This window comes from Lygodium microphyllum, chromosome 9 (genome assembly GCF_053477565.2).
Source record: "Lygodium microphyllum isolate KBCC chromosome 9, Lygodium_microphyllum_v1.1.10, whole genome shotgun sequence".
NCBI lineage: Eukaryota > Viridiplantae > Streptophyta > Polypodiopsida > Schizaeales > Lygodiaceae > Lygodium > Lygodium microphyllum.
Window position 1 is genome coordinate 155,410,262 of NC_141143.1, and position 144,143 is coordinate 155,554,404.

A 144,143-nucleotide genomic window follows, 5' to 3' on the forward strand; every position below is an offset into this window, starting at 1 on the left:
AGGCAAGGTGCCAAGCAGAAACAATGGGTGCAAGTTGCCTTTGAACTCAATGCCCTGTGACAAGTCCCCTCCTTCATGCGAAGGTCCATTAACTACTTCAGCCAATACATCTGTGATGTAGGACTCTATTGCGCATAAAGCTCCTAAATCTTCTCCCATAAATCCCATGCACCCTGATTCTAATCTTCAACAACATTATGATGGACCTCTTCTGAGAGTGACAAAATAATGGTAGACTTGCATAGCTCATCAATTTCCATCCAAATATCATCATCCATATCCTCAGGTTTAACACCCTTGAAATTCAAGGGTTTAATCTGCAACTTCTGCACTAAAACCTGCCATATCTGGAACTTCCAATACCCATAGTTGGTACCATCCAACTTGGTAATGTTAAAGAGAGTTGTGTCTTTCAGATGACTAGCCATACTGTCCCAAATCAAAGCAAAAAAGCAAAATTGCAGGTTGCTGTAATTAGCAGAAAATGCACTAAAACCACTGCTAAAACTGGCTGAAAGAGTGGATATCGCCAAGAGAACCACCTATCTACCAAATATGACCGAGATAACATCAAACAATAAGCATTGCCCTCATAGAAGTGCTCGAAATCTGCAGATTTCAGCTTGCTGGAATAAATGACAACAGTATGTAAAACTGTCCCAAAGTGAAGCAATCACTGATACATATGTTACTGCAATTATCAGATAGCAAGATACATCCAACAGTGAGTGTCAAGGGGCAAGAAGGTACCGAGAACTGTCAAACCAATAACTTGTCAGGTAAGAGACATCTCATAGGTCTAGATGTCATGCATGTAATGGGTCTTGGGTTAAGAGAAGAGACCAAGCACAAGCACAACTGATAGAGCAAGAAGCTCAATGCATAACCATCCAATATGCATACAAAACTGACAAACTTGTGACAGAGATAGGTGCTTTCCCCAATAGGCATATCAAATCAGCCCACTATAGACTAACTGCAGACATAAAGCTCTCAAGAGAGCAAATGCATGTAATTGTTCCACAAGCTCAAGCTCAAGTGTAAGTAAGACTATATGTATCTCCAAATATACCAAGAGGCTTCCACTAGAAGTAAAGTCAGATGCAAATAGAGCAAGCAACACTCAAATACATCGAGTACATAGTATCAAACATGCCAAATCCCAGTAGGTTACATCTGGAGAATAAATTCCAAGCTATCTCAGACCCGTAAAGCTTAAGCCTAAAGCATTCAAATAGCATGTAACTAACAACCAAATGTAATGCCCAAGAGGTCCAAAATGCTCAAATACATCTGAAGACGAAGCTCCAAGTGACTGTCAAGCATGGGCAAACCAAATGGCATCCATATTTGACCAGAGCATAAATGCAAAAAGCCCAAATGTCAAGCAGTGACAATAGGCATATACCGGTCCAAAGCATGCCAACTGAAGCAAAATGCCAATGAATGATGACCAAACCATAGCCTAATCCAAGCTCAAAAGCATTCTAGAACCAAAAAGAAGCATTTGAGAATCTCCAAATACATCGATACGATCATTCAAGTCTTCGGTAAAGCACCCTGGATCCAAGAACCAATGCATACACCAAGTAAATAAGCTTCAGCCCACTGTATTACAGCAACATATTTACTGTTAAATGAAGCTCAATCAGTGCCCAAATATGCTCAATCAGCCCAAAGCATAGACATAACATCCCATAACATCCGGGCATCACCGGGCATCAATAGGCATCAAACGGGTAGTGCTAAGAAGCATCAAACAGTAAATGTCAATAGCTGCTCTATTTTGACAGTCTTGGGACTATGTATACATCAATGACTGAAGGTGAAAGCACTCGAATCGATCTCACCAGGAGCCAAGAACTAATGCTGGGGAGTCCAACAATGATCAGGAAGGTTGCCAACAGTGCCGGGAAGTCAGGGAAGAAGCTGGAAATGCTTGGAACAGATCAGTCCAGCCCCCTAAAAATGCACCACATTTTTCACTGGCTATTCCGAGGGGGTTGGGGGTCTTCAGCAGTGCTCTGGAGCACTTGGCAATGTTGAGGGGGCTCCGGTGTAGCCCTAGAAGGTGCAACGGAAGGCTGGAAGTTGGGGGAAGAGGCAGGAGATCAAAACATACTTGCAAATGAAGGTGCCATGGCTGCCATTGAAGCTCGGGTTGAAGCTCTTCAAATCTGGGCTGAAGAGAATGCTGGGCAAGCTCAAATGCCTTTGCTTTGATACCAATTGAAAGGGAAGTGGAACCCATGAGGAAGAAGCTTGGTGGTGAGAGCTATGGCAGATGGAGAGCAAGAGCAAGAGAGAGAGAGTGAAACTCAAAGTGGGAACTCCAACAACCACAATGTGTGGCTGGGCCTTCCTTTATTCAAACTATCACTAAAAGAATAAAGAATAAGTGACTGTGATGGGCATTTGCCACCTGCAGTGTGTAGTTGCGGGTACTGTCAGTGTAGTAATACACGGGTGGCTAGGTGGAGGCACCTTTACCCCCAATAGTGCAAAGAGATTCTTTGATCCTTTTCCATCTCTTCAAGTCTAGCAACTCCCTCCTGTTGAGTTGCTGAAGCACATCCAGTGTGATAGCTCTCTCCTCGTTCAAGTCACTCACCATCAACATGTAGCTCTTTCGGTCGAACGACATGTACTTTGGTGAGATAAAATTTAGTGGATTCGGCCCAAAGCTACCACTTTCTTGTGGTGTTGTATCATTCTCTTCAACATAAGTATCATGTATCTCATCGTGCTCGCTCAATGTTTCCTCATTAGTATCATCATCAACAATCTCAGCATTGCTCTCTAGAATCGATTGCCATTGACTAAACAAGCACACATCACCAATCTATCATCACAATATCACAGTACATATATTAAGAGCATGAGTGGAAGAGAGAATGTGAAATGCACCTTGATGCGGAGGCCATCGTTGGAGAGACGCAGAGATTTCCACTTCTCGGGAAAATGTGTTGTTGTAGTATGGGTCTTGTATCTTAAAATGAGTCATTTCCTCAACACGCCTTGCCCACAGGGTATTTTTATTGGTTATATCGAGAGAAAAAAAGGCGCCCACAGTCCTCGGATGAATTTGCACATTTCGCAAACAAGGTTTATGTTTTTTTCTAGGTTTACTACTGACATTGGGTTTACTTTTGGTCAGGGTTAGAATCATGCGTTTTCAAAAGGGACGCCACCAACACCATTCAATGGCAATGTGGGCTCAGAAAATTTTAGATGCAACCTGCCAATGTGATAGGGTTTGATGGATTCCGTGCACTTACTTCATGTGGAATAATGGTCGTTCCACCAAGCCCGAGGTCACCGGCTAGTCGGGTTTACTAGCGTGGCTGGGTTTACTATCACCAAAATCACCGCGTAACTCCCGAAAAATCCGCTCTTCCCGACGTGTTGGGTTTACTTATGGGGTTGGGATTACGGTGCTTTATGGGTTTACTCCTTCGTGGATCGACGGCGTAGATCAAGGAGGGGTCTCGAGGTGGCTCGTGCACCGTTGATCCCATCTCTCGAGGGTCATAAAGACCCCGTGGGAGATAAGTCCTGAGGGTCGATGCTCTTCATCGGCAAGTTCCATTTGTGTTTCTATCCCTCCTAAACGTGCACTGAATGCAACTCTCTTTTGCAAGTACAGCTTTGTTGATTGTTGGAAAGATGGTATCTATCATACCTTGCTGATTTTCTTCCTTGTTTGGATTTCCTTTTGTGCCCATTGATCTCACTCCTTCCCAATTTCAATTCCCTTTTGCACTTTCTCTTGCACTTAAGCTGTTAGTTCCTTCACTTTATATGTAATCTTTTGTTGGTTGTGGCCACCTTTATCACTAGCTTTACTAAGCACGTAAGCACTTTGTTAAGTGAGTCTTTCAAAACTGAACTCTAGTTTTACTGAATGCAAAGCGTTGTTTTAAGCGAGTCTCCCAAAACTGAACTTTGTGCTTCCAAATTGTGAACTCAATGATGTAGATATTTCTCCCATGGGATTAGCTCTCCATTTGGCTTGGGTGGGATGTCAAAAAAAAGTCTTTGGGCTCATTCATTGTTAGGGCAAAAGCTTAGGGGTAAATTGCACCTTTAGGTGCTACCCTTGTATCCTAGGGGGAGGTGATGAGGAAGACTAAATGCTACTTAAACTTTTAGCATGAATAAAATTTTAGGGTAGGGAACTGTGAATGGGAAAAAAGGGATGGAGGGAGGGGTGCTAAAAATGCAAAATATGCTAGGAGTGATTGGTGAACCTATTCAGATACACAAGGAAAACACAACTATTTTCTATGAGAGAGAGAGAGAGAGAGAGAGAGAGAGAGAGAGAGAGAGAGAGAGAGAGAGAGAGAGAGAGAGAGAGAGAGAGAGAGAGAGAGAGAGAGAGAGAGAGAGAGAGAGAGAGAGAGAGAGAGAGAGAGAGAGAGAGAGAGAGAGGACAAATGATAACTACATAGAGAGAGGACAAATGATAACTACATGTTGATAGTAGCCAAGTGGTGGCATGTAGTTGTTTGGGAGTAGTTACTTTCTCTAGGTGTTATCATGATCAACTAGATGGTAGTATTTCTAGAACACTTTTTTCTTCCAAGATAAAAATGTTGGTTTTTAAAATGTTTTTTTTGACAAATGCAAGGAACTTTGACCAACTACAATCTCAAAATTAGCATATGCGGTGGGAACTTATGCTTGCTAGACATGCAATCTATATGTATGCATACAACTTAAGAAACTATTCTTATGGATAATAAAATTCAAAATGTAATTTTCTTCTTAAAACCATTGTGTCTCGTTGATGTTGATGTATTGTCTAACATACCTAATGGTTGTTGATCCATTCAACAATAGTGCTAAACTACAGATTGGCTTTCGAAACCATACATCACGTTGATGTCACTTGCATTGTCAAGTATTGCTTAATGCTCACTAATCTCATTTGTATCACCTAAATTCATTACGATTAAGACTTTCACACACACATGCACACGCATGTACGTGTGCACACACATATACATATATGTATGAAACTCAATGAGAGGAGATTTGTCTTTGTTTGTTACCTAAAGGGAAAAAATTGAATGAATTTGGCTATGGGAAGTGTGAATTATGTTGTCGTTTGAACCCCTTCCTCTCTAACCTGTGTTTAGGATTTGTGATAGGCTTGGATGATGATGGACATTACCACATCATCAACTCGTATTTGTTTTTACTTAGTCTCTATATTTTGTTGAGGCTCATGATGATGCATTCTTAAGTTAAGATATAAGTGCTCATTTTCCTTTCTTTTCTTAATCCTTGCCTTTTTAGTTAGTAGAAGCAGCAATTCATAAGGCATGACCTAATTATTTAAATGCGAGTGTACATGAGTTCATTGTAAATGCAAGTTAATTCACTCCAATGGTCTACATGATGCAATTGACCTATATGGAATATTTATGTATACTGGCAATCTATGATGCATTTGTGAAAGTTTGAACCTAATACTTGACTTAGTTACTGCCACAACCGACAACTAGTTTTCAAGTTATGCAAGTTACGCGATGCGAGGTATGACTTCTTCCTAATGATGTCCATGCTTAAATATTCGATTTCAATTACTAGACATGCTAGTGGTACCTGGTTTTGGAGTGTTGAGTTAGCATTCATGCTTGATAACCCGTTCATGTTGATGGTGGCATCTTTGCCCGATCCTTCTTCCGTAGCTGCAGCTTTTCCTGTTACTTGGGAGAGTTTATGATTTGGGGCCATTTTGGAGGTGGAATGCGTCCTTCACTCCTCTTGGAGGACTCTTTGGTGCCGAAGTTCCCTACGCCTTGTCTTGACTTCTGTGATCTCCTTGTCAACTAGAAGCAATCGATGGAGAGATCTCGAGAAGTGTCGATGGGGAGAGAGGGTGCTCAAGGCTTTGTCCAGGTAAGGAATTGTCCTTCGGCCTCTTCTGTCTCTCTCTCTCTTCCTCCCTTACTCTAGGTTCCCCCTTCCCTCTCCCTCTCCCTCTCCCTCTCCCTCTCCCTCTCCCTCTCCCTCTCCCCCTCTCTCTCTCTCTCTCTCTCTCTCTCTCTCTCTCTCTCTCTCTCTCTCTCTCTCTCTCTCTCTCTCTCTTAAGCTTAGCAATAGGGGGGTAAGGAAGAATGGCATGTTAGTGCTCAAGGAAGGGGGGGGATTTATATGGGTTCAGGTGGCCTATGCTTATCGCCATGCGGCCTCACCAAAAAAGGGGTAGTTGGGGGGGGTTTGGAGGTGGCACATGTGTGCCCCTTCCCCCCATTGGATTCATCGTCATCCACTTGCCCTCTCTCAATGTCAATGTCCACTACAACTATGCTGTCTTTTTCATCCTCTTCTCCTATCTCAACTACATGTTTAGCTCCCTCCCTTCCCTTCTTTACCTCTGTCGTCTCCTCCCTCACTCCTGTTGACTTGGAGTTCCACTCCCTCTCCCTCCGCCAACCGACGGCATTTACAAGGGGGGGCGATGTTAACAATTTTGTTTTAATATTAATTCTTTTAAGGGGGTCTTGCGACAAGACAAAACATTATAATATAACCAATACTGATAAAAGAAAGCATCTCATCAACACAAACATTAATGCAACTAGATAGATGGCATGATCTTAGTAGAAAATCATGTTGAACTAGGAAAGGAGAGGAATAGGAAAATGGCACCAGTAGATCATCCCTTTTTAGTGGTAGATCTTGAAGTAGATTTGTTACATAAAAGAACAATAGTAGAGAAGATTTATCTAGTGGGAGAAAAATAACCCATAGTAGTAGTAGATATCCTCAAATTTGCAAAGATCTTGGTTATGGTATCTCACCGATGATCAAATCTAATCTATTAGAGAAATAGATCAGAAGAGTCACATCATCTCCAAGTTAAATATTAGCACCCATAGGAAAACCAAGCACAAAAAAGTAGCATGTTATTGACTAGTAAATAATCATGTGCAAAATCAATGCGATAAAGGCACCTTGTTCTTTGGAGTAATGTTGTGTCAAAGGCCACCATTATTCTTGTCACAGTGACCATAATATCTAGTAGCAATAGTTGATGGCATAGTTTTGGATAGTAGATCTGACCATTATCAATTCATTGGAGATGAAGACCAATCATAAATTTGATAGAGGAAGCCTTGATGCATCTATTCCTTTAGCATCAATGGCAGTGAGCTTGAAGAGTTGGGCAGCGGTAGCTCAAGGATCCATACGTATCATTGCTCTAAGATACCATGTTGAAATGTTTGAAAGAGAATGAGAGGGAGACAAAGTAAAGTACAAATGAAATAGAATGAAGGTACAATGAAAATGACTTGTTTATTCATGAAGATGTGGTGCCATGAGAAGAAAAATGGGAATAAAATATATTATAGATATTATAACACAAAAGATCATGTCTGTAATGTTCCTTCTCTATGTGAATTAGTGCTTGGGAGGGGGGACTTTAAAGGGCTTAAAATACTTTGAATTTTTTTCAAAGAAAAAAGAAAGGAAAAAAACTGTCACCTACTATATGATGTCATCACCACCACCCTCCACCTCATGAATCAAGCACACCTCATGATCATCGCATTAGGATCACCACCTTGATGACATCAAAGCCACCGTGAATCACACAAATAAATGTAATCAAAACAACCCTGACAACATCATTGCTAATGGGAGGAAGAGTTTAGTGCAATGATAGCTTGATTAGTAGCCTTTACAAGGCTATGTAAGCCTTGGTTAAAGGCTAAATTTGTATATCTTCTCATTTATTTGCAATGCTGGAGAGAGAGAGAGAGGTGGAGAAGAAAAGGATATAAAGATAAAGATGGAAATAGAGAGGAGAATATTGTGGGAAGAAGGAGAGGGAAGCAAGAGAGGAGGACAAGAAGGTAAGAGAGAATAGAGAAGTAGAAGAGGAGAAGAAGATATGAGAAGGGAAAGAAGATAAAAATAAGAGGGAGAGAGAGTAAACAAGGTAGGGAAAGAGAAGAAGGGAGGAAGAGAAGAAGAATAGGAGGAAGAAGATAAGTGAAAAAGGAAGAAGAGGGAATAGAGAATAAGAAAAAGAGATAGTAAGAAGGAGAAGAGAGAGTGCAAGAGATAGAGATAGAGGAGAAGAGTAGAGCAAGAGAGAGAGAGGGTGGAAGATAGAAGCATATGAAAGAGGAAGTAGAAGTGGAGAGATACTTGGATGAAGAAATCAAGTTCAAGGATGGCTCTATGATGACATTTCAAGTCTGTTATGCCATCAAGGGAACTCCCATTAAATCCATACATTGCAAAGAATCCCTAATACTAGTTACAAGGGAGGAATCTTGGTGGATAGAATACCCTCATGGAATTCTATATATCTTCTGCTTCACAAATTCCCTTCTACTCTTGGTCATTACTTCTTTTGATCAAGTCATAAATGGATTTTGTTCTTTAAGATGAGGTATGAACCTTAGTTCTTTAGACCGCTAAATATGTGAATACGCTTACATAATAGTGATGAGGGAGGATCGATCATTGTTGATATAGGATGTTTTTTAGGTTTAGGAATATGAAGGAAAAAAGAGGTTACTTTTGTAGTTAGGTTTAACTTACTCAAGGCCCAAATTAATCTAAAAAAACCACTTGTAAGTACCCCAAATGCAAGAGGTCTCTCTGTAGGGAGGATGTTAGGCTTAGCATCAACAAGGGTGCCTAGGGCGCTTTGGCTGTAAATCCCTTGGGCCTGTAAACCTAACTCTATGAGCCCAAGGTGGACTTGTTAGAAGGCCTTGATGCTAGATAAGAATGAATTGGTGGATTGTGTGCCATGAGATTTGGACACAATGCTTGGATTAATGGATAGATTTCTAGGGTGGCATAGCATCTTGGAGCAAGTGCAGGATAAATATATTGTTTTGTAATTGGATTTTAAAGGATTGTTTGACATTGTCTTTGTGTCTATGATAAAAAATCACATGAAGGAACCAATGCGTAAATGGTTAATTAATGAACCTTCCTTTACATGTTAAACATAAATATATTAGAGAATTAAATAAAACACACCCTCAAGGAAAGTGTGAGGGCGAGATCCCTGATGGATCCATCCTATGGATGGGGATAGTCTTGGTAAGCTAAGACTTTTTCTTCAAGGACCTAAAATTAGAAAGTAGTTGAATGTTTGGCTGCCTTTTATGTCACCTTAGATCCTAATCAATGCCATTTTAGGGAGATCCGAGTCAAGACTATATCCTATGGGTAGAGGGATTGGTGTGTATCACTCCCCCTTATTTCTCATTGCACCATTGATTTGCTTCAGTCTTAGTTGACTTGTGAATGTAGAGGCTCAATAATCAATGCTACTTAAAGTTGATTGTTGAATTTAACATCGAATTAGAAACCAAGATTAAGATCGATTCTTATGGGTTATGATCGGAACCTTCCATTACGGAGTGGACTCAAGAGAGCCTATGTAGCAAACCCTATGTTATTCTAAGGAGTATTGGGTAGTGTTGCTTAGGAAAAGTCTCTCGAGATGGACCATTAAATTGTGTTGCTAAGGAATTCTTAGTTGAGATCGTTATACATGGTATTAAACAAAAATGAATAAGTTATCAATAAGCTATGCATGTGTTGCCTTAATATTTTGACTTTTAAATTCAAGAGCAAAAAAGCTAAAGCTATCCTAAAAGCAATAGCCTCAATGATGTGGTCTAAACCTACTTAAAGGACAATGTGTCTTTATGGGAGTATAAGAGGAAAGTTAAGATACTATCGAATTCCCATCAACACTCTATAGTGTCAAAGCGTTCAGAAGGTAAGCTCTTCATGAGAAGATCTACAGGGTTATCATTTGTATAGATCTTGACAAGCTCAATGGTCTTGTCCTCAAGAACCTCTCTAATGAAGTGATAATTTACCTCATTGTGCTTTGTCTTTGCATGAAAGACATGGTTTGGTGCCATTTAGCTTCAAGTATCTCATGATCCTCTTTACTTACTTCCAATACTATTTCCAAGGTCTACCACATACTTAGTAACTACTCCCACTACATAGGCAATGTTTGGGATATGTAGCAACCATGGTATATATAAAATTGTCAACTATGGATACATAAGGAATCTTGGCCATTTTTTCCGTCTACTCATTTGACTTGGGGCTATTGTCTTGGCTAAGTTTCAACTATGGAGGCAATGGGACATTGATAGCCTTCTCTTCATATTGGAATGCTCTAATATCTTTCCAGTGTATCCCTTTTGAGATAAATAGAGTATCTTTTTGTCTCAATCTTGCATAATGCACATACCAAGAATGTGACAAGTCATGGTTAAAGGTCTCATGCAACCTTTTCTTTAAAGCATCCACGTTTGTAGCTAACTTTCCAACAATTAGCATGCCATCCACATAAAGAATCAAGATTATAAGGCTACCTTCCCTAGCCTATGTATAGGCAATAATTGATCTCATTGCTAGTATACCCCTTGTGATAGGATAAAGGCCTTAAAATTGTGATATCATTCCTTGGGAGCTTGTTTCAAACGATAAAAGCTCTATGCAGCAACTTACATACCAATTTCTCCTTGCCCTCCACAACAAACCCCTCGAGTTGCTGCATGTAAATATCCTCATGCAAATTCCCATGCAAGAAAGTGTTATTTACATCCATCTAAACCAATTCCATATCCTCTCTAGCAAACAAAGAAAGAACCATACAAAGAGTGGTCATCTTGATGTGACTGGTGATAATATCTCATCAAAGTCAATTCCCTTCTCCTACTTGAATCCTTTGGCCACCAATCTCACCTTATGCTTAGTCAATGCATTAGATGGAGACATCTTTAAGTTGTAGACCCACTTGCATGGTGATGCATGCTTACCCTTATGCAAATAAACTAACTCCCAAAGTAGCATTCTTTGCCAAAGAATCCATCTCTAATTGCATAGCTATCACATATGTCTATCATCCCTAGTCATAACAACTGCATAACAAGAAGGCTCACCACAATCTATGACCATGACATAGTCTACAAATGAAATATATCTATATGGCAGTCTAGAAATTCTCATATACCTATGTAAAACTAGCTCAACTAGAGCCTTGGGCTATCCCATCTATCTACCCTGTAAAACATGAGATTCTCCACCATCTTGTGGCATTCCCATCTCAACATTATTGGATGTCCAAACCCTACATCATGTGGAACAAGTTGTACAATTTGCTCATGTATTGGCTAACCATCCTCCTAAAATACCACTCTACAGATATCACAACCATTTTGATAGGATATTTGTGTATCTTATTCTCATTAAAGATGGTATCATGGCTGTATACACCTCATATTAGACTATCCATCATCTTATGGCATTTCCATTTCAACATTACTTGGTGTCCAAGCCCTACATTATGCAAAACAAATCGTATAATCTACTCATGTGTTGGATACCCATTCTCCTAAAATACCACTCTATAGATCACAATCATTTTGATAGGATATTTCTGCATCTTATCCTCATTAAAGATGACACCATGGCTATGTACACTTGCTTTGATTCAGGATCCCATAAGTGATAGCCCATTTACCTAACTCTACATAGCCAAGAAAAACACATTTCTTAGACTTAGGATCAAGCTTGCTTCACTCATCCCTATGTATATGCATGAATGTCTCATAGTCAAAAACACGTAAGTGATCATAACTAGGTCTCTTTACATACCATAACTCCTCTAGTAGCTTGCCATCCAATGGATTGCTATAAGAGGCGGCCTACTTGATCAAATGCAATGTTGTCTTTATAGCTTTAGCACAAAATCCATTATAGTGAGACTAGCATTACAAATCATACTATGGACCCTTTCTTGAATGGTCATGTTCATCTTCTTAGTCATACCATTTAAGTAGGATTCTCATGAGTTATCAAATCTCTCTTGATACCATGGCGTGCAGAAAAGCTTGTAAAGTCATGCACGGTAAACTCTCCACCATTATTAGTCCTCAAACACTTAAGCATCTTGCTTGACAAATTATTTGAAAATGCTAAGAACTTTTGAAATGCATTCAATACATCACTTGTCTTGTGGAGTGATAAGCCAAAATCTTCCTTGTGGCATCATATGTAAAGATGGCAAAGTATAAAGCTTTGCCCAATGAAACTATGGGCGTTGGCCCACACAACCAATAACCATGAGAAGTTGCACCTTCTTTTTCATACAAGTCACCAAGCTTTTTCCTTACATGATATGTACATGATGTGTCTTTCATATTGAAATACACGGACTTTGAGAGTGTCAACTCAATGGTAGAGCATGCCAGCTCATCCACTTCTTCCCATACATTTGCATTCATATCTTCAAGCTTAATCCCATTGCATTTGATCGACTTTACCTGCTTCTTTTAGCCCAATAACACAATATATTTATTCTTTTCAAATATAAAAATATTGTGCCATCAAGCTTTTCAATATTGAACAAACAATTCTCTAAACTTGATGAAGAAGCCACAATGACAAAAGTATGTCTACACACGAAAAACAAGAAGTATCCAGACCAATGGACTACAAAGAGAGTATCCACCAAAGCCAAGTAACAACTATTCAAATATCATAGTATAAAACTAATGCAAAGTGGTAATTTATCAGTCCCAAAGACATATGAATTTTCAATAAGCTTTCCTAAGTATTCTTGCTATCTTTTGATCATAAAACAAGCACTTGAGACTAAATACATGCACATTAACTTCACAAATTGATTTCAGCCCATATAATCTCTACAAAATAAGCATAAACTAGCATGACAAATTCTTCAAGTTAACACATACAAGGAAATCTATGTGCAATCCCAAGCCACAAGTAGTCCATGACTTTGAGTGCTAGCTATTATCCAAAGCAAAATTGTTTTGTTCTATGTAAAGTAGAGAACTAAAAACTACGTAGAATCAACTCTATGATTACTCAAATTTGTATTTCTTGTTGTTGAACTATAAAACATCTCAATCCAAATATTATATGCAAAACTTATGGCCAAAATATGAAACTGTTGTCAAGGTATCATAGTTTTCCATGACTTTTATAGCATGCTCTCTATCCACTTAAAGTGGATAGAGTGGCTCCAAATGGGATTCTTGAGAGGTATTTTTACTTTTTCCTTTGTTTTACATACATTTGAGAGGGAAAAAATGGAAAAAAATGTTGATCTCTCTTCTCTTCAATTCTTCAATTTTGTTCAATCTCTTTGAGCATCCAAAACATCTTTCCAAGCATCTAAAGCCAAGCTGTTTTGTGTTATTTCCAGCCACGCATGGTTGCCCAAATCAATGTTAAAATGGGCTATTGCAATGCAATGCCTCAAGCATCTGCTTAACTCAGATGTAGATCCTTGCTATGAGAATAATACCTTTATCAATGTGTAGATAGCAAGCATCAATGTCAAAGAAGAAGCTTAAATCCTCAACCTTCATGACAAAATTTCACTCCTTGTGCTCCTCGGTCCAAGAATAAGCTTCCACAAATACCAAGATATTGCTCTGATGCTAGAGAGGGAAACAATGGTCAAATGTGAGGTAGAAGCTATGGAGTGCAAGAGGGTTGAGAGAGAGAAGAACACAAGAGGGTTATGTGCATACAAAATGAATGGCACCATTTTTCTTTGTTATCCTCACTTATACATGATTGTATAGTATGTACATATAGAAGGGGTGTCCTCTTGGCTATTGGCAATTGACATTTACTCCAATAGGAGCATAATTCATTGAGAGTTGTAGCAATAGCTAGTCTTCATAAGGAATATAAAGGATATAGTTCAAGTCAAAATGGGGACTTGGAGAACCTCTCCATCTAGCTCGATGTAATTTCTAGCATATTGTGTGGAGATACTAATTATCTTGGTGCCTAGAGACCTCTCACCGTGTAGATTCCATGCCTTGAGGATGAATAAGATTAGACACATATACTCGTTACTCTTGAATTGTCATTCATGAAGGAATTGAAATATCATGAAGCATACGAATGCTTGAGCCACAAGGGAGCATGAGACCCTTGTTCAAACAATCAATCCTCAATTAGATCGTGCCTCAATATCTCTCTTCATGATGGCCCTTGACTATGTCCCAAGAAATCATGCCAAGGGCTATCCTATCTCTATGAACAAGCTTGAGCTATGCATAATATTGAGCCAATGGTAGCCATGTTTCCATGATAAAACTAAGACTAACGTCACCTTCTTTGATGACTTGCTTAACGGTCCCAATTGGCAATGTACAAACCTCCATCAAGTCTTGTTTGATTACTATAATGGCCTCTTTGTCTCCCCAATGCAAGAGTAATGTATAGACATCAAGGAGGAAAGCAAACTAGAGGAGAAAGAGCTTACAAATAATGAAAATGAACCAATGGGGTAAATGATAGAGCAAATATCCATGGATCCAAAGCTCTCTCATACAGATGGTTTGCTCATAAATGTGGGTGTAGTTAAAATCAAATCGGAGTTGTAATGGTTAAGGCACTTTAAAGTACTCGATTATGAAAGTGAATAGGATATCAACCTACTAATTTGATTCCCACCTCCAAAGTACTAATGGCAGATAGCAAAGGTCGTGTATCCTTCAATGCTTCACCCACGGACAATATTGACTCAAATATAGATGTAAATGAGAACTCCAACCCTAAAATCCCACCACTCATAGAGTCCCATTAGGACAAAACTGTCAATCCATCTCAGGTGCATACATCTCAAAAATATGACATAGGATAAGGATTCAGAAGCCAAGATTCAAAAGAAACCATAAGATCTCCGCAAACACTTTTCAAAGGATAAAAAAGGAGATCAAGTCATTGTCTTGCTTGGTTCCAAGAGAGAAGTATAGTCCAAAAAACCTACCACAAGTGGCCAGCAAAGGTGAAGGAGGTAAACCTTGCTAAACTAGGGGACCCTATAAACCAATCCACATCACCAAGAATCTTAACGTAGAAGACAAGAAACACGTTATTGATCTACTAAAGGATTATTGTGATGTGTTCACTCAGAACTATTTGGCAAACCTCAAGGACATACCGTCCCAAGTTCTAGCACATACAATCCGACTAAAACCTAATGCCAATCCTATAAGACAAAGACCCTACCCCATGAATCCTTGCTATATGCACCGCATTTGAGAATACCTAAAATTTTTTAAAAATCATGATTCATTTACGAAATTGACCAATGATAAGACTCGACCATGCAGTAACTATAAAAAGCTCAATGCAACAAAGAAACGAAACCACTCTTCACTATTATACATTGTTCACATGATTGGACAAGTGATAAGCAAGGAAGTTTATAGATTCTTGGATGGGTTTTCTGGCTTTAACCAAGTACAAGTCAATCTAGATGATTGGTCATTTAAGACTAGCTTTACGATTAAATGTGGAGTATTTGCCTACATTTTCATGCCATTTGGCTTGACAAATACACCAACCACTTTTCAATATCTCATGTGCACCATTTTTAAGGATATGTTGAGATAATAGCTTGAGGTGTTTGTTGAGGATATTTGTGTCCACTCTAGTAGGAATGAGCACCTTGAGAAACTTCAATTGATCTTTGAAAGATGTCAATAGTACCAATCATTCTTAAATCCCTTGAAATACCAATTCTAGGTTAAGCAAAGCATCATTTTGGACCATGTAGTATCTAAGACTAGAATTGCAATAGACACTGCAAAGGTAAGGGTGATAAAGGATCTCTCAACACCCAACAATGACAAGGATATTCAATGTTTTCTAGGACATACAAGATATTATTGACACTGTATGCTAAACTATGCTTCAATAGCACAACCACTTTATAAGTTTTTGATTATCTAAGAATGGGTTTATGAATGTCAAAATTCATATGAAGCATTGAAGAAGGATCTAATGACCACACCAATTTTACAAGCCCTAAATTGGAAAATGGAATTGAGTTGTGCAATGCCAACCTCATGAAAATAATATGGACTTCTTTATAAGTTTTGCTAGTAAACAACTCATTGAGGGTGAAAATGAACTATTTGACAATAAAAAGGGAAGGGTTAGCAATGGTATATAATGTCAAGAAGCTTCAACATTACTTGTTGGCTACTCCATTCACATTCTTTGTAGACCATCAAGCACTTCTATATTTGGTGAACAACCATGTGCTACAAGCCACATTGCTTGATGGATGCTAGTTTTGTTGGAATTTAACTTTTTATGGTTGTGGGAAAAGGAAAGGAAATTTTATTGCTGATCACATAGCTCACATCACCAATGGCAAGTAGGTATTTATGTATAGAGAGTTACATTTGGAATCCCAAACCTCAAACCTTCCAATGTGTAGACATAATTGTAAATATTTGATCCTTAATATACTTTCATTTCTCAAACTTGGTATTAGATTATATTATGACAAAGTCCATTTGATATCTACCAATCTAATCTTAAAGAATGGCAACTAGTTGAGTCTATTGTTGATATTATTGATGTTATAAATGGTTTTACTGGATAAAAAATGTACAAAGATAGGAAAAAACAAAGCTTGCAAAGAATGGGGTATTCTTTTATGACCATTCTTATGTTGTCCCAACACAACATTTCCAATGGGGAGCAATATCTTCGTTTGCTTCATTTTTCAAGCTTTGAATGGCCTTTACCAAGCCACTAGTGAAAATTACATATGTAAAATGTTTTCTGAGATATAAAGGGAACTGGAACCCAATATCTCAAGTAGGCTAGACAATATACCTTTTCTTATACCTATTAATGCATTTGGTGGCTTCTTTTCCAATGCTTAGATAAGAAGATTAAAGGCTATGCTCTCAATAAAAAGACTAATATATGGTCATAACTTGCAATTTGTTGATGAATGATGGGATATGTGAATAGAAGGCAAGATAGCTTGTAAGGATAGATTATGATTGTGTTTCTAGTACATTGATGATGGCTACTCAAAATTTCATACTTACTTTTACTATGATGGGGGATAGCATTACGTTGGTGGTAATCTAATTGCTTTAGATCAAGACCTTAATGATTTTAATCAAGATCCTATATTGAATTTTCTACATCACATATTGCAAACTTAAGTGTATATTTGATTCCATTTCTTGAATGATAAACATTTGTGTTGAAATGTTTTCATATATAATTAAGGAGAGAATAATATATGGTGCAAGCATATTTTAATAGGAATGTAAGAATTGATATAGAAGCAAAACTCTCTTTGTTTTCATCATGATTATATACAAGAGTATTTACAAGGCAATATAGAAAAGCTATTTCTTATTGTGGGGACTTTTCTTAGGAGAGACATTCTTTCCAGGGGTCCTTTGGCCTTTCTTTGGCCATTTAGTTGCCTTAGATTATGAGGGTATGTATTCACTTGCTATACTTGTTAACACCTTTCCTTCATTGTCCACTTCTACATTCTCCATGTCCCCCTTGCCTTCTTCATATTGTTGGTGATTTTATACTTCAAAAGCTTTTCTCTTACCATAGCAAATATGCTCAATATTGTAACAATCCCTAGAAAATTGTATACATTGGAATAAAAAGAGTACTACTCATTCATTATTTTTCAATGGACTATCTTTTGAGTAAAACTCTCTCTTAAAGTTAATTGTTTTTATGTTACCTTTATAAGTTTGTAAGTTACCTAAGATCAAACTTATGCTTCCTCGCACTTGCTTTTGTTCTTGTAGATTGATGATAATGATAAAACTTTGCAATTATAAAATTTTACAAATGTCTTAGGAAACCTGAAATCAAGAAGAGACATAACCTCTAAAGCCTACAAAATTACTAATCTCAATCTAGGAAGAAGCACAGAATACACCAAAATAGTAGTCATATGACACCTAAGGGAGATGATTCTGCATTCCATAAGACATAGGGTTTTTAAAAAGGAAATGTTTATGATCAAGAATTAAGACCATCTAGGACCTTGCAACACTACTCAGCACTAGGAAAGTGAGGCAAAACTTTGATTTTTGACAACAATTTATCAATTGGAAAAGTTTGAGAATGGAAACTTAGCAATATACATTTCTCTGAGTGATAGCAAAGATATTGGAGAAGATTTGAATCTTGGTTAGTAGCACTCAAAGATTTTGTGCATGAATTGTCCTAGAACCAAAGATTGGAACTATCCTTGTTAAATTAGTACTTGGAAGAGAATATGCTAAGGCCTGAAAATGATATTTGAAGTGATATTTTACAAAAGGAAATAAGTTTCAAAAATCCATTTGTACTTCTCAAAGTGATAAAGTTTAAAAAAACTAATACGGATTTTCGAGTACCTATTATGTGATAAGGCACTTACTTTATTGGATGAGACATATGCTAATTATGTGCACTAACGTTGTGGGTGTTTATTGCAATGCACAACCTCAAAGAATGTTATTTTCAAAGTGTAAGAAGCCCTTTTTTTGGCAATGATTAGCTTTTGTTATGAAAAAGGACACAAGTGCTGAGGACAATAGCCAATGTACCCTTTTTAGGGTTTCTTTTTTAAATCTCTATTTTTTCTTTTAAAGTCATTTCTTCTAACCATCAACACTATATTGGTGTAACCTCGAGAATTCAATCTTTATCAGTATTTTTTTCAATAATGAGGCCTTCAAATGCAAGTAACAAATCCTTTGAAACTCTTCTTAAACTACCATTTTTCTCCTTAATCTAGCTTGTAAAATTAATTATAAAGAAAATCTTGTGTAAAAAACAGGACAAAAGATTGCTTAACTTATTCTTCCAAATCATGACACATAAGTTGTTTTGTGAATATTGTCTAAATCTTTTATTGTAAAAATAATTTGTTGTGTTTTTAAGAAACGTGAAATATGATGGTCTATTTCCTAGTTACCTCTTTAACAAGACAAAACATGTGTTGCTCAATGATATTTAACATATTTGTAATCTTAGGAAAAAATAATACTTGGCTATCCTTGCAAGCTGGGCCAACATGACAAGGACTTCATAAGTTATTAACCATGCTCACTAGTAGTTCTTGATGTTGAGGGGGAAAATTTTCAAGGTAGCTTCATAGCTTCAATTCATGTGTTGAATCTGGACTATGAAAAGAAGGGGTTTTCCATAGAAAAGTTCTCATATGTCCAAAACATAAAATAATTAGCATTGAACACATGGGATATGGAGATATAAACTAAAGCCTCCTTCATAAGAGAAGCCAAAGAACTCAATAAACTTTTATGATGAGAGCCTTATTAAGGGAGATGAAAATCCTAAGGTATATAGGATATTTTTAAGATTTTTGTTAGAAACATACTAATGCTTTATTAGGCTAAATAAATAAATTGATTTTGGTTACTATGTAGATGAAAATTGAAAACCCTAATAATTTTCTTGGAAGAGCCAAGGGCTCTAGGTCACTAAAGATTGAAAAAAGTCAAGGCCTTGGCCATTATATTGGAAGTTTAAATAATTAAACTATTGTAATTTAAATAAAATGTCAAGCTATCTAGCTTTATCAAATAATGTCCTTAAAAGCTATTTTCAAAGTGATTAGATCTCAAACTTTCATTAGACGAGTCAAAAAGGGAATTTTGGTGGAAAAGTAAGAAGCCATAAGACTTTTTTGGGCTACATTTCAAGTTATAGTGGATCTAGAGCATGATATTTTGGAGTTCTAGACTCTAGTCAGTCTCCTATGTGAGCAATGCAAAAGATTTGAAGCTCCTCCAAGGCTATAGAAAACAAAAGTTCTTAAAGTGTCGAAATCATATTGAGTGGGATGAAACCAAAGACTCCTCTACAATAGAATTTGATTGAGAGACATCAAAGAGTTAGTGGTTCCTTGAAACCCATCTTTTGCCTTCTCTTTGTGTAATTTATAACCATTCTGACAATCTCTGCTTTGCATAAGAGTTCAGATTGTGGATCTAGAGCATGATATTTTGGAGTTCTAGAATCCAGCTACTCTCCTACGTGAGAGATGCAAAAGATTTTAAGCTCTTCCAAGGCTATAGGAAACAAAAGTTCTTAAAATGTAGAGACCTCATTGAGTTGGATGAAACCAAAGACTCCTTTACAATAGGATCTGACAAAGAGACATCAAAGAGTCAGTGGTTCCTTGAAACCCATCTTTTGTCTTCTCTTTGTGTAGTTTGTATCCATTTTGACTTTTTTTGGTAAGCATTCGTATAGTTTTTGCCAAACATAGTATATTACATGAAGTGGTTGTATCTCTAAGCTTAAGTTGGTGTCAAATTTGTTTATAGAACCATTGAAAAACCTCAAATAAGCTATTTTCTTTTACTCTTCCACTTCCATATATTGTGTGCTTGAAGTATTTTGTTCTTGCTTGATAATGTGACCTTTACATGTCTTAATTGACTACATAGATACACTTTCATATTTCTTGATGAAATATGGGGCATAGTTGTATAAAGTGTGCTACATAGTTAACCAACAAAGAAAGTTATTGAAAAACGTATTCCAGTTAGATACTAAAGATACATAAGAATGTAAGGTTCTTACCATATAGTGAGTAAAGTATTGATTACCTTATGCTTTTGTCATTGTCTTTTTGAAAAGGCTTAATTGATATTTGAAGTCTTTGAGATCACCATCTTTTGTTCAATTTTTTTTTAAATCTCTAGTATTTTATAAACTTTTACTTTTCTATTCTGAGCATCTCCATTATCAACATGATCTTTAACTACATTATGCAAGAATTTCCATTGATTGCATTTTATGGTTAAGCCACCTTGTCTAGAGTTTATCTTACCAAGTTTTCAATGAAAGCTCAAGAACCTTCTAGACTTTACCCCACCAATAGATGGGTTTTTAGGGACATAATTTCCATCCTTGGACTTCTGAGGATCCGGTTCAATGATAACGTTACCTCCTCACAAACCAATTGATGATAAAACTTGTTCAATTTTGGTTATAGCATCTTTTCTAGCTAACAAGTGCTTGAGTGTCTAAGCAAACCCTATATAAAGATGAACAAGCTTTTAATTATTTTGCAAAGTGCATGAAGTGTAAAAATGTGAGCATTGGCCAAAGGAAGGAGCTTTGTTCCAATTGCTTGGGCTCAACTCTATAGCTAGAGACATGTAGTAAAGGTAGATATATCTAGAGTTGGATCCCTTTGACACATTATGCATGCATTTGAGTGTCTTCAAATCCCTAGCTATGTACCACTCCACCTTATAATTCCCAAAAACCCTTGAAAAATAGCTCTTCTCTTGCTTGCCAGCTCTTAATTACATTGTGTATTGTAGTTTGATGAAAAACCCAATACAGTATATCAAAATCCTATGTATCTGCTTCAAAAGCTCCTAACCACTAGATATTGTGTTCAAATTAAATACTAAATGATATTGAATCACTGCATGGATTTGATGAAAGTGGCCCATTGATCAAGATAATAGAGACCCTTTCTAGTTTTGTACACTTTAAATTTTCACTTTCATCAGGCTTAATCACAATCCTAGCTACTCCTTATGCCTTTTCTAGAGATAAATACTAAGATTTAATAATCAAATGTTGTAAGGTAGGCAAGTCAAGGAAAACATTATTAAATTCATTGAGAAAAACCTCTTTTTTCTTACCCTTGAAGCTAGCTTGATATGGAAAGGCCCACTTAAAACTTGCATCACTTTACCGTTAACTCTTTGATAGCCTTTCATCCAACCACAAATTGAGATTTCTCTTCCCTTAAAAATGAGTACATGTTTCATGGACTCTGAAATAGTGTTGAGTTGTGTTCTTTTCCTGATTGGTTCATACTCACTCTCTAGCTAGAATAAGGAAGAAATTGGCAAGGAGGATGAGAAAGAAAGAAGACGATGAGAATGGAGGGAGGTAATCAAAAGTCGAAAGGAGTATTTACTTTCACTTTTAAAAAGAGAAGATAGAATCTTTATTGAGCAATCATTGTCACCTTTACGGATGCCTATATTTTTAGTTTGATGTAAGCCAAGAGAATGTTATGATAATGACTTTTGATACGTTTCTTTATCAACAAGTAAACTTTTTGAAAAACCACAAAATGAGAGAATCAAAAATATCTTATTCACTCTAAATCATGAAGCAACAAAACATAATTGGCATCCATAAGTGAGTGTTAAGCCCATTGGACTTTCATATAAAAACTTTTCCTTCTTTATCTTGGACTCAATTATCCCAAACAAAAGGGGAGCTAAGGGACATCATTGCTTGAAAAATTAAGATAAGGAAAAAGACTTTGAAGTGACGTCATTCATCGATGTAATATTTAGATCTAATATATCCATTCAAATTACACTTTGATAGTGTTCAACAGCTATCTCCCAATTATGAAGCTTGAATAAATAAGGAGGATGATTAGTCTCCATTTGGCATTTTCTCAATCCCTTTTGTGGACCATCAAATCAAAGTTCTTCTATAGATGGAGGATAATGATCTATCTCTAGATCCTTATAGATAGTTATTACAAGGGTCATTGGTCTCCAATTAGACAATTGGACAATTGTTCTCTTCTCCCTTTTGTGGATCAATGAATTATGAATCTTGTATTGCCAATCAAGGATAATACATCTATATGGATATTGAATTGTCATCTATATATATCTCTAGATCCTTACAGCTAGTTATTAGGAAAGTGATTGGTTTGAAATTAGAAATTGTAATATTCTCCCTTTTGTTCATCAATGAAGTATGAATCTTGTATTGATAGTGAAGGATAGTGCATATGTTGATATTGAACTTGCACATATGCAAACTAGCTAGTCATATGGCTTTCTAGAATATTGAAGAAAATGGAAGATTCTTCAATCCTAGACTGTTACCATTTCTCATGTGCACTTTTCATCGATTTAAATTCTTTCCGCATAATCAATCTACTAAGGTACTAGGTGAAGCTTGAGGCTAGTTGGATTCTCTCCCTTAGCTCTATTGTCCTCTTTATGAAAATGTTGAGGGTAATATTTCTCCCATAGATCTATTCTCTATTGTGTTCTAGAGAGGTGAAAATTTTACAACTACTATTGTTCCATAATGGACATGTGGTATGCATATGTTTACACACAAACATATGTAAACCACTAGTCACACATGCATATAAATATTTGCACACAAACATATGTACACCACTAATCACACATACATATGCATATCTAACTCGTTGAGTAAAGCAATATTATTAGCATTATCAAACTAAGTACTACCTATATGACTAAATGGGGGAAGTTTTGAAGGGCTTTAAATAACATACTAGCATGGCCTAGGAATTCTTCACATTTATTTTTTTGAGATTAATGTTAAGAACTCTAGCCCAAATTTGAATTAATTGGGAAGGAGCTCATACTAGATGAGAAGGCTTTCTCTGTGTGGTGGTAACTTTAATTTCCAATCTAGCTCAACTCAATACTATGCCTTGATTGAGGAAGGGAAGTAAATTCAAGGCCTCCGTTTCCATTGTGACTATGGAATCACTTTGTGATAGGTATTTTTATTATGCTATGTGCAAGTTATTTATGTATTTCAAAAGTAGAATCCCATCAAAGGATGAATTTCCCAAATGGTTTGTTAGTATTTCAAGCAAGGTGTTATCTGGTCCAGTATTGTTTTGTGGGAATGGGGTTCTATTAGGTTTTGGTGGGCTCCTCAAAGAAAGTGAATGGATGTTATCTTATGTAGGGTTATACATGGGTGTCTTGGTCCATTGCCTATTTTAGAGCACCATGGGTGGCCTTCCTTCACCTTCACACAATTTTTAAAAATGAGTTATAACCATTGCATCCTCTCTTGGTAAGGATTTGTATGTGCCTCATGTCTCTATTAATCCTAAGGGTGAACAGAAGGCATGCATTCTATGGGATTGTAGAGTGGGACCACTTGAAGCTTTGGATCTTATTGATGCCAACAATATTGAAGTGGCCTAAGAAGTTAAATTCTTGCTATTTTGATTTCCTACTTTTTACAAGGAGAATTATCCTTTTGCTAGGAATTTGTGAAAGAGGGATGGGGACAAAACTGAAGGTGCTACAAAATTGTAGGGTGAGATGCTAGCTAAGGATTGAGGGGATGCAAGCAACAAATTCCCTAATGGAACTTTGGAAGCAAGATAAAGTCCAAAAAAAAAAAAAAGGGCCAACACACCTGACATAGAAGGTGCATGCAGATGGTATGGAAAATTACAAGAATGACAAGGTATATAAATCCCCTAATGGTGCTAATACTTTGCTCAAGAAGCTAGCAAGAAGAGCTCAAAGTTTTATTCATCTATATTCTCATTTGGAAGGTTTGGATTCTAACATTTGAATTGTTATTTATGAGAAAGTTGAGTATCTTATATTGGAATATTAGGGGATCTTGTGGAAATCCCAAGGAACCTACTATTTGTGATTTTGTTAGAAGGATGAAGGTTGATCTTTTTCACTGCAAGAGGGAAGGGGGCACGAGGTGTGCTTTTTTTGTGCACAAAACAATGAATAAAAAGCAAAGTCCTCTAAAAGAGCAGAATGTTCTCTCTCTCTCTCTCTCTCTCTCTCTCTCTCTCTCTCTCTCTCTCTCTCTCTCTCTCTCTCTCTCTCTCTCTCTCTCTCTCTCTCTCTCTCTCTCTCTCTCTGTGTGTGTGTGTGTGTGTCTCTGTGTGTGTGTGTGTGTGTGTGTGTGTGTGTGTGTGTGTGTGTGTGTGTGTGTGTGTGTGTGTGTGTGTGTGTGTGTGTGTGTGTGTGTGTGTGTGTGTGTGTGTGTGTGTGTGCGCGCGTGTGTGTGTGTGTGTGTGTGTGTGTGTGTGTGTGCACGCGCGCGCGCGTGTGCGCGAGCGCGCGTGTATGCATGTGTGTGCATGCACGCGCGCGTGTGTGTGTGCATGTGTGTGTGCGTGTGCGCACACATGTGCATGTGCATGCACAAGGTTCTCCTAGAAAATCATAGCTTACATAGCTGATTGATTGTAATCTGACACCTCTCTCACCTTGTGTATATGCATTCTCTTAATATTGTCTTTTGCATTCTAGCATATTGTGAAATTTGCTAAAAGGGATAGAAAATGAATGCATAGAATCATGCTAGTGATATGAACAAGAGAGAAAGCAAGTAAAGTGATTAGGCATCCAATCATCTAATATAAGAGGCTTGAGGACTGGCCAATGCTAAAAAATGGATTTGACTCCCTGGTATATTAATCAGCGCTCAACCTTAGATGATTATTATTATTATTTTCTCCACTCCCCTAGGTAGCAAAGCAAAAACCATTGAGAGATGCACAAAGAGGAAGATAGAATTACTAACATGAAAGTTATATATATTGCCTTAATATTAGCTAGTTCATATTATGATTGATAATATTTAGGCACTCTAATCAACTCCTCCTCCTCTATCAATAATTATAGACTTGATCCATGGGGTTCCCCCAAAGTCAAATGGAGGCCAGCATGGCCATGTTATTCATAATCAAGCCCTCTAACGAGTCACTATAACTTCCCCACACATACACCCATAAAATGTCAAAATCATTATTCTTTGTACACAACTTTAACAAGTTGGTGCTACAGGATGTGTTGAGTACCTAGGGAAGCAAAGACCTTAAGGGTTCTACATGTCTCCTTGAAGGGGATGCAATGGCAGTGAAGAAGGGGAAGAGGAAGATGCGGGAGAGAAGAGCACACACAATATAGGTGTTGTCCAACTGAACTGACAACCTTATTGCACTATCATATTATATATTAATAAAGAATGGGAGGTCATAGTGTACACGGGCAGGCCCGGAGGCCTTTTACCCCAACGACCTCCCACTAAACGGCCAATGTGGCTAGTGAGTGAAAACAAAGAAAAGAAAAAAAAATGACAAGGTGAGGAATCATGACATCTCACCCAACGCCCAATCGAAAAGCGAGCTATGCAAAAAGCATCGGGAACCTTTGCAAAAGAAGAGTCAAGCATCCTCGAGTCCATGGCATCCAGGAGATAAGCAATCCCGCAGGTCCATACAATGGAGCAATCCAAGAATGTTTCTCGTGAAGCAAGCACAACTCATCTGTGCACTGCTGTAAAGCATCAGAGTCGTACATAGCATTACCGTAATGCATACAAGACATCAGAGAGTAGTCAAACTCTCCAAATTCAATCACTGAAAGAGAGCCAACATCCCGGACACTCGTCCAACAACGGGGTCTCAAGACTACATGTGGCCTCAGCGAAGTGGAAGACTGACATATGGCTGTAGCATCAACCATAAAGTGCACTGAACGTGCATCAAGAGGCTTAAGAGATGTCTATGTCTCATAAAAGACAGCATGACGGCTGCGTATAACCTGCTAGGCATCCAAATCCCATAATCTGTAGGCCTTAAAGCCACCATCTCCATAACCAAGGAGGATACATCTATGTGACATAGGCTCATGTGGGATACGTACAGATGCGTGGCAGCCAAACATCCTCAAGTAATCATAGGAGAGCTACATGCCACTCCATGCCTCATGGGGTATAATATCATCCAAGGTCAAGCATGGCGTCCTATTAACCAAATAGACTACCGTCATAAGGGTCTCAACCCAAAAGCCATAAGATAACCTAGTTGTGGTAAGCATAGAAGCAACCTTTACTTGTAAGGTCAGACGCATGCCATGAGCGATCCCATAATACCATGGGCACAAGAAATCAATGCCATACTGCTAACAAGAGGTCCGAAAGCTGGGAGAGAGAGTATGACTCTCATAATCCATCTGCAAGCACCTGAGCCTGCTACTAGCAAAATCCATAAACCTGTCAAGCATAACTGCAGCATCCTCAATCTGCATCAAGGGAAAAGCCCAAACATTGTGGGTAGCATGATCAACAAAGGTCACAAAGTACAACGCTCCACCAAGTGACTGGGAAGGCATAAGTCCATATATTGCACAATGGACAAGATCTAGAGGAGCATGCCTCGTACAATTGCCATAAGGCAAGGGGGCTCTGCAAGGACCAAGAGTACAATCAAGGCAAGCATCAAGATCTATAAGTGACATAGGAGGCAGTAATGAGTCTGAATGAGACAAGATCTCCATCTCTCTATGGTGCATATGGCCTAGGCAATAATGCCATAACAATGCATGTGGTATCCGGATAACTGCAACCATAGAATCTCCCACATGAGAGACATGCACTGGGTAATGAGAACCAACTCTAGAACCTCTAGCCAAAACCAAGCAACCACGATAGATCTTCCATGACCTATCCTGAAGAGAAATAGTATATCTTGCATTATGCAACTGACTGACAGAAATCAAGCTCTTACTAAGCATGGGAACATGTAAAACATCCCTGAGTATAAGAGAAGTCCCATTAGGCAAAGCTAGGTGTATATCCCATGTACCAAGGATAGCATAAGACTGCTCAAGGCCCAAATCAATACATCCGTCAACCTCCGTGTAAGAAGAGAACCATGATCTATGAGGGGTAAGATGACAAGATGCTATAGAGTCCAAAAGCTAATCAAACGTATAGGCCTGATCACTGAGAAAGTAAGTTGTAAGGAAATAAGATGACATGAGTGCATGCTCAACTACATCATCATGGGTAATTTCGTGTACCTCACCACTAGTAAGAGTGGTAACACCTGCTGCATTTGTTGTATCTCTAACTCTCTGCTCATGTCAAGCCCGTCTCTGTCTCTACTACTCTCTAATTTGTCTAAAGCATTTTCTTTGAACATGCCCAAGCTTCCCACAATGGAAGCAAACAACATCTGAAGAAGTAGAAGAATCTATAGAAGACGACAAGGAATCCAAGTCATCATGAATAGGGCTATCCATAGCATCCATGGAGCTCAAGAAGTCGAGGGCTATCCCAATGGATGGAACCTGCTCATAAAGACAATCATCTGCAAGTACATCAATGGTAGAAGCATGCTGCAAAGGTTCATGAAACCTCAACAGACGGGAGGACATAAAAGCATCAACCAAGGATGCAAAAGCTCCCACATAAAGAAGAGTCATAGCCAACTACATGACATAACCAACCATAGTACGATAAATCATAAGACATCTGTCATAAGAGCATATGGTATTCAGCCATGAAATCAGCCCATAACCATAATGGCAAATATGACTCTGCACAGTACATCAGACCACATAGTAGCATTCAAGTCAATGCAAGACCGGTAAGTGGCATAAGATCCTGCAATGGTCAAGCTCCAGGAGAAGCCCAAGTATCTATACAACAACATCCAAATAAGCGGCTCTGTAAAGTACATGACAGTAGACAAAGTGCACAACCGGGTAAGCATCAAGAGCAACTGCTCTCTGACCTGTATGGGCAAAAGCAACCCAACTAGCATAAAAGCTAGGCAACACAAAAGCAACAAAGCCATAACTACTAAACCCAAGCACTGTCAAGAAGTCTAATGATCAAGCAGTAACTCGCAAATAACCAAGCATCAATGAGCAATGAAATCTCGATAACCAACTGCCAAGACAATGGAGCAAGCACTGCTCAAAACATGTATCTGCATCCAAGTAAATCCAAGATCCATAATCGGGGTATTAAGGGCCAAATAACGTCCAAGCTACATAAGTGATAAGCCAACCGAAAGCAAACTGCTCCACAAAATTCTCAAATGCAAGTCAATTTAAGCCCAAACATCTGCCATACTGCAGCAGAGTCGAACCCAAAAGCATCCACATTAGACATCGGTCCCATAATGGGTAGCACGGGGCATAAACCTTGTCAAGTGAAATGCCAGCTACAAAGAAAATGACAGTGAACCAAGAATTGGGCTCTACTATTTGCTCAAGAAGCATCCGGGAGCATAAACACCAAAATGGCATCATCCAAATACATCGGCATATCATCCCGAGAAGTCGGGAGCACCCATAGACCGACCATAGGCATAACCAAACTGGAGATAAAATAACCTGTTAACCAAGGTAGCATAAATCCCAACCAACAATGAAGTGGCTATATCCAAATCAAGGTTCAATTGCTCTCAAATAGCATGTCAGGGCATAAACCACGATGACCAAGCATCAATACATCCAATAGGACACCCGAATGTCAACAAAGAGAATTATGCATAAGCCATCCCTGATAAAACCTTGCTGCCTAAACAATGTACAGCAGGAAATCCTCGCATAAATCGAGTATGGAAGCTCAAACCAAGTCCCAAAGCATCTCAAAACATTGGGCAAACATCCCCAAAGCATTTGGGCATCAAATACCAAGCCTCGAGAGCATCACATAAGTTAAGAGCATGACATTTTCTTGCTGTAAATCAACTCAAATTTGTTATAAAAATTCTGTAATCAGAATTTGGCAGATTTGACATCACCATTGCATTCGGAGCGTGCCAAAACCCCAATTTAGAATCTTACCTTGCCTAAATCGGGTTCTGGATGCTCAAAATATGAGAAAAATGGGAATTTTTAGCCACATTTTGAAACAGGCACAAAAAAACGTGAGACGCTACTATGGGGTATGCTAGTTATGCTGAGGATAAGGGGGAAAATGGGGGCATACAAGGTGCCCAATGAAGCCAATGAACACTTGCAAAGAGTCTATGAGGGCCGGGAAGAGGCGGGAGATGAAATCTTACCTCGGGGGGAAGAAGCAATGGCTGGCATTGAAGCTCCATGCTCTAGGTCTTCAATCCGAGCTGAAGTAATGCCACGCCAAGCTCCACGATCAAGCTCTGATCCAGAGCTCTGATACCAGTTGAAGGGGATACAATGGCCGTGGAGAAGGAGAAGAGGAAGAAGAAGATGCGGGAGAGAAGACTACACATAATATAGGTGTTGTCCAACTAAACTGACAGCCTTATTGTACTATCATATTATATGTGAATAAAGAATGGGCGGTCACTGTGTACACGAGCAGGCCCAGAGGCCTTTTACCCCAACAATCCTTACCTATTGTTAATAGTGATAGATAGCCTTGACCATCTACCCTTCAAGAGTTAACCAAAATATTGTATGTTATTATCATCATCATTGTTGTGTATTAAATATGAACTCAAATTGTTCATAGTGATTAATATCCTAAGGAAAAATGAAAAGCTTATCTCTTATTACCATGAGCATCATTAAGTGTAACACAACTATACTTAAATGTTTCAAGGTGAGGGATTGGATTTCCATTGCCATGTGACTTTGCTATTATGGGTTTCTTTGGTTCACAAATGACTCAAAGGAATTGCACTTTAACAATTGACTAAATGTTGCAAGTAGCCCTGACACCATAACTTAAACATGCCTTTAACTTATTGAAGCATAAAGTCTAATGCCAATTCAGGCATCATTGTGTGGACTTCTAGTGGTACATATGTTGCCGATCATGGCAAGTTCATCCTTACATTAGCAGTTGGGGTGTCATAGGGCCTAGCTCATTTGATATGTGTTCACCAATGCAATGTTCTAGGATTTTTCTTATGGACTAGTACCAAAAATGGGTAGAACATTGCTCCTTAGAGTTAGACTATGGACATACTCATTACATAACTAAGGTAATATGCTATAGGCATGTCCAATGTATTACCTTTGCCATGGATATGGATACCCCCTTCGCTTTTTCCAAATCTTTTCAAAACACTTGATCTATACATATATGTTCAATTTCATATGTTTTTGAAATACTTGGTTTATACATGTATGTTCCCATAGATAAGATGTCTCTTGGGGACCTTATGGTATAGAAACTTCTCTCATTAATGCAAAGTTGTATTAATATCTATATTCCTGGAGAACTCAAGGTATAGCAATTCTTGTTAGCGCATAAGATACCTTCCAATGTATCCTCTTTGTATAACTAAAGTCTCCCCTAGTTGCAATAGCTTCTGTGCTCACACTTCCTCTCAATCTTGATTTCTACACCCATCACACATGCCATGCAAGAAAACATGGCACTAAGAAGGCGATCATTGCATGGAAACAATCACATTCTCCTTATATATTTATTAGGCATTGACATTCCGCACAATGCAACTATAACTAAACTAAATTAATTAGTTGTTACCAAAAAAAAAACTAAGGAAAATATCATTAGTTTTTTTACTTAGTTAATATAAAATAAAGCTAAATTAGTTTAATATATATAGTTATATAGTACTTTAGGTACATAGTTTCATTCAGTTACATAGTTAGTTTATGTACGTAGTAGGTTTTAACATATGTATTTTAAATTTTCCTAGTTAATTTAAACTAAAAAAATTGTTTAATCATTTATCATTTTTTAAAAACATTATTTTCAAGTGTGAAACTAATAATTATCGTACTTAGAATTAATGTAGTTTGCCCATTTGGTTCAATCATATGTATAAAGACAACTGCAATCTTCATATGTATAAACTTCCACAAGGTTAGTCTTCCTTTTCACACTGATCAATAAAGAAAAGTAAAGACAATTACATATCCTCTTGAAAGACGGGGAAATTGTCCCTTCCTCCACTATAAAACAATGAAGAGACATGTGCCAACTCTTTGTCGTGCTACCTATATAGCATGTTTATCTATTTTTTCATGTTATTGTTATGCTTGGTCAAAATTATAAGTTAAGCCTTAAAATTTATGAAATGTGAAACCCACCATATCTCAAACTTTGACCAAGCAACTTTTTAAAAAAATGTTCTCCAAGGTACTCTTCATCAACAGAACCTCTCGAGCTATATGATAAGTTTCTAGCCAAATTTGATTAGCTTCAAAAACTTGTGAGTAACTAAACTCAATCAAAACATTCTAAATAATTATGTAATTTTTTAAACTCAGCTACGCATGTCAACCTAGTTCTTTGAAACACCTTTCATGGTAGTAGATCTTCATGTTTTGCACCAAGGCTAGGTGTGTTCTATTTTCTCTAGTGGTGCTTAGTAGATCCATCCCTCATCATATGTGGTATGTATTCAAACATGTACTCATCATTTTCCCTTATGGGACAATGCTTGAAATTCTAACTTGCACCCTTGCGCCCCCTCCTTTTGAGCTACTTATCACAAATAAAGAAGTGGAATGGATAGTCTTAATTACAACTAAGGTAAAGGGTAGTTGGTCCTCTTCCCCTACACTCAAAATTGAGTTTGACTGGCAACACTTTCCCATTAATGGGATTACTTTGTCTAGGCTTGAATCTACCTCTTTTTTGGCTAATAAAGAATGGATGACTAGAGCAAAGCCCTTCTAGATCAAGCACTATGTTGCCCTCTATCTTAACAAGTTTAAGAGTTGGGTGCTTGCTATGAGAGTGCACAATAGAAAGAGGAAAATAAACACATAGAGAATGAGACAAAGAGAATGCATGCTAGAGAAGGAACAATGGGACTGCAGTGGTTGAAATTACAAGGCTGCAATGGTTAGCCCCAACATGTAGCTCTATGCATCACTATGGGCCCCTAATGATAGCAAGGGGATGAGAGAATGAGAAGGGCTAGCTGATCACAAAGGATCAATGATGGATAATGGATAATGAAAGTGGGAGGACTCACTGCTTATATATAGGCAAAAAAGAGAGAAAACCCTAAATGTGGTCAAGCCAATAAAAAATAGCCAAAAAAAGTGCAAAAAAAGAAATACAGTAATGTGCCCTTCATTTAAAGTGGCTAAAACACATAAAAGGACAAAAAAGACAAACTGCTTATATATAGTCAAAAAAGAGAAAAACCCCTAAATGTGGTCAAACCACTAAAAAATAACTAAAAAAGTGCACAAAAAGAAATGCACTAATGTGCCCTCCATTTAAAGTGTCTAAAACACATAAAGTGACAAATAAAGACAATGTCAAAGCTCTTAATATCCTCATCTGACTCAAATTGAGGCTCACTGGCAAGAGATGACCATACAAGACACACATGACTACTAACATCCCCTCTCAAATCCTAGATGTGGCAGAAGGCCAAAGGAGATGTGGATCCAAGGGTGGCAAGAAGAGTGCCAATGCCGATGTAGTCCATCAATGAGGGAAGCCAATCAAGGAGCAAGACCCCCTCTTCATAGAAAAATCCAATCAAATGAAAGCCCACCAAACAGCAAAGCAAATGGAGAGGCCTTGAACAAATCATGCTAGAAAACTCTAGTCCACCAGCTAACCAAGCCTCGAACCCAACTATGAGATGATCATGGGGAAATAGCGAATACGCCATAAGCTACATAGTAACACTAGGGACCAGGGGTCAAGCGGCAATGAATGGTGGCTCGATGACGAAGAGAAGGGGTAGCCGCATTTTAAAAAGGCCCAAAAACTAGAGTAGAAACCCTGAAGAAACCCCTAATGATCATGGGAAACCCTCTTTGAAACACAAAGGGCCAAGAAAACCACAATGCCTCACTAATTTCATCCCCCTCCAAGAAAGGGATGAGAGGTACGAGGGAACTACCAGAGGAGATGGTGGGGAATGGGATGGAACATGTGGGATAAATGGTGCACAATCGAGAATGGGTGTGTGCAAACATATCATAAAAGTGGCTCCTGTAGAAGAATCCCAAACAAAGACGATCAGCTTGGTAAAGACAATGTGGGTACTAAGACAAGGAAGCCCACAAACTGAGAGGAGAGGAAGGCCTAAGTTTGGAACGTGTAGGGCCTCAAAAACACAGCTTGATGGACAAAGTTAGACAATAGAGGCAAGGTGTCAACACCACTAATAGGCACTCAAGAAATATCACCAACAGTGACGATACCCTCGAACGGACGGAGAACCTATAGCAAATCGCCCTCAAGAAGTCATAATGATATCCAAATGTCTAGATTCGGGATGCTGATCCTCCAAATCTCTATAGTTGTGCATAGATATCTAAGATGCACGAGCATAGAATCTGTACAACTCAAAAGGAGAGAAAAGCTGCCTCTGGCATTCAACCGATCCCATAAAGCTATCAAATCCATGATCACACCATCACAAGGATCCACAATAGGTCATTCTATAGGGATTGTAATAAAATCCCAAAGGTCACAATCATCAAGGAGACACTCTATGTTGCACGACCTTAGAGGGCAGTTCATCCCATCCAACTTGTGGAATGCGGTAGGACTCAAGAGATGCCACTAATGCCAATTAGGGACTAGAAGCCCCAGAAGAATATAATGGAAAAAAGTAATAAGATGTTGGTTGGTCTAAAATATCATAAACCACATGATCCCCCATAGCATACATGTTGCCCATAGATGTCCTTCAATAAACTACCTGCAAGAAAACAAAGAAGATCCTGCAACTACAATAAAGGTGACCAATGCCAAGGAAACACACAATGTAGATGGAAGTATTAATGCCGAAGGAAAAACACAATGCAAGGCAAAGAAAGGGAGCAGTAAATGTAGAGGAAAACATCTTCAATCCGTAATCCCAGCCAATCCAGGGGTTGCTAATGTACCAAGAGTACTAAAAATGTTGTACCTACAATAAACACAAATCTATCCTGCTCTACTGGCTTGAAAAAGAGGCCACCCATATGAAATATGATATCACCCATGTCAAAAGAACCTGTCTAGTGTAAAACACAACGAGACTATCCGCTTATCCAACCATGAAGATGCTGCCTAGGCCTGAAATAGGTCGTCCAAGTCTCTAATAATGGCTGTCCAATACAAGAAATACGCCACCCAACCAACTAATATGCAGCCTCTCTTGGCCAAAACATAGCAAAACAAGGATTTTTTTTCAACGCTAAATCAAAATACATGTAGAAGAAAACCAGGTCATGCAATAAATGTGCTGCCCATGTATGAGATGGATTGCCAACTGTTAAATGCAATTATGGATATGGTGTAGATGCTTGAAAGTAGGCTACCCAAGCTATTAGAATGCCACTCAAGACAAAGGAAATACCCAACTATAAAACACAAGTGTTGACACATGTTTGTCTACCTAAGAATGAGTTATCTGCAACTAGAATGGGCTAGCTACACCTAAAATGAACCGGCCAATTGGTAGGAGCTATTGCTTGCGTGAAAAGGGTATTGGACACTCGAATTGCTTGCAAAACGCAGATCTGCAAACTAAGAATAGTCCACCTAGCACAAGGTATGAGCGAAATGCAAATGTGTTCCCCCCAAAACTAGCAATGAAGATGATTTGAACCGCAAATAAGATGTTCCTCTTCAAGATCTTTGACTCCCACACACAGCTTTGTTACCATGTGAGAGTATGCAATAAAAAGAAGAAAGTGAACACTGAGAGGAGACAAAGAACGCAAGAGAGAATAAACAATGTGATTGCAATGGCTGAAGGTACAAGGCTGTAATAGTTAGCCCTAACACGTAGCTCTACACATTAGTATGAGTGCCGAATGGTAAGAGGTGGATGAGAGAATGAGGGTTAGTTGATCATGAAAGATCAATGATAGATAATCGATAGTGAAAGTGGGAGGTTAGGTTGCCTATTCATGAGTGAAAAAGAGAGAGAAAACCCTAAATGTGGTCAAACCACAAAAAATAGTAAAAAAAAGTGCACAAAAACAAATGCACTAACGTACTCCCCACCTAAGGTGTCTAAACCACATAAAATGACAAACAAAGGCAATGTCAAAGCTTCTAATATCCTCATCTAACTCAAATTGAGGCTCATAGGCAAGAGAGGACCATACAAGACACAACTACTAACACTTGCAACTTGGACTAGTACTACTTTTACAAGTTTGAATATCATGTTGTAAAGAGCTAGCATATCAAAGCTTGTACTAGAGATGAGCTTTCCAAGTGGAAAGATTTGGGTGGGCACTATGGTCTTTGCAAAAGTTATAAAAATGCTTTACATCTCTTCTAAGCTTGCAAATTCATTTGGAGCCTTTAGAAAACTTCAAGAATAGTTAGTGACATCTCAACTACACAATACGATTATCTAGAAGCATATTATCCTTGGGCAAATTGAGATTTCACACATCATCAAAGCATCTGATCCACACGTAATTTGTGAAAGCAAAGATTTTATTATACTCAAGGGGAAGGCCTTGTTACTCATTGATTCATTTGATCATTTAGACAACTTTTGTTAATGGATTTAAAGATTGTCGAACGACAAAGCCAAGGAAACTTCTTGTAAGCTCATTATCTCTAAACTCCAAAGCTCTATTAGAGCTTCACTACTTGTAAGGCCATACATATTTTGTTAATATAAAATGTATGCCACACTTAAACAAAATCACTTCCAAAACATGAACTATTATTTGCTCCTAAAAACTTCAATGATTTTCAAAATGTGCCAAGCATTTACAATAGGAATCTAATGGAATCAAAACGGTTTTTAGAATCCTCCCAAGTGCAACATAACATGAGAATCTATAAACACACATCATAACCTGTGTTAATTGAAGTTTGAGGACAATCAACCACAAACCACTCGTGTGAAATGGATTGATCGATAGCTCGGCATTATATAGGATGTTTATGCTTGTTAAGCAATAGAATACCTTGATAAATACAAAGGCAATTCTTGAAGCAAATGTTTGAAAGCCAACCTAGTATTATTACTAGTTTAACTTAATATCATTTTCCAAACACTGAATAAGCGGTCCATTGTAAGGTATTCAATACTTTTTCTAGATCGAATCCCTCTATAACCAAAAGTCAAAAAAGTTTGAGCATAAAACTACACTTTGTGTTTGGAAGGTACAGAAATAAGAAATGGGATACGTGCCCCCCATTGTTCTACATATGTGAACTTATTGAGCAACCAACAAGACGAATTTGCCAGGACAAGTGAAGATGTCACTCTACCCAAATCTATCTGGCATTTTATTGAGCGTTGTATCCATCTCTACAAAAAGGAAGATCAACTTTGGCGTTTAGTTGAAGCAAGTTAAAATCAAGGGTTTTCTCTAAGAAGCCTTCTTCACCTCAAAGCCTCACATCAAAAGACGCACCGACATCTTCTTTTCTTCCTGGGACCGAAAAGGTTGTGGGGGCAGGTGCTCAAGGATGCGTGCACCCTTGTTAGACATTTGGCGGAGGCCAGACTTTTGCAAAGTACTCCTCCAGCCGCTTTCTGTTACTCGCGTATCCTTCCAGCCCTCGAGCCAGTAACTCCTCCGCAGCAGGACTCAACGCCTCAGCAAAGCTCTTCTGGTCCCAACTGATCAGCTGTAAACGTCCCATTCAGAACAACACAACCAGTTAGTTCATTAACCCATCCCAGACGCAGATACACAGATAATTCCGCCAACCAAACAGGCATATGCCCAGCTCTCCATCCATTCTCGCACCTCCTCGGGAGAGAACTTCGAATCGTCCGCTCCAGCTGGACTAAGGCACCTCACAAACGAGTACTTGTCATCTGCCAGCGCCTTCGATTCTTGGAGTGATTGCAAAACTTTCACAGGCACGATAACGTAATCCACGCTGCATCACACACAACGACAGACCCGTCGTGTCACATCAGATGCCGATAATCCATTACCTGGATGAGAATACTGTCAATGCCACATAAAACAGTCCAATATGTATTTGTATTAGGTTTTAGAGCTGCAAATGGTCTTCCCTTCGATTTTCGAAAACTGCCACTCTATTAGGATAGAGACAACCAACTGCCTTGGCAAAATACCAGACTACTCTCAAAAATTCAATACCTCGATGCAGTTAAAATGGAAAGCAGAGAACTAAGAAGTCGTTGTTTTCTGCGCATTGGGTACGCAAGAGAGGATGTCAAAAACCAACAATAAATCACTATAATTTAAGGATATATCCAACATCCTCCCTAGTAAGCGCTCCATCACAAGGATCCACTAGCAAGCACTCCATCGAAGGATCACTACAACAACTGAAATAAGCCACAAATCCTGAAAGTTCACTAAATCTTCGAATTACTCTTGAGAAAATCCTTACGAAACATTTGGAATTTCAAATACCACTGTACAACCCTTACTCTCTCACACTAAATCTTGACCATGTAAAAGCTTTTATCATGTGCCACCACAGTCAGTACTGGAATAACAAAAACTCTATACAACACAGTCTTGGCCCCTTGCCTCCTCATGACTACAACAACTGGAATAAAATACACATTCAAGGAACAGTGCAACATTCAGATTTCACACACTCTGCTCAGAGGTACATCCAATTGACTAAGTGCTTTATTATGCAAAGAAGAGTAAAGACTCAAAGATGTACGATTTGTCAATATGCATAAAGCTTACACTGATCTGCAATGCTCGTTATTTTATAACTTGGTTTAGGACAGCAATTACCCCAGAATGCTGAAAAGATCTTGTTTGTTGCGAACTGCAGCACCCATCACCTTTGTCTTGAATCCATGTTTATGAATGTAATTGTAAGCCTTCTTCACCTGAGAAAGACATTATATAAACTCAACAATGCAAATGCGGCACCAGGCAAACCATAAGTTTTCTTCCAGGGGTAGACTATTTCTGTGCATTTAGGATCTTTTTTATTACTTGCTAGCCCGAGATCAAGTTCATACTATCTGGTAAAAAGTCCAGTGAATAATCATGACCAGAGCATTTTGAGTTTCTATTCTGTCCAATTGAGATTTGTGTCTGTTAATTCACACCCAAGCTCAATGCCTTGAAATTGAAGCAGGCATGACTTACAGCCTGATGTGAATCCTATGCATGCGAAGGATTTAGTCAGAGATGAGGGGCCGTTCCATGACTGGCTACATTGCAGGTGCCAGGTTCAAACGGATTCAGTTTCTATTAGTCCACTTGACCTCTTAAAATGGAGGAGAGACAACTGTGTCTGTGCTCCATATATGTAAACAGAGAAGAATGTCCATGGATGGAGAGTCAATCAGCAATGAAACAGGCACTTTTGGTTACAAACGGCAATTAATTGCACATGCACATACCTGCTATGTGAATTGTGATTATGAATGTCATTTAGGAGAAAGTCAATTGCAGCAAACTTTGAGAGCTTAACCATTGAGCTGCATGTGCAACAAAAGAGAAGCTCAGCTACAAGATTGCAGATATAACGCTCAAGTATCACAAGCACATCACCGAGAAGGAAGGAGGATTTCAGGTGGAAATAAGACCTAGGTAGTAGGGACACGTGTGCATCAATAAGAGAAGAGATGGGAATGTGTAGGTGGAAATGAGACTCTTTTTGGGAGGACCAGGGTTGTCCTATATATTTTTGGGAACACCATGTCACTCTGATATGCTGACGAGCTTTGCACCCTAACATGATAGAACGCCCGAAACATGCAACTCTTTCAATGCAGCATTGCAGGACACTCACATGATGAAGAAGTGATTTAATTCTCAGGTTTCACTGATATACACCCTAAGATAGCTTCATCATACAATTTCAAACATCCCCCTAGGATCCAACCTGCACACCAGACACAACGTAGCCATCCCTGCAACGTAGAGCGCAAGCAGAATAGACATCAGACTCACCTCCCAGCCATAGAGCCAAACAGGCTCACCACCAAGCCTAGGGCCTAACGATATTAGGCCATGTCCATGTCCCAAGAGCTGGTGTCCCATACCACCAACACACATTATTCCAATGTACAGTCAAGTCCATCAACAAGCCTAAAGTCCAAGAGTGGTGATTATAAAATGAAGTGAACAAATGGGCCTTGAGTACTATAAGTAGGACTCAGCTTTTGTCATGAGGACATGTATTTTTGAAACCTCACTTTACATGTGGATTAATTTTTTATCACATGGTTAAGTAGATGTTCCACATGTGAGGTGTAACTGGGGTTAGAGTAAGTTTATGAGCCTGGAACCCAAGGAAATCACGGGATGTCAAAGGCAAAATTTGCTATAAGTTATGCCACACAAGTAGTTCGTGCATTAGTAACATAGAATGGGGAACGGGAACGGGGACGGGGATAGGGATAGGGTCAAGGACGGGGGACGGCTAAAAGCAAGGAACAGGGACGGGGGGTGGGACACGGGAGGGAACGGCATACATAAATAGCATTTGAAAATGTATGCATATGATGTGGTGGATGGATGTATGGGCATAGTAATAGGGGATGCCCATTTTGTAGCTTCCCATCCCAATCCCATCCTCGTGTTAGAGCCCCCTCTCATGGTAACTGTCACGAGGACGTGAAAATTTGATGCTTTGCTTATGTTTAATTGGCATTTGATTAAAGGATTAATCAAATGTGCAATTAAAAGATGCACATATGTTGCACATGTGGGGTGCAAGCTACTTTTTCACAGTTGAAGGCCGAAGGACCCTGTGAAAAAGATGGGTGTCAAAAACAAAAGTTGTAACAAGTTACACTTGTTAGATTCTAGGTGAATTTTGGTGTCAGTTTGCCCCTAGGACCATTAATTAGCCATTAAGTGTTAGTGGTGATACTAGGGACTAGGCATTAATTAATGGATTAATGCTTGTCCAAGGGTCAATTAGTGCATGGGACCACTTTGGGTTGCAAATGGCCTAGCCAATTAATTTTTGGATAGGCAAGGTCAATTTTCTGGGCATGGATTAAGGGCTGAATTAATTTTTAGAGTTAATTAATTTTGAAATTTAATTAAATGGCTGGAAATTGTTGAAAATGGATTAAGAAAATTTACAGCAAAAATTAGGGTTTAGCAACCACCTTGGGATTCGTGCTAGAGATTGAAGGCTCAAGGGACTGAAATCGGCAGTTGATAATTGAAAATTACCAAAGGATTTCAGGAGCCAACTCATCCCAAATTGATTTGGGGTAGCATTTGGCCAGCCAAGGGTCAAATTGGAAAAGAAGTCCTGGGTGAATCAAGGGGCAAATGACCCAAAAGGCTTGCTGGTCATTTATGACAGCAAGAGAAATTGGTTAGCAAGAGAAATTGGTTAGCTAAAGAAATACTGCAAGGGGCACCAGTTTTGGGGCCAACAGGGAGTCTACTGTCCAAGAATGTTATTGTAAAGTGTGTATTTCGTTTTATGTACATTTATTTATTGCTATGATTAACTCTTAAATCAGGTTATCACCATCCGTTCCAAGAAGAAAGGCTGGTTTCCGTAACAGGGGATGGCAATTTATTATTCTTGTCCCCGTGGGCCCGCCCCTATTCCCATCCCTAATCCCAAAACCAGTCCCATGTTACAGTGTGTGTGGGTGAATGTATACTACCAAAGAACAAGGGCGGGGTAGGGGACGACTATTGGGGACGTCCCCATCCCATTTTGGCATCCCCATTCGGCCCATCCGTTCGGGATGGCGTTCCCACGTTCCAAGGCCTCAAGACAGCTATTCCCTGTTACTATGACTTGGTGGTATCTGGTACCAATTGTTGGCCTAGGTCATTCATTTGGCCGTAAGTATTAGTTGGTGAAACTACAGAAGTAGCATTTAATGGTACCTAATGTCAACCTAAAGATCCAAGATGGCACACAAACACTCAGCAATGGAGGTTGCCTAGCCAATTCAATTGTTGGTAACTCGGATTTTTTTTTGGGCACCGAAATAATTAGATTAATTAATTTTCAATATTTAAAGACTGAAAATTAATATTTAATTATGGATAATGCTAGAAAAACCATCCAGGAATACTACCACTTGTTAAAAATGCCCATGTAAGGCTGAAAAACATCATTAGAGACTGAAGAGAGGCATTTTTAGTGCGTTCAACCTACAAGAGAGGGAGGAGATGTTGTGTTCTAATCTGCAACCATTGGACGATCTTCTGAGACAACCAAGGGCAAGATAAAACCAATCAATATTAAATGAGAACATCTATAGGCTGTTGAGACAAGGCAATATCAATAAATACGTCACCAGGTGGTGATACTTTTTACAAGTTCTTTTCTTATTTACTTATATAAATATTTTTCTTTTCTTTTCTTTTGTTACTATTGCTTTTTACCCCCAGATTTCTCTTGGAATAAGCCAAGATCTTTGCATGGCCAGAAGAGGCAGCCATTGGAACAAATTGGACTAATGGTTTGTCTGAGCCTTAGGACCGATTCCATATTGAATGGGCATTGAAGAATAGAATGCCAGTGGTTTGGGACTGTGTGCTTAGCCACTGGAGATGGTGCAGGACAATGAGCCTGGCCCAAACAAAAGATGCACATGTGAGAATACTCACGGAATAAAAGTCACTGTAACTGAGCTACATTACACTTTTTGATGTGGTTGCAATGATAAAAGTTGCTTAGAACAACTCGAGGAATGCAAGGGTCATCATCCCTAAAATTTAAAGAGTTACTATTTTTAGACCCCAAAATCTATTCGTATCATTATCTTCGTTTTTGCACAAGGATTAATTCTCTGGTCTATGCCGAGGTCAAATTTTGCACCGATTATGGAGAATTTTAGACCGGAAGGTTCAAACGTGAAAATTGTTACATGTATGCCATGTGGCACAAATTCCCAAAAGAGAGAGAAAGAGAGAGAGAGAGAGAGAGAGAGAGCATTTTTTTAAAAACGTAATAGGCATAAGAGACAAATCTGAGAATGAAGTTTTGAGGAGCTGAGAGCAGATTGCTGCAGTTTCATCAACCATGGAGAGTACTTCGTCGTCTCTAACTCATGTACGAAGGTAGAGCTTGCTCTCTCTGATCAACTCTCTCTCAATTCTCAGAGAAAATGCTTTGCATGACGGGCTGATTCCATCGAAGGTACAATTTTGTGTCTTCTTTGCACTTCTGCTGAGGCAGAAGCCTCACTGTCCAAGTTCAAGAGCAGCTGTTGGCTTCTCCAATGCAGGAACTAAAGGAAGCAATGGCCATGCCACACAGGAACAGGGTTTTTCAGTTCTGATTTAGTGTTGTTTGTGGGATTGTTTTAATGTTGGACAATAAGAACAGTGAATTCAGAGCTCTGCAAACTGCAATTCTGTACTTGAATGATTGAGTATTGGACATAGAAAATGCTAGGCATGTTGGACAATAAGAATAGTGAATTCAGAGATCTGCAGACTGCAATTCTGCACATGAATCATTGAGTTTTGTTCACAGAAAATGCTTTCTTAAAAGAGATGTTGATCTAGACATGCTATAATGTTCTTATGCAGCTAGGATTTACTCAGAAGAGATGAAAACCAACTGTTCACAGGCTGTGTATTTTGGAATATTATCATTTTTGTAATTTTCCATCTTTTAATTGATAAAGAAATGCCGAGAGGGGCGCCAATCTTCAGGGCCAATCTGGTGTTGAGTGAGGGAGTGAGGTCTCTGTGTTTGTGTGTGAGAGAAAAGACCAGGTATTAATTGAAGGAACTGCCGCTTTATGTGAGTCATAGATCGGTTTCAAAATGATTGATTTTCTTTAGTTCTTTGCGAAAAAAGTTTGAATTCTCTCACTTCTCAGCATTCTCTCTCATCTCTCAACCTTTCTACAACCGTACTCCGAAGATTACAACATTGAGATCACCAGAGGCTGAGAAATTTCAAATTTCTCTGTTGTGAACCCTTATCTGCAAGTAGAAATTAGGGTTTAGCAACAACTTCGGGAAGCATGCTACAAATTGGAAGCTCCAACACTTGGATTCATCAAGGCTGAAGCTGTTCTCAGTCAAATTCAAGTGGGGGGACCAGCAAATCAATGAATTTGGACCATTTTCCATCTCCATCAAAGCCGGTAAAGGCCAATTGACTTTGAAGACTTGATGGTCATTTTGGATAGCAAGGGGAGTTGGAATACCGAAAGAGATTGGGATAATCCCATTGTACATCAACTTCTTCCATTAAATTAAACAAATACCAAAAAGGGCACCAGTTTTGAGGCCAACAGGGTGTCCATTGTCCAAGATTATAAGTTGATTTGCATTTCTAAGTTCTGTAATTAAATGTTATTGTTGTAACTAGGTTCTAATCAAGGAATTACCACCCATCCATGAAAGGAAGGCTAGTTTCATGGTTCCGTTGCCAGAGAAGCCGGATAAAAAGTTGCTTAAGGCTAAGAAAAGTAGCACAACTGAAAATCAGCATCAAAAGAGACCAAAACAACAAAGAAAGGGCTTAAAAACATTGGCACAACATTGGAAATTGATGCTTGCAAATAAATGTTTTATTTATGAACAAGAGGGTCACATTACAAGGGACAATCCCAATAGGCAACAAGCTGAAAAATCAAAAAATTGAGGAGATTCTAAAGAAAAGAGGCCCAAATCATCAGTGGGATTGGTGCTTGACATTGGTAGTGATAAGCCCAATGATGATGTTACTTAATTGTGCAAAGCATGGGAAAAAATTAGGAATCAACACGCATTGATTTTCGTTGATAATGGTGCACGAACCAACTTCATCTCTGTTGAAATGGCAACCCATCTAACCATTAGAGAGGATGAGATGGGACCCATGGGGAAAGTCGAAATGGCATGTAAAGGCCATGCAAAGCCCATCACACCCCTCATTGCAAAGCTTCGGTTGCATATACAAGGATATGTGGACAGCAAAGAGTTCTTAATTGCTCCACCTGAGTGTTTACTTGGTATGCCATGGTGTCACCGTATGCATACATTTATTGATTCTCGTACAAAAAAGATCACTATTCCATATAAGGAAAAGGTACTCACACTTGGTGTAAAGTTGAAAGGTGAATATGTCCCTATTGTATCTATAAGTGTCATTTCTAAAGTAATGAAAAATCATCTTTCAGCGTAACTAGTTTTAACTAAGGATAAAGATGATAGTGAGAATGTTGGGAAGATGTCTAAGTTAGAGAAGAATCGCATGTCATTTCTGAAAATGTATACTGATTGCTTCTCTCAATCACTTCCAGGGCAGCTACCGCCTGAAAGGCTAGAAGATCGTGGCATAGATCTTATCCCTGGAAGTAGCATACCTAATAAGCCACCGTACAGAGCCAGTGCAGCCCAACAAGAGGAGGTTATGACTCAGGTGAATGAGTTGTTAGAAAAAGAACTGGAGTTGTTAGAAAAAGAACTGATTCAGCCCAACTCATCTCCTTTTTGTTTTCCAATGCTTTTGGTGCAAAAAGAGGATGCTTCATAGCTTGTGCATTGATTATCATGCTCTAAACAAGATCACGATAAAGAATCACTTTCCGATTCCTTGCATCGATGATGTTATGGATAGATTGCAAGGGGTAGCCATATTCATCCGTATAGATTTCAAAAGTGGGTATCATCAGATACGAATAAGATTGGAAGATATACCTAAGAAAACTTTTAGGACAACTTTTGAATTGTATGAGTTTCTTATTATGCTTTTTGGACTTACGAATGCTCCTGCCACTTTTGATTGGATGATGGATTGTAACTTCAAGCCACATAGAGAATTTGTGGATACTTTCTTTAATGATATGATTGTCTATTCAAAGAACGAGGCAAAGCATAGAAAACACTTGGACATTCTATTCAATGAACTGTGTGACCATAGGTTGGTTATCAATGACAAGAAAAGTGAATTTCTCTTGCATGAAGTCCACTTTTTGGGGCATATGGTATCGGCTAATGGTATTCCCATGGACCCTATAAAGATTGAGCCAATATAATCATGGCCATCTTAACGGAATGTGCATAAGATCTGCAACTTCTTAGGTATATTTTCTTACTACAACAAGTATCTACACGGGTTTGCTAAAATTGCATCTCCATTAGATGCCTTGCAAAAGAAGGATGTGCCATTGAGATGGACAGCATTTGAAAAGTTGAAGAAAAAGATGACTTGAGATCTTGTGCTTTTGTTGCACGATCTAAGAAAGTCATTCATAGTTCAATGTGATTCATGTGGTAACAGCATTGGGGTTGTTCTCATGCAGGATGGCCGAGTTGTGGCTTATGAGAGCTGAATTCCCCACGGTGCCAAAAAAAAAAAAAATTTGCCAAGTCTATGAGAAAGAGCTCTTGGTTGTAATTCATGCACTGTCTATGTGGAAACATTATTTGTTGGGGGCTGATTTTACAATGCAAACAGACCATCAAACTTTGAGGTACTATCTGACACAAACAGAGTTGTTACAGAAGCATATGAGATGGGCAAATCTTCTCTCTATGTTTCATTTTCATATTGTACATATTGATGGTAAAAAGAATGTTATGGCTGATGCACTGTCATGTAAGACACAAATTTAAGCCAACGGCATGGTTTATCACACTGAGTTGGATGCCATGAAAGAGCAATATATTGTTGATTCAAACTTTGCTAATGTTTATGATCCGCTTTACAATGGCCAAAGGCATGAACACTTTGTGGTAAGGGATAGATTTCTAATGATGCAAGGACAACTGAGTGTCACAACACAATTAAGGCCCAAAGTTATCTCTGAAAGTCATGCGCCTCCGTATGGACGACAAAAAGGTATTGATACCAAGGTCAAGGCAGTGCAGCATTTCTTTTATTAGCCACATTTGAGGCGTAATATAGAATAGTTTGTTAAGACATGAATCGTATGCCAGAAGGTAAAGCATGATAGGCAAAAGATGTCAGGTTTGTTGCAGCCCTTGCCTATTCCAGATAGGCCTTGACGAGCATTGCAATGGACTATCATTTGCAAATTTAGCAAACAAGCCCATTTCATTCCGGTGACAAAGAAAATAAAGCCTAATCATATGGTACAATTGTTTTTGCAACACATCTTTAAGTATCATGGACCATGGTATGCCAGAGTCAATCATTAGTTATCGACATCCCCGAGTAGCCAGTTTATTTTGGAAGGGGTTGTTTAAGAATATGAATACCACGCTGAAATTCTCATCATCCTTTCATCGGCAGACAAATGGTCAGTCTGAGAAAGCAAATTCCACAGTGTTAGATCTTTTGAGGTGCTATGTTTCAAACCACAAGACACAGTGGGAGCAGTATTTGCCCTTGGTTAAGTTTGCTTACAACAATACAATGCATAGTTCTACGAGCAAAGCTCCATTTGAGGTGTTTGAGGATAGCACAAAGGAACCACCTATTCTGCAAACTAACGATAAGATCTTTGAGGTTCATTGTTATTTAGAAAACTTGGATGCAATCTATACAAACATAAAGTATGCACTTCAAAGATTGCAAAAAAAGCAAAAGAGGGCAACTAATTCCTGCAAACATGCTTTGCAATTAATAGAGGGCCATTATGTATTACTACATGTTGAAAAGGCAAGACTAAAAAAGATTAAAAAAAAAAGAAAGATTGTATCCGAAATCGAGTATGACATACTATGGGCCCTTTGTCATTAGAACATGTATTTTTGAAACCTCACTTAACATATGGATTAATTTTTAATCACATGATTAAGTAAATGTTGCACTTGTGAGGTGCAACCGAGATTAAAGTAAATTTACAAGCACAGGCCCGAAGAAATCACGGGATGTCAAAGGCAAAAGTTGCTATAAGTTATGCCGCACATGTACTTCATGGTATCTGGTGCCAATTGTTGGCCTAGGTCATCCATTTGGCCATAAGTGTCAGTTGGTGACACTAGAGAAGTGACGTTTAATGGTACCTAACGCCAATCTGATGGTCAAAGATGACACAGAGACACTCCGGAATGCAAGTTGCCTAGCCAAATTTAATTATTGGCCAATCAGATTATTTATTAGGATATTAAAATAATTATTAGATTAATTTTCAGTATTTAAAGGCTGAAAATTAATATTTAATGATGGAAAACGCTAGAAAAAACCATTTGGGAAGGCTGCTACTTGTCAAAAATGCCCATGCAATACTGAAAAACGTCTTTAGAGATTGGAGAGAGGCATTTTTCTAAATTCAGCCTACAAGAGAGAGGGAAAGGAGGCTGTTGGTCTGATTTGCAACCATTGGAGGACCTTCTCAAGCTCCCAAGGGCAGAATAAGACCAATCAACAGCAGGAGACAACATCTACAGGCTGTTGAGACAAGGTAGCAACTGTAAATGACTCATTTTTTTCAATTCTTTGCATCTACAAGCTGTTGTGGCAGGACAAAAGTTGCTATAAGTTATGCCACACAGATACTTGGCAGTATTTGGTGCCAATTGTTGGCCTAGGTCATCCATTTGGCCATAAGTGTCACTTGGTGACACTAGAGAAGTGACGTTTAATGGTACCTAATGCCAATCTCATGGTCAAAGATGACGCGGAGACACTCAGGAATAGAAGTTGCCTAGCTAATTTAATTATTGGCTAGTGAGATTATTTTTCAGGGCACCAAAATAATTATTAGATTAATTTTAATTATTTAAAGGCTGAAAATTAATATTTAATTATGAAAAATGCTGAAAAAACCATTTGGGAAGATTGCCACATATCAAAAATGCCCATGCAAAACTGAAAAACGTCATTAGAAGCTGGAAAGATGCATTTTTATCAATTCAGCCTACAACAGAGAGGGAAAAGAGGCTATTATTCTGATTTGCAGCCATTGGAGAACCTTCTGAGGCTACTAAGGGCAGGAGAAGACCAATCAACAGCAGGAGATAACATCTACAGGCTGTTGAGACAAGGCAACAACTGTAAATGACTGATTTTCTTCAATTCTTTGCATCTACAAGCTGTTATGGCAGGGCAACAACTGCATTTGACTGATTTTCAGTCATTCTTCGCGACAAAACTCTAAATTTTCTCTCTCTACAGTTTTCTCTCTCATCTCCCAACCACTTCACAACCTTGCTTTGAAGATCTCAGCATTTGGACCCTTGAAGGTTGAGAAGTTTCAAATTTTCTCTGTTGTAAACCCTAATATGCAACAAAAATTAGGGTTTAGCAACAGCCTCAAGAATCGTGCCAAAAATTGGAAGCTCCAAGACTTGGATTGAACAGGGCTGAAGCTATTTTTAGCCTATTTAAGTGGAGGGACCAGCAAATAATTAATTTGGGGCATTTTTCATTTCCATCAAAGCAGGTGAAGGCCAATTGATTGCCCGAATCAAGGGGCAAATCGGATTAAAGACTTGCTGCTGATTCATCACAGCAAGGGGAGTTGGAATACCGAAAGGTATTGGGAGAATCCCATTGTAAATCAACTTATTCTTCAATAAATCTAAAGAAATACCGAAATGAACACCAATTTTGGGGCCAATTAGGTGTGCATTGTCCAAGATCAGTAGGTAAATTTGTATTTTCAGATTTGCATTAATTGTTTGCTGCTGTAATTTAGTTGTAATCAGGGATTTACCACCTATCCACGGAAGAAAGGCTGGTTACACCCTTCTAGGTATTGGAGAAGATCAGCCATGTGGCATATCAACTGAAATTAGCTCCACATTGACAGATACTATGTTTGCTGAAATTCAGCTTGAGGTTAAGGAGCTAGATGAGATTTTGGTATCCAAACAAACTTTGGTACATAAGAAAAGAAAGCTCAAAGATAAAGTTTCCAAGAGATACTTGGTGAAATTTCAAAATTATTCACCAATGGATGCCAAATAGATGGAAGAGAATGACTTGGCATACCATCCTCAGTTGTTGTAGCTTTACCTAGATGCCCTTCAGTTAGAGCGGACTTTAGTTCGGGCTCCATCAAGTTTAACAAAGCAAGGGTCCGAAGTATTGCCTAACACTCAAGGGGAAGGTAGCACTTTCACCCCTCTAATTATGGACAGCTCTCGTATGTAGTGGATCTCAGGTGTATTCAACATCCATCCAAGGTACTACGCTGACAGTATGTTTGCGATGAGATCACTACTTAGCGTACTAGTCATTGGGAGATACATGCAGATGAGTATGAGTTTCACTTGGGCACCGGAACTATACTTTTGCATCAGCTTATGATCAATTTGACATGAATTTTGCCTCAATTTTAAGACAAATTCTGATCAGTTTCAGCTCAATTTTTTATCAGCTTAAGAGCCGTTTATGGTCACTTTTGGGATTAGCCTTACATCCGTTTTTGCAATGAGTTTGTGATCAATTCTCAGATCAGTAAGTAATCAGTTTATTATCAGATTATGCTCAGTTTTCAATGGTTTGCATTTGGTTCCATGGACAACAACATATGTCATGATGCCATTGATGTTTTAGCCATGGTTTATGCTTGCTTATGCTATGTTATGGTTTGGTTTTGCGAAATGAGTTGAGCTCCTGAGAAATAAACATGAGATTCTTTATGAGTCTTATGTTATATTATTGTTGGCTAGTAATTTTCAGCATTTGTTGGGCATATGGAATGATTGAGCAACAGCGCACAATCTTGTATCAACTATGATGCCTTGTGGAAATTCTAGTCCACTTTCGCTTTTGATACATCTAGTAGTGCAATCAAGGACAATTGCAAGGATTTTAAAGGGAAGGGCTGTCATTAGGACATATATTTTTGAAACCTCACTTAACATGTGGATTAATTTTTAATCACATGGTTAAGTAAATGTTGCACATAAGAGGCATGATTAGAGCTAAGTAAATTTATCAACCCGGGACCCAAGGAAATCACGAAATGTCAAAGACAAAAGTTGCTATAAGTTATGCCACACAAGTACTTAGTGGTATCTCGTCTCAGTTATTGGCCTAGATCATTCATTTGGCCATAAGTATTAGTTGGTGACACTAGAGAAGTGGCATTTAATGGTACCTAACACCAATCTAATGGTCAAAGATGGCACAAACACACTCGAAAATGGAGGGTGCCTAGCCAATTTAATTATTGGCGACTCGGATTTTTTTTGGACACCACAAGATATTTATTAGATTAATTTTCAGTATTTAAAGACTAAAAATTAATGTTTGATTATGAATAATGCTAGAAATCCATTTGGCAAAGCTGCCACTTTGTCAAAAATGCCCATGCAGGACTGAAAAACGTATTTAGAGGCTAGAGAGGCATTTTTAGTACATTCAGCTTACAAGAGGGAAGGAGAAGATACTCTTGGTCTGAGTTGTAGCCATTGGAGGATCTTCTGAGACAGCCAGGGGCAGCAGAAAACCAATCAAAAGTAGCTGACAGCATCTACAAGCTATTGAGACACGCTAGAAGCAGTAAATAACTGATTTTCTTCATTTCTTCGCGAAGAAAGTTTGAATTTTCTCTCTCCTTAGCATTCTCTCTCATCTCCTAGCCTTTCTACAGCCTTGCTCCAAAGATTATAGCATTGAGATCACTAGAGACTGAGAAATTTCTAATTTCTCTACTATAAATCCTAATCTACAAAACAAAAATTAGGGCTAAGTAGCAACTTTGAGAAGCATGCTAGAAATTGAAAGCTCCAAGACTCGGATTCAATAGGGCTAAAGCTGTTTTTAATCAAATTTAAGTGGAGGGACCAACAAATCAATGAATTTGGGGCATTTCCCTCTACATCAAAGGGGGTGAAGGCCAATTGACTACCAAATCAAGGGGCAAATGAAATTGAAAACTTGCTGGTCATTTTGGACAACAAGGGTAGTTGGAATACCGAAAGAGATTGGGAAAATCCCATTGTCAATCAACTTCTTCTTCAATTAAGTTAAAGAAATACCGAAAGGGGTGTTAGTTTTGGGGCCAACAAGGTGTCCATTATCCAAGATTGTAAGTTAATTTGTATTTCTCATTTTCGTAATAAATGTTATTGTTGTAACTAGGAAATTACCACCCATCCACGGAAGGAGGCTGGTTTCACCTTCCCCAAACCTAAAGTGCCCCTATAGGTGACTTTATGACCATGGTGACACCAACCCACACTGCCCCAACGAACAAATGCGCCGTCCAATAAGCCTAAAGTCCAAGAGTGGTGATCACATAATGATGTGCACAAATGGCCCTTCAATCCTATAGGCTATAAATAGTACTGGGTTGTCATAATTTGCATAATATCGCTTTATGACCACCATGACCAGTGCTACTAGCACCCATCCATATACCCAAGGATGTAACAATTTTTCCCTAATGAACAATTGCTATCCTCAACAATATCCTCACGAACATAGTGCAGAAAATGACTCTTATGGTCGCCATCTTTTTGAATGACAAAAGGGACCACAAAGATACTGACATAGCTATAGCAACCTCCTACACCAAGAAACAATTGCTCGAGTGCCGATATTGCAAGCGTATTGGTCATGCTATTGACTAGTACTACCAAAAAGAAAAGATAAGTAACAAGACAAGCAACATGTCCATTATACTGCTACTCATACCCTATCTGATAGTCACCTTGACAAGCCACCTACTACTTCTAATAAGGCCCTCAATGTATCTATTCAATCATTGTCTTTACGTAATGATGAATCCTTTCAATATGTATTTTAAATTAAATAATAAATAAATAGTGTTTGGAATTACACACTCACCATGCTACTATATATGTTAAGATATTTCCAACACATCTATTTCTTGTGTGGGATACACACTCAAATACACTACTCAAATTTTTATCTGAAAAGATTTCTATATTTCTTTTTATAATTCTATTAGGAGTTATCTTTTAGGAGGGGATTGTATCCACATTATGTGTGATCTCTCAGTTGATCCCATCCAAAAGTTATATCTACATATTTGGCTTTTGATCATGTCCCCAATCTCTCTAAGCCGCATTGGCTTTTTATCATCCACATTACGCATGACCTCTGAGTTGATCCCACCCAAAAGCTATATTTGCATAGTTGGCTTTTGATCACGTGCCCAATGCCTTTGAGCTATGCATACACACCTTTGTACCATGCCTTACCTTGGGTCCTTGGGCTTCTCAGTAGACCATGTTACTACCATCATCGTGTTGCATCCCTCTCATTTATATATGTCCTTTCCAAAATCATTGTATGTTTTTTCTACCTCACAACTGCAGATACTTCTTGCCACCGTTTTCTTCTATGCCCTTTCGCACAAAAAGTCTAGTCCCTATTATCTACTATTTGGCAAGAGGCTATTGGCACATCATTGCGCCCCTTTGATTGGATCTTTACTCGATCGAAATACCCTTCTTTAGCACAACCACATATGAAGATTCTATTTCCATTCCTCCGTCTCTAGAGTTGCAAGCACAATTGGACAACTCCAAATGCTTTTGTTTTTGATTCTGCGTCCAGGGTGCAAACAAACCTCGCCAAGTTAAAATGTCTTCTACATTGGCAGCTTGACCTTATTCAATACAGTGTACACTGGTCTCCTTTCCAAGGAGGATTTGACCCCTTCGCATATGGCAATCTCTACTACTTCTTTGCCGTGACTTTTGAACTCTTTTGGTTATCTGATCTTCCGTAAAGCAAGTTTATACACGATGGCCTAGGTCCATCCTGCATCTTGTAATCATGTAATCTTGTACTTTTTTCGTAATTAATACAATTACCTATTACAAGAAAAAAAAACTCTTAGCCAATGCACAGGTTTTAAAGAAGATCTCTACAGCCAGGAAGGCATATGCGATCAAGGAGCTGCTGGTAAACTTCTTGAGCATGTGGAAAAACTCGTATCTAAAGATGAAAACTCCCTGCTGATGAAAGAATTCTTAGAAGATGATTTGTACCAAGCCTTGAAAGGCCTAGGTACCAAGGAAGCTCCTGGGTTCAATGGGATGATTACTGAATTCTTTACCCATATTTGGCCCAAGCTCAAAGATCAAGTGACCAATCTGGTAAATCAGTACTGGAGAGCTAGCAAATTATCAACATCTGAGAAAAGGAGCATGATTGTCCTCCTTCCAAAGCACAATCAATTACTGAGCTTACACACAGGAGGTCAATCTCTCTCATGGGCACAACCTACAAGATTTTCACAAAAGCTCCAGCATTAAGATTCTCTCCTGTTCTTCAGAGATGTATCAACAAGGATCGATATGGTTTTATCAAAGGTAGATCTATGCTTGGGCAAGGAGCAGAAGCCTTCATTTCCGCTAATGCCACTCTGTTGGATCCCTTCTATGTGAAAAGGTAAGTACATCAGGGCTTCCCTTTGAGTCCGATACTTTTTTATGTGGCCTCCCACACCTTATTCTGTACGTTTGACAGCTCAAAAAGGACAGCAAAATGGTGCAGGTCCATATACAAACGATCAGCTTGCAAGCCAAGGATTCGCAGACGATCTACTGCTAATGTTGATGCTGACAGGCAGAGTCTGCAAGAAACCCTCAAGGCACTGGAATGATATGAAAGAGTCTCAGGGTTCAGAATTAACCTGGAGAAGTCATCTCTCATCGGTGTGACAGAAGAGGACTTAATGACCTTGGGTTGGAAGGGAAAATGCACCATGAGGGGTAATGTCTTCAAATACTTAGGCTTTCTGATTGGAGTAGGGATAACAGAATCTTCTAGAGCCAAATTGGTGTTTGAGAAGATCTGAAAGAAGTTCAGTAACTGGAGATCTAATTCTTGGCCATTGCACGTAGAACTGAAAATTTTGGATTCATCCATATTTCCTGCACTAAGATTTTATCTACCTCTCTTAGTCTGGAATAAGGAATCGCAGAGAATGTGGGATTCTATACTTGGCAAGTTCCTCGGGGGTAAGCAGGGATCAAGCAGGCACCTAGCTCCTATTTGCCAGATATTGCTCAAGAAGGAGAAGGAATTGGGAGGTCTAAAGCTGTTGAATCTTGGATACAAAACATTGAACGGGAGAGCAAAGCTCTTGAAAAGGTGCTAGGAATTTGAATTCTTTTGGGCTAAAATGATTGCTGAAGTTGCATATGCAAAAAACTTCAAATTTTGCCTTGCTTGGGATCTAGACAGTCTCAGTCTTGACTCTCACCACCATGCAAGCTGTTAGAAGGTTTAAGATGAGTGGTCTCAATGCCTCCCTCTTTGAAGACTGGAGAAGAATCCTTGACAGTAAAAATTAGGACCATGAGTCGGCAAAACTGGATTGGGCAGACAATGTCCTTTGGTCCTGGGCTTTCAGACCACCACCAGCCATAACATTGGGAAGGAGAGGTAGATTCCAGGCTAAAAAAGGTGTTTCAAAAGTCAAGCATTGGCTAAATACCAATGGACAGGTACTGTCCTTTAATGAAGCTTGTAATGTATCAGGGATAGCTAAATCGTCAAAAATTGGCTGGGAAATTAGTTGGATGCAGATTTCAAGACCTATTGGCATACTTCATGGCTTGCAAAACAGGGGTTTCTGGCAATGGAAGACTATTGAAAACTAGACTTCTCTTAAGACACATCTACTTCCAAATGCCGTGAACACACAATGAAATGATTGCTTACCTCATGATGTGAGCTGGTGCAGCATATAACCTTCCTCTTGACACTTCTCCATATATTGATAATAACAGGCAGAAAACGAAAGTAGGACAAAAAACATTGCTATGTAACAAACTTACTAGGGCAAGTCCTGGATCTTCTCCACGTTGTAAAGCCGAATTGACATGCATATCACTAGAGTTACTTCTAGCCCAGTCCTGGATCATCAATATAAACTTGAAAAACTGGAGAAACCCACAGAACTCAAACTTGGTAGTGGTAAGTCATAAACTAACAATACCCGTAGTCGACCCACAAAAATCTGAATGACGGAGGCACCCGCCTGGGCAGCAGCTGCTGCCTGAGAGAAGCTGGAAAAGAAAGCCTTAAGACGTTGGATAGTCTGAGCTTTGATCATTATATTTATGGTTGCAATAAATTCTTGACTGCAGACAAACTCATATATCAAACAAACTACCTGTACACAAACGTCAGATGTGTCTGGATAGCTTCCGCTTCCAATTGTTTTGCAGCAGCGATACCCTGCCCAAACTCAAGAAGTCACATAAATTCTGATGCTATCCCACAAATTAAGCAAAGGCCTAATGAGATTTGTAAGCCTTACTTGCCATGTGGCAGGAATTTTGAAAAGCAAGCGCTCTTTGGGAACATCAACCTCGTTGTACAATCTGATTAATTCATGGACCTTGCATTGATGGGAAAAATGTAACAAGATGAAGTTCAAACTCCACAAATGAATTTTCACAAACACAGCACACTGAGACTCTGTAGTGCTCTTTCAAGAATTCGTTGACAACACCTTTGTCACCATGCCAGTTGTATCATATGCTAAGCGTGCATCCAACTCTGTGGAAATGCGACCTGGGACAAGCTTAGCCAGCTCACTTCCTACATTCACAAGTGCCTGTCATCCAACAAATCAGAAAGTAACTATCACTACAAGGAGCAGAAAAATGGAACCTGTAGAATGTCAATATAAGAAGAAGAGACAGAAATTTTTCAACTCTAAAATGCAACACATGTGCACAGCCTCTACAAACATAGAGCCCCAAAAAATGTGTGTGCCCACACATATGTGAAAAAGTGTTGGGGCCAGCTACTGGGTGGCCAAAATTTGAATAGCAGCCCAACCTTGCTGAGAGCCTCAAACAACATGCACACTGTGATACTGAGACTGAGGTTGGAAGAGGGCCACGCCCAATCTGCTGACACCAAACTGAATGACTCAAACATACCTGATACATGCATGAATAGACAATTTTTTTGGGTGACCAAATTTTGAATAGCAGCCCAACCTTGCTGAGAGCCTCAAACAACATGCACACTGTCATACTGAGACTGAGGTTGGAAGAGGGCCACGCCCAATCTGCTGACACCAAACTGAATGACTCAAACATACCTGATACATGCATGAATAGACAATTTTTTTGGGTGACCAAATTTTGAATAGCAGCCCAACCTTGCTGAGAGCCTCAAACAACATGCACACTGTCATACTGAGACTGAGGTTGGAAGAGGGCCACGCCCAATCTGCTGACACCAAACTGAATGACTCAAACATACCTGATACATGCATGAATATCCTGGACTGACCTATCCTCTGACTACAAACACAAATTGGGTGACTAATCAGCTGGGCCCAGTCCAATACACACTAAATCAGGACAGACCTTATAAATAATCAGGTCAGACAGATGAAAGTTGTAAAAACTCTGGAAAATTCTAAATGCTCAAAAACCCTTGCCACATTGCCACATGGCATCAGTAACTGCCACAATTGCCCCACAAGGACTGTGGGGATCTTTGATTGCAATACTCCTAAAACTGTGTCGCTAGGACTGCTGCAGACTCTTGACAGATTCTGTTGATTAGTCAAGTCACAAAAGCCTATACCAAAACTATTAGTACCAAGAATCCAAGGTGGACCATAAATTAGCATGAAAAGGCATCAAGTATATTTGTTAAGAAATGGATCCAGATAACCGCAATAGATCAATTACAATCAGTATGTGTTTTAAAGGACAAGAGAATTATATGACAGAAAAAAAAGATTAAGCTCCATCAAGAAAACATGAATATTCTTCCTATGTACTCATATTGCTATTTAGACTTGGGAAATTGTAAGTGAAACTCTAACGTGTAAGGAAAACTCCCTGCCTGTCGTGTCACGCAAGCTACCCCTGCCCCCGATTGATCATCACGCCACCCCTGCCAGATTCATCACATCTGCCCCGCCGTTCCCTCCCTGTCACCATCACCAGAGCCCCTCACCCCCTGCCCCGTTGCCATCACCAGAGCCCATCGCCTCCTGCCTGCGGCCTGTCGTCCATCACCTTTCGAATCCCCCCCTGCCTGCGCCCCTGCCTGCCTGGCACCTGCCTGTCCATCGCCCCCGCCAACCTTTTGGCACCCACTTGTCCGTCCCCCCCTGCCCATGGCCTGCCACACCCGCCCTATCCGTCGCCCCCACTTGCGGCTCAATGTCGCGCTTGCCCTGCCAACCCCCCGCCCCCTCCGCCCTACAGCCCACGGCTCCATCTGGCAGACCCACCACCCATGCTCCCCCCACCCCCAAGTTGCTCCCTTCCTCTGCAGCAACTTTCCCCCCACCGATAGCAAAGCAGTGTGATAGGTAGGTCCTTAGTAGGGACGTGCAATGGAAACCTGTGGTCAGACGCTAGCGCATTCTGTAAGTGACCCCTAGTCAAACACCTTGCGCATCATCCCTGAGGAACAGCTCTTAGCAGTCCGTGCTACAGAGTTGGAGTTGAAAGAAACAACGATCTTTGGTCAAGTCATTGGACACTCCCCATCAAGGGCCTAGCTACAGGATTGGCTCCACTCCACGCTGAGCATTGGCACAACGTAGATCGCAGAGGCCGTCCTCATGGGCCAAGGGATCTTCATGGTTTGACTCACCTCTACAGACACAACTCGTGAGTTAGTGGAGAGCTCACCCTATGCCTCCACGAAGGGGATCATTTACATGGTTCCCTGATATAGCAGCTTCACAGTGGAGACATTTGCGCTCCAGAACAAATTTCTCAAACATCCAGTCACCTTACTTTTCCCCAAACTAGCAGTAGAGTACCGCCAATTAGTGGAGGACTTTGAACTGCTATTCGGCACAATTCTTCCTGCCTCCGCGGATGCACTGACAACTGTAGGAGTCCCAAAGGTACGAGTGGCTGTGAAAGACACAAAGAGTATACCAAAGTTCCTGGAGACTGAGGCAGGAGGTCACTCCTTTAGGCAGTAGGTCATTGAGACTAGGCAACCAGAGCAGTGCGTGCACTGCCACGACTTTGGGTATCATGCAACAGATTGCACACGTTTCGGAGCCAAGGCGACTCCGCCGACAAGCCCGCAGGTGGACGCTGATGACTTCACATGGGTCCAAAGACGACAAAGAGCGAGATGCCAGGGGGGGCCGCAACTAGCTCCTCAGACACAGCCTCGACAGCAAGGAGCAGGAGGGCGAGCGACGCCCCCTCAGCACAGCACTGCGCCGCCCCCCATGCCCGCCCCACCCAGCAAGACCGTAGTCCCCCGCATCCACCACCCATGCCACAGACTACCTCACCTGAGATCCCACAACCCCCACACCCACCCCCCCCCCCACTGACCCTAGCCTACAGCCCTAGCCATAGAAACATAAAACGGGGAACGGGAACGGGGAATGGGGAATGGGGACGGGGACGAGGATGGGAACGCGGACGTGGGAACGGGAACCGCATTTAAAAAATCAAAATTCATGAAGTAAGTAGAAACGGGAACGCCAAACCTAGAGAAGAAAGAGAAGAAAGAGAAAGAAGAGAAAGAAGAAGAAGGAAGAGAAGAAAGAGGTTGAAGGTGGGAGGAGAAAGAAGAGAAAGAAGAAGAAGGAAGAGAGGGAAGAGAAGGAAGAGAAGAAAGAAGAAGAAGGAAGAGAATGAAGGTGGCTGGGAGCAGGATGCAGGCGGGAGCAGGACGCGACCAGGCGCAGGTAAGTTTCGCCACGTGGCGTTCCCTTTCCCGTTGGACAAGGAACGTTCCATCATTTGGAAATGCGGTCCATGACGGATACATTCCGGGGACGGCGATTCCACGTGCCGGGGGGGCGTTTTGGCCGTTTCCTGTCACTATGGCCCCAGCCCACAACCCCCCCTCCCCTCCCAAGGCCACTAGCCCCCCCCCTACACCCACCATGTACCTCCAACCACCCCACCATTCCTTGATCTTCTTCCCCCCCCACCACCTCCCCTGCCAAGCACCCACCCTGATCCGCACCCGGTACAGGTGATCCCCCCAGACCCACCCCCCTCTTCCCACAGGAGGTGATGAGCCACAAACGCCTACATCCTCCTCGCACCAACAATCTTGCCCTCCCCACACAGCCACCAATTCATCCGCCCCTACAGCCCGTCACACTTTCCCGAGACAGGCGCAATTGTTATCATAGGAGTTCTTCCCTAGTGGCCCATGGTCCTACCTAAGAGTTGCAGAGCGCAGAGAGTTCCCATTGTTGGGAATAAAGGCATCGTGCCTTTTAAATGTGCTCGGATGTGAACACACCCTTAGCACTTGTACTTACACATATATATCTATCTAAAAACCTAAAGGTACACTCGTCGTTGTACACACAAACCTGCTCACTCTCTACTCTACTCTGTTTCACTCTCTATCTCTCACTGCGCGCAGCGACAGTCTGTCTCAATCTCCGTGCCTAACCGGTCCCTACAAACTGGTATTGGAGCTGCGGTTAAGGCGTTCGTGCCTCTCGAAGTTCGAGCAGGACAGACAAGCAAGTCGTGAGATGCAAGCATCATGGATAGTCGCAGGCAAGCAAGATGTGACGTGCAGGCAGTGGACAGCTGTCAGAAGTGGAGCAGCGGTGGAAGCATAAACATGTGCTGAAATAAACTGCTGAAACACAAGACAAAAAGAGAAAAGAAAGAACACAATATAGATGAGAACTCAGATGTATCCACGGGAAATGGAATCCATATATCTGAACACGAGACAGTCGCATACAACAGTGAGTCACTGGCTGCGTGGGCACTGGCACTGGCTCCTCTCTCCACAGAGTCTGCAGATGGTGAAATGAAGTGACTGACTGAGGAGGAGTCACTGAGTATAAATAGGCTGAAAAAGTGGGGAGCAATAATGCTGGTCGGACAGCATTAATGCTGGCCGACTAGTGCATAAAAATGCTCCACTGGCATAAAATGCCACACCAGAAAAATACCTAAAATACCTAATAAAAATGCCCAGCCCAGATCAAGCTCAGACTCACACATGAGCTTACAAATACTCTGCTAACACCCTCTCAGATCATGAGGGATCTGATACAAGACAATAGTACAATGAAAAGGGATCAGAAACTATACAACATAGAACCACCAAGTAGAACCATGGATACCCAAGCAGTGGGTGATCAAGCCACCACCAAGGTGCCTCGGAGAGAACCTGATGTCGATGTCGATCATACCAAACACCTGAAAATAGAGAAGATCATAGCATGTCTCTGTGTCCATCATCAATGTCTCGCAGTAGCATATAAGACCATCCTGTCAAAAATGCCTCTGAACATAGGTGACCATGGATTCCTCGCCTTTGGCCAGACCGCCAAAGTGTCCCCTCATGTGAGCTCTAGACGAAAGCCTCTCGCTCTCTGTCAGATAACCAGCTCAGCATGAACCTGGATGTCAATCCCAACTCCAGGATTTGATTCCGCCAGACGAAAGTCGATGCGTCAGGAACGTCCCTCTCTGGAATCTGTGCACCTGTATAAAAGTATAGATGAGGCGTGACCGCCCCATCTGAACACCCGCTCACACTCCCTCTCTGGCACAAGAGAGTCGTGAGGGATGACCTCATCACCACCACTAGAAAGCAGCCAAGGAAGGGGCCACCAAGCCCTTCCCGCGATCCAAAGAAGAGGATCCCTTCCGCGCCTTGGACTTCACCTTGGTCGAAGGATCGGAGTCGGAGTCTGATGAAGGAGAGGACTCATCGGTAGAGTCAGCATCCCGCGTCGTCTTCTGCTCCTTCTTCCTGGAAGCCGCTAACTTCTTGCAGTCCTTCCGCAAATGTCCCTTCTTGCCACAGTGGTAACACTGGGCCTTCGACTTCTTCTTCCCATTACCCCTCTCTGAAGCTACATAAGCCTCGCCTCCATAATGTGCCAGAAGCCGCCCTTGTAAACTCAAGGATGTCTCATGCTCAAAAAGCATCGAGGTCATATGTGTAACACTGACAGGAGTCGATGATGTCTGCGCCCGCAAAGCATTGGCCACTCCATCAAAGTCTTCAGGAAGAAGAAAAGGACGGAGAGGTCGAGGAATAGCTCCACAGACAATGTACCATAACCGCTTCTGCACAAACCAAGCTTTCATGACAGCACTCCATGTGAGATAATCAGGTCCATGTAACTTATCATCAGTGGAAGTGCACGGAGGAGCCATATGGAGAGGATAAGAAGAGAAGTAGAGAAGAGATGGAATTTAGAGAGGAAACACAGCCAAAACACAAGCACAGACTACAGAAAATGAGAGTTCACATGCAATAGAACCCAAAATCTGATCAATAGAAGACAAAATCTGCTGCAGAAAGTCAAAAAAACAGTCAAAAACTGCCAAAAACAGAGAAAACGGCCTGAAGTAACAGTCACCCAGCCACGAGAGATGCTGAATCAGCAAAACGCAGGCTGTAAACTGGAGAAAAACAGGTAGAAAACTGTCGCCAGCAGCTGCAGATGAAAAACGCAGGCAGCAGAGGGTGCGGAGGCAGCAGGCGAGGGCAAAACTGCAAAAAACGCAGGCTGAAAACAGCCCTAAAACAGGTCGCCTGGCTGCGACAGCAGTCGTCGGATCAGCAGGGGTAAAAACAGTCCTGAAATAAGCAATAAAACACAACAGAAACACACATCCTGAAAACTGATACCATGTCAGAAGTGGAGCAGCGGTGGAAGCATAAACATGTGCTGAAATAAACTGCTGAAACACAAGACAAAAAGAGAAAAGAAAGAACACGATACAGATGAGAACTCAGATGTATGCACGGGAAATGGAATCCATATATCTGAACACGAAACAGTCGCATACAACAGTGAGTCACTAGCTGCGTGGGCACTGGCACTGGCTCCTCTCTCCACAGAGTCTGCAGATGGTGAAATGAAGTGACTGACTGAGGAGGAGCCACTGAGTATAAATAGGCTGAAAAAGTGGGGAGCAATAATGCTGGTCGGACAGCATTAATGCTGGCCGACTGGTGCATAAAAATCCTCCACTGGCATAAAATGCCACACCAGAAAAATACCTAAAATACCTAATAAAAATGCCCAGCCCAGATCAAGCTCAGACTCACACATGAGCTGACAAATACTCTGCTAACAACAACGACAAACGGCAGTCAGTCGTCGCAGCAAGACCAGACAATTGCTACAGACAAGGCAACAGGGCAGTTGTTGACAACACGACAACTGCAGCACTCCACGGTGACAACACGACGGGACTGGAGGCGCGTTGCACGGCGAGACAAGTCCAGTGCGTGGCAACGACCTGCACGGCGGATCCGTTGACCCGCTGTTCAACATTTTTTCTCTTCTTCAAATTTTTTTTAAAATCCTCTTCCTCTAACCAAGGTTCCCGCACGCAAGGACAAAATCTCGGATCTGTGCAAAATTGAGCCAGAAACTTGGGGCTTTTCCCAAATTTAGGGATCTCAACACAGAATTGGACAATCTAACTTAGAAATTGCAAAGTCGGTGCACATTTGCCTGGGAGTTTTGGGGCTTTTCACATTTTAGTGAAATTATTTTAATTTAACTAAAACTAGTGCACGTAGGACTTGGAAAATTTGGGGATTTGTCCAAATTTGATGCGAGCAAGATACAACAATGATATCTGTCTCGGAAATTGCAAGAATTTGTGACATTTTGTCCCCGAGATTTGAGACTTTTAATGTACATGCTCAAATTGGGCTGAGATTTACCCAATTTCTCGACATTGATGCACATTGGACCCCGTGCAATTTGGGGCTTTTGCAGTTTGAACAAAATTTGTGCAGCATTTGGTCATTTTATGTAATGCAAGTTGAATTACACGCAATTTGGACATCAACACTTGGTAAAATTGGGGGTTTTGCTAAAATTGCTCTATTACGTATGGTTTAAAAATAACTTTAAAGTTTCATTTTTATTAAAGTTTCACTTTAATGTTACCATGATGAGAGAGATCTTAGCAATACCCCAAGTTTCAGCTCTTTAACAAATTAAAAATGAAGAACTATATAGTGGGGGCAACATTTGATAGTGATTATTTGACATGTAAGAAAGGTATGGTTTAAAAACAACTTTAAATTTTCATTTTTAAAGTTACCATGATGAGAGAGAGCTTAGCAATACCCCAAGTTCCAAGTCTCTAACAAATTAGAAATGAAGAACTATGACTCTTTAATAATGACTAATAGAGAACAAGTTTACACAATTAGAACTTGGCATAATTAATAACAAGTTAACATGCAATGAGAGGTACATTACACCCTCTTACTTAAATTGGGATTACTTCATAAACTAGCAAAATTGGACTGTTCTATGCATGACAAAGAAAATGCAGATGTGTAGTTGATGCTTTGAGCACAAAATTTTGGGGCTTTTGACTGTTCGTGTCAAATTTTATGGCCGTGGGTACATGTACAACAGAAATTTGAGCTGAAATTTTGGGATTCCTCATGTAATGTGATGCGTATGCCCTTGGAACAGCTGTAATCAGTTGGATAATGCTGTAGCACATGGTTTGGTGCTTCTGAAAATTTAATTACAGATCTGAAATCTATGCTTCTGCGTAATCATCTATTGCTGATTGGTACTTGTTTGTGCCTTGGTCACGTGGGTGACAGTCTGGGCTTGCATTTGCTGATTTTTTTGTCACATTTGGGCTGAAAATCATGGCTGGCAGCAATGACAGCAATAATCTGATGCACATAAAGAAGCTTGAAAGCGCACATAACTTTGCAATTTGGCAAAAGCAATGCTACAATATTATGTTACAAAACAAGCAGGCAAAGCCAATCAAACCAAAGGGGCAAAGCCTACGGACATGGATCAGGACGATTGGGATGAGTTAAATGAGCTTGCACGCTCAACCATAGAGCTATCGATTTCTAATGCCTTGCTCCTTAACATTGAAGGTTTGGATTCTGCATATGCTATATGGACTAGACTAGAAGAACTATATGCACAAAAGAGCACTGCAAGCAAAGTATATTGGCTAAAAAAGCTTGTGGATTTGCGTATGAAAGAGGGTACAGCAATGTCTACTCATTTAACTCCATTTTCAGCCAGCTGGTTGCCTTGAAGTCCATGATTGATGAGGAATTTAAGGCTACTTTCTTGCTTTGCACTCTACTAGAGAGTTGGGATACATTCAAGACTGCTATGAGCAATTCTAATGTGATCCTTTTGTATGCTGATGTAGAGAGTGCTCTCCTTATGGAAGAGATGAATTGGCAGAACAATGCATCCAGTAAGTCTTCCAGTGCTTTGCATACTAGGGGCAGATCACAGCAAAAGGGCAAATATGATAGCAAGGGACGCAGTAAAACACGTGGCAAAGATGTTGAATGCCATCATTGTGGCAAGAAGGGTCACTTTAAACGTGACTGCTACAAATGGAAGAAAGAGAAAGGAAAAGGCAAGAAAACGGATGATAGCAAGGAAGAGAGGAAGGACAGTCAGCCTAAGAAGAGCAGTGTAAAAATTGAAGAGGTGAATGTAGTCACTCATGACAGTGACAGTGGAAGTGATGTACTCTTTGTCTCTTCACACTTTGGTGCACATGCTTTACTTGCAAATACAGATGATGACATGCATACATGGATTCTCAATTCAGGTGCTTCCTTTCATGTCACCCCTCATCGTGAGTGGTTCTCCGCCTATACAGGGGGTCGACATGGTGTTGTGCATCTTGGGAACAACTATGTATGTGAGATTGCAGGTATTGGCAATGTGCAGTTACAGTTTCAGCATAGCTCCGTCTTTACACTTCAACATGTAAGGCATGTACCTCAACTCAAGAAGAGCTTGATTAGCACAGGGCAACTAGATGATGATGGTATTCATACCACCTTTGGTGATGGAAAATTGAAGATTCGCAAGGGATCTAGGGTTATTGCCAGAGGTTGCAAAAGTGATACTTTGTATCCACTTCATGTATCTAGTGTGCGTGACCATGTTGTTGCCGTGACCGAGCAACCAAGTGTTTCTTTGTGGTATGGCCGGTTGGGACACATGAGTCAAACAGGAATGAAAGTGCTTTCTCGTTTGGGTTACTTGCCTTGTCTTTATTATGCTAATTTTGAGCATTGTGTTCATTGTATTTATGGCAAACATGTACCGACGTCACATAAAAAGTTTCTTTCTTTGAAATCTTCTCCTCTAGAGTTAGTACATTCGGATCTATGTCAAATGCCAAGATTATCTTTAGGGGAAAATAAATATTTTGTCACCTTTGTCGATAATGCTACACGGAAAGTATGGGTTTACCCTATTCGTACCAAAGATGAAGTGCTTGACAAGTTTAAAAAATTCTTAGCATTGGCTGAAAATCAGACAGATAAGATACTTAAGTGTCTTTGCTCTGACAATGATGGGGAATATGTGTCCAAGGCCTTTCAGGCATTTTGTGACAGCAAAGGGATAACGAGGGAGCTCACTGCCCCTCATAGTCCGCCCCAAAATGGAGTCGCAAAGCCTATGAATCGGACCATACAGGATAAGGTCCGTACGATGTTGTCTCATGCTGCATTACCCCATGGTTTTTGGGCAAAGGCTGTTATGACAGCCATTCCTTAATTAATCGGTCACCAAACAGGTGTTTGGGGGGGGGAGTTCCCCAAGAAACGTGGTCGGGCAAGCCACCTTTATATACTCATCTGAAAGTGTTTGGCTGCGAGGCTTTTATGCACATAGAAAAACGCAGCAAAGTTGAGCCAAAGTCCTGTAAATGCATTTTCCTAGGATATGGTGACAAGGGTGAAATGGAATATAGATTGTTGGATCCTGAGAAAAGGAAAGTAGTACGCAGCAATGACGTTATCTTCCGAGAAGATCGCATGCACAAACAACCCAAAAAGACTAAGGAGGTCCGTAGGGTTGTATTCCGGGAAGAAATACCTTTTGGACAGCAAAATGTGCCCATTGTACAGCAGCAAATACCTACTGTAAATGAACCTATAAATGCAGAAAATGATGCTGGAAATGATCTGCCAGCTATTGCCCATGAAATGAGCCATTACATGTGCACGAACAACCAGGATAGCAAGCTGTTAATGCTGATTTGTAGGCTGAAATGCTGGGACAACATGCTGAAAATGGAAATTTGCAAGAACAGCCAACAAACAATGACCATTGGGTTAGGAGATCGTCTAGGGCTACTAGACAACCTGACAGGTTTGTTCCTGGTGCAATTAATGTGGCTGATTATATCATGTTGACAGATTGTGGCGAACCAAGGAAGCAATGGACAGACAGGACAGCAAGAAATGGTATAAAGCCATAATGTCAGAGATGAAATCTCTTGAAAAAAATGGCACTTGGGACTTGGTGCAATTCCCTAAAGGGCAGAAAACCCTTCCATGCAAATGGGTTTACAAGATGAAGGTCACTTCTCGTTCCTCACCAAAGTAGAAAGCAAGATTGGTTGCATGGGGTACAAGCAGGAGCATGGAATTGACTTTAATGAGATTTTCTCTCCTGTAGTCAAGATGACTACATTGAGAACCATTTTGGGCCTGGTTGCAGTTGAGGATATTGACCTCATACAGATGGATGTAAAGACTGCGTTTTTACATGGTGATATGCATGAAGACATATATATGCAGCAGCCTGAAGGGTTTGTTGAACAAGGGAAAGAAAAAATGGTATGTAAACTCAAAAGAAGTTTGTATGGGCTGAAACAAGCACCAAGAGAATGGTATCATAAGTTTGATACATTCATGCAGTCCCAAGGCTTTCATAGAAGTCAAGTGGATCACTGCTTGTACACCAAGAAGGCAACAAATGGCAGCCTGATTATCTTGGTTTTGTACATTGATGATATGTTGATTGTTGGCAGGGATACTCATGCATTGGATTCATTGAAGCAAAGTCTTCACGGCAGCTTTGACATGAAGGATCTTGGTGATGCAAATCACATTCTTGGCATGTGAATACTCAGAGATAGATCGAAAGGCTTCCTCTATCTATCTCAGTAAGAGTATATCTCCAAAGTTTTGCAGCGTTTCAATATGGAGGGGGGGAAAACAATTGGGGTTCCATTGCCTCCATATGTGAAACTTAGTGCAGAGGACAGCCCTACATCTGATGATGAGAAGGCTGAAATGGCCAAGATACCATATGCTTTAGCTGTTGGCAGTTTGATGTATGCTATGGTTGCCACATGTCCTGACATTGCCTTTGCAGTGGGAGTGGTTAGCAAATACATGGCAACCCCTGGCAAGAAGCATTGGGATACAGTGAAAGATATTATGAGATACCTCAAAGGCACAAAGGAGTTGTGCATCTACTTTGGAAAGCAGAAGGCATCTGTTGTTGGCTTTACCGATGCAGACTATGCTGGTCATGCGGACTGCAGGAAGTCCACTTCTGGATATGTGTTTATTTTCACAGGAGGAGCAGTCTCTTGGATCTCCAGGCTACAAAAGTGTGTTGCATTGTCTACTACAGAGGCAGAGTATGTGGCTGCCACACTGAGGCATGCAAGGAGACTTTATGGCTTTCACATCTGGTAGGAGAGCTTGGCATCACAGAGTTACCTATTCTCCATTGTGATAGTCAGAGTGCTATCATGCTAGCACGGAATCCTATCTTTCATATAAAGACAAAGCACATACAGGTGAAGTACCACTTCATTAGAGATGTACTTGACAACAAGAGCATTGAGCTTGTCAAAGTGCATACAGATGATAACCCTGCAGACCTTCTCACGAAGGGTCTTCCATCGGAGCGGTTTGCTCATTGCCGACAAATGATGGGAGTTGGATAGATATATGTATTTCAGCTTTGTGCATACCTAGACTTAGCTATTTCTTTTCTCTTCTTAAGGCACATTGCCTTTAGGTGGAAGGTTGTTGAAAATAAAGGCCTTGTGCCTTTTAAATGTGCTCGGATGTAAACACACCCTTAGCACTTGTACTTACACATATATATCTACCTAAGAACCTAAAGGCACACTCTCGTCATTGTACCTACAAACGTGCTCACTCTCTACTCTGCTCTCTCTTACTCTCTCTGTCTCATTGCGTGCAACAACAATCTGTCTCGATGTCCATGCCTAACCGGTCCCTACACCCACTACCTCTGGAGGTGGGGATCTTCATGGTACGTAAGTCAAGGAGGGGCAAGGTCCATCTACTAGCACCACTGGATGGACCAAACTATGCCTTGTTCGTTCATTCCTCTCACTCAGGGAATTGGACAACGACATAGATAGAGGAGGAGGTGAAGAGTCAGGTGGCGGACCACATCTCCCAGTGGATGGGAGAAGGACTAGCACTGTTTGCACAGCAATGGCTAGGTTGCATGATGGACATTAACTAGTGGGCTAGTGCCGAGGTCCCACACTCGAGCATTATCTTTCTAGCCCCTCCACACTGGAGAGCTCCGATGGATGTGATCGAGTGGCCCCTGGCAAAGACGGCCCGTTTCTACGAGTGTACAGAGTCACGACTCTCTGCATGGCTGATAGATGCATTGGTAGTACCACCTGGAGCATCTATCACCCCTATGGTCCACCGCCCAAGCGCCACCATGCTCAGACAAGGTCATGAATATTGCCCACGACTACTACGGACGCCTTTTCCAACAAGGGACAGCCTCGGTCAGAGGACAGCGTTGCAGAAAATAGGTCTGGGATCACATCCTGTCTCTCGTCACAGAGATGAAACGCTCCCTCCTAGCCCCCTTCACAAAGAAGGAATTAGAGAAGGCTTTCCACACACAAGACGGGCAGAAATGCTCGGGAGAGGATGGCCTCTCTAAGGCCCTCTTCACCACCTTCTGAGAGGTAGTGAAGGACCCCTTATACTGCTGGCTTTCCAAGAGATTTTCAGTTCAAGTCGGATGCCAAGGAGTTTATCGACAAGTCTTATCCATCTCCTCCCCAAAGGGGGAGACTCGTTGGAGCTATCCCAGTGAAGACCGATCACCCTATTGCCATTTGTCTATAAGGCACTAGCAAAGATGATTGGTAGGCGACTCCGACCCGTGCTTCCAGATATCATTCATGACACATACAGGCTTTATCCAGGATAGAAGCATCCTAGACAATGTCTTTACCTTCTTTGAGGTGACAGAGTAGGCCCAGCAGAGTGGTAAGGGATTGGTTGTACTACTCTTGGATTTTGAGAAAGCCTATGACATGGTGGACTAGGACTTCTTGGAGGCACCATGGAGAGGTTGGGCTTCCCCCAGGCATGGATCCATGGGGTCTCTGCACTCTATGGATCGGCTACCAACAGGGTTCTCATAGGTGGCAGGAGAGGGGAGGAGTTTCGGCTGGAGAGATCGGTATAGCAAGGCTGCCCACTAGCCTCGTATCTGTTCCTACTCTTTGCAAAAGAGTCGATGTCTCACTTCCTCAGATCACGTGTGAGAGGTTACGCGGCCTCAGACTTCCAGTGAGAAAGGAGACGGGGAGTTGTTAGACTTAGAGTATGTAGATGATACATCACTTTACATAGAGGACGATGAGTTGATGCTGGAGAGAGTGAGACTAGCTCTTGAGGTGTTCTATATTGCAGCACGAGCGAAAATCAATTGGCAGAAATCAGTTGGTTTCCTTACAGATGGGTGTGTAGAGGGCAGACCATCCACTACCTAGGGTTCCAGGTGGGATTAGACATCACCCCCGCCCAACAATTTCTCCCAGTCCTCGACTCTATTCGGAGGAAACTAACCTATTGGAGTACTGCTCGCCTCTCCCTAGCAAACTGAGCCCTGGCGGTCAACCAAGTCGTCCTGGCGACGGCTTGGTACATCACCTCATGTTGGTGCTTCTCCTCGTCCTGCGATGCTCAACTTCACCGCCTAGTGCGGAATTTCCTCTGGGCCGGGTCGGACGGTTCCAGGGACTCTCAGGCCAAGGTGGCGTGGGTGACCATCATCCGACATCGGTCAGAGGGAGAGATTGGAATCATTGACCCAAAGTATCAGAGTATGGCCCTTTTGGGCAAGCTTGTAGTCCGCAGTCTCACACCAAGAGGACAGACCTGGAAGGTCCTACTGCAAGAGGGTCTCCAAGAGCGCAAACTAAGACTTGGTGGGGATTAGAGACCGTCCTTGAGATGGATCTTCACAACGGCCCAAATCACGCCCCCCAGATCCCCCTTCCTATATCGCTAACTTCGTGTGTGGCAAGGCCTCCGTAAGGCCCTAATTCAGAGCCCCAAGGTTGCCAGGAGTAGATAGACCGTCAGCTGGTGATCTGGAACTCCCAAGTCAGAGATCAACATGGGGTACAAATTGGCAAGTGCCCTCATATCCAGTGGGCTGGTAGTGGGCTAGTTGGGAGGCCAGCCCAACTCGCACCATCAGGACTTGGTGAGAGGTGTACAGGTTGGTAAACGAGGAGGTGTTGCAACGGGCATCAGGTTGCCAGAGAGAAGTCGAGTTGATGAGGAGAAGGGAGATTGACGCAACAATACCTCAGGACTCGCTTGGCCCCCTGGTACGAGAGCCGGTAGAGCCCGGGGATGTATGGGCCGCTAAGTTTTCGCCAATAGGTATCCCCCTACAGGTGGCAGGTAGAGAGTGCGGCGCCCCGCATGAGACTTTCTTCACCATTCAAGAGGGGGGGCGTCTGGCCCTTGACAGAGGGCAACAAGATGAGGGGATAGCTGCCCTTTCGTGGAGGAGAATTCGGATGGTAGGCCTTCAAGGAAAGACATGGCAAGTCGAACCCTATGTTTTCAGGGAGGAGCTCAGGGAGTAGCGCCTCTAGATTTGGGAGGGCAAACCACTTGATGAGCTGGAGTGGGATCCAGGAGAGTGACTATGGCTGGCCACTGTGGTCGCCAAGAAGCCACCGAGATTCCTGGAGTACATAGCTAGGATTGGTAGACACATGCTGATGCAGGAGGACATGGACTGGGCGCCGCCGCGTAGCAAATACTAGGCGGAGCACAGAATCACGGATACTTTCCGACGGACTTTCTAGCGCCGCCTATGGGACAATTGGAGGCCGAGGAGGGTATCGTATTTCGTATGGCTGGTGGCACATGGAGGCCTAGTGATAGGGAGTTGGTTAGCCCAGATGCAAAAGAATGGAGAATGTAAACATTGCACACAACAACTTCTAGAAACTCCAAAGCACTACCTCTTGTCATGTGAGGCGGCACAACTAGTGTGGAGAGAAGCATGCCACATCCTCTGCCGCATAGCACCCAGCCTTGGATGTATCTTGTGGGAAGCTTTCTGTTGGCAAGCAGTCAGTCAGGGTCGTCACCTTCTGTATGAGGCTAGGATGCAGAACATGATCTTTCTTATTGAGGCTCTATCATGCACAGCACCAGCTTGGAAGCTCTACCCATCCACCAAGTACATGAGCCCACAGCAGACCGCTCTAAGGTATGGGAGATTGTAGGGAGTCTCACTGGATGGCATATCTGGAAGGCACGGTGTCAGGAGGGTTTTGGAGGAGAGAGACTTTCTGTACGGGCAACTTTGGCAAAGCTCTGGACCTCCATCATCCACTCCCTTCATAGCCGATGGGACCAGGTGCAAGGCGAGTCTCGAGCTCGTTAGGAGCTCCGTCTTCACTTCATGCGCACTTGGGGATGTCAAGACTTGTTTTTCATGATGCAGGCAAGTAGCCCCAAATGGTGATACACCCCTCCTCCATGGCTTCTTGCCCTCATCCCCCTCTAGACTGCCCTAAGAGGGCTGTATATTTGATATTTCTGTGACTCTGTATCAGCTCCAGCTAGTTTGTTGAGCAGGAGCACTTTTTTGTATTCAAGGTTTTTCTGAAGTAATATAATTAACCACACTTTACTTGCAAAAAATGAATATTCTTGTACATCTAGATCAGAAAAGAAGTTGCTGAATTCTATTGTTAAAATCAAAGGTACGCTGGTCATTGCAACAGTTGGACAGCTTCAACCACATAATATCAACCATCAATCTTAAAGCAAATTACACTACATTTATAGTCTGTGTAACAAGGATGAGCTATCCAGCAGTCACTAATGATGTCGATGTGATTGAGAGCCATGAGAAGAAGTCCATGACTTCATGACCATCCTTAATCATAACATCCAGCTATGTTCCAATCAATCCCATTAGTCCACACTCAAGCTCTAGAACAAGCAGTCCATTGGCCATACAGCTTTGAGCCTCAAGGCTCACAAGAAGAAATCAAATATGAGTAGAGCTATTGCCAAATAAAACCATATTGGAATATTATTTATACATTGATATGTCAATGACATGTAAGAGGTCATGCGGGCCAGACATATTTTTACTAAAGTGACAACCTAGCCATTTGAGTGTATAAAACAATCCTATGCTGAAAATAAAGGAGAAGTACCCAGCATGTCTAGTATTAACCGAGGGTTTGGAATTTGAATTCCTTCTCTTCTTATTGTATGGGCACTCCTTATCTCCAAAGAAGTGACCAGTCTAGTGACAGGCAAAGCAGCGGTTCTTGGTCCAATCATCCATATGAAAAAACTTTTGCTTATTACCCTTTTGCTTCTCTCATAGTAAAAGGGGACGGCCATCCCAGCCCTAGGGATGCAAGGACGCTGTCATGGATAAGTCTACTAGAGGATGCCAAAATGGGATGAGGGAGGTCTCCTTTCCCATCCCCAACAGTCAACCCCCCCATCGGGACAATCCCCTGCCTTATCCCCTTGTTAAGAACAGCCCACAAGGAACAGTTCTTCTTCTTCTTTTTGAGTTAATAAATTCTTAGTCTTTCTGACCATAAAGTTTGATAGGATGGGCTTTGTTACCTCTCTCTCTCTCTCTCAAAATCCCCCCTTGTGTGTGTGTGTGTGTGCACGCGCCCTACCTCACACTTGCCTGGACCCTGCCCCTGCCCTACCCAAACCTGCCCCAGCTTCCACCCCAAATCTGCCCTGCCCTTGCTGTGAGGATAGGGTTTGCACTAAGGACAAGTAAAACTCAAACCCTAAACACAAGTCGCAAAACACAAACACAAAACTCAAAACTTAAACATAGAGACAAACACAAAGAGAAGAGACTCTAAAGTGAATGAATGTTGTAAATGAATGTAAGAGCGTGCAAAATGCCCAAGGGCAGAGCAATGAAGTGTCGGAGAATGACATCCGCTAGAGATGGATCCTAAGTCCTGTGACGACCAGTCGAATTGACAAAAGACAAGGAAAACACCAAGTGTTGATCACCAAAGGCCTAGAATACTAAGGCAATAGCAAGGATGATGTCTAATACAGTGGGTGGCAAGAAAAAAGCTATGTTGGAAATAAAGGGCCATCATGCCTTTTATATGTGCACGGGTGTGAACACACACTTGGCACATTTGTACTTTCCTATATAAATCTATCTAAAAACCTAAAGAGGTACACTCGTCATTGTACCCAAGAACGTCGGGCTCACTTTCCTCTCTACTCTGCACTCTCTCTCTTTGTCTCTCTGCTGTGAGAAAGCATTGCATGTTTCGATCCTCGCGCTCTCTGTCATAACAAACTGATATCAAAGTACGCAAGGAGTGCACGCTCGAGACGTCATGCGTGAGCTGGGTGAGCAGGTGACTGTCAAGGCGACAATTGCTGTTGGAGAGCAGGCGGGCAAGTACAATGTTGCATGCGAGGAGCGACCAGGACCAGGCAGCGGACGGCTAGGCGAGCAGGCTGCTGGTTTTGCAAAAGGCAACGGCATGAGTCAAGCGCAGGTGTGGACAGTTGACAAGTGACAGTGTCGACTGCATGACGACACACAACTGCATGCAAGTCAAAACATCACACGCAGGTCACGCAAGTAGGTGCAGGTCACATGAGCATGCGCGGGGCTGCATTTTTTTTTTTTTGCAAATTTTGTTACTTTTTCAAACGTTCCCTGCAAGCAAGCCCTTTGCTCACTAACAAGTGTTCATCCGTGTAAGCACAGTTCACGATTTTGGGCAGATTTGTGCCAGAAATTTGGGGATTTGTCCAGATTTGATGCGAGCAAGACACAACAGTGATATCTGTCTCAAAAATTCCAAGGATTTGTGACATTTTGCCTCTGACATTTGGGGCTTTTCATGTACACGCAAGAATTGGGCTGAAATTTACCCAATTTCTCGACATTGATGCACATTGGACCCCGTGCAATTTGGGGCTTTTGCTGTTTGGGCGAAATTTGTGTGCCCTTTGGTCATTTCATGTACATGCAAGTTTAATTCCATGCAATTTGGACACCTAGCACTTGGAAAAATTTGTGGCAAAATTGGCCTATTCTATGCATGTCAAAGACAGTGCAGATGTATGGTTGATGCTTTAAGCACAAAAAATTTGGGGCTGTGCGTGTCAAATTTTGTGCCAGTGGACGCATGTACAACAAAAATTGCAGCTAAATTTTGGGACTTCTCATGTAATGTGATGTATTTGTCCTTGGAACAGCTGTAATCACTTGTGGAGTGCTATAGCACAAGCTTTAGTGCTTCTGAAAATTTATTTGCAGGTCTGAAATTTCTACTTTTACATGGTCATTTATTGTCGATTAGTACTTGTTTGTACCTTGGTCACTTGTGTGACAATTTGGGCGTACATTTGTTGAATTTTTTTGTCACATTTGGGCTCAAAATCATGGCTGGCAGCAATGACAGCAGTCATCTCATGCATATTAAAAAGCTTGAAGGAGCACATAACTTTGCAGTCTGGCAAAAACAATGCTATAATATCCTGTTGTCAAAGAAGCAGGCAAGGCCGATTAAGACCAAAGGGGCAAAGCCTGCAGATATGGAACAAGAAGATTGGGATGAGTTAAATGCGCTTGCACGCTCAACCATCGAGCTATCCATTTCTGATGCCTTGCTATTTAACATTGAAGGTTTGGATCCTGCCTATGCTATTTGGACTCGACTCGAAGAACTGTATGCAAAGAGAGAGTGCCGCAAACAAAGTGCATTGGCTGAAAAAGCTTATGGATTTGCGCATGAAAGAGGGTACACCAATGTCTACTCACTTGAGTGAGTTTAACTCCATTTTCAGCCAGCTGGTTGCCTTGAAGTTCATGATTGATGAAGAATTTAAGGCTACGTTCTTTCTTTGCACTCTTACAAAGAGTTGGGACACATTCAGGACTGCTATGAGCAATTCTAATGTGATCCTTTTGTATGCTGATGTAGAAAGTGCTCTATCATGGAAGAAATGCATTGGCAGAACAATGCATCCAATCAGTCTTCCAGTGCTTTGCATACTAGGGGCGGATCACAGTAGAAAGGAAAATTTGATAGCAAGGGACGCAGTAAATCACGTGGTAAAGATGTTGAATGCCATCATTGTAGCAAGAAGGGTCACTTAAAACGTGACTGCTACAAATGGAAAAAAGAGAAAGGAAAGGGCAAGAAGAGAGATGATAGCAAGGAAGAAAACAAAGAGAGTCAGCCTAAGAAGAGCAGTGTCAAAATTAAAGAAGTGAATGTAGTCACTCATAATAGTAACAATGGGAATGACGTACTCTTTGTCTCTTCACACTTTAGTACACATGCTTTACTTGCAGATATGGATGATGACGTGTATACTTGGATTCTAGATTTAGGTGCTTCCTTTCATGTCACCCCTCATCGTGAGTGGTTCTCTGACTGTACAAGGGGTTGACATGGTGTTGTCCATCTTGGGGACAACTATGCATGTGACATTGTGGGTATTGGCAGTGTGCAGTTGCAGTTTCAGCATGGTTTTGTCTTCACACTCCAGCATGTACGGCATGTACCTCAACTCAAGAAGAGCTTGATTAGCACAGGGCAGCTAGATGACGATGGATTTCATACCACCTTTGGTGATGGAAAATGGAAGATCTGTAAGGGATCTAGAGTGATTTCCAAAGGTACTTTTTTATTTGGGTTACATGAGTCAAACTGGAATGAAAGTACTTTTTCGTTTGTGTTACTTGCCTTGTCTTCATTATGCTGATTTTGAGCATTGTGATCATTGTGTTTATGGTAAACATGCACAGACGTCTCATAAGAAGTCTCTTTTGTTGAAATCTTCTCCTCTAGAGTTAGTTCATTCCGATATATGTCAGATGTCAAGGTTATCTTTAAGAGGAAAAAAATACTTTGTCACCTTTGTTGATGATGCTACATGGAAGGTATGGGTTTACCCTATTCGTAGCAAGGATAAAGTGCTTGACAAGTTTAAAAATTATTGGCATTGGTTGAGAATCAGACTGATAAGACACTTAAGTGTCTTCGCTCTAACAATGGTGGCGAATATGTGTCCAAGGCCTTTTCAGGCATTTTGTGACATCAAAGGAATAAAGAGGAAGCTCACTGCCCCTCATAATCCACCCCAAAATGGAGTTGCAGAGCGTATGAATCGGACCATACAGGATAAGGTCCATACGATGTTGTCTCAGGCTGCTTTACCTCATGGTTTTTGGGCAAAGACTGTTATGACAGCCGTACACTTGATTAATCGGTCACCAAACAGGTCTTTGGGGGGGGAGGGGGGGGTGTTCCTCAAGAAATATGGTCGGGCAAGCCACCTTCGCATGCACACTTGAAAGTGTTTGGCTGGAAGCATTTGTGCACATATGTAAGGAAGAACGCACCAAACTTGAGCCAAAGTCCTGTAAATGTACTTTCCTAGGATTTTGTGATGAAGGTGAAATGGGGTATAGATTATGGGATCCTGAGAAAAGAAAAGTGATACGCAGCAATGATGTTATCTTCTGAGAAGATCGCATGCACAAACAGCCCGAAAGAATAGAGGAAGTCCGTAGAGTTGTATTCTGAGAAGAAATACCTTTTGGACAGCAAAATGTGCCTCTTGTACAGCAGCAAATACCTACTGTAAATGAACCTGCAAATGCAGAAAATAATGCTGAAAATGATCAGCCAGCCATTACCAATAATGATGAGCCACTGAATGTGCAGGAACAGCCAGGACAGCAAGCTGTTAATGCTGATTTGCAGGCTGAAATGCCATGACAGCAACCTGAAAATGGAAATTTGCAAGAACAGCCAGCAAATAATGATCATTGGGTTAGGAGATCGATTGTTCCTGGTGCAAACAATGTGGCTGATTATGTCATGTTGACAGACTATGGTGAACCGTCTTGCTTCAAGGAAGCAATAGACAAACAAGACAACAAGAAATGGTATAAAGCCATGTTATCAAAGATGGAATCTCTTGAGAAAAATGGCACTTAGGACTTCGTGCAATTGCCTAAAGGGCAGAAAACCCTTCCATGCAAATGGGTTTACAAGATGAAGGTCACTTCTGGTTCCTCGCCAAAGTACAAAGCAAGATTGGTTGCGAAGGGGTACAAGCAAGAACATGGAATTGACTTTGATGAGATCTTCTCTCCTATAGTCAAGATGACTACATTGAGAACCATTTTGAGCTTGGTTGCAGCTGAAGATATGGAGCTCATACAGATGGATGTAAAGATTGCATTCTTACATGGTGATCTGTATGAAAACATATATATGCAAGAGCCTAAAGGGTTTGTGGCAAACGGGAAAGAGAAGAAGATGGTATGTAAACTCAAAAGGAGTTTGTATGGGCTGAAACAAGCACCAAGAGAATGGTATCATAAGTTTGATACATTTATGCAGTCTCAAGGTTTTCACCATTATTTGCAAGTTCAGTAAGCAAGCCCATTTCATCCCAATGAGGAAGAAAATAAAGACTGATCATATAGCACACTTATTTTTGCAACATGTGTTTAAGTATCCTAGCATACTAGAGTTGATCATCAGTGTTCGAGACCCTTAGATGACCATTTTGTTTTGGAGGAGACTATTTAAAAACATAGGTATCATGCTGAAATTTTCTTTGTCCTTCCATCCGCAAACTAACAGTTAGTCAAAAGAGGCAAATTCTACAATACTTGATCTCTTGAGATGCTATGTTTCTGAGCATAAATCACAACGAGAGCAGTATTTGTCTTTCCTAGAGTTTGAATACAATAACACAGTGCATAGTTACACTAGCAAAACTCCATTTGAAGTTATAAAGGGTGGCGAGAAAGTACCCCCTATTTTGCACACAAAGGACAAGATCTTTGAGGCTGATCGGCGTGTGAAAAACATGGATATAACCTATACACGTTAAGTATGCTCTTCAAAGGTCTCAAGAGAAGCAAAAGAAGCCAACAGATCACCATAGACGTGCTTTGTGATTTGCACAAGGCAATGAAAAGGCTCATGAGAGTCCAGTTATATGATAGATTTAAGTCATGCACCTTAGTCCATTGCCACTCCATGCTTTCCATAAGATCCATGAGGGGCTTTAAATTGGTAGCTGGATTAGCAACTAGCTCATCGACAGGTACTCAAGGATTTGTGGAGTTTCAATTTGTTTGTTGGAATGTAATAGGTGATTGGTGTTGGTTGGTTTATGGGGCTCTTGACTGGCATGCACAAGGGCATTGTGGTTAGGTTAGAAGTGATGGCATTGTTAGGTTTACTAGTTGAGTCTACAGCTTGCCTATATTCATCCTCATTCTCTGAGCATGGGAGATCAATGGGTTTACCAAAACGTGCATCCAATCATGCTCATCCTCAGGGCAAGGAATATACCTTGTTAGAGGTCTAGAATCACTTCCAAACCTTGAGTCACCCTTTAATAGGATAGAGATAGCATCTAAGTCCACTGGTGAGGTTTTCTAAGTGTACATCTCTACTCAGATTGCTTTTGATCTATTGTCCAAGAATATCAAACCATTACCCCAGTCCTCTATCACTCTAACATTCCTCATGCAAGGCCTATCTTGCAGGATATCATAATCCACTCCCTTGAGGACTATGAAGTTCATGGAGAATTGAATTCCTATTATCCTTAGAGGCCAATCCTTCAAGACTTTGAAAGGTCTAACCTTCATCCCATTCGCTAGAGTGACATTGAACCGTGGAGTCTCCACCATTGGGTTTCCCCAAACTTGTAGGAGTACATGACTAAGTACACTAACCCTTGCTCCTATGTCTACTATCCCCTTTCGAGTAGTATCTCCTAAGGCAATGATAAGTAAGACTGCACGTATCTCAATGCTCTCCCAAAAGGAATTCACTTGTGGGGACTTAGACATTGGAATCTAGATTCTATGTTAGGCTTCCTATGTGTGTCATGGGGTCCTAAACTAGGAGGCCTTGTGGTTTATATTCATTACTATGTTCTACCCATCACTTTATTTATTGCCAAAGTGCGTTGTTTTTCATAAGCGATTCTCCCAATGACAATGTCACAAGAGTTGTTGTTAGTGTGGTTAACAATTTTCCATCTATCTTTCCCTCCTCAACTTTATGGGCTCCTTGCCAATGCCCTTGAGCCATTTGCCTAGTCATGGCATCCTCATGCCTATGCAGTTGTTCATGTGGTGGTGTTGCCTCTCCTACTCTCAGATATGTGGGAGAGACTAATGGGCTTGTAGTTGAGAGTTTATTGCTTCTATCCTCAATGATAGGTTTAGCTTCTTGCAAGTGAGCTTTTGCTTCCTTTATTATCCATTCCTTAACTTTATCCATAGTTGTTAGCTGGCTCGTTAGGGCTAGGGCACTCTAAAACCCTAGCGCTTTCCTTTTATCTTATCCTAGGAGCACATATTTCTGCTTTAGCATCAATGACCTATTTTCCTTTTGTTAACATGATCCCACTCTCTGTCTTTTATACTTTGCTATAGTTATTTGGCCAAAACAATTGAGATATGCTAATCAAATATACATTCTATTGGTTTCTCACAACAATTTTGGATTCTTTATGAGTCTTATGTTATGGTTTGGTGGCTAGAAATTTATCAACATGTGTTTGGCATCAACATGGTTGAGCAATAGTGGTTGATGTTGTTCTAACTATGATGCCTTTTGGAAAATTCCAGTACAATATGTTTTGCTTTGGCAAGTTGCAATGCAATCAAGAATGATTGCAAAGATTTCAAGGAAAAGGTCTATCATGAGGACATGAAATTTTGACGCTTTGCTCAAAATTTAATTAAAGAGTTAATCAAATGTGCAAATGTCACTTAAACATGTGAGTTGCAAGTTAATTATTTCACAACGTGGAACCTAGGACCGCGAGATATCAATTGGTACAAAAGGAAAAAGTTGTAACAAGTTATGCTTGACATGTACTAGGTGGTACTTGGTGTTAAATTTTAGCCTAGAATATTTAAATAGCCATAAGTATCAATGAAGGCCTTGGGGGATCGGCATTAATTAATTAATTAATGTCAGTTCCGAGGCTAATGAGTACTCAAGATTGCTTGAGAGATAAACCGGCCTAGCCAATTCAATTTTTGGCAAGTCAAATTATTTTTCAAAGCCATAAATAATTTTTAAATTAACTTTTTAAAATTACATAATTCAAAAAGTAATTTAATAAAGCTGGATAATGTGGGTATTGAATTTGAAAATTTGTCACCTGCAAGTGTTAAAAGGTTGATGGAAGGCTCAGAGAGACAAAGAGTCATTATAAAGATTGTTCAGTTGTGGAGGATGCTATATGGACAAGTTGCCAGTAGTTCTAGCCCCTTGGCAACCACTAGGAGCAATTCTAGCCCTTTTGCGGCCACCACAAGCACCACCAACAACAAAAGGCAATAGCAACCCAAGGCCTCTAGACATCAAGTGATAGTTGAGCAAGCGAGTTTGTAGCCACGCAGCAACACCTTGGCTGTCCAAAGGCTAATACAAGATAAAGAAATACCGCAAAAACGAAAAGCCATTATGTGAGTTTCCACATCAAAAATGACTCCACCACCCATTATTTTGGGAGTACAAATATGGCCCCAAAAACCCACGAAATGCCAATACAAAGAGTCCATGTCCCAAAGCATAAAGCGGATGGCCTGAGTTATGTCTCTGAAGCTAATTTTGGACCAAGGCAACAAGGGCAAATAGAAAGCAAGCATAGGCAACATAATTGTCTACACCACTTCAAGGCGCACATGGAAAGGCCATGCTTGAGATTACCAATAAGTAAATTTAGCTTCCACCCTTGCAAAAATACATCCCAACAACTACCTTGGCAAAATATTCACCCCCAAAGGATAACCCAACTGCCTTGCAATATCCCCTTTGGGAACCACCCTTAGCTTGCCACCCCTGCTTGCAAATCATGTTTGATGCATGTGTGTGTGTGTGTGTGTGTGTGTGTGTGAAGGGTGATCGTATTAGTCACCAAAGCACAAAATTCAAAGGTAAAATATAATCGCAATAACAAACTAACTAAATGACCGACAAGGAAATCGAAGAAATTGCAATATGCTAACTTAATGATGTCAAGTTGCCAATGCAAAATGCCTCTCAAATGGGTAACATAACTCCACACTCTGAAAGCAAAATCAAAAAATGTATTGAAGATGAAGAGGCTGCTATCAGCTCAACACACAATGTAGAGAGTAGAGAGAGTGAGAGTGTAAACATAGCTCGATACACAACTTGATTCCAAGTGTGTAAGTGAAAGTACAAAGTACAACCCTACACCTAAGGGCCAAAAGTGTGTAGTAAAGTGCAGTATGTGACCGAACTATGTAACATAAACACACAAATAAAGAATAATGTGACTGGGGGAAAAAACCTCTCTTGCGAAGAGTAAAAAGAGCCCTAGTGTCCTTCAAATCACCAACACTCCTCTATGAGCACAGGTGTGAGTCAAACCCAACAAACCCCCCTGAAGTGAAAAGTGATCAGCATACAAGGATCATCCACCAAAGGAGATCAAATTCAAACCATTGCAAAATGCTTCAAATTTGTCATGAGTATGAGCTTTGGTGAAGATGTCTGTCACATTGTTGTTTGTGGGACAGTAGACAAGGCTAATATCCCCTGCATGTAGCCTCTCTGTGACAAAGTGATAGTGAAACTCTATGTGTTTCATATATGCATAAAACACTAGGTTCCGTGCCACTGCAATGGCACTCTAACTGTAGGCTTCATGACAGATACATCAAGATCAGGCAACAAATGTCTCAACCATACACATTCAATTGTAGTAGTGAAAGTTGCCTTGTATTTAGCTTCACAAGACGATGTGGCAACAGTGGATTGTTTCTTGCTAAGCCAAGAAATGCAAGATGAGCGAAAGAAATAGTTTCCACTTGTAGAGTGACGTGAATCAAAATCACCGACCCAATCTGAATCACTGTAAGCATGTAATTGCAGCAGTCCCCCCTTGGCATAAAGCAATCCAAGAGTCCTAGTACCTTACAATTAATGAAAAACACGTGTCACAACTTGCCAATGTATCATGTGTAAAATGTGCATATATTTGCTCAAGATTGAAACTGCAAACTAAATATCTAGCCTTGTGTTGTATAAATGAATGAGACATCCAACTGCTGGAGCATATGTATGAATGTCAAACAGATCACTGTCACCATGCAAAGACAGCGTGAGTTTAGTCTCCATCAGTGTGCTAACTGGCTTGTAATACTAGAAGCCAAATCTCTAAAGGAGTTTACCAATATATCTGAATTGTGACAATCCAATGCCTCTAGTATCATGAATAAACTGAATGCCAAAATAGTAATGCAAAGGCCTCAAATTTGACATTTCAAAAGTTTGCTACAAATTTTTCTTGAGTGCTGAAATCTGATCAGCATATCTCCATATGAGCAAAAGATCATCTGCACAAAGACAAATGACCAACAAGGATCCCCCCTCTTTGCATACGTAAAGAGTAGACTCTTATAGGCTGTTAATGAATCCTTGGCGAGTAAAAAGGCATCAATTTTTGCATACCAAGTTCAGAGAGCTTGCTTCAAACCATACAAAGCCTTTTTCAGCTTGCATATCAAGTGTTTGTATCCCTCAACTGCAAAACCCATGGGCTGCTGAACATACACTTCTTCTTGAAGTTCCCCATGTAAAAATGCAGTTTTAATATCAAGCTGGTGCACAATCTAACCATAGTGGACAACCAAACCAACTATACACCTAATGGTGGTCATGTGGGATGTAGGAGCAAATGTCTCCTCATAATCAATGCTTTTCTTTTGCTTTCTTTTGAGTTTATAGACCCATTTAGTATCAATGGCTTTCTTTCCAACAAGCAATGTAACTAAATCCCCTATTTGATTCTTTAAGATAGGATCAAATTCATCAGCTTGCATTGCTACCATCCAATGCACACTTTGTTATGCATCCTCAAAAGAATCAGGCTCCTCATCATCAAGTGTGTTTGCTACCGTAACAAACTCCATTGTATTAGCACGATCATGCAAACGTGTTTGTCTTCTAGTACAACCAACAAGAGGAGAATCCAAATGACTCTCTTTGAAAATCTACAAGTACCATCTAGGCATTTGTCTAGCCTCTTGATTATGTGCATGCTCTTGATGAACCTCAAATTCAACATCTTGCTAAATATTCAGATCAGCCATAGGCTGAATTTCTGCATTCTTCAATGGAGCAGCTGGCTAAACATTTTGTTCATTTAATGAAGCTCCAACTATATCACCAAAAGAAATAAGCAGCAGCCCTTCAAACACATCATTTGCAACCTAATATGTGTCAAACCAGCAAGAGATAATTCTGATTTTTCATTAAAAATCACATCCCTACTCACAAAAACTTTCTTGGAAACAAGACCTACAATCTGTACCCTTTACCCTCACCGTTGTACCCCACAAATATGCACTTGACAGCCTTATTATCCAACTTCTTTCTCAATACTTTGGAAATATGAGTATATGCAAGACACTAGAAAGTACAAAAGTAATAAACTAAAGGCTTAGGGTTGTTCCAAGCCTCAAAAGCCGTAACATTTTTCAATGCCTTAGGAGGGTACCTGTCCAAAATGTGACAAGCACACATAATTGGGTCTATCCAAAAACCATGTGGCAAATTTTTAGCTTTCAGTATACATCTAGCCATCTCCATGAGTGATCGATTCCTCCTTTCTGCAACCCCATTCTACTATGAAGTATATGTAGTAGTATACTAATGTGCAATGCCTTCTTGCTTCAAAAATTTATTCAGCAAAGAAGAAGTGTATTCCCCCCCCCAAGTCCGAATGGAGAGTCTTAATCTGACAGCTAGATTGATTTTCCACAAGTGCAACAAAAGTCAAAAATGCATCATACACTTCTAACTTTTTCACCAATGAATAGACCCAACAAAAGTGAGTAATGTCATCAATGAAGGTGACAAAATAATAGCGTCCACCCAATGACTTTGTCTGCATAGATCCACATACATCTAAATGCACAATCTACAACCTTGCCGTTGCCTTAAAAGCAACATCACGAGAAAAAAAAAACCGATGCATTTTCTCCAAAATGCATCTCTCACAAATATGCTCAAGAGGTCTCTCCAAGCGACAGAGACTATCTAACACATCTGAGTACGCTGCATAAGCATCAAACTACCATAGTTAACATGCCCCATGCAAACATGCCATAACTCTACCTATGACATAGTAGGATAATAGTATATGCCAAATAAACTGACTGATCAATCGAATGAGCATCTAACTCATAGAGTCCATGACATAATGTGCCAGTAAGTACCAAAGTCAAGCATTCTTTATCTCTAACCATGCATTGTTATCATCAAATGTGACTTGCATTCCACAATTTGCTAAAGAAGAAATGGACAATAAATTCTTATTTATTCATGGCACATATAATGCATCCTACAAATGGAAAGTAGAGCCATCAATGGCTTTCAAGACAATCTCTCCAACACCTCTAACAAGATAAGATGCATTGTTGGCACATTGCACAAATTTGCCAATAGGAGCTACAATAACACAAGTAGACAAATCCCTACACGATGTAATATACTTAGAAGCACCACTGTTAAAGAATCAAGTGCTAACATCTTCTATAGAGCTGAATGCTCTAAACGCCCAAGAAGAATCATAACTGCAAGTGTAAAAACAATAGTCATGGTCAACAACAAATGACACAGATTCTATAGCAGTAGCACTAGAAGATGCACCAAAAACAAACATCCCAGACTCCTCCTTGGCCATGCATTTCCTACATTCTATGATGTAGTGACCTGGCTTTTTACAATAATGGCACTTGCCCTTCTTGGCTTGCATGCCCCCCTACTTCTTGTTATTTTGTAAAGTGCCTGAACGTTTAGAACTCTACGGAGCATTCCTAGACCAACTACCCTAGCTCTTCTATCTTGCCATAAAAGACTATTCAAAGGCTACAACATCCACCCCACTATTCTTCCTTATTTGCTCTTTTTCCATTACCAAACTAACCAACTAAAGCAAGGTAAGTGGTTGCAAAGAAATTCTCATTGTGAGATTCAATGCCATATGAAAGGCCAAATAAGAGGATGGCAAGAAATTCAAAGCAGTAGAGATCATCTATGCATTAGAATAGTGCTCATCTACATTCATCAACTACTCATGCAAGTCCTGAATTTTGTTAAGATAATCTTACATAGCATCACCTTCATCCATCTTCACATTTTCAACCTCCTTTTTCAAGAAAGAAATGCGTCTCTTTTTCTTCCAACAAACATTTGCTCAAGTATCAGTCATGCTACTCGTGAAGAAGTAGTAAACCATATATGCGAAATCATGGACCGTTGAATTGCCAATGCAATAAGTGACAAAGCTTGGGCATCCGGAGTGTCCCAAGCCTTCTACGCAGTTGTTCTTTGGGGAGGTGGCTAAGCTAGAGCTGGTCATTGACCACGTCCTCCTTGGGGAGGAGTTACAAGAGCCACAACTCCAAGATAAATTTCTTCACCACTAACATACTCCCAAAGATTTTTAGCAACAAGCACATTCTTCATCATGAAGGACCACAGAGAATAGTTATTGCCATCCAATCTATCCTATTTAGATACATAAGTGAATACATCACTCTGTCCTTGATTAGCCATGATAAACGTCACTCTTCGAAAAAGCACAAGAGCAATAACCAAAGCTGGAATAACATGAAAATCTGCAAATTTTCAAAATTTACAGCAAACGCCAAGCTGTAATTAACAAAATTGTGTCATACTTGATCACTACTATCCAATGTGCTGAAATTTCCATAGATTTCAGCAAATAGCATACTATCCAATGCTCGAACAATGTATGCTCAGTAGCACGAAAAATGCAAAAGCCTCAAAATTTAGCTATCCAAAGTGCAAAATTTCAGTCAATTTCAAACTGAATCTTCAATACATGTGCCAATGTCTACCAATCATGCAAACACCCCAAATTTTCTGACCCGATTTCCAAGAAATTTCTGCAAGTTGTGCCCAAAAGTACTTTCTGGAGCAAAAATGCACATTTTCTACAAAAGGATCCTTGATGTAGCTTTGATTTCTCAAATAAAATGATAAAATATACATGTCACCTCCAAGACAAGCTGAACTTGAGCTATGATTGCCAAGAGTACGAATGGGACTACCCATCCTAGCAGGCAACGGCCTAGTTGAGCTAGAGGACCTAGACATCAATGGGATTGGTACCCGATGTTGTTAGTGATCAGCCCAATGATGATGCTACTAAGTTGTACAGAGCATGGGGCAAAATTAGGAATCAGTATACATTGATTTTCTTTGATAATGGTGCACGAGCCAACTTCATCTCTATTGACATGGCCGCCTGTCTAGACGTCAGAGAGGATGAGATGGGACCCATGGGGAAAGTCGGAATGGCATATAAAGGAAATGTAGAGCCTGTCACACCACTCATTGGAAAGCTTCACTTCCACATACAAGGATATGTGGACAGCGAAGAGTTCTTTATTGCTCCACTTGAGGATTGTGCTGTATTGCTTGGTATGCCATGGTATCACCATATGCATGCAGTGATAGATTCTCGTGCAAAAAAGATCACTATTCAGCATAAGCGAAAGGTACTCACACTTGATGTAAAGTTGAAAGGTGAATCTGTCCCTGTTGTATTTGCAACTGCCATTTCTAAAGTAATGAAAAATCATCATTCAGCGTACTTGGTTTTTACTAAGGATAAAGATGATAATGTTGGAAACATGTCTAAGTTAGAGAAGAATCGCATGTCATTTCTAAAAATATATGCTGATTGCTTCTCTCGGTCACTTCCATGGCAGCTGCAACCTGAAAGGCCAGAAAATCATGGGATAGATCTTATCCCTAGAAGTAGCTGACCTAATAAGATACCCTACAAAGTCAGTGCAGCCCAATAGGAGGAGATTATGACTCAGGTAAATGAGCTGTTAGAAAAAGGGTTGATTCAGCCCAACTCATCTCCTTTTTGTTCTCCAGTGCTTTTGGTGCAAAAAAAGGATGGTTCATGGCATATGTGCATTGATTATCGTCTTCTGAACAAGATCACAATAAATAATCGCTTTCCAATTCCTCGGACCAATGATGTTATGGATAGATTGCAAGGGGCAATCGTATTTAGCCGTATAGATTTGAAAAGTGGGTATCATCAGATGCGCATTAGTCCAAAAGATGTGCCTAAGACAGCTTTTAGAACATCTTTTGGATTGTATGAGTTTCTTGTTATGCCTTTTGGACTTACGAATGCTCTTGCCACTTTTAATTGGATGATGGATCGTATCTTCAAGCCACATAGAGGATTTGTGGACACTTTCTTTGATGACATGATTGTCTATTCAAAGAACGAGGCGGAGCACAGAAAACACTTGGATATTATGTTCAATGAACTGCGTGACCATAGGCTGATTATCAATGATGAGAAAAGTGAATTCTTCTTGCATGAAATCCACTTTTTGGAGCATATTGTATCGGCTAATGGTATTCGCATGGACCCTGCAAAGGTTGAAGCAATACGATCATGGCCACCTTTTTGAAATGTGCATGAGATCCGCAGCTTCTTGGGTTTATGTTGTTACTACATGAAGTATGTACGCGGGTTTGCTGAAATTGCATCTCCATTGCATGCCTTGCAGAACAAGGATATGCCATTTAGATGGACATCAGTTAAAATTTCAGCATTTGAAAAGTTAAAGGAAAAGATGACTTCAAATTCTGTGCTTGTATTGCCCGATCTAAGGGAGTCATTCATAGTTCAATGTGACGCATGTGGTAACAGCATTGGGGTTGTTCTAATGCAGGACGGCCGAGTTGTGGCTTATGAGAGTCGAATTCTCCATGGTGCAGAAAAGAATTTGCAGGTCTATGAGAAAGAGCTCTTGGTTGTAATTCATGCACTGTCTACATGGAAACATTATTTGTTGGGGGCTGATTTTACAATGCAGATAGACCATCAAACTTTGAGGTACTTTTTAACACAGACAAAGTTGTCAAAGAAGCATGAGATGGGCAAATTTTCTCTCTATGTTTCATTTTCAGATTGTACATATTGATAGTAAAAAGAATGTTGTGGCTGTTGCACTGTCACGTAAGCCACAAATTTCAGTCACCGGCATGGTTTATCACACTGAGTTGGATGCCACAAAAGAGCAATATGTTGCTAATTCGGACTTTGCTAATGTTTATGATCAGTTTTTGCAATGACCAAAGACATGAGCACTTTGTGCTAAGAGATGGATTTCTGATGACGCATGGACGATTGTGTGTCATAAAGCAGTTAAGGCCTAGAGTTATCAATGAAAGTCATGCTCTTCTATATACTCAGGACATAGAGGTATTGATACCACGGTCAAGGCAGTGGAGCATTTCTTTTATTGGCTAGCTTTGAGATATGATACAGAACAATTTGTTAAGATATGCATCGTATGCCAAAAGGTAAAGCATGATAGGCAAAAGATGTCGGGTTTGTTGCAACCCTTACCTATTCTAGATAGGCCTTGGCAGAGCATTGCAAATAACTTTATTTTTTAGCTTCCTAAGACACCTACAAGGAATGATGGGATATGGACTATCATTTGCAGGTTTAGCAAAGAAGCCCATTTCATTCCGGTCAGGAAGAAAATAAAGGTTGATCATATGGCACGATTGTTTTTGCAGCACATCTTTAAGTATCATGGTATGCCAGAGTCGATCATTAGTGATCGAGACCCCCAGATGACCAATTTATTTTGGAAGGGCTAATTTGAGAATATGGGTACCACACTGAAATTCTCATCATCCTTTCATTTGCAAACAAATGGTCAGTCTGAGGAAGCAAATTCCACAGTGTTAGATCTTTTGAGGTGCTATGTTTCAGACCACAAGACACAGTGGGAGGAGTATTTTCCCTTGGTTGAGTTTGCTTACAAATAGCACAGTCATAGTTCTACGGACAAAGCTCCATTTGAGGTGGTTGAGGTTGACAAGAAGGAACCACCTATTCTGCAAACTAAAGATAAGATCTTTGAGGTCGATTGTTATGTGGAAAACTTGGATGTAGCCTATGCAAAGATAAAATATGCACTTCAAAGATCACAAGAAAAGCAAAAGAGAGCAGCTGATCAATACAGACGTGCGTTGCAGTTTGTAGAGGGTGACTATGTATTGCTGCATTTTGAAAAGGCAAGGCTGAAAAAAATGAAAGGAAGAGGAAGATTGTATCCGAAGTTGAGTATGAGATACTTGTCAGAGTGCTGCGGTGCGGAAGCGTAGGACTGAGAGAGAGAGAACGCACAGAGAGAAGAGAGAAAAAGAGACAGTGGAAGATGAAGATCTGCTGTATAAAGTGTGCTATATACAAAGATATGCAGATATATACACGGGCGCAATGCGCTGGACTGCGTGTCTCCACCTCGACGATGCAACCTGCTGCTCACCTCGAAGTCCGCTGCAGTCTGCACTGTCTTCTGTTTGAAATCTGCGAACAGAGACGGAATCTGCACGAGCCACCAATCTGTAATTTGCGAGCAGAAAAGTGTGAGAGACTGCTGAAAAACTCGGCTATAAATAGCCAGGATCTGGGCGCCAGAAAAAGACCTGTCAGCTGCATTAAATGCAACCGACTGACAAGAACAAGTCAGACTGCCACGTGGCAGTCCGACTGCACCTGGACAAGATCTGACTGCTGGCAACCCCTCTCAGAGCTTGGGCGGGGCAGAAGCCTGAGGGATCTGGAATGTCTCCGAAGTAGAGCCTGGGGAAGTGCCTTCGTAAACAAATCTGCAAGATTATCCTCCGTCTTGCAGTACTCCACAGTGATGGTCTCATCCAGAAGCTTCTCTCGGATGAAGTGGTACTAGATCTCTATGTGCTTCGTCCGGGCATGAAAAACAGGATTCTGTGCCAAGGCAATGCAACTCTCATTGTCGCATTGCAGCAAAGTAGGACGAGTCTGGGGGCAGCCAAGCTCCTCCAGCAATCGCTGAACAAGAACAAGATCTGAACCACCTTCGCCTGCGGGGTAATGAAGCCCTAAATCAAACGTCCCCCTCAAATACCGAAGTATCCTCTGATCAGCCTGCCAATGCACCGTCTGAGATTCACTCATAAACCCTGCCAAAAGCCCAACAGCAAAACAAAGATCAACACGAGTGTTGAGGAGCCAAATCAATGATCCAATCAACTGACGATAGCGGGAAGCATCCGCCATGGGAGAAGTTGAATGGGAAGTGGCCTTCCAGTTCGGATCCATAGGAGTAGAAAGGGTCCGACAATCCTCCATCGCAAAAGAAAGCAAGAGCTCCTGTACATATCTCTGCTGAGAGATGAAGATCCCCCTCTGAGACTGATAAATCTCATGGCCCAAAAAGAAATGGAGTAGACCCAAGTCCATCATCTCGAACATCCGATGTAAAGCTGCCTTCGTCTCTTGGACCTTCTGTGCATGATCACCTGTGACAATCAAATCATCAACATACAACACAAAAAGCACACAACTAGCCTCGGAAGTGTGTACATAAAGCTACGGATCGGCCTTAGAACGCCGATATCCCAACTGTGACTGAAGGAACGAATCAATCTTCTCGTTCCATGCACGCGGGGCCTGTTTGAGGCCATACAAGGCCTTCTTCAACCTGTAGACTTTCCCATCTGAAGATCCAAAGCCAGAAGGCTGCTCGACATAGATCTCCTCCTTCAAATCACCATTGAGGAAGGCCGAGTTCACATCCAACTGGTAGACAGGCCATCTCCTATGGCGAGCCAAGGCAAGAACAGCTCGAATAGTCGCCATACGAGTAGTGGGTGCAAAAGTATCATGACAATCAATCCTTGGGCGCTGTGCAAAACCTTTAGCAACAAGGCGAGCCTTGTGCTTGTCCAAAGAACCATCGCTAAGGTACTTGGTCTTGAAAACCCATTTGACGCCAATCACCTTCTTATTCGGGGGGCGTGGCACGAGTGACCAAGTGTCATTCCTCTCAATAGCCTCCAACTCGGCTTCCATAGCTTTCTTCCATGGTGCGGACTGTAAAGTCTCCTTCACGGAGGTGGGCTCTCGATCCTGCATAACACGGGTCATCAAACAATAGTTAGAGCAAACAAGCTCCGTAGAATGTGCCTGGTGCCGCCGTGACCGCCGCGGACCATCCTGCGGTCCCCACTCCTTAGAAACCCCCTCAATCCCTGAATCACGGAGTGTGTCACGGGCCCAACGAGAAGGAGGCCGGACCTCCCCTCGTCTCTCTCCATCAGCTGAAGACTCTGGAATATCTACCAATGGTAACTCCTCAGGGGTGGCCGGTGGAACAGTAGACTTTGTGTCAGAAACAGAATCAGAATCAAAAGGCACGGGCTCCAAAGGAACTATAGCAGGAGCCCAACTCTCCCCTGGATCTCCAAGAACGGGATGCTCCTCACCCGCTGGTATGGCCGGAACCTCCACAAACCGCACATCTCGACTGGTGTACACATCCCGCTTGACGGGATCATACAAACGATAGCCTTGGGACTGGGAGCTGTAGCCAACAAATACCTATCTTCGGGAAGCTGCTTCAAATTTATCACGATGAGCCTTGGGAATGTGAACATAGGCATCACACCCAAAGACCCTAAAATAAGAAACATCAGGCTTAGTCCCAAAGTAAGCCTCAAAAGGTGTCATCCCATCAACAGCCGAAGTGGGGGATCGATTAAGGATGTGGACTGCAGTAGCCACAACCTCGGCCCACAAAAACTGAGGTGTCTGTCGGTGCTCCATCATGGTGCGCGCCATCTCGATCACACTGCGGTTTTTCCGTTCAAGAATGCCATTTTCTTGAGGAGTGTTAGTATTAGCAAACTCCTGGTGAATACCTTTATCTGCACAAAAACGAGTAAACTCATTAGAAACAAATTCACCACCCTTGTCGGATCGCAAGGTCTTCAATCTCCGGCCAGATCGGTTCTCCTCAAAGAGAAGCCAATCCTTGAAGTGGGAGAAAGCTTCTAACTTCAATGCCAAAAAATAGGCCCATGTCATCCTGCTGTAGTCATGTACGAACAACATGAAGTACGAGCTCCCTCGCAAGGACTCGTTCCTCATAGGGCCACAAAGATCCGTAGATACAAGCTCCATCGGTGAAGTAGACTGCCGCGAAGCTTTGTGGGGAATGGCATCCCTATGCGGCTTCCCACAAATGCAAGAGACGCATGGCTGCTGGCTCACCACTATATCCGGCAACCCTCGAACAAGCTGTCCACGTGACGCCCTCCGAAGATAATCATAGTTTAGGTGACCAAACCGAGTATGCCATAACTCTAACTGTGTCTGAGAGGTAAGAAGAAGAGTAGAGAGGGCTGTGGAAGACTTCAATTTATAGATACCGTTCTCGTCATATCCGGATGATAGAACCTTCCTTGACCCACGATCAAGGACTCGCACCGAATCACTGTCAAACTCCACCAAAAGTCCAAGGGAGCAAATCTTATGAACTGACAGTAGATAATACCCTAAACCTGGTACATGCAAGACCTCTGAGGTATGGATACCACCACGTCCATCTGGAATAAGCTGCATCTCACCCCCTCCTGCAATAGACACTGAAGAGCTATCTCCAATGAGAATCTGCCCACGCGAGGGTCGCAACTGGGCAACACCATCTGATAGAGTCATGTGCCGGGAGGCACCACTGTCAACAATCCACTCTCGAGCCTGGGAAGCCATCATCGCAGCATCAGAAGCATTCGGTGAAGAGTCCTCAATGACAGCTAGATGAAGAAATGCAGCTGATGAGGGTGCAGCCACCGCTCCAGAATCCTTCATGTCCTTCTTGTTGGTGTCCTTCTTGTCTTTGTCAAGGCAATCCTTCTTCCAATGGCCAGTCTTTCCACAAATATGGCATGTGGATTCTTTGTCCTTGTCCTTGTCCTTCTTGGACTTGTTATCCCCCTTTTTCTTCTTTTAGTCCTTCCCCTTCTTCTGAGAGGCTTGACCTGTCAGTGCCTCCGACTTGGAAGCATTCTATCCCTTTAGTTGTTCCTCTTGGTCCAAGACCATAGGAACCAACTCTTCCCACCGAAGAGTGGACTCTCGCCCCGAAACAATAAGAGCGGAGTAGAAAGTACCGAATCGTGGCGGCAACTGGGATAAGAGTGTGATAGCCATGTCTTCGAAGGAGATCGGCTTCCCTGCATTTTGAACCTGCATTTGAAGCTGTCTAAGCTTGTTGATGTGCTCCCGCAACGAAGAAGACTTGTTCACGGACAAGATCCGCATCTAAACCTCCAAAGAAACCCACTTCATAAGGGTCATCCGGTTATACATCTGATCAAGCTCCAACCATATCTCCCGAGCCACCATCAAGTGCTCGATGTGAGCTATCACGGCTGTAGTACAAGACATAAAAAGAAAGGAACGAATCCTAGCATTCAGGTTGTCCCAGTGAGACTGTGCCCTGGCCAATTCCGCACGAGCATCGGAAGAGAGTTTGGATTCATCTCTCACCGAGGGCCGGTCGATTTCCTTCTGTACAAGCTCCGCCAAATCATAGGACTCAAGGATGGCCAACATCATGACACGCTAGATGCGGTAGTTGTCGCCATCAAGCTTCTGATCTGCGGGAAGAGCCGGTAAGACAGGCACCTTCCGGTCCATAATCATCTGGAACTCCAAGTCAATCTCGGTAGACATCTTCACCTGTAATGCCTTCACAAACGCAAAAGCAGTCCCCTCTGACTGTGAAAACTCAGCCTGCTAGGGCTCTTCCGCATCCTAAAACTTCACCCGCCGGAGGCGATGAAAAAGCAAAACCTGCACTTGAAAGCTGAAAACTCAAACTTCCTCCTCGTCAAACAGCAGTAAACAGCAGCAAATCCACTACCTAGACTCCTTTTCTGCGCGCCCACGCTCGCTTCAGCCTTGTTCCGAGGCGCAGCCCTCCTGCCTGCCCTCAAACGCTGAAAACGCAGCCTTATGTCGCAATAGAAACTCCTCTTCAGGTTAGTTCTACACTCAGTCAGCCCTTCTACACTGCTCTGATACCATGTCAGAGTGTTGCGGTGCGGAAGCGTAGGACTGAGAGAGAGAGAACGCAGAGAGAGAAGAGAGAGAAAGAGACAGTGGAAGATGAAGATCTGCTGTATAAAGTGTGCTGTATACAAAGATATGCAGATATATACACAGGCGCAGTGCGCTGGACTGCGTGTCTCCACCTCGACGAAGCAACCTGCTGTTCACCTCAAAGTCCGCTGCAGTCTGCACTGTCTCCTGTCTGAAATTTGCGAACAGAGACGGAATTTGCGCGAGCCACCAGTCTGTAATCTGCGAGCAGAAAAGTGTGAGAGACTGCTGAAAAACTCGGCTATAAATAGCCAGGATCTGGGCGCCAGAAAAAGTCCTGTCGGCTGACAGGAACAAGTCGGACTGCCACGTGGCAGTCCGACTGTGCAGTCCGACTGTACCTGGACAGAATCTGTCCGACTGTACCTGGACAGGATCTGACTGCTAACAATACTATGAGCCCTTCTTCCAGGTGTTGGAGAAGATCGGTGATGTGGCATATCGGCTGAAATTACCTCCACATTGGCGTATACATAATACCTTTCATGTCAGTTTGTTGAGGTCTTTTCATAGTGATGTACCAGAGAATATGTCTGCTGAAATTCAGCCTAAGGTTGAGGAGCTAGATGAGATTTTGGTACCTAAGCAAATTTTGGCACATAAGGGTACCTAAGCAAATTTTGGCACATACTATGGGCCCTTCTTCCAGGTGTTGGAGAAGATCAGTGATGTGGCATATCGCCTGAAATTACCTCCACATTGGGGTATACATAATACCTTTCATGTCAGTATGTTGAGGCCTTTTCATGGTGATGTGCCAGAGAATGTCTGCTGAAATTCAGCCTGAGGTTGAGGAGCTAGATGAGATTTTGGTACCTAAGCAGATTTTGGCACATAAGGAAAGAAAGGTCAAAGGTAAAGTTTCTAGGAGATACTTGGTGAAATTTCAGAATTATTCACCAATGGATGCCAAATGGATAAAAGAGGATGGCTTGGCAAACCATCCTAAGTTGTTGCAGCTTTACCTAGATGCCTTTTAGTTAGAGCCAACTTTAGTTCGGGCTCCATCAGGTTCAGCAGAGCAAGGGTCCGAAGTATTGCTTGATACTCAAGGGGGAGGTAGCACTTCTCCTCCTCCAGTTATGGACAACTCTCGCATGTAGTGGATCTGGGATATATTCAACATGCATCCAAGGTACTACGCTAACAATATGTTTGCCATGAGATCACTACTTAGTGTACTAGTTACTGTGAGATGTATGTAAATAAGTATGAGTTTCACCCGGGCACTCGAACTATACTTTTGCATCAGCTTATGATCAATTTAGCATGAATTTTGCCTCAATTTTGAGACAAAATTTCTAATCAGTTTCAACTCGGTTTTTTATCAACTTGAGAAAAGTTTATGGTCACTTTTTGGATCAATTGTGCATCAATTTTTGCATTGATTACTGGTCAGTCTTTGCAATGAGTTTGTGATCAATTTGCGGTCACATTTGCAACAGTTTGTGATCAATTCTCAAATCAGCCGGTGTTCAGTTTATGATCAAATTATGCCCAATTTTCAATGGTTGACATCTAGTTCCATGGACAACAGCATGTTGAGCTCATGAGAAATAGACATGTCACATGATAATCTGGCAATGTTTTTAAGATTCTTTGTGAGTCTTATATTATGCTATGTTGGCTGGTAATTTTCAGCATATGTTGGGCAAATGGAATGGTTGAATAGCACTGTGCAATGTTGTGTTGACTATGATGCCCTATAGAAATTCCAATGTAGTACGTTGCTTTTGATGCATTTGGCAGTGCAATCGAGGATGATTGCAAGGATTTCAAGGAAGAGGGCTATCATGAGGACATGTATTTTTGAAACCTCACTTAACATGTGGATTAATTTTTAATCACATGATTAAGTAAATGATGCACATGTGAGGTGCAACTGGATTAAAGTAAATTTACAAGCCCGGGACCCGAAGAAATCACGGGATGTCAAAGACAAAAGTTGCTATAAGTTATGCCGCACAGATACTTGGTGGTATCTCGTGTCAATTGTTGGCCTAGGTCATCCATTTGGCCATAAGTGTCACCAAAATTAATATTTAATGATAGAAAATGCTGACAAAACCATTTGGGAAGGCTGCCACTTGTCAAAAATGCCCATGCAAGACTGAAAAACGTCTTTAGAGGCTGGGAAGAGGCATTTTTAAAAACTCAGTCTGCAACAAAGAGGGAGGGGAGGCTGTTGGTCTAATTGGCAGCCATTGGAGGACCTTCTAAGGCTGCCAAGGGCAGAAAAAGACCAATCAACAACAGGAGATAGCATCTACAGGCTGTTGAGACAAGGTAGCAGCAGTAAATGACTGATTTTCTTCAGTTCTTTATATCTACAAGCTGTTGTGGCAGAGCAACAACTGCATTTGACTGATTTTCAATCATTCTTTGCGACAAAACTCTGAATTTTCTCTCTCTACAGCTTTCCATCTCAACTCCCAGCCATTTCACAGCCTTACTCTAAAGATCTCAACATTTCGACCCTTGGGGGCTGAGAAATTTCAGATTTCTCTGCTGTAAACCCTAATCTATAGTAGAAATTAGGGTTTAGCGGCAGCCTTGGGAAGCCTGCCAAAAATTGGAAGCTCCAAGACTTGGATTCAACAAGGCTGAAGGTAAATTTCACCTGAATTCAAGTGGAGGACTAGCCAGCCATTGAATTTGGGGCATTTTCATCGTCTATGAATTGAGTGAAGGTCAATTGAGTGTCTGAATCAAGGGGCAAAATAGGTTGAAGACTTGCTGGTCACTTTAGATAGCAAGGGGAGTTGAAATACCGAAAGGAATTGGGAGAATCCCATTGTAAATCAACTTTCTCTTCAATAAAGCTAAAGAAATACCAAAAGGGGCGTCAATTTTGGGGCCAATCGGGTATGCATTGTCCAAGATTAGTAGGTAAATTTGTATTTTCAGATTTGCATTTATTGTTTGCTGTTGTAATTAAGTTGTAATCAGGGATTTACCACCCTATTCGAGGAGGAAGGCTAGTTTCACAAACCCTTCAAAATGAAAGCATTCCCCATAGTCCCTATGTGCCAACAGCCCTAGAAGCACAAAAAGTGAAAGAGAACTTTCATATGTGGCTGCACAAGATCTAAAAATTTGGGATGACTAAAAAGCTTCCTTTGGGGACATCCACCGCCCTATCATTCGAGACTAAATAACAAACAACAAAGACCAAACTTTCCTCATCATCGGACAGAAAGAAATCAACGATGAGAAGTTTCTTTGCATGTTGTACAGAAAAAACAACCATTCAAGATATGACATCTCGAGAGTGCAAAGGCAAGCACCAACCAACATTTTCCGAATAAAGACTTTGTATTTAAAAGGAGTTTTATTGAGCCAGCCCACCATAAGCCCGGATTTCCACAAAGTGTCACTTTTATGAAGACCCCAAGCACAGTTGCCCTTTTCAAGCCAGCCAATCCTTGTCTCACATAAGCAAGTGGTATATCTAATTCATTGATGCACTACTCAAACACAACTAACCATTAAGCATCTAATCTTACCAAGGGATGTCCTATTTCAAAGGGGGAAAAGGCTGCAAAGCATGTAAGGAGGTTGAGATGATGTCCCATAAATTGTGATAGCCTATGGGAGCATGAAATACTCAGCGAGCTGATCTGAAAGACATGACAATAGCACTTGTAGGCATAGGTGCATCAGCAACAATGATCAGCCCTAGTTGAGCCATTCTATTCAACTTTGATCTCTCTTGTTTTCTACCTTCCCAAAAAGAAGCTTCAAAACAGCCAGCAATTCTGCTCTTATGGAGTTTGCTTGTTCATGATCAAGAGGGAGATGCCAAGTAGACTTGGCAAGAAGGCATGCATAGTCTATCCCCATTTGAATTCCGGATATTATGCAGAATATTCCTTCTTTTGATAAATCCGTATTGTGAGGATGCACAATGTCAAGAAGGTACTCGTGCAGTCTATTAGCCAAGACTTTCATAAAGATCTTGTACCCACTACCCATCAAGGAAATTGGTCTCCAATGTTTCAAAGTAGAAGGGGACAATACTTTGAGTATTAGTTTAATGACACCCTCCTTGCAAGATGTTGGCATCTTTCCTGTCATCTAAACTAACTAACACAGAGCATTCAAAGGCACCACCAATTGAGTTGCATGTCTCAAAGAACTAGTTAGTGAGACCACCAATTGAGTTGCATGTCTCAAAGAACTTGTTAGTGAGACCATCCCACCCACAACACTTGTCCTTAGGCAACAAGTGCAACAAAACTTCCATCACCTCATCTTGCGATATGTCTACATCTAATTGCTTAGCTATATTTGGAAAAGCTTGGCCTTTAACCAGCTCACAAAACAAAGAACGGGCTGCCAAAGTTGTGTCTAAAACAGATGCTTACAACTCAAGAAAATTCATTAAATAGTCTCTGCATATATGCACAATACATTGAGGATCTATAACTACTTCCATTGTAGAATTGCTCAACCTAACCACAATCTTCCTTGCAAAGGAAGCATGCAAACCACAATCTCCCTTGCAAAGGAAGCATGCAAACCACGATAGAATTTATGGAAGTGGCAATTATTATCTTGCAATCCCTTTGATAACGCAGCAAATTTAGCCTATTGGTAAGACCACAATTGAAAAGCATCAATGAGCTATGACAATCTCACATAGCCTGGTATAGGTTGGCCAAGAGCTGGTTGGCCAGTTTGGCTGATTTCCAGCTATTTATAGCTGGCCAGTGGCTGGGGCACATCATTCACTTTCTGTCTCATAGGCGGTCCATCAGATGGCTGCAGTCCTCTCCTTCTCCATTGTGGACAGCAGGCTGCATACTCACCGTCTCCATCTCTGTCACTGTCAGTGGTGCTGTCATCATTATTCAGCCCAATCTGCTGCCCTCACTGATGCCTTGGGCTGCGTGCAGGGACTGATCAGTCTTTCTTGTATTCAGCATTCTTCCATTGCTCAGTGCAGATTTTCCTCTTCCATTCTCTTATTTCTTTGTAGTCTCCTTCCTCCCTTCTCTCTCTGTGTTCAGGTTTCCTCTTTCATTGCGCACTCACACATTATACCTTTCATTTGTCGCAACATTTGGAAACTTAGAGCCGTTTGGATTGCATGTATGTCATGCATGATGATTCTCTTTTGCCAGACATTTTGGAAATTTAGATTTTGGAAAGCTGTGTGTTTTATGATCACTTCCCTCTAGTGTTTGAGGTGCTTAAGCATCCTGTTCAACCCTTTTGATGCCTTTTGAATAAGCTGCCATAGTGCTTTAATTCCTCTTTCCTTTGGCATGAAATATTTGATGCTATATGAGAGTTTTTGCAAGAGTTTAGACTAGGTCTCCCGTCTTAAGGGGCTGTCTCTTGATCTGTTGGTATCTAATGTGCAAGAGGTGGCTAGGCAATATGGAAAACATCATGCTACACTCTACAGACAAAGATTGTAGGCTGTAGAACAACTTCTAGCCTTGGTGCATTCTCTTGTGATGGACTCGCTGCAAGAGCATTTGTTTCTTTTTAGAGGACGTAGTTTGAAGATGTGTGTAGATGCTATCATACATGTGTTGTTTTCGTGAAAGCTTTGTAGCACCATAGAAGCCATTGAAATAGGCCATGAAATGCATTATGAGGTCATGGAACATAGTCTGGAAAAGATATTCAGTGGCTAGTATGCTGATAGATATGTATGGATGGCATGACTCCACATGTATCCAAAATCCATTGATAAAATTGTATTCACATAAAAAAATGAGAAAAAATGCTGACATGGCAGCCGATGCAGGCACAAACAGCTGCGAAGGCTGGATACTATCTAACAGGGAAACATGGGCTAGAAACTTACAAACACTCCTAAACCGACTGAAAGAAGAAATGTAGACTCTAGAATGAGCTACCTCCTCCGTCAAAGCATGTGATAGACATGTCAACGCTCCTAATATCCCCATTTGACTCAAATTGAGGCTCACAGGCAAGAGATGACAATGAATGACAAACATGTCTGCTAACACACACTCTCAGATCTTGGATGTGGCTAAAGGCCCAAGAAGATACCACTTGGAGGGTGACAAGAAGAGTGCCAATGCCACTATAGTCCATTGATATAGACCGCCGATGAAAAAGCTAATCATGATTCTGAGAACCCCCCTCTAAAACACTAGGGACCAACGAATCCACAACCACATCACCGAGATCATTCCCTTGGAAAGGGGGGCACAAGGGAACTACCAAAGAAGAGGGTGGGGGATGGGAAAGAACGTGTGGAATAGATAGTGCATAAGTAGGAAAGGCTATAGCAATAGACAATTGCCTTAGAGGATCTTGCATAGGAGAAGGAGAATGGAGCCTGTAGAGCTTGCTCTCTTGCCAACCTGTCACTAAAATAGCTCCTAAAATAGAGTCCTCAATAAAGATGGCCTTCTCAACAAAGACAACCCGAGTACCAAGTCTCGTAAGAAGTGGAAAGCCCAAGTCGGCCTTCATGTAGAAGATCCCAATCTTGCCCAGATCTTTTAGCATCAATGCAAGAGAACCCCTCCGACTAGATTTGTCAAGACAAAATCTCTTCCCAATGCCATGAAACACTAATGGTAGGAATACATGTCCTAGCAATAGCAGACACATGCCCTAGCAATAGTGAACAAACCAAAATAAAAGCTTTGAAAAGATTGAGGTAGCTACAATCACAAACTTTGAATATAGTGGATTCAAACCAACTATTTTTCATTGAAACCAATGCAAGTAAATTTGCAATAGGTGTGGTATTGTTGCAAGAGAGTCAACCAATAACCTTCGAACATAAAAAGCTTGACCATACACGACAAAATTATTCTCTTTATGATAGGGAGCTATACGCAACATTACATGCTTAGGAAATATCAAGAGTATTTATGTGGTATCAAAGTTATAATAGAGTTTGAAGAGCATCATGAAGCTGCCCCCACTCCTGACGGTTGCTACTACACCGCTGCTTCCACCACCTTCTCCCTAACAAGCTCCCACGCCCCCCCCCTCTCCCCGAGCCTCACACCTACACCTACATTGCGCCAATTGCCCTACCCCCTCATGTGCTGCCCGAATAGTGACACAACAATAGAAGAGAATTTCAAATTGGTTTGGCATCGCCGTCATAGGTCCTCATTGGCTACTGGGCAGCCGACGAGCATGCTTTGTTTGATACCTTGGCCTCTCTAGGGTGGCCCATTGGACTCCTAAGACAAGGTAACCATCATCTCTTTAGTCTTGGTAGATTCTTGGGAAGCTAATGTGTGTCCATTGACCAATGCCCTACTTGCTTTGGGATGGGACCTATTGGAGTAAACAAGGGGTGAGCTACACTTGGCAATTCCTCTTGGTTTCAATTTTGGGCTTGAGAGGGGGTGTAGCTTAGGTGCATCACATACTGAACCTTAATTAGCTCATTTTAACAGCCCCAAAACTCAAACTCTAATGCTAAAAAGAGTTTCTGTTCCATAAGCAAATCTCCACAATTTTGGTGGTTCTTCATCTATAAATAGATGGTGTGTTCAATTACTTGCATGCCCTATTCATTCAGCTCTATCTACCTCATCCAATCTACACCACCTTGTAGTTGCCACCTCCATCACCTGCTCTTGCCACTCTTCCTCAACTCCTAGTACCACCATTCGCAGCTGTTGCCTACCCCTCTAGAGGTTGCTGCTGCTGTACTTTGCAGCCCAGCTATCTGGTAACTGCTCCTATAATGTTCCTTCACCCTCTAGCAGCTGCAGTTAGCTGATTTCAGCCTCCACCAGCCTGCTGGTTTTATCATCTATTACCTGTTGAACAGCCATCTTGACTGCTGCAGCACCTGACAGTCTGTTCCCAACAGTCACCCTGATTTCCAGTGACAGACAGCTGCATTTTCAGGCCTGATCAATCACTTGCTATTGGACAGCTCCCAGAGGACACACACTGTTCTCACACTCAGTTGCAGGCTTTTTGTTGCCTGCTCATTTCTTTCAGCTCCAACAAGTGATTGCAACACTCCGGATCTATCTCTCATGGACATCAAACTTTGGCACCTCCCTCAGCCCACTCGTGTGAGAGCCATCAGCTCTTGGACAGCTCTACCTTCAAGCGTTCTCTACACACATTCAGTGTTCATTCAGTTTCATCAAAGTTTCTTCTCCTCTATTTTGTGTTTTTGCATTTTTGTCTCAATTAGTGTGTTTTGGCCATCTTCCTACATTCTGTGTATGGCAAACACTACGATACAAAAGTTGGAAACACAGAAGATGAATGAAATAATGAATCATGTAATGCTAATACAATGGAGTGAGCCTCCAGGCTCTGTCTCTCAGACTGGTACTAACATAAGTAGAGTCAAGTCAATGATGCTGATCAAAGCTCAAAGATGACTGCACTATTCTCGCCGAGTAGGCAGCAGCACCTGCAGGTGAGAATGCTAAACAGGAGAAGCAGGAGAATGTCGAAGAAGACACCAGGTGATGATGGACAGTGATAGAGGACTGCAGACTAGTTGAGTACACTGTGAATGATGTATCATGTCACCAACTGTTAGGGAGTCTCCAAGATGCAAATGCAGGTGTAAACAAGCCTGGGCAACTGGCTTGAATGAGTACAGCAGTCAGAACACAGGTGTCAATGGAAGATCACACCTGCAGGCAGAAAAAGCAGATGCTGCCAGATGTGGAAACCACTGAAAGAGCATCACGGGAAGCTCAGCAGCCACACTGGACTGCAAACGTAGGGCTGAGAGTCAGGTAACAGGTCGACCACAGCAGTGTGTAAGTCATCAGCACTCTGAAGGTGGTCACCCAAGCTGAGATAAGTGGGTGCCAGGCTCTGGCAGCAATGTCCTCCATATAGGGGTGTGGAAAGCTGTCGAGAGTGCCAAGGAGTGAATGGTCTAATGAGGAATGAATGGGAGGTGATTGAATGCCCACAACATGCCCTATATATATGGGATTTTGGAGAATTTGTCCTACCATGTAAAATAAATGCCTAAAATACAGATAAAGCCTCTTTGACACACTGCATGGATTTCTCAAGCCACATCTTGCATGTGACCAAGGAGTACAAGCCGTAGCTCCTTGCAAGAACCTTAGTACAAGACATAGGATGCCCAAACACTTGCAGATATTTCTTTTGGCCACAATTATGGAAAGCTTGTTCAAGAATGTAATGTTTATCAAAAACACAAGTCCCCTTGATTATAGTAGCCATTGCTAAATCCTAAAGACCCTTTGAAAAACATCCCTCCTAATTTTGCAATGGACCTTCCAAGCACTTAGAAACAAATCCTAAAGACCCTTTGAAAAACATCCCTCAAATTTTGCAATGGAGCTTCCAAGCACTGAGAAAGGCGATAATTCTATACACACAATTGCGGAAAAATCCACAAAGATGGTCCATTTCATTCCAATAAAGAAGCGTATCAAGGCAGTACAGATGGTTCTAAACATCATCGATAATACAAGGAAGCACCTCGTTTAGTCTGCATATAGCAATCGTGCACAAAATATAAACAAGCACAAAGCATCCTCTCTCTATTAAGAAAGTGGAGATAGATGTTGCACGTGATATGACACACCTTATCTACAAAGCAAGAGAGCCTGCTCTCTATTGTTTCCTTCACATAACACTCACTGTATGCCAACGCTGTATCGATTGCATTCTGATAAGGAAAAATAACATGATGAGAAAATGGGGAAAGATACAGAGCATGCTTTTAAGCTACCAATTTCGGCTCAAAACACTGACATTAAACTTGGTTTTTGGAACACTGCTGATGCCAAGTAGAAGTGATGAACTGACAGTAGCAGCAGTAGGAGCAAGCCTGCAGATTAACAAGTCAGTCAGAAGGCAAAATTTCAATTAGGGAAATTGTATTGCCACGCATTCATGAAATGAAATGGCCCGACCTTTCAAAATCATCGAAGATAACTGTATCGGGGACTATTTCACTGAACTTGGAGACGGCATCCAGTTCCGTGTAATCAGCTGAAATGAGAAAATATCTAACATGGAATCGTCAAAGTTGAATGTATATTCAGAAGAAGAAGGAGCATCAGGACTTACTAGTTTGCACTGCGAAGCACAAAGGTGACCCTGATGAATGTGATGATGAATATTTGATTTTGATCTGATGATATTTTACATCTCTTGAGAACAGTTTATGCGGACGGAGGACCTGCCAGTTCAAATCAGATCTTGCCGGGTAAATTGATATTTCTAAGCCCTGAAATGAATGGTTTAGCCATGATCACCTTGAAACTGGATTGCAGATCCAGGCGTCGCCGAGAACATGAAGAAGCTGAAACAGCAGAAGCGGACGAGAGGAGAGAGGCAGCCATTGTTATCCAGTAGTGTGCAGGTACGAAGAAATCCTGAGCACTGAACTGTCAACAGGATCGCTGCCATATTTATTTGTGGCCCGTTTTTCGATTTTTTTTAATTTCAAATATAGCACGGTGGCGTTGTGATCGGGGAGACGCATTCGTACTTTTGTTGATAGTGGCCGGCTAGCCTCTAGGCCTACTAATTGTCCCCTATCATCCACCCACATGGTTTTTGTGATTACGAAGTTCACGCCTCACAAAAATAAGACAAATAGCATGTTTTGTATTCGATGTATGTTTTTCGTTACTTGAAATTATCGCACCAATTCTTTGGCATAAATAGATAATGGTATGGTTCAATCTCAGTAGTTATAACATCAATGTCAGTTTTATGTGAGTCACACAACTTATACTTTTTACATCTTCCTTTTCATAAAACTTCAAACAATGCATCCTTTAATGTCACTTTATTGGCCCCTCATTTTTAGTTAAGCCTTTTGCATGAATGCCTTTCTTCCCTTTTTGTTGGCAAAAGCATGAAGGAGGGTGCACATCGCATCGTGTTTCGTATACATACTTAGTTTAGATGTATAAAGATTTAGCAACTTAAGTTTCAATTTCATTATCCATAGACTATGTGTGTACATGTGAATTAGTTTCTGTCTATGTGATTGCAAGTGTATGTGGTTACATACACATTAATCAATGGTGTGAGTATACATGTGCATGTGATTGAGTGCATGTCTTATGTAAACATGCATATAACTGATTGAATTGTGTGTATGTGTGTATATCCAAATCAAGCATTTAGAAACCATATGAAACTTAGAATTCCCTCGCTTAACTCTGCACTCTTTCACTCAACTCAAGAATGAGGAGAAAACTTATTTGTGTGTGTGTGTGTGTGTGTGTGTGTGCACGTGCGCATGCGTATGCTGCATCATCACAATAGTTGCCTTTGGATACTTTAAACCAAATTCTTCTTCCATGCATTCATTCTCTTCTTAAATACGTGACCTAAAGGGAGTGAGCCTAAAGTGGAAGCACGTAAGCGGAAGCAAGAGCTATGGTGGAAGAATTAAAAGAGAGAGCAAGAGAGAGAGAGAGAGAGAGAGAGAGAGAGAGAGAGAGAGAGAGAGAGAGAGAAAGACACACACACAAGGGGTAGGAACTCCAACAATCAGAATGTGTGACCGGCCTTCCCTTATTCAAATATCATTGAAAGAATAAAGAACAAAGTGATAGTGATGGGCATCCACCGCCTACAATGTACAAGTATACGGATACTATCAGTGTAACGAATACATAGGTGGCTGGGCACATGTACCTTTACCCCTAATGACCTCCCACTTAAAGGCGAATGTGCCCTTAATAAGGAGAGAATGAGAAGTGTTAGAGTACAAATGTACATAAGTACAAAAGGATGAGGAAAGACGTCGTCTCATCCAATGCCCATCAACTTCTTAAGTAAGGTAAAATACTCTACTAAGAGACTTTTGGTAAGCAAATTTGTAGGATTTTGGTCAATTGAGATCTTGACAAGGTCAACAGACCTATCCCCTCAATAACCTCTCAAATGAAGTGATGATGCACTTCAATGTGTTTGTCTTCTCATGAAAGACCAAAATTGAATAGCACTCATAGAGTCTAAATCCAGTGTAGGGACCACATCAATAATACCAAGGTCTACCACATCAGTAATGCCAAGGTCTACCACTAGACGGCCTAACCAAAGAGCCTCTTTATAAGCCTCAGTGGGGGCTGTAACATACTTGGCCTCAATAGTGGAGAGGGTCATGCTTTTCTATACCCTGGACATCTAAAAAACAATACCTCCAACAAAGGTGAAGAGATAGCCAAAGGTGGACTTCCTACTATCTACATGTCCTACATAATTAGAGTTAGTGTACCTCATGACTCCTATATCATCTTGGCCACCATAACATATGCACATAGCTATTATGCCCTTCAGGGATCTCATGATACCCTTCATGGCATCCTAATGTCGTCTGCCAGGTATAGCCATATAGCATACCGCAACTCCCACTACAAATGCTATGTCAAGATGAGTGGATATCACGGCATACATCAAACTACCCAATGCATATGCATAAGAGACCTTGGCCATCTCAGCCTTCTTCTCATCAAGCTGTGGACAATTAGCTTGACTAACCTTCACATAAGAAGCTAGAGGACACCTAGTAGGCTTACTATCCTATATATGAAACCACTCAAGGAATTTCTAGATATACTGCAGGTGGCAGGTGGCAGGTGTCTATCATTGTCGCTTCATTCTTTATTCTTCCAGTAACATTTGAATAAAGGGAAGGCCGGATACACATTGTGACTGTTGGCGTTTCCACATCTTCTCTCTCTCTCTCTCTCTCTCTCTCTCTCTCTCTCTCTCTCTCTCTCTCTCTCTCTCTCTCTCTCTCTCTCTCTCTCTCTCTCTCTCTCTCTCTCTCTCTCTCTCTCTCTCTCTCTCTCTCTCTCTCTCTCTCTCTCTCTCTCTCTCTCTCTCTCTCTCTCTCTCCCCCTACCATAGCTCTTGCTTCCGTTCACATGCTTCCACTTCAGGGTTCCCCCCCCTCCCTTCAACTAGCATTAAAGCCATCTTCCTGCAAACTTGAGCTTGATCCACATTGCTTCAGCTTCCACTCGAATACCTATGACAAGGTTTCATTCTCGGCAACCATAGCCACACCTTTGAGATTCTTATCAGTTGTATACTTGCTTAACACTCATTGAGGCTTCTTGGAACTTACTCAGGGCAAAGTTGAGCCCACTTCAGTAAGCATTTAGCTCAATTCGTAGTGAAGGTAGCCATGGTTCAACATACAAAGATTCAAATCAAAGCTTCCTCTCACTTATGTTGATCACTACCTATTGAGGCCTCTTGTAAGGGTTATTTGGGACTACCTCCCATAGTACTCATTAGTGCTCAGCCCACTCAGTAGCAACAAAAACGTAAACTTAGTAATTTGTGTCTAATTTCAAGCCCTATTCTAGCTCAGCAAATCAATCATCGTTATCGTTCTCCTCCACAATAGACAACTATTGGGCACTCATATATACTCTTGGTTACTTAAAAATCAAGCTTGGCATTGATCTTTGGTTATGACATTGGTTTGAGCCCTTTACATTCACTTTTCTTGACTGTGTAAACAATCCACAAGCTATCATAATAGGCTAGGCCTCTATATGGGATGTCCATTTCTTAGTGGTTATGCACACATGATGCATGTACCTTTGGGAATGTTTTCTTATTGCTTGGAGATCATTTAAGCTGATTAGAGCACTTCATTTGCTCAGTCTAGATAGAGATTTGCTACTATTTATAACAAGGCTAAAGCTTATTTTATTAGAGAAAGCATATGCTTATTGCTCACAGGTGCATACCGACTATTTGAGGTGATGTGCCAATGCTTATGGATGATGCGGCATGCTTTGCCATGGTTTTGGAATGCAATTGAGCCATGAGTAAAGCTCATTTTGATTGACATTGTCTATCATTTGCTATAGCAGGCATCCACTTGAGATAGTTTATGCCTATTATCCTTGGATGATACTCGAGGTATCTGCTTTGATGTTAGATGTTTGATATGGATGTTATATATGTCTTGGCTATGTCTAACAGACATTTGGGCCTCGTCTTGCCTTGCATTGAGTTATTCTGGAGCTTTGGACAATGACAGTGGTTTGTTAGTCATTGTCTCGGATGCTAGAGTGGATGCTTTGCCAACAGCCACTTCATTGACTTTGATGTTACATAGAGCTTATTGGTTACATAGTTGAGTTTGACTTTTGACACAGTGGGATATTCACATGTACATGCTCTCTCTCTGTTTGTCTGTAGTTTATGCCTTGAGGATTGATCTGATTTGACTCTCTCTTGGACTTGCACCTACCTTTGTTAGGTATTGTCAATTATGCATGCACCTATCTTGGCTTCTTATTGAGCTTATACTACCTTGCTCAATCGATCAAGCTTTTGGCAAGCCCCCTCAATTACCCTAAGACCTGCTACATGTATGGTTGGTTATACCAATTGATGTACTCTCATACTAATAGATTGTAGTTGACAGCTTTGGGTGCTTGTCTAATGTGTATGTTGGTTACTAGAGTTTCTTACATACCTCGCATGATGCACACTATCACTTGGCAGTTCCACTTTGTCATGTATAAGTGATAGCTCAATTTTAGCTTGGTTTTCTTGTTGTAATTTATTTATAGCAAGCTATAATTGCAGACTATGCATCATTTAATGAGGGCAATCACTTATGTTTGACTCTATTTTGGTCATATCTTGTGGATAGCATTTTAGTTTAGTAGTTCCTCTTGCTTTGGGCTTGATTTAGCAATGGTTTTAAGGCTATTTGTAGTAACTACATCAACCTTCTTTGACAGTTTGTGTACTTATTTGCCTTCATTACGGTTGGTGGCTTGAGTGATAGTGCTATCTTTAATATTGACAAGTTGGATGGCACTAACTATAGCTACTGGAAGGTCCAAATCTAGCAAGTTTTAGTATAGAGAATGTAGGTTAGAACTTTGAAATATAACAAGCCTAAACTTATTGATGCAAAGGATTGGGGTAAATTAGATGGGATGTGTAAGTCCATCATCATATTGTCCCTCTCTAAGCAGGTGTGATGGGCATTCACATGGGAATTATGGGAAAATATTAGTAATGTCTATGAATAGCACAACCCCACTTCTCAGATATATTGGCTGAAGCAACTCATGGACCTTCGCATGAAGGAGAACACTTCTATGTCAACTCACTTAAATGAGTTTTTCATTCCATTATCAATCATTTGTCTTTGCAGGGGATTGAATTCAAGGGTACTCTTCTTCCCTTGTTTCTCTTAGTTATACAGCTTGAATCATGGGATACATTTCGTACTACTATGTGTGTCAACATGCCTACTACTGATGGGGTACAATTGCAAGATGTAGAGGGTGAAATCTTGACTAAAGAGGTTAATAGAAAGAATGTCGATGCTTCCTGCCCCTCTCATGCTTTGACAGTTAGTGGCAATAATGGTAGGAGTAATAATGCTCGCTATGGAAGGAACTCTCAACAGTCTCGCTCTTAGTCACGTGGATAATCTTGCAATAAGTCCCATGGCCATAAATCCTCATTGACTGGTCATTATTGTGGGAAAGCAAGGCATATTCGGCCACAATGCCATAAAATATGCGAGGATAAGCACAAGGAAAAAAGTAAGAGTAACCTACATGATAAAAATAACGATGGTAGCATTGTCCCTAGGAAATCCAGTGTTAAGATTGAAGAGATTAATGTTGTATAGAGTGATTCCAATGATGTTACATACTTGCAGCTTCTTCTATTGATACTTCACAACTGACTGATGCTTTGTTAGGGTGCACTTAGTGTTGGTTGATAGATTCAAGGGCTTCCTTCCATGTGACCCCTCACTGAGAATGGTTTCACTCCTATCATTTTATGACTGGATATGTCCTCTTGGGTAATGACCTGGCATTGGACATAGTTGGTATTGTTGATGTCCAGTTTGGTTCAGATTGCATGTTTTCTCTTCATGATGTATGCCATGTACTTGCTCTTACGAAGAGCCTTATCTCTACTAGCACTTTGGATGATGTAGGTTATGTAGTTTCCTTTAGTGATTTATTACCCATGTGAATCTTATCATTGCACATAGTACTAAGTTCAATACTCTCTACCCCTTGCTTGTGTTTGGATAAGTTGACCATGTTTTGGCAATGGATGCAATTCCACATATATCTCATTAGCATCATCGCCTTGGGCGTATGTCCTTGAAAAGAAATGAAAATGCTTGTCTATTTGCAATATCTTCCGCCCCTTGACTATAAATGTTTTCAATCTTATGATCATTGTTCATATAGCAGATAAACATGCAATACACATAAAAAGTTTGGTATGACATGCGTGGTTGAGCCTTTGGTTCTTGTCCATTTGGATATATGTGGTTCCACGCCCTAAAAGTCATTAGGTGATGCGAAGTATTTTGTTACTTTCATTGATAACTATACGCATAAGATCTGGGCATTTCCCATAAAGCAGCAATCAAATGTCTTGGCTACATTTCAACGTTGGATTGCCTTGGTTAAGAACAAGTCTAGTATTGGTTGAAATGTCTAAGGTCAAATAATTGGGGTGAATATGTCTCTTAAGCCTTTGAGTAGTTTTGTGATAAGAGGGGTATTAAGCATTAATTGACCACCCCATCTCAGAATAGTATGGGTTGAGTGCATGAATATGAGGATTCAAGAGTGAGTCCATTGGCTAGGTAGGCTTACCACAACATTTTTGGGCTAAGGCAATTACTACTTTCGTACAATTGATTAATTGGTCCCCATGCACTGCTCTTGACTACTAGGTTACAGAGGAGGTATGGTCTAGAAAGCCTCCCTCATCTATGCATATTTGGTTGTGAGGCTTTCCTCCATGCTCCCAAGGACAAGTACAATAGGTTGGACCCTAAGTTTAGGAAATGCATCTTTCTTGGTTATGGGGATGCAGGTGAGATAAGCTGTCCATAGGCTTGAAAGGTGATCCGCAGCCATGATGAGAAGATGCATAAGCAACCTGAGCATGTCATTGAGCTACGTAGGGTGATATTTTAGCAGGACCCTCATGCTACTATATAGCTAGCTAGACAGGCTACGGCAGTGGCTAGTGCTCTGGTGGTCTAGGTCCCTGATGCTCCATACGATGTACAAGACCCACAGCTTGGGTCTCCTAAAGATAGATGATAGCCTGCATAGTTTGACTCCTCTATGGATTATGTTATGATGATAGATGCTAGTAAGTCTCTTACCTATGAATGAGATTATGTGGAAAGGTGATATTCACTCTTGGGAGAGGGCCATACAATCAAATTATGACTCTATGCAAAAAAATCATACATGGGATTTGGTTTCTTTGCCTAGTAGCAAGCATGCTTTGCCATGCAATTGGGTGTACAAGTTAAAAAGTACCCCTAGATACCCCAAGCTACCATACAAGGCTAGACTGGTTGCTAAGGGCTTCGAGCAGGAACATGGTGTGGACTTTGATAAAGTCTTTTCTCCTGTTTGTGAAGATGACTAACTTACGCTTGGTATTGGCTTTGGTTGCTTAGCTTGACTTGGCTCTTTATTGGATGGATGTCAAGACGACTTTTCTTCATCAAGACTTGCATAATGAGATTTACATGGAGTATTCTAAGGGCTTTACAGAACTTGGCAGGGACCACCTAGTTGCAAATTGAGGAAGAGCCTTTATGGCCTTAAGCAGACACCTAGGGAATGGTACCACAAGTTTGATGCTTTTATGCATACATATGGATATTTCCGCAATGATATGGATCTGTGTCTATACAAGAAGAAGACTCGTGATGGAAGCCTTATGATTTTGATCCTCCATGTAGATGATATGTTGATTGTTGGGAGTGCTCATGATGAGTTGGATGCCTTGAAAGGTCAGCTCAAGAAGAGCTTTGAGATGAAGGACATGGGATAGGCCTCACATATTCTTGGGATGCGCATTACAAGTGATCACTCTAAGGGGCTTCTTTATTTGTCAACAAAAGGAGTAGATCCAAAAGGTCCTTGGGCGGTTTCATCTACAAAATGTCAAGCCTATTGGTTGTCCTTTACCTTCTCATGTGAAGGTCAATCAAGCCAATTGTCCACAATCTGATGAGCAAAAGGTCAAGATGGCCAAGATTCCTTATGCATCCGTAGTGGATAGTTTGATGTACACTCGCCCTGACATAGCATTTGTAGTGGGAGTTGTGGCATGCTATATGGCTATACCTGGCAGATGGCAAAATTGGGATACTATCAAAGGTATCATGAGGTACCTGAAGGGCATAGCAGCTACGTGCATCTATTATGGTGGCCAGGATATTGGAGTCATAGGATGTACTAACTCTGATTATGCATGACATGCATATAGTAGAAAATCCACCTATGGCTATGTCTTCATCTTTGCTATGCTGAAGGTATTGTTTCTTGGATGTCTAGGGTGAAAAAATGAACACCTCTCTACTATAGAGGCAGAGTATGTTGCAGCCTACTAAGGCTTCCAAGGAGGCTCTTTGGTGGGTAGGCCCTTTGGTGGCAGACATTGGCATTATTGAAGTGGTTCCTACAGTGCATTTGAATGCTATGAGTGCTATTCACTTAGCTAAGAATTTGGTCTTCCATGTGAAGATGAAAGCACATTGAGGTGCATTACCACTTTATACAAGAGGTTATAGAGGACATATCCATTGAGCTTGTGAAGATCTCAACTGACCAAAATCCTACAAATCTGCTCACTAAAAGTCTCTCAACGTAGCGTTTTGCCTTCCTTAGAAAGTTGATGGGTATTGGATAAGATGGCCATTTTCCTCATCTTGTTATACTTATATACATTTGTCCTTTGTCACTTTTTCCTTGTTCTTTCCTCACTAGGGGCACACGCGCCTTTAAGTGGGAGATTATTGGGATAAAGATGCCCGCACCTAGCTGTCCATGTATTATTTACATTGATAATCACCACATATCCACACACCTGTAGACTATACGTGGTAGATGCTCATCATTGTCACTTCAATTTATTCTTTTAGTGACATTTAAATAAAGGGAAGGTCATTCACACATTATGAATATTGGAGTTCCCACATCTTATCTCTCTCCCTCTCTTGCTCTTTCTCCTTCCCACATCTTATGTGTCTCTCTCTCTTGCTCTTGCTCCTTTCCACCATAGCTCTTGCTTTTGCTCACGTGTTTCCACTTCAAGGCTCACCTCCCTTCACGTATGTGATGTGCATCCCAAGAATATACAAGGCTTGTTCCATGTCCTTCATCTCAAAGCTCTTCTTGAGTTGAGTTTTCAAGGCATCTAGCTCATCATAATCGCTCCCAGAAATAAGCATATCATCCACATAGAGTACAAAATCACAAGGATACTATCACGAGTCTTCTTCATGTATAGACATGGATCCATAGCACTATGGATATATCCCTATGAATGCATAAAAGCAATAAACTTATGGTACCATTCCTTAAGTGCCTACTTAAGGCCATTAAGGCTCTTTCTCAACTTGCATACTAGGTGTTTCCTACCTTTTTGAGCCCTTAGGTTGCTACACATAAATCTCATCATGCATGTCCCCATGTAGAAAAATTGCCTTACATCCATATGATGAAGGTCCAGATCTAGTTGAGCAACCAATGCTAGTACCAAGCGCAGGGTTTTCATTTTGACCACATGAGAAAAGACTTTATCGAAGTCAACACCATGGTGTTGTTTGAAACCCTTAGCTACCAATCTAGCTGTATAAGTGGGCTAGGGAGCCCAGGGATACTTTTCAACTTGTATACCCACTTGCATGGCAATATCTCTTCTTTCCATAGGAAAAGGAACCAAATTCCACATATGGTTTATATACAAGAAGTCAAACATCGACTGCATAGCCCTGTCCCATGAGTAACTATCATCTCAGTGTATGGCCTCACCATCATAAGAGAGAGGTTTACTTGCATTTGTCACCATAATATAATCTATGGAGGGTGTAAAGGGCTCAAGCTCACATCTAGCTCTAGTAGAGCGTCTCAAAACACACTGATCATGCACAATAGACGGATCATAGGCCAAAGGAGCATCAAGTAGTGTAGGCTATCAAGTTGGTTGTATGGAAGTTGGAGGTCCTCCTAAAAGATTACCCTGTGGATCTCAACTACATGTTTAGGCTACTTATGCATCTTTTTCTCATGGAAAATGACATCATGGTTGCAGATAACCTTGCAAGCCTGCGCATCCCATAGGCAATAGCCCATCTCACCTACATTCCCATAGCCAAGAAAGATGCATTTTATGAACTTTAGATCTAACTTATTGCGATTGTCCTTGGGAACATGGTAGAATGCCTCCCAACCAAATTTGTGCAAATGAGCATATGATGGAGGTTTCCTTGTCATACTTCCACTATAACCCAACAATTCAATAGCAGTGCAAGGGGACCTATTAATCAAGTGTACAATAGTAGTAACTACTTTAGCCCAAAAGTGTTGTGGTAAGCCTGCCTAGCTAAGTATACTATGGACTCTCTTCTGAATCATCTTGTTTATGCCTTCGGCAATACCATTCTAGGGAGAGGTATAAGGGGTGGTCAACTGGCGCTTAATACCCTGCTCATTGCAAAATTTCTCAAAAGCTTTTGAGACATACTCACCCCCATTATCAGACCTTAGGCATTTCAATCTATATCAAACTGGTCCTCAACAAGAGCAAGCCAACATTGAAAGGTAGACAAGACATCTAATTTCTACTCAATATGATAAGCCTAGACCTTATGTGAGCAATCATCAATGAAGGTGACAAAGTACTTCACACCACTTAGCGACTAACATGGCATGGGACCACATACATTTGAATGAACAAGAGCCAAAGCCTCACCCATACACTTCATGCTAGACTTCTTATGTGTGTACTACATGTTTGCCTACCATATAAACAATGGTCATAAGACTCAAAACACTTATAGTCTAGGGGTGGAAGATATTGCAAATTGGTAAGCATTTTCATTTCTTTCAAAGACTACCCAAGGTAACGATGCTAAAGAGATACATGTGAAACTACAACTGCATCAAAAACATGGTAAACTAACCCAAATATAAGCAAGGGATATAGGGTACTAGACTTAGCACCACGTGCAATAACAAGATTCGCATGAGTAATCTTCAATGAGAAATCATCAAAAGAGACAACATAACTTGCATTATCCAAGGTGCCATCAGAGATAAGGCTCTTCGTGAGAGCTGGTAAATGATGTAAATTATAGAGGGAACATGCTGCCTGAACCACAAATTGCACGGCTGGACATCACCAGTACCAACTATCTCCAATGTTGAGTCATTACCCAAACTGACAAGTGTAGTCATACTGCGATAGGAGTGAAACTGTTCTCGATGAGGGGTCACTTGAAAGGAATCCCCAGAATCTATCAACTAACAATGAGTATATCTTGACAAAGTATCAATTAGGTGAAGCATCCAAAAAAGAGGCTGCCAATATGAGATCATCAAACACATCAGGCTACACCACATTAATCTCCTCGATATTAACATTGGATTTGCTAGGCATAATGCTATAGTTATCATTATTATCCTACACTTTACCCTTTCCATTTTCCTTGTGCTTGTCTTTGCGCATTTTATGGCACTATGGCAGAATATGACTTGCTTTTCCACAATAATGATAAGTAAGACCGGGCTTATGGTCATGCGACTTATTGCGAGACTATCCACGTGTTTTACATTGAGACCTTTGAGAGTCTCTATCATGGCCATTTCCATCATGTCGGTCTCTCACACTCAATGCATGTGATAGCATGAAGTGAAGATCCAATCGTCTCATTATCATGAGCCATTTCCATCTTGTCAAGCTTCTGGTCATCAAACTTATTGCAAGACTATCCACGTGTCTTACATTGAGACCTTTGAGAGTCTCTATCATGGCCATTTCCATCCTATCGGCCTCTCACACTCAATGCATGTGATAGCATGAAGTGAAGATCCCATTGTCTAATTATCATGAGCCATTTCCATCTTGTTGGCCTCTCACAGTCAATGCATGTGATACATGAAGTGAAGATCCCACTGTCTCATTATCATGAGCCATTTCCATCCTGTCGGCCTCTCAAAGTCAATGCATGTGATAGCATGAAACAGAGATCCCACTGTCTCATTATCATGAGCTCAAGTTCAATTGCAATCCAATGAGCAATATAACATCCAATGCCAAGTAAGCGGCTCAATACACAAAGCTAAATAGCTCCTATTGAAGCAAAATTCAAATGCTAGACCAATAACTAAAGCTTAAAATATTATGTGAATGGCATCCATACATCCAAGATCCAAGTGACAGAAATCCAAAAGCATCGAATCCAAGTAGTTTGCAAGACTCTTACTATAGCATCTAAGTACATCAAAAGATAGGAATGGATAGTCTATATCAAGTAGTCAAGCTTCAAAATACTTCAAGTGTAAGTCAATCAAATGTGAAGCTCAATGTCCATCATAGCATAGCCAAACATGTAGCATCCATATTAGACATCAACACATCTAATGGATGGCGCGAGTAGCTTCAAACCATAATGAGCATAATCTTTGCCAGACAACTACTTGTTGTCCACTATATTGCAATAATAAAATGACACTCAAAACTGAGTGAATGTGAGCTCAATCAAAGTTCGAAAGCATCCCCAAGCATCAAGCTAACATTTGGGCATCTATATATATATATATATATATATATATATATATATATATATAATGCAAATGAGGAAAGAAGTGAGATAAGCGAGTCACTTCCCTCACAACACCCCTTTGCGAAGTGAAGCTACCACAAAGTGCATAGCGTTTTATGCACGCGAGATGCGTAAGGAATGCTAGTAAATTATGATCAAACTTGGAGAAAGCATAAGTGTACTCCCTCTACTCTCTCTCTCTCTCTCTCTCTCTCTCTCTCTCTCTCTCTCTCTCTCTCTCTCTCTCTCTCTCTCTCCCCACTCCAAGAATTCATGTATTAGAGTTTTTGGCTTCTTTGTACTGTATCTTCTAACACTTGCTTTAGAAACAACTCATGTGTAACTCAAGCATATATAAACTATAGGATTGTTTATATTCTAAAAACAATGTAACATCTATTTTTATTATTTCCAACATAAAGTATAGGATTGTTTATATTGTAACAACAATGCATCATTTTTATTCTTTGGAGCTTTTAGCTACTTTGTACTATGTTTTTAAATGCTTGCTTTAGAAATGAATCATGTGTAACTTAAAATTACTCCATTCTTTATGTGGCGGAAATTCTCCTCCACCCTTTCATGATCTGCAATTAGTGAGACCTATGCAAGGATTAAATCAAGTTAAACTGAGCACATGTAACATGTTGTAATGCCTGTGCTTTGCAAGCACGAAATAAACTACCTAATATTGATGTATCGCGAGTATGAAAGGCTCATTAATGTAGCTCAAAAAACTAATCCCAAGCATGATTTCCATTCACTATCTTTGATGTAGAGAACACAATCATTTCTTTGCCCCCTTTGTTAAGTCTCCACTCCTAGATTGGATGGGACTTGAAAAGACCATCCTCCATGATTTTATAGATTTCAAAGAAGTTAGAGTTGAGATTCTTATGAAATTTTATGAGAGCATATATCTAAAGCATAGGATTGTTTATATATTGTAACAATGCAACATCTTTTTTATTCTTTGGAGTTTTTGGCTCCTTTGCACTATATTTCTAACACTTGCTTTAGAAATGACTCACATGTAGCTCAAAATGTGCTCCATTCTTTATGAGGAGAAAATTCTCTACCATCATTTTTTGATCTACAATAGACAAGACCTAAGCAAGGGTTAAATAAAGTTAAACCTAACACATGCAATGCATGTTGTAGTATTTGTGCTTTTTGCAAGCTAAGAAATAGATGATCTAATTTTGATGTACCACGAGTATAAAAGGCTCATTAAATATATCTTAGAAAGATAATCCCTGGGCATGATTATTCTTCCATTCAACATCTTTCGTGTAGTAGAGACTTCCTCTCTCATTCTCTCCTCGTGTTACATGGAACCTTACTAAACCTACATTCCATCGTACTTAGTTATAAAGTTTTAAAGGCAACTCCCTTGCTACAACATTTCAAGGACATATTTACAAACTATATTCCATGTGGGGATGCATGCATGTAAATGTTTACTCTCTTCACATGATGCAACCTTATTCTTTATCAAATGTGCACATTGGGCTTGAGAAGAATGGAACCCAAGTATAACCAAAGTAGTATCCCCACTAGGGAAACCCCCCACCCACTTCAACAAACCTAAATGTTGCATTGCTTGTTGGTTGGTTAAAGGGGTGAGTATACAATGTAGATAAACATGAAACAACATGCTAAGATGTTCGAGTGGAATGTATACATTGTTTTATTGCACTAGTTGGCAATGCTTGTGTACCTCGCACACTCTTGTATCAACAATGGAAACAAAGTTGGGTGTGACTACACCTATTTAGTATAGCAACAGTTCTTTCCTTGCATGTTTGGCATTTGATCGAACAACTTTGTGTGACCTGAAATCAAAACAAACATAAGACTTGTTCCACAAAGAGAGAGAGAGAGAGAGAGAGAGAGAGAGAGAGAGAGAGAGAGAGAGAGAGAGAGAGAGAGAGAGAGAGAGAGAGAGAGAGAGAGAGAGAGAGAGAGAGAGAGAGAGAGAGAGAGAGAGATCAAACTTAACACATCATATACATGTGTAGTTCCAAATCAAGCATCACCCACTCATCATACTATCATCATTGATGTTAAAGGATTTCATCGTCACTCTTGGAAAATCATCTCCATAATTCACATTGCACACATGCAAGTAAGTTACATCAACACTATCTTCATCTACTAAAGCCATAACAGCTGGCTCTTTTGTTTCTTCACTCTCATCTATCGTCTTCCCTTGCCTTGTTTTGCCCTCATGAATTTAATAGAGAGGCAAGCTCTCTTGGATCTTAAACAGATGCTACAAAGCTTAAGCCACTTGTCCAATTAGAACTCCCAAATAGATTTCTACAACTTGCCCCTTTCGCAACGATGTTGGTGGCATGCGAGTGTGGATACGTTGCTTATCTCTAAACAATAGCAAAAATGGGAGGCCCCAAAACCAACATCATGCCTTTTGTAAGCTTCTCCTTTGAGGCGCTCATCTTGAAATCTTCATGTTCTTTAGCCTCAAGTCCTTATAGGTCACCTCCTTTGGCCTCTTGGGCTCCCTTTCCAATAAGCTGGGGCGCCTCCCCAACCTCCAAGTGCTCAACCTGAGATGCAATTTCCTATCTAGAGTGCTACCCATTAAACTCATGTCCCTCAAAAATTTCCAAATCCTCTAGCTTGACAACAATCTCCTCAATGGAACAGTCAAAAATGAGACTCCCTTTATAGCCTCACAACACCTAGCATGTCCAAAAATACCAATACTAGGGTGTGGGATAATCTGCATCAATCTTCCTTCTCTATTTCTAGTTTAAAAACCTTGTCCAAGAGGGTAACCTTATGTCAAGCCCCATCCCAAAAGTTTTAACAATGCTATCAAGGCTATCTTGCAAGGAATCAACTGCTTGGGAATTTGACTAACCTTAAAACTTGACAAATCTCCAGGCTTTGAATTTGCAAGACAATCAAACAGGGACACAATTGCCTTTCTTTGGGCTCACCAATTACGTTACCTAGCTTTAGGGAAGAATAAGATGTTAAACCTAATCCCAATATATATTGAGATAGTGAATTAGTTGTTGTGATACTTAAATTTAGTTTATTTTTATGAAAATAAGATGTTGTTTATTAGATTTATTTTGTGTATATTATTTTTATGATTATTACTATTAAATTCACCATATAATATTGACTTGTTACATGTGTATATGTGTGGCATTGGTTGCATCATGCTAAGTGGATAGATAATAATGTAATGTGGTTTGTGTAAACTATTAGTAGCACAAGTAATGCAAATGCAATGATTTTTGTATTTGGCAATGGAGTATCTTTGGTGCATGCATTATTATTTTTGCGCCATTTGTGCGTAATTTATTATTCATTAACATGCTTATTACTTATATACATGGCATTATTCATTATTGTTGTAACCTTAGAAATAACTAGGTAGACCTTAACAGCAATTGTTAGCAAAAGCAGGTCATTCAAGCAAGGAAAGAAAAAAGCTCAAAAGGGCACTTTTCATGACCTTTCAACATAAAAAGCAAAGCAATACAATTCACTAAATGCATGCATGATAGGAGTTGCTCACTCATGCATGAGGGGAGATTATGCCCATTCTCTTGTTGTGCACTTTGTCTTTCTTATTCCTCTCTTGCTCCCTTGCATGTTATCTCAATTTTTGGTTCATTGTTGTTACTATATTGTGAGGGTGGATATCATTGATATCAGGGCACAAAGTGATGGGACAAATAATCAATTTTAAGGCAAGGCTTCATCTCATGCACAGAAGACTTTACTTTTTCCATAGAAGACTGATAGAAGACTTTGCTTTTAAGGCAAGGCTTCATCTCATGCAAAGAAGACAATGCCATACTCCCAGAGTTCAAATGACTTTGCTTTTTCCATCTTGCCATCATTTTCAATTCATCAACAAAGGACAACATATTTTTATTTGTCAATATAGCCAACATCAAAATATATTATGGAAAGGATTTTTGATTCAATCTTTAAAAGGATCAATCTAAAGCCTTATAAGACTACATAAAATGTCATTTTTTTCCCTCCACCATTATCTTATTTATTCAAGTGGGTTATTTTCAACAATAATGGTATCTATTTTTCAGTATCACACTAAGCATTATCTTAAGCCTTCATCAAGGCTTTTGTCTAATCTTTAAGAGCTTATTTCTACATGCCCAATAATTCCAATACATAACGGCCTAGAAAACACAAGTTATGTGAATTATTATTCTTTGAGCCATAAACTAATATTGTGGCAAATTCCAATAGTCTTAACAAGATGTCAAGATGTATCTAAGTTGATGATCTCAATATGAAATCTTCTCTACCCAAGTTTTTTCTTTGGCAACAAATTGAACTTCTCCAACATTTGATTGACTTAATCTAAGCACTTTAAGAGAATGCTTGTGAAGCTCAAGCATCTCAACCTAAAAATGACCATATCGCTCATATTCTGTAATGTGTCTTTGATGCTTGGTTTGAAATGCATTCCATGCATGAGAAAAATCATGACCTAGTGCACATATAGGAATCATGGAATCAAAGAAATGAATCTCAATTGACAAGATATGGTTAAAATAAATGTATTTAATTATACCAAAACCAAGAAAATGATGCATTGAAGCATTATTAATGGATATATAGCTAAGTGTATCAGCAACAACTACATTAGCATCACTTGATTGTTGATATTGATTCATTAGATGGAAAGTTTGAATGAAAGATGCCCATTTAATGTGTTGATCATAGTTAAGAGGTTGCATTAGTAAATGCTTTATAAAATTGCTAATTACTAAATAGAAAGGTTAAGTAAAGTTAGGAAGTTTGGAAACGAGGCCTAAGTTAAGAAGTATTTCATGGTATCAAAAGACTTTTATTGGCTAGCTCTCCGTCTAAATACAATGGTCTAGTGCAAAAGAATGGTCAAAGGTAGAGCTATGAGTGAAAAGTTCCTCACAAACTTCCCAATAGAAACCAATGAGGCTGACCTCATGGATATTCTTAGGGATAGGCCACTCTTTTATAGTCTAAATTCTATCAAGGTCAAAAGTTATTCCTTCAATTGACAATATATGCCCTAGATATTTAATTTGATACTATAAGCATAAATTTTGATCAAGGTTAGAATAGAAGTCGAAATTTATGTAGTAAATCAAAGATAGTGCAAATATCTTCTTTATGCTCTTCAGTTTACTCAATTCTAAGATATCATCAAATAATACAAAGAACAAAGTGTTGATAATCAAGAAGGATTTTATTCATCAAGTGTCCAAATGTAGCAAGTGCATTTGTAAGATTGATGAATGCATAACAAATTCATAATGACCCAATTGTGTCATATAAGTGGTCTTAAATACATCTATAGAAGACAAATGCATCCATAAGGCTCAAGAATGCATAACAAATTCATAATGACCAAATTGTGTCCTATAAGCGGTCTTAAATACATCTATAGAATCCATTGTAATTTGATGATAGCTAGATTTAAAGTCTATTTGTTGTAGATTTTAGCTCCCCTTGGTCTATCTATCAAGTCCATTTTAGCTCCCCTTAATTTATCTATCCACTCATCTACATTGTATTGACTATCTATTTTTTATGAACACGTTGTTCAATGCCCTATAATCAATGCATATTTGGTAAATTTTAATTCTCTTTTGTACCAATAGTGCTTCAAAGGGTGATGAACTAGTTCAAATTAAGACTTTGTTCAAAAGTTGGATAACCTATCTGTTTTTTTTTTGGGTGTAAAGTCATCTATAAGGAGCTTTATACGAGGAACAACACTAGGAGAGAGTTCTATTTTGTGGTGTAAATCTCTTCAAGATGGTGGCAATTGTGGTGGATAGTCTTTAGCAAAACAATGCTTATAGGAATTAAGAAATGGTTTATGTGTGAATTAAAGCAAATGATTATGAAAACTTTATCTTAGAAACATAAATGATGTGCCTTTTATTGTTTCCTAAGTGCTCTTATAGCTTGTGTGTGACTTACTAAGGGAGACAATTCCATTAGCTAGAGATATAGATTGACCTTGAAAATAAAAGGTACTCATGAATCCATATCTAGATTAGATTAATGTTTAAAAGGCATACCCAATATGATATATGAAGATTGTAGAGGTGCAACAAAAGGGTACCATTTTTTCCTATATTATCCCATTGTGATTTCTAGCTCCTTAATTTCTCTTGCACAATCATATCTAATCCCTCGAAATGTATACTTCTCTTTGTATAATGAAGGGGTGGTTTCTAGTTGCAACCTCTTGATCAATCTCTATGAGATAGGGTCATGTGAATTACCATCATCATCTAATATGCTAACTTCTAAATCTTTAACCAAATCTTTCATAAAAAGTGAAGCATGTTTGGAAATAGGAGTACCTAAGGGTTTCTTTGTTAGGTACCTCTTGTTTCAGGGAATCAATAGTCCAATTTCTAGTAGCTCCTTGATGTTGTGAAGTTTAGCTATGGTAGTCTTATTGGGCGGCAACTCAACACAATCCTTAGCTTGAATATGACAGAGCTTACCATATCAAGAGCAAGTGATCTTGGTTTTCTTAGTTGTATACTGATGTTGATAGTTTATGGGTTTTCTTTGGCTTCCTTAGGTTTAACTCCATTTTTAGGTAGATTATTGGGTGCACATGAAGTTTACAAAAATTGAAAGGTCTTTTAAATTTACAATTGTTATATGCAACTTCATTTATGGATGTTGATAATTTAATTGTTGATCTTGAATAAACTATGTGATAGTTTGGAATGTCCTTTTATCACCATGGGCCTATATAGAATATGCCATCATAAAGGGAATATGATGGGGCTAACAATTGTGAGCATAGCAAGGTTTCCTTGGATGCCTATTGAAGGTCAACTTTATAGTGAATCCTCAAGCACTTCTTTTAGCATTCTCAATAAAAGAACTTATTTGCCACAACTCTCTATGTAGTTGGCAATAGTACCACCATCTTATCCAAAAAGATTAGCTCAATTATGTCTTATATGAAAGTAAAATTGGGGAGGTAGGAGAGATTCTTTTGCATTTACTTGGAAATTGTCCCAAGTAGTAGAATGGTTGGCGTTATGCCAATGGACATTCCAATAAAGTGAAATTGAAAAAAGAGAGCTTGCCCAAAAGAGATGGCCAAAATAACCAAAGAATGATGGGGTATACTACCTATATATAGGTATGCACATGTACTCATGAGATACCACAACATAGCTCCCATGCTTACATGATGGCACTTATTGGCCCCAAATTTGGTGCCCCTTGTAGTATTTCTTTAAATTCACAAAAGGTTTTTTGGAGTACATGAGATAAAATATATATTTTTATAGTTCCATGGATTAGGATATGTGATGGGTACTATCTCAAATACCATCTTTGGCAATCTAGATAGCACATCAAACAAATCTCCTTGAAGACCCTAAAAATATAATACAAGACTACTTACTAATTTGACCTTGAATCCACAAAAAGCTCTTAAAACTTGCTCCTATCCTCGTCATGAAGAAATGTATATTGTCCCTCACAAATATGGACTTTCCTTGTGATAAGATTGTCTAGAGTGTTTCAAGAAGAAAATAAGATTAACAAAAAAGAAGGTCTCAACATACAATTGATGCAATTAGAAATTAGAGCCAAAGGAGGTGACATGCAACCAAATGCTATTAAAAAACAACATATTGTAACCTAATATATCATGATATTGAGTTGCTAATCACAATGCATTTGTTGATGATCTCTAACTTATTTCGATTGTTCACAAGCCAACCTTGCTATTTCCTTCCTATTTATGATATTAAAAACTCAAGAAAATATGTTGTGGATAATAAAAAGAATGGTATTTGTCATACCTTCTTGATCTACCTCCTTCCTTGTTTTGACTCCCTTCTATAGTTGTTGATCTATCTTCTTTCTTGTTTCAATTTCTTTTTGTACTTCCTCTTATACTTTGCCCACTATTTCCTTGCCTTCATCTTCAATATTTTTATTGGTTGTAGCCACATCTTTTGCACCCTTTCCCTCTAGTTTTGCCAAGTGTGCAAGAACTTTGACAAGTTGATACAAATTTTCCTCCCATGGACCGGGCTCTCAATTTGGCTTGGGTAGTGATGCTAATACCACCAAGAAAGTATTTGGATTGTCGGGGGTAAAGGTGCCTGTGCCTAGCCACTCGTATATTGCTACATTGATAGTATTCGCACACTTGTACACTATGGGAGCTTTTACTCAACCGCGAAGACCCACGGACCGCTTATTCTTTCAAGCGTTTCAAGCGAGCTCTAATGGCTATCTCTCACCTAGCCGATGCGCCATCGATCCTACGAGTGTAGTGAGCTTACCTTGATGCTCGATCGAGTACCCTCCTCTCTCTTGCACTCCGGTAGCTCCACAATTCTTGATGCTAGCTCAAGCATCCTCAAGCCTCCTCCATCTCCAAGCTCCATCCTGGATAGCCATGCACGCAAGAAAAGAGAAGAGAAGAGAAGAGAAGAAAATGGGAGGAGATGGTGAAGAGCTTCACCCTCTTGATCCCTCACTCCACACACACTCACTCCCTCACACTCTCACACTCCCTCTCTCAAGAGCACACACAAGCAAGAAGGAGAGAAGAATAGAGGAAGAAAAAGACTCTTTTTGCCACACACCAAAGAATGAGCTTCTCATTCACTTTTCAACTTTATATACAAAGCCCTAAATCCTTTTTGGGCAGTCATCCCCTTTTCCCTCTTCTACATGGCCGGCCGTAGCCTAGGCCCTTTTTCCCATTTCCCACCATTCTAATTTATCCTATTCCCAACTAATGCGTACACTTTGCGTAGCAGCGAGCCTGGCACTCTTTTACAAAGATTCGGGGATGCTCCCACATTTTAATAGTGCGCCCTTTTTCTCTTTTGTTGTCTCGGGCCGACACTGAGGATTTTTGAGGGTCGTGCCTGAACATTTAAATTTTTCAGGAGCTGGTTATCGGTCAAGGCGCCTTTTTCTGCTTTTATCCTGCGCCTTTTTTGCTATTTCCATTTTTTCCATTTTCCGCTCCTCTGTGCTGCGGGAAACACGGTAACATTACTCCCCTCCTAGCCAAATGCCAGTCCCATGACACGATGGTGGGACGTAGTGGCTAGTTAGGTCGGCTGTTAGGCGGAACAGATAGGTGGGTTACATTGCTTCCAATGTTGTTGGGTGAATGATAGGTGATGGAGTTTAAGGACGATGACCAGGAAAGATTCCGGTGTGCTTTAGGCTCCACGAAGCTACTCGGCATCTTTCACACTGTTGTGGTGCCCCTTATATAGCTGGTCATCTTTCGAGTATCAAAAACGCTTGAAGCAATAAGCAATCCCTTAGGAGGATGGTATTGAAGGGATTTATAGTGCAGAAGCCCCCCCTGAACTCTGTTTGCATTGGAAATCTGTGTCTTTGATTTGAAGATCTTTGTCTTTGAGTTGAAGGTCTTCAGTTCTGAGTTGAAGGTCTTCAATTCTTGAGTTGAAGATCTTTAGGCGTGTGGAGTCAATAAGCGATCCGAGGATCTTAAGGCATCGGCATGCCTCTTCGGAAGGCAAGGTTTTGAGATCTATGCCAATGGCAGATGTATTTTGGCTTGGCTTGATTATGATAGCCATCAACAGGTGGACGGTTGGACTCCGGCACAGGCCAAAAAGTTTTGGTTATTCACAGGATGCGGTGGGTGATCCTCTGCAGCGGAGTAGCCATTTCTTGAACTTGAATATACCCTGCAAGAAAAGTTGTGCACTCCCTAAGGGGTGTGTTTGCCTCTCCGTGTAGTGTGTGGTGCCCGTGGCGGTGGAACTGGGAGATGGGTCTAACCTTGGGCAAGCCCTTGGTAACGTCCCACACTTGAGGACCCAGTTCGTGCTTCATTGGAGGTGCGGTGCAAGTCTTAGGGTGACAGGTCTAGAATTCTTGCCCTTGATGTGCCCTAAGCGTGAAGTGGGGAGGGGGCTAGGGAGAACCTTAGGTGCAGTGACTGTGGTGCTTCTCTCTCTTTTTCTTGTCTTTCTTTCTTTCGTTTTTTTTTTTGGGTTTTTTAAAAAATAAAAATAATATAAATAACCGCATAGAGGCACATACATGGAGACATGGGATACAAGGGCATGACGGGAGTTTACTCCTCGTCATCCGAATGGCGGGTAGGGGATGGCGGAGGGCCTTGTTAAGGAATCTACGACTCAACAAGTAGCCCTTGAGGCTCATGTGGGTTTTGAGAGTGGTGGTAGAAAGGAAGGGGTGGTTGCACTGAGTGAATTGACTGTCGCTCATATCTTCGAGTAGAGCAACACAGAAGGATGGCAAAAGGGAAGCATGCATCATGAGTCGAGTCATGGTATTGTTGTCTATGGCGTTGGGATTGAAGTAGAGGGGTGGGAGGTGGCGTTCTTGAGGTGTGGGTTCTTGGTGGACTAGGATCCTAATTAGTCTAAGGTAATTACAAGTGGTTATAAAGGCAGGGTCAAGGCAGGAGGTGAACTCGCTAAGAAACCTATCTATAGAGCTGTACAAATTAGGGAGGGTGAAGAGAAGGGTGTCCCTATGGGAGGTGCTATTGGTGTTATAGATAATGGGAAAGTCGAACCTACCGTGGATGGACGGATTAAAGTCGACCCCTACCCTTCGAGGATATGGCATGAAAGTAGGGTCGTTCCTCTCAGAAGGGAGGGTGCTACAAAATGCCATCCACGCGTCAAGGTTGACGTAAAAAATGCGTCTTCTCCAGGTGGGTTGGCAATTATAGCCTTCCACCGACCTAGGCACCTGGAGGACTTTATCCTGCCAAAAGTCGCGCTCCTCAGCCCCCCAAGCAGTTGGGTGGGCCTCTCGCTCTGCTAACCACTTGGCCTTGAGTCTTGCACCCATGGCCATGACGTCATTTACAAGTTGAATGGGCAGCACTCTATTCAAGGTAGCGGGAAACTCAAAACTCAAGTTGAAGGGGTCGCGGTTATATTCCTGCTGTTCCTAGATAATCAATTTGGCATGCAATTTAGCAGGGGGATCTTGAGGGCGTGGTAGGAGAGGGGTAGGTTGTCTTGGAATGGGTTTAACATTCAGCCTTTTCCTTGCCTTCTCTACCACTTCTTTCCTGCGGTTAGCCTGGGCTGCTTTTCTTTCAACATATGTATCAGGGGGCTGCTCTTCTGCTTGTTGTGGCTGAGGGGGTGGTGGGACATATTCCTCCTCCTGAGGTCCCACGTAAAATTCCGGTTCACCCCCTTCTGCTTGCACATATTCTTGTGCCTTGGCCTCTGTGAACTCGAGTTCATCTATTTCATGTGCTGTCAGGCCTACCTGTGCAAGATATCTTTGTTGCTCCTCTAGGCTCTCTGACGGGCCTCTTAGCTACAGCGGCACGTGCAGGCCTGCTATTAGAGCTTTGCGTGCAATGGTTAGTTTCTTTTACAGCTGATCATTGGCTTCCTCTCCTTTCGGTCTGGTGGAGTGGAGTAGTGTATTAAGGAAGGTGTGCTGTTGGGCTATCATGGAGAGCTGGGCTGCCTCTGCCTGATTCTCAGCCAGCACCCTGTCTCCCTCGGCTTTGGCTAGCCGATGTGCCAAGTTATGTATTCTCCCCTCATTGTGATTAGCCCATTCTTTTGCTCTTTTCTCCATCTCTTCCAGGCTCTCCCCCTGGTGGAGGGTCATGGCCATGAGTTCTTGCTGCCGGACCTCGAGCTCACGATACAGGCGGGATTGCTCCTGGCATTCATCGGTGATCTGTGCATTGAGCTGGTCCAGCTTTACCTGCATCCTTCGCACCTGCTCCTCCCTTAACTGGTCCAGCTCTGCAGCCTCCTGTCTGATCTTGTCAAGCTGGCTTTGTGCTTCCAGGTTGATTGTAGATAGCTGATCATTCTTGCGCCGAAGGTGAGCATTGGTCTCCCTTTCCCCGTTGAGACGCTCCATCAAGATTTTTCTCCTTCCTTCCAAAGCCGCGCCACATTCCTTGAGGGCCTTTAATTCCTCTGCGTCCTTATTGTTGGCTTCCTCCCTGAGCGCAGCGATCTCCCTTTGATATTCTGTTATCTGCTTTGTTCTCTCCAGCTGGAGAGCAGCTCATGATTCTCGTTCTGCTGCTAGCTCCTCCACGGCTGTCCTCTGTTCTTCCCTGGCCTTTTCTAGCTGCGAGAGTAGCTCCTTGACATATTCGTCATATTGGCCTGCTGGAGGTGGGGGGTGGGGCATGGTGGTGGTGGTGACAACATCTTTTGTTTTCTGCCTCTTCAGCTCCGGCCTTGGCTCCAGATCACCCACGACTGGCCTTTTGACTCTTGACGCGGGGATGGCCATGGCCGCTTCCCTTACCAGCTCCCGTTCCACTACGAATTGTAGCCAAGTGACTACGTTGCTCTCGTCGACTTTTGGGGTGGAACCTTGGGTGGCGGTGGCGGTGGGTGTCGTCACGATAGGAGTGGCTGGCATGGGAGGTATAAAGAGGGGAGAGTTGGCATCATTGGATCCTTCCCTTTTCCTTCTGCTGGGGGCGGGGCTGTGATTTCCGGCACACTGGTACTAGAACCAGGTGCCTCTATTCGGTACGGGCTCTCCACGCCTTCCTCGTCTCTTTTGTGCTGCTCCTCGATGGAGCGACGGGTAGCCAGCTCTAGTTCTTCGTCTTCCTTCCTTCTCAGCTCCTCCTCGGTCTTCTTTTTTCTCTCCTCCTCATCCTTGACTGACTCTCTTCGAGCCCTCTCTAGATCTTCCTTCTCTTTCTTCTTTCGTTTCTTGTCTCTTTTTCCATGCAGGGCTTTGGTTCGTTGTTCCGTGTGCCTCCGTGGGGTGCCCTGGGATTCCTCCTCTTCATCTGCGTCAGTCTCTGTTTCATCTGACAACCTTCGCTGCTCTTCTGTGTGAGGCGGGGATTGTGACGGCAACTCATCACTTCCTTCGTCGCCTCCCTTCTTGTCTTCTCCTTCTCGTCCGTGCCCTAGTGCTTCGTGGATGATTGCTGTAAGGACACCTCCAAACCCTATGGTTGAGGCTTTGGAGGATGATGCCTTGCGGGTTGATCGGGATGACGGGGACTCCCCTCCCACAGCTCTTCCTACTATTGCCAGGGTCTTAGCCGAAGCCTCGATTGTCTTCCTCACGAACCCATTAAGGTTCACCTCGTCCAGCGATTGCGCCGCAATGGTGTCGAGCAAAGGTACATTGATTCAGGTCATTATGCTGTTGTACCTCTGGCTTGAGAACAAGGCGTGCACCATCTTTGCCTACAGCTGAATTTCTGGGTTGGGGATGTCCGCCAAGCTAATTCCGTCATTGGTATGGACCTTCACTTTGTCCATCCCCAACATGGCGTAGATGTCCCTTTTCGGCTTCCTTTCCACCTTGTTCGACAACCCTAATGCCCTTTCCACCAACTCAGGGGTCAGCTCGATCTGCACTTGTCTGGTGGCTTCATTGTCGTGCACCGTGATGGTGCCTTTGTTCCTATTAAAGGTGCGCAAGAATTCAGCGCACTGGGTGTAATCCACCCTCCGACCCACTGCGTCCAGGTACTTCTGCAAGTGGCACTGCTCTATGATTTGGAGTACCACCGGCTCTTCGATGGTGGAACTTTAACTGGTTGAAGGCCCTCATTTCCATCGTGAGGCCATACTTTACTTGTTCCTCCTGCGAGAAGGGGAGCTTGTCCGCTTTGTCCTGGCTTGCCATGATCTCCACCTGCAAGTTCAGCCATTTCCACTTTTAGTGCTTTTGACAACTAATTTGCTGGACAAATAAAAGCATAGCAGATTTTATTGAACATAGTCTCCCAGACTTTTACCATTACATCTTACCCTTGCTTTTCAAATTTAACTGACGTTTCATACTTGGTTTACTTTTTAGATTGCATTTTGTTTATTTTTTACATTCCACCTTGTTACCCCTTCCCCCTTTGGATAGGAAGAATCCGTCCCAGGATTGGAGGTTGAGAGGTTAAGGGCTTTCAGCATAAAGGGCGTCGCTCTATTTGTGCAGGAGCCAAGCGTAGAAGTTGGGGCTATATTCCAGTTGAGCGACGCGGTCCAGATCAAAGGGTCGAATCCCTACGTGTGTGATGTATGTGAGGACATCTGTGAGGAAGTCACCAGAGTCAACTCAACTTGCACTGTGGAGCTCTTCCTCTATTAAGAGGCGGTCAAGATAGGGGTGCCCCGTGATATGCTTGTCCATGGGTCGGCCCCGAAGAGTGGTTAACACTCTATACGAGGTAGGCACGACATAGGTGGGATCATACTCTGCCGTTTTGATGGCTCGGCGTTGTTCGGCGTTGGTCATTATGCGACATCCGTTAACCTCCCATTGCAACCTAAGAGCGTACCAGTGCCTCAAGAAGGGCGATTCAGTATCAGCAAGGTGGGATAACCTTGCGATCTCATGGTCAGTGATAGCAGAAGTGGTCCATGGATCATATGACGTGATGAGGCGTTGCTTAATGGCTTGCTCTTGGGAGACCTCGCTACTAAGCAACTCAGCAGCAGCAGAGCAAGAAGCCTGTGCAAAGGCGACTTCAAAAGTCTCCCAAGAGCAAGGCATACTGCGCACTTCTGTTGCAAAAGGTTATGCTAATAGACCTAAGTCCAAGCGGTCGTAGCTGAGGGCTAGCGACACAAAGGTGGCATCGAGCCGTTTGATGCAGTCCACCACATCATCTCTAGTGTCCTCCGCAAGGTCAGCGGCTAGCACTAGAAATGACTTCCGTTCATAGGAGGGCGTAAGGCCGACGGGTGGCTGAGGTTTGCTAGGACTAGAGGCTTTGACAGTATATAGTTGCGGTTGGGAGTCTCCTTGAGCCTGCAACCGGGCTGTTTGGAAGGTGGGTGGGTTAGGGTCAGTCACCAGCAGCCGGGTTGCTGTAGTCAGCTTAGCTGTGGAGAGTTGGGTTGACTTGGTTGGATGATGCCACCTGTGACGGTGGCTGTTGCTTGGGCCGATAGGTTTGTGCGACTCTCTTGGGCCGAAGCGTAGATGAGGCAGATGGCTAGGGCTCTGGAGAGCACTGCATCCTATGGTCGAGGTGTGGGCTGATCAGGCTTGAGGGTGGCGTATGACTAGTGCCTTTGGCTGTAGGGGCCTCAGGGATCCACAGTGAGGCATTTCCCTTATAGTAGCCTTGCGCACGCAAGAGGGTTTTAGGGACCCATATGTGCCTAATCACGTGGCGCTTTCGGTGATTGCATCTTGGCCTCCTAGGTTTAGAGTTTTGGGTTTTATGTGGATGGGCGCATCGACTCCTAGGTGGTTGCTGTGGCTGTTTAGGCACCCACTGAAGGCGAGGTTGTTTGGTCTTTGCTCTGATCGCTTCGGGCTGTGGCTTATGGAAGTCAGGGAGTGGCAAACGCGCACTACCCCCTCCTTAATGTTGCCTATGGATGTTTCTATCGGTGGCCCTATGGACGGTGATGGTATCGCGCAGTCCTTGCTGAAAGCCGTGACAATGTGCACGTTGCCAATTGCTAGGTGGATGCGCGGTGACTCATAATCAACATTGTAGTGAGTCTACTTTTTGAAGGTTCGCCCGAGCAGCGACTCCATGCCTACGTCTATATCATTGGGCAACACATAAAACAGCATTGGAACAGTCTCAGACTCGATAGAAACGGCAACTCTGCACTTGCCGAGAAGTGCGTAAGATTGAGCCCCATATGGGCTCAAATTGGCAGTTGTGGGTTGAAGTAATGGTTTGCCAAGTTGGATCCAATGCTTGTGCATTAAGACATTGAAGTCTGCTCCCTCATCAATCAAGGCGTTGAAAGCACATGTTTGCTTGGGAGTGACTGTGACACGGAGGTAAGCGGGTTCTACAGCTTCCTCATCATCATCGTTGATTTCACTGATCCTGGCTACTCGTATTTTGACCTACGGTTCTAGCATTGGTGGCTCATGCAAAGGATGAGTGGGAGGGAAGTACTTCTTGACATGACTGCCATTGAAGAAGCCTATTCCTTCACCGTCTAGGGTCTCGAGCTCGACATTGCCGGTTCTGCTGATTGCTCGAACCTTGAAGGGTCCGAGACCTCTGAATTTCATCTTTTACTTATGCCCTTTAACTGAATAGAGGAGCACTAGGTCACCCTTCTCAAACTCGCGCTGCTTGACATGCTTGTCGAACCAGCTCTTTCGTCGGGCTTTCTCGCAGATAAGTGCGTGGGTGGCTAGAAGACGAGTTTCTCTGATAGGCGTTCCAACTCGACTAGGCGTTGCATCCATGCTTCCTTCCCTTCCCATCGTTCTTGATTCTAGGGCTAGGGACGAAGAGTTCTAATGGTAGAATTGCCTTAGTTCCATAGGTTAGCCTAAAGGGGGTCTGACCGTCGACGGCCGTTTTATAAGCTATACGGTAGGCCCACAAGGCTGCCATCAACTTGTTGTCCCAGTCGCTTCGTGAGGCTGAGACTACTTTAGTCAAGACGTTGATAAGAATCTTGTTAGTTGATTCTGCCTGGCCATTAGCCTGAGGGTAGTATGGTGAGGACTTGAGGTGGATGATGAGAAAGGTGGATAAGAGATGTGCTATCACTTCATTGATGAAGTGTGTGCCTTGGTCGCTAACCAGTTCGATGGGGCAACTGAAGCGTGAGATCACTTGCTCCCATAAGAACTTGGCCGTCGTTCGAGTGTCGTTTTTTCGTGTGGCTCTTGCCTCTGCCCATTTTGTTTCCAAGAAAGCTGGAGCCCAAATGGGATGGTCCTTATAGGATTGTCAGGATCGGGAATAGTAAATCCACAGCATTATTGGCAGATCTTGGGTGTGGAGGTTAAGAATAAGGTTAATCTTAATACGATTAAACCTTATTATTTCTAACTGCGCTAATGACATAAGTGCATTGCAGGTCTATGCGCGTTTGATCAGACGTCTACAAGGAAACAACGATAGAGGTTAATGGGTCGACTGATCCCTTATTTGGAGCACCCATACTTAGAGCAACGATATCATCAGAGAAAGCTCATTTGGTGGAGTAAAGGCTATAAAGTGATTGAGCAAGATGATGGGACATTCATTTGGGAGATTAAGGTCTTTTGTCATCACTGTTTGCAGATTTTGATGATTGTCCCTATAGTCTTTAAGTGAGGTAATCCGTGGCCACCACGATGTACTTGGCTTGGGAGTACTACGCTGTAGGGCTAATGGGTCCTATGAAGTCAATTCCCCATTTTTCGAAGGGTTGGCAAGCAATAATTGGGGTTAACTCCATTTGATCTTTACGAATCGGGACCTTAGTCCATTGGCACTCGTCACAATGTTTGACGAATCGCTTGGCATCGCGGAAAAGTGTGGGCCACCATAGTTGGGACTGCAGCACTTTCCGTGTTGTCATGTCTTCGCTAAAGTGTCCTCCTGCAATGCCATTGTGCGCCTCTAAGAGCATATCGTGCATCTCATTCTCACACACACACACACCTACGCAGCAATCCGTCTTGCCCCAGCCTATAGAGTTGGCCTGCAATCAGCTGATAGGGCTGGATCTTCAGGATCAAGTGCCTAAGTCATGCCTTTTCTATTGGTCACTCAGGTAGTCCGTGCTCGAGTACTTGGACTATGTCATCTGTCCAATATGGCGTCAGATCCACCTTAAATAGATCTCTCTCACTGGACAGGTGGAATAAATGGGCGTCAGGTAACTCGTCAATGATGCCTTGTCCAACGGCTTCTCCTATGGGTATACGGGACATGTGATCAGCCATGTAATGCTGTTTCCCCTTTTGTACCACCACAGAGAAATCGAACTCTAGGAGCAAAAGGAGCCATCGAGCTATGCGTCCTGTAGCACAAGGTTTGTTCACTAAATAGAGCAGGGCTTGATGGTCCACAAAGAAGATGAAAGGTGTGGCCAATAGATAATGCCGGAATTTCTTCACGGCGAACACTATGGCTAATCCCGCCCTTTCTGTTGTCGAATAATTCATCTCCGTCTCAGTGAGTTGTCTGCTAGCAAAACTCACTGGGTAATCTAAGTTATGCTCACTAGGTTGGCACAACACTACCCCCATGGCAAACTTAGAAGCATCGATGTGTACGTGGAAGGTAATGGTCCAATCTGGGGGTCGTAGAATTGGTGCTGTTGTCAGAGCCTTTTTCAATTCTTCGTATGCCCGTTGGCACGCCTCGGTCCACTCGAAGACAATCAGCAACTTATACAATGACCTGGCGATCAGTGCGTAGTTCAGCACAAACCGCCGATAGTATATTGTGTGACCTAAGAAGCATTGAACTCCCTTGTATTTAATTGGGGATGGAAGGTTAACAATAGCCATGACCTTCGAGAAGTCAATGGCAATGCCGTTCTTCGACACCACATGTCCTAAGATGCATCCATGCTTCACCCAAAACTGACACTTCAAGGGGTTCAAGGAGAGACGATATAAGTAGCACCGTTCAAAGACTGCGCGGAGTTTGTCTAAGTGTTCGATCCAGGTCGAATGGACACACAGATCGTCGACAAAGACCTCTAACTCCTTGCGAAGCATGTCTTTAAAGATGGTGCACATGAGGTGTTGGAAAGTGGTAGGGGCATTGGTCAACCCGAAGGCCATGACTATGTATGCAAAAACGCCCCATTCTGTGGCAAAGACAGTCTTATGCATGTCTGCAGGATGCACTTGCACCTGGTTGTACCCTGAGAAGCCATCCAGAAAGCTGTAGGCTTCCTTGCCTGCCACCCTCTCAAGCATGTGCTTGGTTAGGGCAAGGGATAGTTGTCTCTCTTCGTGGCAGCGTTCACCTTCTTGTAATTGACGCACACTCAAATTTCAGCATTCTTCTTCATCACAATGACGATAGGTGATACCCAGTCTGTGTGCTCAATTTCGTAAATGAATCCAGCTCTCATCAGCTTGTCAATTTCCTCTTTGATAGCATGAGCATGTTTTGGATTCATGGGGTATGGTCGCTGCTTGACCGGCATTGCATTCGACGTCATGGGTATGTTGTGAGTCACAACACTCGGATCTACCCCCCATAGCTCTTCTAAGGACCATGCAAATACATCTATGTACTCCTGCAAGAGAGCGACAAGACTCAGCTCTTCTTCACCAGTCAAGTCATCGGCAATGAACACTGGTCGGGGTATCTCCCCTTCCAGGGCTAGGTTTACCTCCTTGACCTTGGGTGGTCCTTTGATTGGTTGACTCGTCTGCCCTTGATGCTTGGCACCTAGCAGAACCACTACCCTATCCCCTTTTTTGAATTTAGTGAAGTGTTTAGGGAGGTCCTGTGGCTTTATCTGTTCTTCTGATCGTGTATCCCTGGGGTGCTTTGCCTTATCCTGCCTTAACCGTTTGCGCCTCAGGTGGACGGGTAAGTCCCCCTTGGTGCGTCTCATCATGGGCGGCCTAGGGATCTCTGGGTCGCTATTCGAAGTAACTTCTGATTCAGAGTCAAACCCTCCATCTTCGCTAGAAGAGGTGGTCTCCCCTAGTGGCCGCAATTCGGATGGCGATTCGGTTCTAAGTATTGATGTCGTTCCTGGTTGGGCTAGGCCTGCTTGCTCAAGGTCTAGGGCTCCTATGCATTCCATCCAAGCACGATCACATTTCATGCACATGACTCCTTGCTCCATTCTAAGGGCTTGCCTTTTTTGCGGCTTGGCGTCTGCTCGTATCTGCTCAATTTCTCGTCCTTCAGTGTCATATTCTATGGTATCTACTTCACCCTTGCTCTCATCACTGAAGGATTGGCAGTCTTCGTATTCATCGCAGGAATCTTTGTCATTCGACTGCTCGTCATCCCCTAGGGCTTGGTATGCCTCGTGTCACTAGTCAGGAACTAGGGCCCTGTTATATGAGGTTCAACTCGTGCACCCTGGTCCATTGCCACTTGGAATCCTCTAAAAGGTCCTGGAGTGGTTTGAAGTTGGCAGTTGGGTTTCCAGCTAGCTAGTCCGTTAGGTATTCCAGTACCCCCTGGAGTTCCCTTTTGTTGGATGGTACTTGGAAAGTAACAGGCTTAGGCTTTCCATGGAGGCTTGCTGCCATCATGTAGGGTTGGTCTCTTCTAGATTTGAGCTCCTAGAGCTCCGCTCTTTCAGCTGGTCATCGACTCTGATGGGTTCCTCAAAAACTTTGGCCACCACATCCCTTTGCAAGCTTGAGTTGCTTGCTAATGCCTTATATAACTCCTCGTCTCGAATTCCGCTAATGAATACCGTTGAAACTGCTCTGTCAGTCAGTCGCTCGCCTAGAGGGATTCTCTTAAAGAGACTCCTCACATAGGTTACGTAGATACGGATGTCCTCCTTCTCTTTCTGCTTAACGTTCATCAAGTGTACTAGTAGGTTATTGGAGTATCCGGGCTCGGCGAACCTCTTGACGAAGAGATCCTTGAGATTATTGAAATTGGCTTGCTCCACAACATCCAGGCTTGTATATCACGTCCTACCCTTGTCACCTAAGTAAAGCTCGAATGCTTGCGAACGTTGAGTCTGGTCGTTGAGGCCATTGGCTTCGCAAACTTGCTTAAACTGCTCAACGAAGCTGTAGGGGTCGTCATGAGGTTGGTACTTATCAAGTTGCTTGGCAACAATGGGTATCTTGGCCTGGCTCTTTGAGCCTTGGTTTGCCCCTAAGCCTGCAAGCAGAGACGTCGCTAGTGCGGTGGCACTCTGCTCTACTGCGGTATTATCGAGCAGCCGTTTCATGAGGAGCTCGCTCAATGTCAGGTCTCCTTCTAGCGCTCTCTCATGGTCTGTTCGGTTTCGGCCAGCCAAGTTCAGCACTCGCTGCACCTCATGCAGCTCCATGCTTTGCCTTTGGCTCCTAGCCTGTTGATCCCTATTATAATTAGCCATGCCCTCCAATGCCTTGCGGGTTAGCCTTCTCTCCTCCTCTAGGTTTGCAATGATTGCATCTGCTGTCCTGCCGTGGTGCTCGTACTAGGCGTGCGTGTCATAACTGCTCACCATCTACTGTACAACATCTAGGAATACACTCAAATCGAGCTCCTCATTAGATCGATGGTCGGAGCTTTCTTCCGTCATGGTTGAATTCTTGTGCCCCGCTGCGCTGTCAATCAGGTTGAATAGTCTTGACAGATCCTCGCTGTTGGCGCTCCTTGCTTGGTCCTACCCTGTGCTTCAATTGTTCGTTTATGTCTTGGGTCCTCTTCTATTGGTGGGTTCCTTGAGTGATTTATCTGAGTGAGTTCCTTTGATTATTGAATATAAACCTCAAGTTATGGTTGCTCGATCGGTGAGCGTATCGTTTCTCGTGCACTTGTGCCCAATCAAGTTTTCAGCTTTCTTAAGTGTACTTCAAGTGCGGAAATTCAATGCGAGTGCCGCAAGCAATTCCTCAGTGTCTTACTCACTCTCACTCGTTTCGGGCCTGATAGGCTTGGTTGCTCGAGTCCTAGCCGTTCTAATGGGTTTTATGGTCTGCGCTGCTTTTTGCCATTCACTAGGGGGGCCGATCACAGTTCCTCTGATTGGAATTCCGTTCTCGATGCGTTAAGTCGCTAGGGAGTGCTCTAGCACTGTCTCTCTGTCCCTTGGTCTTGACTCCTATGTCAAGAACTGCCTACAAGGCGTTCGCCATGTTGTCCTGGAGTGGGTTGCGCTTCCAGTCGCTCGTGGGGGTCAAGTTTTGATGTTTCCCCCCCTTTTTTTTTTGTTGTGTCCGACTCTGGGAATTGGACGTCCGATTTACCAGTGGTCCGATTCTTGGAATCGGACTAGGTGGGTCCGAGTTTTGGGCCATCCGAGTCTCAGAATCGAATGGGGTTAGGTGTCCGATTTTCGAAAATCGGACAAGTGGTCCGAGTTTTAGGCCGTTCGAGTCTTAGAATCGAACGGGGTTGGTCCGAGTGTCCGATTTTGGGTGGTCCGATTCTAGGTGGTCTGATTCTGGACTGGTCCGATTCTGGGAATTGGATCAGGAGGGTGGTCCGATTTTCGGAGTGGTCCGATTCTGGGAATCGGACGGCCTGGTCCGACGGTGCGGACGGCGGCACGCGAGTTGTGCGCGATGCCTCTAGGTCAACGTCTACTCCACCGAATCATCTAGTGCCTTTCAAATAGGTACAAAACACTACAAGGAAATGCCATACATGCCTGGAATCACTATGGTGCTCGAATCGAACGGCACTCCAAGGATCTGTGCCCCTATTTCCCTGTTTTGGCTTGTTATACAGCAACAAAAAACCCTACTGTTTGCTTCTTTTTCTTAGTTTTTTTCCTACCCTAAATGCATCCAAATCACAAAGCAATCACCTACACTACTCCAACATGCTTTTCCAAATCCAAAAAACCAAAAACCTACTTGCTAAGGAGATCGAATACCTCTTCAAACTCCCTCGCTTCCTACCTATCTACCTCAAGCACACGGTTCGGGGAAAACCCTACTTCAATGCTCGATTCGAAGCGCGCAAGCGCTCAAGGCTTGAATCCTTTGGTCCCGGCAATGGAATCAAAATGTGGGAGCTTTCGCTCAACCGCCAAGACCCACGGACCGCTTATTCTTTCAAGCGTTTCAAGGAGCTCTAATGGCTATCTCTCACCTAGCCGACGCGCCGTCGATCCTACAAGTGTAGTGAGCTTACCTTGATGCTCGATCGAGTACCCTCCTCTCTCTTGCAATCCGATAGCTCCACGATTCTTGATGCTAGCTCAAGCATCCTCAAGCCTCCTCCATCTCCAAGCTCCATCCTCCATAGTCGCGCGCGCAAGAGAAGAGGAGAAGAGAAGAGAAGAAAAGGGGAGGAGATGGTAAAGAGCTTCACTCTCTTGATCCCTCACTCCACACACACTCACTCCCTCACACTCTCACACTCCCTCTCTCAAGAGCACACACAAGCAAGAAGGAGAGAAGAAGAGAGGAAGAAGAAGACTCTTTTTGCCACACACCAAAGAATGAGCTTCTCATTCACTTTTCAACTTTATATACAAAGCCCTAAATCCTTTTTGGGCAGTCATCCCGTTTTCCCTCTTCTACATGGCTGGCCCGAACATTTAAATTTTTCTGAGGGTCGTGCCCGAACATTTAAATTTTTCAGGGGCTGGTTATCGGTCAAGGCGCCTTTTTCTACTTTTATCCTGCGCCTTTTTTGCTATTTCCATTTTTTCCATTTTCTGCTTCTCTGTGCTGCAGAAAACTCTGTGCTGCGGGAAACACGGTAACATACACTGTAGGGACCCATCACTATCACTTCATTCTTTATTCTTTTAGTGACATTTGAATGAGAGAAGGTTGGTCATAGATTGTGATTGTTGGAGTTTCCACATCTTGTGTGTGTCTCTCTCTTGCTCTTGCTCCTTCCACTATAGCTCTTACTTTCACGTGTGTGCTTCCACTCTAGGCTCACTCCCTTCAACTGGTATTAGAGTCATCTTTGTCGAGAGCTTAACCCATCATTACTTTAGCTTCCATTTGAATACCTACAACAGTTCACAGTCAATGGCAACCATGACTTCTTCCATTCAAGGTGAGCATTGACCTCTATTGCTTTGAGACTTGTTTGTGTCTTCTCCAGGACCTTCCTTGGGTTGTCTAAGCCATTACTAAGGTCAATAATAGTAGTAGGACCAGTAGAAATAGTGAGCATGATTTGCACTTGGCTATCATGCCCTCTCTACCGCCCCCATTGCACCTCATTCTAGCTCCCATATGGTCTTTGGCAACTGGGCAACCATGTTCAACACTCCCCAACAGCATTGGCCACGTGCATATAGAGCTCCTAACCTCCATTACTTGTTGAAATATACCACAAACCTATTGTTATTTAGGTATGAACAAAGTTTCTTAGTTACATGCTTCTTGGGATGCCCGTATGCACATATATGGATGTTGGATCACTTGAGGATGTTATGTCAATGTTATGAGATACTATTGAGCTAATTTGAGCATACTTTTGGCTTAGTTTTCTAAGATATTTCCATGTTGTGATAACATGGCTGCATGTCATTTGTCTGGGCAAACCTTATGCCTATTGCCACTTGATGCTATCCGGGATATCTATTGGATACATTGATATATGCCATTGATGCCACATACTTGGTCATGCTCTTGACATACTCTTAAGTTGAGAATGGAGCTTGAATGCTTTGACATTAGTAGTCGTTCATTTCATTGGATGCTAGATTTACGGGCTTGAAGATCATTATTGGGTTTGATGCTTTTGACTTATGCTATGTGTATCTTGGATGTCTAAATGCTATTCACTTGATTTTTGAGCTTTATTACTTGTTTGGCATTTGATTTTTGCTTATGTAGGAGCTATTTGGCTTTATGTATTGAGCTACATTTGACACTTGGATGTATATAGAGAATTTTGGTTTATGCAGTTGAGCTTGAGCTTGTTATGGCGAGACAATGGGACTTAGTGTGACATGTACATGCTCTCTTCATGCTATATGTATGGGCTAATCCGACTTGTGTTTTGGGCTGACACCTATTTTTGTCATGCTATTGTCAGTGATGTATTCATCTCACATGGCTATGTATTGAGCTTCTATTGTTGTCATTGCTCAGTTAGCTAGTAGGTCTCTTCTGTTATCTTTGAGACCTACTATATGCATGATGGTTATGCCTATGGGATGTATCTTAGTTTGATACATTGACCTTTGATAGTTCTTGGTGCTATTTGCAAATTCACTCACTACTAGGTTATTGTTCTTCCCTAGTAGTTGCAGTTTGTATTTTATCAGTGATAGTTCATACTTGGTTTTGATTTCTTACTACTGTAATCTATTTTTAGCATGCTATAATTGTAGTTTATTGCACTATTTATGAGAGTAGGCACATCCTCTTGATAGTCTTTTACTTCTAGTTTGTGGATAGCTCATTACTTTGGTAATATCTCTGGTCTCTCGCTTGATTTACTAGTGGTTTTAGGGTTGATTTGCAAGAAATTATAGCAGCCTATTTTGCCATTCTGTGCAATTTCTTGCTCTTATTATGGCTAGTAGTTCTCACAACAGTGCTAACTTCAATATTGAGAAATTGAATAGGACCAACTACGGCTATTGGAAGACCCAAAAACGATAGGGTTTAGTGCAAAAATTGCAGGTTAGAGCACTCAAAAATGGGGTGCCAAACCCAAAAACATTGCGGTCTCAAGGATTGGGATGAACTAGATGAGCTATGCAAGTCCACAATCATTTTATTACTCCCTAAGCAAGTTTACTATAATGTTGTAACAAAATATCAGACTACATACGAGCTTTGGACATATATCACAAATCTTTGTGAGACAGGTAGAGTCTTGCATCTCAAATGTATTGGCTGAAACCGTTGATGGACTTTCGCATGAAGGAAATGACTTCTATGTTTGTACACTTGAATGAGTTTCACTCTATCATCAACCATTTAGCTTTATATGAGATTGAGTTAAATGATACTTTTCATCCTTTATTTTTGCTTGATACTCTACCTGAGTCGTGGGACACTTTCGGTACAACTCTATGTACTAAGGATGGGCTAAAATTGTAGGATGTTGAGAGTACCCTCTTGACAAAAGAGGTGAACAGAAAGAACATAGATGCTTCCCGTATGTCACATGCATTGACTGTGAGAGGCCGTAGTATAGAAATGGCCATGGTAGAAACTCTACTAGGTCTTAGTCTAGGACTTGTAGATAGTCTTGTAGTAAGTCTCGTGGCCATAAGTCCAGTCTTAGTTGTCATTATTGTGGGAAAGAAAAACATATTTGGCCACAATGCTATAAAATGTGTGAAGATAAGTGTAATGAAAAGGAAAAGGGTCAAGTGCAAGACAAGAATGATGATTGCAACATTGTGCCTTAGCAAGTCTAGCATCTGTATTTGATAATCTTATCTTGGTAGTCTTTTCTTTGGATACTTCATAATTGATTGATGTTTTATCAGGCTATGCTCAGTATTGGTTGATAGATTAAGGGCTTCCTTTCATGTGACCTGTCATATAGAGTGGTTTCACTCCTATCACAAGTATGACTAGATCTGTCCATTTGGGTAATGACATGACCTTGGAGATAGTTGGTAATGGTGATGTCCAACTGCGTTTTGGTTCATGTAGCATATTCACTCTTCATGATGTAGGCCATGTATTGGTTCTCATGAAGAGCCTTATCTCTGTTGGCACCTTGGATGATATAGTTTATATTATCTCTTTTGGTGATTCCTCATGGAAGATTACCCATGGGAATCTTATTATTGCACATAGTGCTAAGTCTAGCACCCTCTATCCCTTGCTTATATTTGGGGGTCAGTTGACCATGTTTGGGCTATGACTATAGTTCCACATGTATCTCTTTGGTATTTTCGCCTTGGACACATATCTTTGAAAAGGGAATGAAAATGCTTACCCGTATGGAGTATCCTCCGCTCCTAGACTATAAGTGTTTTGAGTCTTGTGATCATTGTTTAATGGCATGCAAACATGTAGTACGCATAAGAAGTCTGGTATGCAATGCATGGGTGAGTCTTTGGCTCTTGTTCATTCAAATGTATATGGTCCCATGCTTTATTAGTCTCACTAAGTGATGTGAAGTACTTTGTCACCTTCATCGATCATTACTCACATAATGTTTGGGCTTACTCTATTAAGCAAAAATAACTGATAATAGGGGTGAGTATGTCTCGAAAGTTTTTGAGTAGTTTTGCTATGAGTGGGGTATTAAGAATTAGTTGATTGCCCCTTATAACCCTTTCCATAATGGTATTATAGAACTCATGAATAGGATGATTCAAGAGAGAGTCCATAGTATACTTAGCTAGGCAGGCTTACCACAATACTTTTGGGTTGAGACAATTACTATTATTATACACTTGATTAATAGGTCCCCTTGCACTGCTCTTGATTGCCAAGTTGCAGATGAGGTATGGACTAGGAAACCTCCATCATATGCTCATTTGTGCATCTTTGGTTGAGGCATTTTGCCATGTTTCCAAGGACAAGCACAATATGTTGGATCCTAAGTTTGTGAAATGCATCTTTCTTGGTTATGGGGATACAATTGAGATGGGCTGTCGCTTATGGGATCCATAGGCTCGTAGAGTTATCCGCGAGGAAAAGATGTATAGGCTACTTGAGCATGTAGTTGAGGTACACAAGGTGATCTTTCAAGAGGAGCCTCCTACTCCCATCTAGCTAGCTAGACAACGTGCCGTAGTTGATGGTCCAATGGCCCAAAATTTGTCTATTGTGAAGGATCAACCCGTTTTGAGATGCTCTACTAGAGATGTTAGTATGAGCACTTTACACCCTTCATGGATTATTGTGAGGTACCTCCTCCAACAGACCCGGAGGAGTCGTCTTAGTAGTCGACTGAAATTCATATCCATGCACATCACCATCCCATCTCCTCATGGGAAACCTTGGACTTAGTTGAACATGGGAATTTCAGTTCTAGTTCACAAGGGAAGTGTGGACAAGTCAC

General features: G+C 41.5%; 1 protein-coding gene across 3 annotated transcripts; it reads right to left on the reverse strand.

Moving 5' to 3' along the window:
- Positions 1–36,423: 36,423 nt before the first annotated feature.
- Positions 36,424–104,665, reverse strand: LOC148031754 (Aldolase superfamily protein). Of its 3 annotated transcripts, XR_015691945.1 has the most exons (14): positions 104,439–104,642; positions 104,251–104,362; positions 104,094–104,172; positions 103,933–104,008; positions 103,763–103,846; positions 55,541–55,645; positions 55,346–55,426; positions 55,199–55,263; positions 55,022–55,091; positions 54,861–54,938; positions 38,031–38,128; positions 37,050–37,185; positions 36,711–36,927; positions 36,424–36,604 (listed from the first exon to the last, which is right to left on the reverse strand). XR_015691945.1 is itself a non-coding variant. In XM_087685401.1 (13 exons), exons 1-13 carry the CDS (start codon positions 104,523–104,525, stop codon positions 36,781–36,783), a joined length of 1,218 nt encoding a protein of 405 aa, XP_087541527.1. In that variant the 5' UTR covers positions 104,526–104,641; the 3' UTR covers positions 36,424–36,780. The 3 variants fall into 3 exon arrangements, 2 of the variants coding, with proteins under 2 accessions (XP_087541527.1, XP_087541528.1); XM_087685401.1 differs by having other exon boundaries at positions 36,424–36,927; positions 104,439–104,641; XM_087685402.1 differs by lacking the exons at positions 36,424–36,604; positions 36,711–36,927; positions 37,050–37,185 and adding an exon at positions 37,192–37,603 and having other exon boundaries at positions 104,439–104,665.
- Between the last annotated feature and the right edge of the window lie 39,478 nt (positions 104,666–144,143).

Bases quoted from the DNA above. Each gene is read 5' to 3' on its own strand.
- LOC148031754 (XM_087685401.1), bottom strand. From the start codon at position 104,525: ATGGCTGCCTCTCTCCTCTCGTCCGCTTCTGCTGTTTCAGCTTCTTCA. The intron at 104,363-104,438 runs GTGATCATGGCT...TTGAACTGGCAG, and splicing joins ATCTGCAATCCAGTTTCAAG to GTCCTCCGTCCGCATAAACT. The intron at 104,009-104,093 runs GTCGGGCCATTT...GTTAATCTGCAG, and splicing joins ATCTTCGATGATTTTGAAAG to GCTTGCTCCTACTGCTGCTA.